Source organism: Amphiprion ocellaris, chromosome 18 (assembly GCF_022539595.1).
Source record: "Amphiprion ocellaris isolate individual 3 ecotype Okinawa chromosome 18, ASM2253959v1, whole genome shotgun sequence".
NCBI classification, from domain to species: Eukaryota; Metazoa; Chordata; class Actinopteri; family Pomacentridae; genus Amphiprion; species Amphiprion ocellaris.
The window spans coordinates 9,362,060-9,506,238 of NC_072783.1; the positions used below are offsets into that span (position 1 = coordinate 9,362,060).

Here is a 144,179-nt window from a genome sequence, read left to right on the forward strand (position 1 = left end):
TGCTAAACTATGACGTTTTTTGGATGACATGCTAAGCTATGACATTTTTAGAGTGACATGCTACACTATGTCGTCTTTTGGATGACATGTTATATTATGATATTTTTTGGACGACATGCTATACTATGATGTTTTTTTAAAGCGACATGCTGTACTATGACGTTTTTTGAGCCACATGCTATACTATGACGTTTTTTAGGCGACGTGCTATACTATGACATTTTTTTGGACGACATGCTATACTATAACTTTTTTTGGATGACATGCTATACTATGACGTTTTTTAGGCGACGTGCTATACTATGACATTTTTTTGGACGACATGCTATACTATAACTTTTTTTGGATGACATGCTATACTATGACGTTTTTTGGATGACATGCAATACTTTAATTGCAGGATAAATGCTTTATTATAAAATTATTATAAAATTTCAGCAGGAAAATAGCAATAGCCCATAAATCATCAGACAACCAATTAAACATTAATTTCTATAACAATCCTCTAATATGACCCCTAACTGGAACTATGCTTTTATCTAAGAAGAGCGATAATCACCCAAACTATGTAATTTGGAGGGGGAGAGCAGACGGTGTGGCCACACCCGGCTGCTCACCTGAAGACCGATGCCCCGCTGGGGCTCTGCTCCAGGGAGGAGGTGGAGAGAGAGTTCAGTCCCGATTTAGATCTGGTATCCTTTATGTTGTTTGGCCCAATAAAAACTTTGTTATAATCCACTCTGGTGTTAATCCTTTTGGAAATAGTAGAGTTCAGTAACATTCCTTCAGTCAGCGTTATTTTTAGATCACAGTCTTTCGTAATCCTCCAACAGTGCAGAAGGAGCAGTCCTTAAATCCATAATTCCCGTGGAAAAGTTATTCCTTTACAGATCATGTTGAATTCTCGTCCAAGTTACGTGGTAAAATCCCTCATGCTCAGAACATTGCTACCTGGCTTGCATCCAGCGACTACCTCGTAACTCTCCCAACAACTCTTTCCAACAGGTGCATTTTATAGCAAACTTCTCTCTCCAGAATTTACATATGCGATGTCAGCATCCAGTTTGCATACGTGATGACAGTACACTTTTAATTTACATACGTGATGACAGCATCCATCCCCCTCCTCACTCGTGCACTGCTCCCATCCACCGACCTCATGGCCTCTGCGTGTTCTGGAGGAACCAAAACCTTGGACTGTTTTGCCCTTTCACCCAGTCTCAACTTTCTATTACTGTATTTGTTCCATCCACAGCTAAGAGCAGACCTCCGGTCAGGGAACAGGAGTAGCTGATGTCAGCGCCTAATAATCACTGACACCACACTGTACATCTCTGCACAGTGCGCACAGACTTACGCTAATACCCCCAAAATATATAAAATATATACTGCTCATTAACTTGTGCAGTGACCCAAGTTTGTCTCGTCTTCTCGCTTCGCCTCCAAGTCAACAACCTCCCAATTTCACAGGGTGATCAAACTTCTGTAAACATCTCTATTTCGTAGTAATCAAAACCTTAAAAGCATTTCCATTCTCACAGTAATAAAAACCTTTAACACATCATTTCTCTTGGCAACCCTAGGCCTCACTTCCTACAGTGAGTTGCTGCCCCCATGTGGTTACTCCCTATACCAACATTATAAAAGGCAAGTATTAAAATAATCAACTCCCCACTCCTCTGATTTTTACACTATTCAAAATAAAGATTACATAAAAAAGACATATTCAAAAATAATAAACTCACCACCGTTCCCGGTGAGGTACGCTTCTGATTTCTACACTGTTTCTAAAAAAAATTGTATAAAAAGACATTCAAAAAATAATCAACTCATCACCTTTCACAGTGAGATAATCTTCTGATTTCTACGCTGTTTCAAATAAAGATTGTATATATTTAACAAATATAGGCATTTGGTTAGTTTACACACATTTATTACATTAGAGCATGAATTAATGGTAAATCACAGGTTATAATATCATACTGTGCCCCCTCATTTGTCTGTTATTCTGCCAGAAGCCCGCACCTATGGCTGACTCGGGGATCTCATACCTCTATGATCTTTGACAGACGTTTTTGGAACGACATGCTATACTATGACGTTTTTGGGACAACATGCTATACTATGACGTTTTTTGAGAGACATGCTATACTATGACGTTTTTAGAGCGACATGCTAAACTATGACGTTTTTTGAGTCACATGCTATACTATGACGTTTTTTAGACGACATGCTATACTATGACGTTTTTAGAGTGACATGCTAAACTAATACTTTTTTAGGCGACATGCTATACTACAATGTTTTCTGGATGACATGCTAAACTATGACGTTTTTTGAGTGACATGCTATAATATGACGTTTTTTGGCGACATGCTATACTATGACGTTTTTGTAGTGACATGCTAAACTATGACGTTTTTTAGGCGACATGCTATACTATGATATTTTTTGAATGACATGCTATACTATGACGCTTTTAGAGCGACGTGCTATACTATGACGTTTTTAGAGTGGCATGCTATACTATGATGTCTTTAGAGCAACATGCTATACTATGATGTTTTTTAGGCGACATGCTATACTATGACTTTTTTTGGACGACATGCTGTACTATGATATTTTTTAGAGTGACATGCTAAACTATGACCTTTTTTTGGACGACATGCTATACTATGATATTTTTTGGACGACATGCTGTACTATGACGTTTTTGTAGTGACATTCTATACTATGACCTTTTTTTGGACAACATGCAATACTATGATGTTTTTAGAATGACTTGCTAAACTATAACGGTTTTTTGGACGACATGCTATACTATGACGACTTTAGAGTAACATTTTTAGGCGACATGCTATACTACAATGTTTTCTGGATGACACGCTTAACCGTGACATTTTCAGAGTGACATGCTATACTATGCTGTTTTTTAGAGCCACATGCTATACTATGACGTTTTTTCAGCGACATGCTAGACTATGATGTTTCTTGGACTAAAGTCTATACTATGATGTTTTCAGAGTGACATGCTATACTATGATGTTTTTTACAGCCACATGCTAAACTATGACGTTTTTGGGACAACATGCTATACTATGACGTTTTTAGAGCGACATGCTATACTATGACGTTTTTTGAGTGACATGCTATACTATGACGTTTTTAGAGCGACATGCTATAATATGACATTTTTAGAGCGACGTGCTATACAATGATGTTTTTTACAGCCACATGCTATACTATGATGTTTTTTGGACGACATGCTATACTATGACTTTTTTAGAGCGACATGGTATACTATGATGTTTTTAGAGCGACGTGCTATACTATGACGTTTTTGGGACGACACGCTATACTATGATGTTTTTTGGACGACCTGCCAAACTATGACATTTTTTGGATGACATGCTATACTATGACGTTTTTAGAGTGACATGCTGTACTATGATGTTTTCTGGACGACATGCTATACTATATTTTTTGAGCAACATGCTATACTATGATGTTTTTTGAGCAACATGCTATACTATGATGTTTTTTAGAGCGACATGCTATAATATGACGTTTTTTGGACTAAAGGCTATACTATGACGTTTTCTGAGCGACATGCTGTACTATCACATTTTTAGAGCGACATGCTATACTATGATATTTTTTGAATGACATGCTATACTATGACGTTTTTTGAGCGACATGCTAAACTATGACGTTTTTTAGGCGACATGCTATACGACAATGTTTTCTGGACGACATGCTATACAATGACTTTTTTTGGACGACATGATATACTATGATATTATTTAGAGCCACATGCTATACTGTGACGTTTTTAGAGCGACATGCTAAACTATGATGTTCTTTGGACGACATGCTAAACTATGACGTTTTTTAGGCGACATGCTACACTGTAACGTTTTTAGAGCGACATTCTATACTATGATATTTTTTGGACAACATGCTATACTATGACGTTTTTTGGACCAACGGCTATACTATTAGGTTTTCTGAGCGACATGCTGTACTATGATATTTTTTGGATGACATGCTATACTATGATGTTTTTTAAGATAGATAAGTCCTTTATTTCTCCCCATGCCAGGGGAAATTCACATTGTTACAGCAGCTTATGTAGCAATGGACGTAGTAATAGAAATAAAATAATAATAGAACAGTAGTAATAATATTTACAATATGTACAGGGATGAGAAATTAGGATGAAATAGTACAGTATTGACACACTGTAAGACAATGCAGTATAAAGTGGCTTAAAAAAATAAGTTTAAAAAGTGCAAAGATATAGCAGTGCAATAATGTCTGTGCAAATTTTATGGTTGGTGTGGTAATGATATGAGTCCAGTTTATGTTAACATCAGCCAGTGATGCTGATGTTGTAAAGTCTTATAGCAGATGGAATGAAGGACCTGCGATAGCGTTCCTTCTTGCAGGGTGGATGTCTCAGTCTGCTGCTGAAGGAGCTGGCTGGTCGGTGCTTTGATGAGAGGGGGGAGGAGTGGGAGCAGAGTCAAATCTACGGTGGCCGAGAGGTGCAAACCAAATTTACATAATGCAAAACACTTTTACAACCTCCAAGACAAATTTACAAGCGATAAAACACTTTTACAAGTCCAGAAACACTTTTACAAATCCAAAATCCAAATTTACATAATGCAAAACACTTTTACAACCTCCAAGACAAATTTACAAGCGACAAAACACTTATACAACCTCCAAGACAAATTTACAAGCGACAAAACACTTATACAACCTCCAAGACAAATTTACAAGCGACAAAACACTTTTACAAGTCTGAAAACACTTTTACAAATCCAAATTTAACCGGAACGGGAATGTCCCAACTCCGGGGTATAACCGGAAGTGACAACGAGGAGCGGCTAATGCACTCTGTCGGTCTGATCTGCGACATTTAAACACTCTAAAGACCGACCACACGAAAACCAAAACCGCGTCAATCGGTTCATATGTTACCCACAAAACGGGCAAAACATCACTGTGGTATACTGAGATTTAATATTATTGTTTTAAATGTTATACCAAGGCTTGTTCCAAGTTAAATGTACAAGTATACTGTGGACAGTAATTATTACAACGTTATATTGTTGTTATACGGTTTCTCCAGTAGAGGGCGCACGAGCGTAATGTTACCTACTGAATGTTACTGTTGTGAGAGAACCACAGAAGAATCGGTACCTAAAAGATATGTGCTTGGTGGTTGTGCACGAGCTTCAGTAAAAACAACTGAACTAAACTTGAGATGTTGTGCAAAGTTATTTGGGCCACGATGCAACAATCACCCGCTCGCTTGGTTCACCATTAACAACAACGAAAAGTTGCATTAGCCGCTCCTCGTTGTCACTTCCGGTTATACCCCGGAGTTGGGACATTCCCTTTCCGGTTAAATTTGGATTTGTAAAAGTGTTTTCGGACTTGTAAAAGTGTTTTGTCGCTTGTAAATTTGTCTTGGAGGTTGTAAAAGTGTTTTGCATTATGTAAATTTGCACAGACATTCTTGCACTGCACATCTTTGCACTTTTAAACTTTATTTTTATTTTTATTTTTTCTGTTAAAAATTTTGCCACCCTTGTATATATTGTAAATAAAACTGCTGTAACAATGTAAATTTCCCCTGGAGTGGGGAGAAATAAAGAACTTTATCTTATCTTATCTTAAATTTGGTTTGCACCTCTCGGCCACCGTACAAATCTGTTAAAGAACAGATTCAGCTCATTGGCCCACTCCTGGCCTCCTGCTGCAGCTCCCCTCTCATGGCCTCTGCTGTAACCAGAGATGGATCTCAGGTCTCTCCAGACCTCCCTTGTGTTATTGTCCTGCAGGTGAGATTCCATCTTGGTCCTGTAGCTGGCCTTGTCTGCCTTGATCTTCTTCTTTATCTCCTTCTGCACCCTCCTCAGCTCCTCTTTGTCCCCAGATCCAAAAACCCTCCTCTTCTCCTTCAGCAGGGTCTTCAGTTCCAGGGACACCCAGGGTTTGCTGTTAGAGAAACACCGTACTTTCCTGGTCGGTACGATGTTCTCTGCACAGAAGTTAATGTAGTCCGTAACAGTGTCTGTCAGTGCATCAATGTCCTCCCCGTGTGGACCACACAGCACATCCCAGTCTGTGGTCTCAAAGCAGTCCTGCAGCGCCTCAGTGGCCTCGTCAGACCACTTCTTCACATACCTGGTGGTGGGGGGTTGTTTCTTCACCATAGGTATATAAATGGGCTGCAGTCTCACCAGGTTGTGATCTGATTGGCCCAGCGGGGGGAGGAGGGAGGAGCTGTATGCATCCTTGATGTTTGCATACAGCAGGTCCAGGGTTTTATTGTCTCTGGTATGGCAGGTCACGTACTGGGTGAACGTGGGGAGAGTGGCAGAGAGCGATGCATGATTAAAGTCTCCTGAGATGATGATAAGAGACTGAGGGTGAGATGTTTGCAGCTGGGACACTACACTGTGGATGAGTTCACAGGCTGCAGCCGCATCAGCCGAGGGAGGGATGTACACAGTAATGGCTATTACATGTGAATACTCCCGGGGCAGATAGAACGGACGCAGACTGACCGCCAGTAATTCTACATCCTTAGTGCAGAGCTGCTCTTTTTTGGACGACATGCCAAAATATGGCTTTTTCAGAGCGACATGCTATACTATGATTTTTTTGGACAACATGCTATTCTATGACATTTTTAGAGCGACGTGCTAAACTATGACGTTTTTTGGACCAAAGCCTATACTATGACGTTTTTAGAGCGACATGCTATGCTATGAGGTTTATTGAGCGACATGCTATACTATGACGTTTTTAGAGTGACATGCTATACTATGACATTTTTTGGACGATACACTGTACTATAGGCTTTTTTAATTGACATATTACAGTGACTTTTTTTTGTTTTAGTTTTTTTTGTTTTTTAGCAACATTTTATAAGAATTTGAACAGTTTTAAAAATTACTGTGCTTTTACTTGTGCAATGAAATATTATTCTATGGCATTTTTTAGATGACATATTATACTCTGATGTTTTCTTGAATTACATACCATTTTGACAATATACTGCACTATGACATTTTTTGAACCACATATCATACATGACAATTTTAGGCAACATCCTATCATTTTGCGCTTTTTGAACCACATAATGTATGGTTTGTTTGTTTTTTGCCAACATGCTATATTAAGTGCTACAGGCCATACTATGTTATTCTTCAAAAGCATACTATACTTTGACATTTTCTGAACTACATCCCATACTATGGCGTTATACACAGAGTGCTTTGGTTACATGTTGATTTATAATCTAGATTTTTTTTCTGTTTTGTTTTTTGATGGGATTACCACAGACCTGACTGTGAACACCGTTGACACCCACCTCAGGGAGACGCTGCCTAAGATCTCAAGGCTGCTTGGTCGTGGTCTTTCTGGTCCTGCTCCAGAACGCCTTCATCAACTACGTCTTCTTTTGAAGAGGCCCTCAGATGCTGCAATCTCTGACCTTAAGGAGGAACTGCTACTTTCACTCTGTAACGAGACGGCGGTTATTTTAAAGACCCAGCTCCTAGCGGCTTTGAGTGAAAGTTTAACATCCATCAACATGAAACTACAGACAGTTAAATCTGAGCTGTCGGTCAGTATTTCAAACATCAAGTCCGACCCGGCTGTCCTAAAGCACGCTGTGGGTGAAATGGAAACTTCACTCTCCACATCACCGACGACATCGTCACACTCCAAAGCAGAGCACCTGTCTGCTGGACTTTTAAAAGTGGACTATAAATGTAAAGAATGTGAGCAGCAGCAGCCTGTGAGCAGCAGAACAGATGTGATCAGAAGTCCTTTTCTTTTTTCTTTTCTTTCTGGTTGACTTGATGCTGTCAGATTCAGATGTTGGAGCTGATTCTGATCTTTGAGGATAAAAAGCTGCTTTTCCTTCACAGACTTTTCAGGAAATTATTCTCTCAGGTTTTCTCTGCTATTGATATTTTTATCATCTGTGATTATTTCATTATTTCATTATTGTAAAATAAAGTTTGAGACATAAAGACTCATTTAGTTATTTTATTTCTGAAATCTTTGACATAGCAGAACTAAACTTCCATTTTCCTTCTTGTACTTCTGATACTAGAACTAAACGTGTCTTCAACACAGATCATCTGGTTTTAATGAATCAGCAGCAACATCACAACAACAAATGAGACAATTTTCATCAAATTAATGAAACTGATGTCATTTAAAACTATCAGAGTCTGTTTTAGTGTCAAATTAAAGCTGATTACCCTAACTAGCCCTACCCTAACCCTAACTAGAACATTATCATTACTGTTTTAATCACATTTAAGTTCCTGAACGTTACATTAACATCAGCCAGCCACAGTTTTATGACCTTAATGAACCACATTACAGGAACACAACACACTTCAGCTGTTGACAGGAAACAACACAAACATCGTTAGCTTGATGCTACATTTAGCTGCTAATCAGGACTGGTCAGCTAGCTTGGTTAGCATTGCTAATTCACATTAAAGCTAATATTCACTGGATGCTAACTTTCTTCTCTAGTCAACACACACAAATAAACTCCACTAACTCCTGGGGTTCACTGCTCACATTATATCCGACTCTGAAGTTGAACAAAAAGTTCATTAAAACTGGCACCAATCAGTAAATTATCATTTATTACCAACCGGCTGTCGGAGTTCTTCAGTGTCTGTTGGTCCAATCAGCCGAAGGACTGAATTACTGAACTGAAAACTGATTAAAACAAGACAACGGACAGTAAAACTGTCTGTGGAAAATGTGCTGCTGCTCCACCGATAAATACTAACAAACTAAAACAAACTTGGTGGAAGTGTTGCTTTTAGTGATTTTTTTAATAAATAGCAAATATGAGGCTTTTATTTTTCTGGAAGTAAAAGGAAACATTGCTTATCCATAGTTTCGCTAACTTAACTTTAGCTGCACTTTCACCATGTTCTGATAGATTATTTTTAAAAAATATTAAAATAGCTGCATTTCCTTTGTACATTTGGTCGTTTCTTATGTTGCTGCTGTTTCATTGCAATTAGATTTTAATAATATCACTTTAAATACAGATAACTGAAAAGAAAAAACTGGCTCTGAAATACTCAATGAACTGATACGTCATCTAGTGTTAAACTGAATAAGAATTCTTAATAATATAAAATGTAACTGACTGAGCTGTATTAATTAAATCGAGGTATTTCAAATTGAAAGAAACACAACATTGACTGAAAGATTTCAGCCAATTAAACCTTAAATTCATTTACCTAAGAAAACCATCCTTTAACATCTTACCTTGAAATGACCTACATTTTTTAAAAAAATATAGGTGCAAAGTAAAAGTTTCACACTAAAGATGAATCACTGATGAACATTTAATTGCATTAACTAAATTATTATGAGGAAACAGGAATCCATTTCTAATATTTGTATCAAATGTGTTTATGTCTATAAAATATACTGGACATCAATAAAAATGTCTGCATAGTGAAATACATGAAGTCCATCTGCATTTATACATCATGTTGATGTTTAAATAATGGGAACTGCAGCAGACGTTCAGTCAAGTTAGCGGAATTACGGATAAACGTTATCTCTTTCAAAATAAAAGCTGTGATTTGTTTTACGTAAAAATTACGTGATTTCGAAATTGTGATTTTGAAAATGTAAATCAAACTGTAATAAGCGTTAGCTAGCTGCTCCACTTGCTCTGAATAGTTTTGTTCTCATCTTTGTCTAGCCCAAACGAAAAATTAATCCATATTCTGGCTACATTACCGACAGCAGCGTCCCTGGAGTGACCGGAAAGGTTAGCCGACCTAGCGGAAGTGCTAATGAGGTCTGCTCTGGCACGGATTATTACCGTCACACATGTAGCTTTGAAAATAAATCTTCTACAAGACACAGAGCTGTAGCTCCGTTTCAGTGTGAGCTCTAATGTTTCTCTGTGTGACTGTGTCTGACTTCCTCTAATAAAATCCTCCTGTTCACTGGGAGCTGCAGCTACCAGAGATATGAATATCTATGTATGGGTCAGACTGACTGAGAGACGGAGAGCAGTGATTGGTCAGACTGAGAGCCGGAGAGCAGCGATTGGTCAGACTGAGAGCCGGAGAGCAGCGATTGGTCAGACTGAGAGCCGGAGAGCAGCGATTGGTCAGACTGAGAGCCGGAGAGCAGCGATTGGTCAGACTGACCGAGAGCCAGAGAGCAGCGATTGGTCAGACTGACTGAGATGGATCAATAACTGCTGTTTCAATTATCAGCAGATATAAATAAATCTACGTTTATGTTCCTCCACCGAACTATTACTGATGGATGTTAATCTCTCAGTTCAGTTCTGAGTTAATATCTCTGTTCTTAGATTCAGTTTTTTTTTCTCTAACATTGTATGGTGAGATAACTGTGGAGCTCATGTTAATGCTAATGATGCATTACAATAAAAAGAATAAACTTTATTGTCCATCTAAGGCAGTAAAATGTTCTTTAGCCTCAACCAGGAAAACAAACATTCCCATAAGATTAAAAAATAGGACAAAAAAACCACAACACTATTTTGTTCCATTCATATCCTGATGTGTTCACTCTGATATTTAATGTTCCAGCAGCTGGAATTAAAGAACCTTGAAGATATTTTCCTCACTGTTGGTGTCTTTTCCTTCCAGTCTTGGTCTGGATCGTTTGGAACATCTGGTCTGATGGACTACAGAGAACATGAACATCCAGTTGTGGTTGTCTGAAGAGTCTTCTCTCCTTCATCACTGTGAGGAAGAGCAGCACTGACATCCTCCTCATCCTTCCATTAATAACAATAATGCTGCAGATTCAGCTCCTCTCTTCAGAATACAACTTGTCTTGTGGCTGTTCAGTTTTTACACTTCACTGTCAGCAACACATTTGTAGCAGGAGAGTTCTGCTCTTAAATCACTGTGGGTTGTCAGCTAATCGTGTCTCGCTGACTTGGTATAAAAACTGGATGATATCTCTCTTGGCTCTCTCTCACTCCTGGAGGCCGAGGACACGCCCCTTCCGGTCAGTTCGCTTCCGGTCGTCTCGCTGCTTCGGCTGCCGGTTCTAAACATTTCGGGCGTCTCACTGGAGTGTTTTAGAACAGCGTTGGAGTTGCTGCGGGTAGGTCACTGGTCACTCTTTTTCTATGCATGGTTAATTTAGGATAGGATCCGGTATGCACGTTTACATATCTGGTTTAATCGTAGGAAGCTACGGCGGCTAACCCGCGTCTGACGTGCTCCCTCTTCCACGTGTGTGTAGCTCACAGCCTTCTGGAGGTACGTTGTTACGATCCAACCTCTAGGGCTTGGCTGGATGCAACAAAAATAACTAGAATGTTATTGGTTCAGGTGAAGGGATTTATTGCTTAGTGGCAAATGGAACATAAAAGTGATAAAGAACAGAAGACTGGTGAGTGTTGCTAAATCAAAGAACAGAATATAACAAAACGAAGTAACTTGGCTAAACACCAACAAAACAACTAAACTCCGTAGCCAAACTTAAATACAGGAACAACACCCACCACAAGTAACAAAAACTAATACAAAGAGTGCAAAAGGATGAACTAAACAAAACTGGTGCCTCTGAATACATACTCTGACCACACAGTTCACAAATACTCAGAAATACCGAATAGCTTCTCCCTAAGTTGGCGGACTGCTAACCGGAGCCTCAGTCTCCACTGAGACTGGAGGCTCCACACCAAAGTAGCAGCCGCCAACAGGAGCCCGAAGTGTCTGTAGAACCCACCACGAATATCTACAGACCGGAACACATCATAGGAATACAAACAAGGCTGCAGTGCAGGTTGTCTACTCCGGAGTCATTAGTTGGAATGGCTGGCAGCTGGGGTACCTGGAGAGGCTCTGAAACCAGCCACAGCTGATCGTCAGCAGTTAACGTGCTCTGAAATGACGATTAGGACGGAGGACTAAACGTGTTTTTATTGTTTTCTGAGTGACTAGCTGTGACAACATGGTCTCAGTTTGTTCTGATGTATTTTATCAGATCCAGCTGATGTTCTGCTGGTTTATGTGTGAATATATAATCCATATTGTACCTGTATTCCCTGCAGATATGCAGCAGCTGATGATTAAAGCAGAGGTTCCCCATGAACAGAGCTCCAGTTTGGACCAGCAGGATCCAGAGTCCATCCCCATAAAGGAGGAACAGGAGGAACTGTGGACCAGTCAGGACAGAGAGCAGTTAATGGGCAAGAAGAGACTGATATCAACAGGTTTTAATTCACTTCATTCCTATAAAAAGTGACAACAATGAAGATAAAATCTTAGTCCTCACGGCTTCATCAGAGCCAAATTAAAGAAAGCAGAGAGGAAACGAACAGCTCAGCCAAACAGATGACAACAGACACTGATGGAGACGACTGTGGAGGACCAGAACCAGCCAGGAACCCAGATTCAAAGACTCATTTTCAACCAAATACTGATGGAAAGTCTTCAGAAACTGAAGACAGTGAAGATGAAGAGGAGGAGCAGGATGAGTGGCAGGAACCATTGTCAGATTCTGGACCTGAAACTGAAGACAGTGATGATGATTGGAAGGAGACCAGAGCAGCTAAGTCTGGTGGAAATAATAATGTGAGTTGTAACACCAAGAAAAAATCTTTTAGCTGCTCTGAGTGTGATAAACAGTTTACCAACAAGCAGTCGCTTTCTAAACACAAGGCATGTCATTCAGGGAAAAGCTCTTCCAACTGTTCAGCTGATGAGAAATGTTTTAGAGTGGAGCAAAGTGGGAACTCAAAGAAAAAGGGACGGGAAGTAAATGGCTGTAAAGAATGTGGTAAAACATTTGCATGTAGTTCTCATTTTAAGGTGCACCTGGCAGCTCATAGAGGAGAGAAACTATTTGGCTGCGATATTTGTGGTGCCAGATTTAGTCAGCATCCAACTCTGAAGGCACACATGATAGACCACACAGGAGAAAGACCGTTTGACTGTGACGTTTGTGGTGAAAGGTTTTGCCAAAAAGCAACCCTAAAGACACGCATGACCATTCACACAGGAGAGAAACCATTCGGTTGTGATACATGCGGTAGAAAATTTAGACGTAAGCCTGATCTTACTGCACACATGAGAGGCCACACCGGCGAGAAACCATTTGGTTGTGGTGATTGTGGTGCCAGATTTTCTCGACAGGGATCTCTGAACAGACACATGACAATCCACTCAGGAGCAAAGCCATTCCGTTGTGCTGATTGTGGTAGAAGATTTAACGAAAGTACACATCTTATGCGCCACAAGAGAGTTCACACCAGAAATAAGAAAATAGAGAGACCGTTTGTTTGTGGTGAATGTGGTCAAAGTTTTAAGCAAAAGCCACATCTTGACAGACACATTAGAGTTCACACAGGAGAGAAACCATTTCAATGTGATGACTGTGGGGAAAAAATTTAGATGGCCACAAACTCTACTGAGTCACATGAAGACGATACACAAAATAGAAACCGCATAGTTGCAGGGCTTGTAGCGAACGATTAAAAGCTTAAAGATTAAAAGCTTAAAAGCAGCAAATATTCATACAAAGCCCACTGTAGTGACTCTACAACCTGCTCTACTCTACATCGTCCCTGCTGTTTAATTTACCTGCAGTAGTCTGGACCCAACATGAACCCTGCTGCTGTCTCTGAATAAAATGGGTTTTATCATGTGCTTAGTGTAGTACTCCTGCTTGTGCTTATGTGAAGTTTAATGGTGTATTTTTGGTTGTGGATGATGAGTAACTGCTGTGATCATAGCTAATGGGGATCCTAATGAATAAGAAATACATTTTTGGGGCGTCCGTATAGCTCAACGTGTTGAGTGGGCGACCCATGTACAGGGGCTGGTCCCTGATGCAGCTGGCCTGGGTTCGATTCCCACTAGCGGCCCTTTGCTGCATGTCTTCCCCAGACTCTTCTCCCCTGTTTCCTGTCTCTCTCTCACTGCGCCTATCCAATAAAGCCGAAAAAAAGGCCAAAAAAAAAGAAATACATTTTTGTTATTGGTTAAGGCTGTTTAAAAGTCTATAAACTGTTCATATCGCACTGTTTGTTGTTGAGAATGTAAGTGCAACCTAAAAAAATAAATCAGTTCTGTTACACCAATCAAGAGATCAGCCTCATTAAACATACTGCACTGTCAATTAGAAATTCTTCATAATGATTACAGTCAAAAAATTAGCATAGCAATAGCCCAGATTCTGGAGTTCTGAATGACAGAGATTGGCAGCAACCACATTTATGGAGCATTAAATAGACCAGCAAGCATCTGTTAAAGACTCAATCCCTAGGGCAAATTATGTAACGGGGGCCCTGGGGTCAAAATCAACCCCCCATAAGAACTTTCAGTTCCCACTGACCACCAGGAGGGGGCCAGACTCAACCCCAAAACAAGGAAAAGATCAGCAATGACTCCCCTAGGGTACATAAGGGTTAAATCAGTCTCCCAGATGGTGTCTTGGGAAGAAAAAGATCACCAACCAATATCTTTTGTTCCATACTAAATCCCATTTGGAGTGTGGACATCTCTAGTGTAGGTGACACCAAAAATAAAAGATGGGTTATAATGGAGTCAGATATTCAAAATGGAAATTTCTCAGCTCACTCGAATGTCACTCTTGACTCCACTTGAAGCGTCACTACCTAATTTAGACCCCTGCGTTGTCAGATGTCAACAGAGCAGTTTTTCAGCATACCATTTATTTTTTCTTTTTTTTTTTACAAACACCTTGGCAATGCAAATGATAAACAACTCCTAAAGGCAGTTTAATTCCCAATTGTGTAGGATTAATTTTACCGTTTTATCCACAGGCTCTTCCATTATCTGAGGATATGCAATCTCACAGTCTCCGCCTGCTTATGGCCCCACTTAACAAAAACTTAACAACAAACTGAACAACAGACTGAGCATCCAAATCATCTTCCAGCACCTGTTGAAAATTTGAGGACTATGTTTGAATCCTTGTGGCAATCTTTTGTATTCATAAAACTATCCTTTGCATGTAAACCCCCTCAAATAGACTTCAATTTCTACACTTAGTGGAACACTGCAAAATGCACCACACAAATCTAACACCATAAAACACGTAACGTGCTAAGAAATCAGTCACTATTTCATTCACCACTCTCAAATCATATATCATACGATAAAACTCGTCTGGCTGCTTCACTGGCTGTAGATGTATAGTGCTCTGAGGATTCAGACTCATGTCCAAAACGACTCGCTACAAACCTCCCTCCTATTCTCTACCAATTGTATCTGATGAAGCTTTCCAAGAGTCTCCTTGTCTTGTTCTTTCTGGTCATGCTCCCTTTTCCGACACAGCTCCACCAGATGAGCTACATGATCCGTGTAGGCGGCTCTTGTCACGCTTCCTAGAGAAACCACCTCTGCCAATTTACTCCCCACTGGTTGGGGCAACCCTTCCTCTATTTTACCTCACAGAATTGATTTCTCCATTTGATTCAAATCTGGGTCATTTCCTGTGACATTTGTCCACGTCTGATGAGCCCTTGACACTAAGGCCCTCGGATTCTCCTCTGGTCCCAGTGGCTCAATCAAAATATTATCAGGATGTATGTTTGTTGGGAACGTATCTCTCAACGCTCTCCACATCCGACCTCTACTTGCAGCAAACAATTCAGGATCATTCGCCAAAGTTGCCACATATCGATTAAGACCCGCTTTTTGTAGGATCTCCTCCATTACAGGAACCCCAAGGAGACTGGCTAAGAGTTGCTTAATGTCTCCCATGGCAGGCTGCGTTTCCACCAAAACTTCCTCTAACTTTGAAATCCAAGGATTTGCCCCATCTTGAAGAGTCGGCAACTTTTCAACTACGTCCGACATATCTGTATTCTGCCAAGGCTTGTATTCCAGATTCTGGCCTCATCTTATCTGACACCTTTCCTTTTCTTCAACATAATTTATATCCAAAAGCCTCTGACTTTTGAGACTTCTTTTTCCTTAAAATCAAAACAAATGAATTAAAAAGGCTATTTATGAAGCACCGTATTACCACAATCAATCAGGAGAAATGAAATAAATTTGCCAACTTCAAAGGAAATCAAAAGCTTATCAATAAAAACCAAAACCACTTGTTTATCAACCAATTCTCTAATCATGCCCATTCACCTCAAAATTATCCAATATTTACAATATCCCATCCCTAATCAGCTCTGATTAAACTAAAAACATACACGGCTAATGAAACCACCATCAACAAATCTCCACAATATTCAAACCAAATTAATCTAACCACAAATAATTCTTTAAATTAATAGTGATCCATTAATCAATTAAATGCCCCAGATGGTCAGTCCATTGCCAAGCTTCATTCAGATAACTGCAACATATAATATCCCATGTGTGTGTACACAGATGTACTTTATTGACCTCAGACTAGAAAATTATCTGAGTCAGGCTATAAAAGAAACACTGTGGGCATATATGTGAGAACAAACTAAATAGATGTCACCAATGTTGGAAATAAAATAGGTGTGTGCACACATAAGTAAATGCAAATACACATCAAAGAGAGTTTGTGGATAAAATCGCACAAGCCTTGATGATGTTGGACACAGGAGCTGTATGTGTTGTCATCCGCAAAGTCTCAGTTTGTGTAGAGTACAATCTGCTGTCCTCTCATCTGTTCTTCAGACCTCCCATCTCCTCGGTCTCCTCCTCAATTCTCATACATCATAGTTAAACAGAGGAAAAACAGAGAAAACAAACAAAGGTTTAATGTTTTATGATCACCATAAATCTTCATACGCAACACAATAAACAACTCACTGAAATTTGCACATATCTGCCAACATTTAGGTCATTTTAATTATCCCCAACAAATGTCTTCCCTTAAGAGTCTCTGTAAAGACAACTACTAACAAGCTCAAAACGGATTTCTTACTTCTCATGGATTCTAAATTAATCATACTTAATTTTACACAAAATGCATTGTCAATTTTAGGAATTGAAGGAGTAGGTATTCTCCTTCTCTCTCCCACAAAGAGAGAAAGGGAGAGAAGGGAGCTCCCTCACTGCTCCTTTCATACAGAAGAACTTATTGGCATCAGAATGGAGCATCACCCCTGGCTCCTCCTCTGAAGTTTAGCAACAACTTCCAGTCTGTGCTGGACATCAGAGAGGGAACATCTGGACTCAGCTCTCTAAAAGTCAGATCAACCCCATGCAAAAAGCACAAAGTCAAAAATTACACCGATGCCAGAGTAATATCCTCTGAATCAACAGCTAAAATACAGAATGTAGAATCTGTCCTCTGACAGTTAAACCTATCACCTCCTTCATTTTAAATAAGACTTCATGTTATTTATTCAAAGTCTCATCTAATGCAGTCACACACACATGCAGAAATGAAACAAAAGACAGAGAGAAACTGCACACCAATCAATCAGCCAAACAAACTGCTAATCCCCTGTGTCAAATCTGAATCTTTCTCCAGCTCTGACAGATTTTATCAGGAGATTGTCTTTCTCTGTTACTGTTTATTGTCTTAAGTATTTATCCATGCTTGTCCTCACTGGTCTCTCCCCTCCTCCTCCTCTTAACAAAGGCTCAGATATATTTTATCAGATGTCTCAACATCCACCACAAGTTCATATATGTACTATCAGCTTTACAAAAATCCTCTATGGAGCTCATATATTTTGTGTGATTTAAAAAGAAATGTAGACAGAACATTATTTTAAACCTCAACACATCCTGGCATATCCACTTATATGATTCTTCACAGTGCAACCAACCAGAACAAACACCCACAGCTTCCACGAACAAATTAACGCCCCAAATGTGAGAAAATATACTCACTCTGACTGGTCCCTTTTTTTTTTAACGAAGCGGTGTAAGAGTCCGCTGGAGCCGTCAGTAACTTTCAAGGAGGCCACATCTGATCCTGCCAACAACGCCAAGTTTTTTAGAGTTTCTCTTAGACATCAAGGATGTGCAGATGTTGAAGAAAACGTCCGTTGACACTGACTTGCTTAATAATAAAGTTTATTAGAAAGAAGAACAGCATCGATCAGACAGAGAGACTGCCTGGGAGGATTCAGCCAAATGATCCTCTCAGAACAACAAACGGACGTCACTTTTATATGTTTTGGACAAGTATGAGGTCACAACATACGTTTCCTGTTTAGAAGACATCTGGTCAAAGAACAAGACCCCAGTTGATCAACCCCCTAGACATTGTGGCGCCCAAAGAGACCCAGAGATCATCCTGGACATAAGGACTCCCTTCTGAACACAGCATTGACTTCCTTCAGCAGAAAAACACATTCTATTCTACTAACTTATTAAGTAACACATAGATCAGATACTACAGCTTCAACCTCTGGATCATCAGGACACACTTCATCCTCTCAGCACAAACACCGTCCTGATCAGCATCACTTCCATCTGCAGAGAGAAGAAGAAAGACCAGAGGAGATCAACGAGTTTGATCAACATCAGGTGTGTTTCTCTGCACATTTCACTGCCGTCCACACTGGAAACAAACTGCTAACAGTCATCAAGCTTCATTACTGTACAAACTCTTCACTCATGGATTTACTGCTGCTCCATTTAAACCAACAGTCTCTGAGTGTCCATCAACATCTCATCTGCTCCTCAAACATCAGCTGACAAACCAACATGGAGGCTGTCAGTCAACACATCTGGATCAAAACAGAAACAAGGACACAGATCCAGATGTGACTGCTGGACCTGAGCAGAGCTTCTGTGCTGTAGAAACACCTCATGGTTCCTACATGTGATGCTGCTGCTGTGAAATAAGAGCCGCTGGTTCGCAGGCTTCAGTCTCACTGATCTCAGAGCTGTGACAAACATCACACTGATCAGCTGATCACTGTTGAAATGAGAACAGTGAGATCAGATCAGATGGACACTTTGATGAAGGAGGACCACTGTCTCTGCACATCTGGAAGGCTGTCAGCTGGAATCAGCTTTATTTCCTCAACACATCAACAACAGTCGGCTTCACATCCACTCAAACACACCATGACAACAAGCTTGTGGCTCCTCTGATTGGCTGACTGCTGTCTCTGTGTTTCTGTCACCGTTCTGCTCTCACAGCTTCACTGAGAAGATGCAGGTTTACAAGAGACACTGGATCTTTGCTTTGATACCGATTGTGTTTAGCAGAAAACTGCTGGAAGCAGCAGAGACTGATGGAACCTTCTACTGACCTCAGAGTCTTCAGGCTACAGTCTGGACTCTCCACAAGATCTAACAGATGTTTCACTGATGAATCCCGCAGGTTGTTCTGACTCAGGTCCAGATATATCAGATGGGAGGGGTTGGACTTCAGAGCTGAGACCAGAGAATCACAGCTGATCTTTGACAACCTGCATTCCCTCAATCTGAATAAAAGATATAGATAAAATCATTGATGATCCATCAGATGTGTTCAGGTTCTGAATGTGCAGCTCAACATTACTTTGTCCTCATCAATCAGCTTTTCTCTAAAACCAGCAGAGTGACTTTGTCCATCTCTTATTGTGGATCATCATCATGTCAGCACAACATTCATCCACCTATTCATGTCCACACATCAGTAACATGCTGCATCATCAACAGGATCAGTCAAATAAAACTCAACACAAACCAAAGAAATATTTATACTTCACTCAGGAAACTTTGTCACTTCAAACTGATCTGAGTTCAGAGGATCTTCTGGATCCAGATGTGACTCTTCAGTGCAAATTACAAACATTAATTTACTTAAACAACCAACACCCAGCATTTTAAACACTTTCTGCTACAAACACAACTTTTGTCACAACAAACTGAATTTACAACAAAAAACAGAAGATGTGAACCAGAGCAGATTTACAGCTTCATGGATGGAAGTTCTGTTGAACATAAATGAGCTTCAGTTGTCATTAAACATATCAGATCTACAACAGTAACAGTCAGTGAACTGACCTCAGAATCTTCAGGATGCAGTCTGGACTCTCCAGAAAACCACACAAATGTCTCACTCCTGAATCCTGCAGGTTGTTGAAGCTCAGGTCCAGATGTTCCAGATGGGAAGGGTTGGACTTCAGAGCTGAGACCAGAGAATCACAGCTGATCTCTGACAACCTGCAGTCCCACAAGCTGAAGAAAGAATAAAAGATGTGAGTTGAGGAGACAAAGTTTCTGCTTGAAATCATTCAGAGTTTCATCATGAGTTCAGAGCTGAAGAAGCTTCAGAACGTCCAACTTTACAAAATGGAAACTCCAAGCAGCTGAAGCCAACAGGATGCAGCTTCAAACAGTCCAACAGAAGCAGTGAAGAAGAGCTTCATTAATATTAATCACAACATGCTGCTGCTTCAATAAAGACGGAGTGACTTCAGATCTGAAACTCTGCAGCTCCACCACTGGCTCCATCCAGACAAACTCAAGCTGAGCAACAAACACCAGGAAAAACACTCGGACATTTATTTCACTTTCTGCTCAGAGTCACACAAACACACAGGAGGGAAATGTGGACAAAATGAGGCTCCAGACTCCAAAATATCTCCATGTTCTGGAACCATGGAGACGTTTCAATCAGGACTCTACATTCAGATACATTTCATTCTTCATCCATCTGTCATTGATAGTGGAACGTATCCATCACAGTTTTCAGAGGACCAGGTGACGTCTTCAAACTCTTCTCAAACACAAACATCTTGACTTTGAAATGACTCAAAGCAGAGAAATGAAGTGTGTGAGGGGTGGAGCAGCTGTCTGTCATCCACCTGCAGCTCTGTGCAGCAAACACAGCTAATGATGGAGGACAGAAGGAAACGATCAGTAGTCTGACTCAGCTTCACTACAGCTGATGCTCTAAATGTTGGCTGCTACAACAGGAACAAGTCATCTGCATGGAAGAGCACAAACACAATCAATCTGTGGAAACATTCAGCTAAAGTTCATCACATCCAGATGGAGAAACGCTCAGTTTGACTGCTGAGCTGGTGGTTCATCCCTCACTAACCAGGGAAGTTCTATCTGCTAGCAGCTGCACTCATTCTACCAACATGGTTCAGGATTAAAAGGAAGCATTGTCCACACCTTTCTTTAACTGTGGCTCACTTCACAAATTCACTCTCACATTCAGAGCATCATCTCAACTGTCTGTCTGACTTTATTTCACTATTGTTGCTGTTAGTGGCACAATAACAACTTCAACTCTTTTCTTCACTCAAACCATTAATATCACAGTAAAATACTGTCAGACAGAAAGTTCTGCATCCATTTTACACTTCAAAGTGAAAGAGCTTTAGTCAGCACAATGTTCTGACATTTCCTTCATATCTGTTCAAGGTGGAGCTTTTAGTTCTGATGTGATGCTGGACACATGAATCAAACACTGCACAACATTTGACTTAGTGACGCTGTCCTCAGTGTTCTGATCATCCGGATCATCTGGAAAAAACATCAAACCGTTTCCAGTCTGTCCACTGTCAACACACTGTTTTCTGTCACATTAAACTGAATATTTGTGCTTTTGGACTGTTGCTGGGACAAAACCACACATATGAAGACGTCACCTTCAACTCTGACAAAGTGGGATCAACATTTTTCACTCATTTTAACATTTGATAAACTAAAATACTGAAATAACTGACGGCTTCATCAGTAATAAAAACAGCTGTTGGTTGCTGCTGTCAGTTTGAACTCCACAGAAACATGAGGTCAGATATCAGCTGAAGATCGCGTGTGTCAGATTTCCACTGTCAATTATTCACTGGAGGATTTTTATTCTTAGATTGAGCTTTCAAATGTGCAGCTCAGCATTGCTCTCAAAGAGTCCAAGGACCAATGCAGAGAAGAAGAAAACAGACGTTGCCATGAAGATCCTCAGTTTGGATCAGTAGAACATCAGCCTGATGGCTGCAGTTTAGAGGCACCACAACTTTACATCACAATCATCTCAGTACACAAAGAAAACACGATGTCTGACCTCAGAGTCTTCAGGATGCAGTCTGGACTCTCCAGAAAACCACTCAGATGTTTCACTCCTGAATCCTGCAGGTTGTTCCAGCTCAGGTCCAGATGTTCCAGATGGGAGGGGTTGGACTTCAGAGCTGAGACCAGAGAATCACAGCTGATCTCTGACAACCAGCCGTAAAACAATCTGAATAAAGAATAAAAGATGTAGATAAAATCATTGATGATCCATCAGATGTGTTCAGGTTCTGAATGTGCAGCTCAACATTACTTTGTCCTCATCAGTGAGCTTTTCTCTAAAACCAGCAGAGTGACTTTGTCCTTCTGTTACTGTGGATCATCCACATGTCAGCACAACATTCATCCACCTATTCATGTCCACACATCAGTAACATCTGCTGACCTCAGTCCACTCTCTCATTACAGGATCAACATCACATCTCTTCATTCTTTCATTTATTCCATCACCTTCTTCTTCTGTGGAAATCAGCTTGCTAATTTTGTCTCATTCACATCTTCCAGTGTGTCTTCCAACAACAGTCACATGTCATCTGTACATTACAGAGGGATTCTGATTCCTGCTGTCCACACTGACTGTCCATTGCTCTCTTCCTAACACAACTCTACTGGAAGGAATCACTTCATCAGCTCAGCTCACACTAACATCAAGCTTCAGCTTCTGACTGACATTAATCAACTTCCACACTGTTGACAACTAAACTCCTCTTTGACTTCCTGAGGCTCCACTGCAGCTCAGCACAAACACTGTGGAAACACAAACATACTGACTGGATCTGTGGAAGTCACACTGCTGAAGCCTCACATCACTTTCACATCAGCTTCACATTCAGAGACACAGCAGGACTGTAGATTCTGTCCTCCATCTTGGAACTCTGCAGTCAGCTGATCAGGGGATTTATTCACACTTCAACAATCTCAAACATCTTCACAATGGTTTCAGGAAAATACTCCAAATTTATTAACAACAAACTCCAACATTCAGTCAAAGATTTGACTTGAATATATTGACAAACCATCAAGAGTCAGAGAACTGACCTGAGAGTCTCCAATTTACAGTTTGGACTCTGCAGTCCAGCAGAAAGACACTTCACTCCTGAATCCTGCAGGTTGTTTCCTCTCAGGTCCAGTTCTCTCAGATGGGAAGGGTTGGACTCCAGAGCTGAGGCCACGACTTCACAGTGACTCTCTGAGAGTTCACAGTTATAAAGTCTGTCATGACACATAAATGACAAAACATGTTATTATGAAAAAGGACACTTTATATTTCCAGCTGCTTGCTGTGGTGGACATGAGGTCTTTCTCATCATGAAGCCTGTCAGTGCAGTTCATCCTGCCTCACTCCAACACAGACCAGTGTCTCCACTCAGACTTTGTCAGAAAATTACAACTTGAGGATTAATCTTCAAATTATTACCACCATTGTATGCAAGTTACATTTATTTATAATGCATATGCTTAAGCTGATTAAAGTGAAATAAAAAGTATCTCTCTCACACACACACACACACACACACTCACTCTATCACTGTCATTGATCAGCTAACAAGCAAACGCTAGCATCAGGCGAGCTACCAGTGAGACTAATGTTATGTTTCCTCACTTTAAAACGCAACAAACGTAGGATAATAGGATAAAGCCCTAGTTTGAACATCTGAGACTAAACACAGCTGCATGGAAAGTTAGAAATAAACAAGTGGAACATTGAGAATAATGAGACTGTTCTAGTGAGAACATCTAAAGAACTCAACTACTGATCTACTCTGATCATCTTCATCACATCTGGACTCACTGAAACTTTCTGCAGTTCCTCACAGCTGGAATCAGTCTCCGTTTCCCCTCCTTTGATGTTCTGTACTTGTTCAGGTCCAGTTCATCCAGAACCTCCTCTGACATCTGCAGCATGTAAGCCAGAGCTGAGCAGTGGATCTCAGAGAGTTCCTTCTCTGATCTGTTCTCTGACTGCAGGAACTCTTGGATCTCCTGATGTACTGACAGATCCTTCATCTCCATCAGACAGTGGAAGACGTTGATGCTTCTGTCTGGAGACATTTCATGACTCCTCATCTCCTTCAGGTTGTTGATGACTCTCTGGATCATTTCTGGACGGTTCTCTGTCCGACCCAGCAGACCTCCTACCAGTCTCTGGTTGGACTCCAGACAGAGGCCATGAAGGAAGCAAACAAACAGATCCCGGTGACCATTTTTATTTCTAAGGGATTTCTCCATGACTCTCTTCAGGAACACATCCAGGGTGTCATTGTTGTAGTATTTCCAGTCTTTTCCCAGGAAGTCCTCCAGAACCTTCTCCTTCCTGGTGGTGTAACAGTGGAACATGTAGACTGCAGCCAGAAACTCCTGAACGCTCAGATGAACGAAGCAGAACACCTTGTCCTGGTACAAGCCTCTCTCCTCTTTAAAGATCTGTGTGAACACTCCTGAGTACTTTGAGGCTGCGCTCACATCGATGCCACACTCTGTCAGGTCGGACTCATAGAAGATCAGGTTTCCTTTCTGCAGCTGCTCAAAAGCCACTTTTCCCAGAGACTCAATCATCCTCCTGCTGTCTGGACTCCAGTGTGGATCTGTCTCAGCTCCTCCATCATACTCGATCTTCTTGACTTTGGTCTGAACCACCAGGTGGTGGATGAACATCTCAGTCAGTGTTCTGAGCAGCTCTTCTCCCTCTCTGGTGACAAAAGTCACCATGTTGCCCTCCAGCAGCTGGAACACAGAAATGTGTCAATGAGTCCATCAGAGTCAAATCATGGAGCCAAACATCAGATCCATGTTGGACACACTGACAGTCCACTGGTCTACTAAGAGCAGCATGGAGACGCCTGAACACAACAGATGGAGAACAACTTGTTGTCCATGAACTCACCATGAATATGGAGTCCAGGGGATGCTGCTGGACAGACTGAGCTCTGGGAACCTCTGACTTCTGCTGCTCCACTCTGTGGATCAACATCAACAGTTAGATCTCAGTACGTCTGTCCACACAGAGAAACGACATCAAATCAAATGTATTTATAAAGCCACTTTAAAAACAACCTGAGCTGACCAAAGTGTTACACATGCTGACAGATAGGCAGAAAAGAATTATGTGCAGACAATTTAAAAATAATATTGACAATATACATGCATACATACAAGACAATATAAAACTTGTAAAATCAATGAGCAAAACAAACAGGAAAAAGGGGATAGCAACATGGAAGATCAATTTCTTAAATGAATATGAAGTTTTAAGACCACTGAGAGCAGTCAGAAGCCATTGAAAACCTGAACATCTTGAGGTCTTTCTTGAAAATATCATCAGATTATAAGAGGAAGGCTGTTCCAAAGCTTTGGACTCTAACCCGAATGCAAAGGTTCGACCTCCCAGCAGCCTCAGTCATATAATTATTAGTTATTAGCAGTTGGTCTGATGAAGCTGATATGAGGCCTTGAGGTGGAGAAGGATCAAAGAAGTTCAGACCATAGAATCAGCTACTGAAAGAAAACTCTTGTCCTGGAAATAACAGCATTAGCTGCTGTTAGCAGCTAATGATGAGCTGCTAATCCTGCATCACAACACACCAACATGTGCAGCATCTGAACTTCAACTTCCAGCCTCTGAGCTGCTGGACACATGGCCTGGAACTGAGGCCTCCTCTGCAACACAACACCAGTTCACAAAGAGATAAAGTCCAAACTTCTTCCCTCTGGCTTTAATTTTACTGGTCACAGCAGATGTTCTCCACTTTGTCAATGCAACAATCCCTAACAAGCATCCAGAAACCTCCATGAAGCCAAATGTCTCTCCAGGACATCACAGCAGCATTCACCGTTTGCTATTTGCCCTCCTCCATCCAGCAGCACCTGAAACCTGAGTGCAGCTTCCTGCTTACACTGTTTGAGCCAAAGCACGAAGACGCCACCTGCTGGAGCAGCTGGTGTCCTGCAGCTGCTTCACCACAGAACCACAGCATCCATTCTTTCCACTCTGACAGGAACATTTCCATGGATGTGACAAAGAGCTGAGCTGACACTCAGCATGTGTTTGAGGATTCCATCATAAAGACAATAAAACTGACTCACTGACATTTTATACAGTTACAACATTCAGATATGAATAATTACCTCTTTGCAGCAGGAGGTTGCTCTCCTTTAAACTGAATTTTAAAATCCTTTGACCAGTCGCTGTTAAAGGACACACAGCTGGGTGCAGGTCCATTTAATATTAATGTTAAGTAGGAATAAACCGATTATCAGTTTGAACAATTATCAGATCCGATACTCAGCATTTTCACGCTCATCAATAGTTTCTTGTTTTTTTCAGTGAACATAAATTACATAAACACTGATTCGCCACATCACCACAAAACCCACCACAAAGACACACAAAACAAGGTGTTGTGTCTCATTGTGTTCATGTTGTGGGTCTTTGTGAGAATGAACTACAGATCAGCATCTTACTTCTTTCCAGCAGAAGGTTGTCGTTTTTTAAAGTCAATCAGGCGACCCTTTGAGTCATCACTCTTCATAGACACACAGCTGGATTCTGGTTCTGGTCCTGGTTTCTGATGGATCCTGGTAGACGGAGAGGAAAACCAGCAAGGAGACAAATTCACTGTTTATCAGCCATCAACAAGGAGAAGAATGAATCTGGAAAAGTTCAAAGGTTGATGCTCTTCACAGTGAACATAAATCACAAATACACTGATCAACCAACATTAAAACCACTGCAAAGACACACAAAACAACTACACACAACACAAAGCCACTGTAAAGAGATGATAAACAAGATGTCAAGTTTGTTGTGTTATCATCATGTTCATGTTGTGCCTCTTTGTGTTCATGTTGTGTGTCTTTGTGTTCATGTTGCGGGTCTCTGTGAGAATGAACTACAGTGTTAGTATATTACTTCTTTCCAGCAGAAGGTTGTCGTTTTTTAAAGTCAATGATGTCGCCCTTTGAATCAACACTCTTCATAGACACACAACTGAGAGCTGGTCCTGGTCCTGGTTTCTGATGGATCCTGGTAGACAGAGAGGAAAACCAGCAAGGAGACAAATTCACCGTTTGTCCGCCATCAACAAGGAGAAGAATCAATCCGGAGAAGTTAAAGGTTGATGCTCTTCAAGTGAACATAAATCACAAACACACTGATCAACCAACATTAAAACAGTTGCAAAGACACACAAAACAACTACACACAACACAAAGCCACTGAAAACAGACAATAAGCAAGATGTCATGTTTGTTGTGTTGTCATCATGTTCATGTTGTGTCTCTTTGTGTTCATGTTGTGGGTCTTTGTGAGAATGAACTACAGTGTCAACATCTTACTTCTTTCCAGCAGAGCGTTGTCGTTTTTTAAAGTCAATGATGTCGCCCTTTGAATCATCACTTTTCATAGACACACAGCTGAGTGCTGGTCCTGGTCCTGGTTCTGGTTCTGGTCCTGGTTTCTGATGGATCCTGGTAGACCAAGAGGAAAACCAGCAAGGAGATAAATTCACTGTTTATCAGACATCAACAAGGAGAAGAATGAATCTGGAAAAGTTCAAAGGTTGATGCTCTTCACAGTGAACATAAATCACAAATACACTGATCAACCAACATTAAAACCAATGCACAGACACACAAAACAACTACACACAACACAAAACCACTGTAAAGAGACGATAAACAAGACGTCATGTCTGTTGTGTTATCATCATGTTCATGTTGAGTCTCCTTGTGTTCATGTTGAGTCTTTGTGAGAATGAACTACAGATCAGCATCTTACTTCTTTCCAGCAGAGGGTTGTCGTTTTTTAAAGTCAATCAAGCGACCCTTTGAGTCATCACTCTTCACAGACACCCAGCTGGATTCTGGTTCTGGTCCTGGTTTCTGATGGATCCTGGTAGACAGAGAGGAAAACCAGCAAGGAGACAAATTCACCGTTTGTCCGCCATCAACAAGTAGAAGAATGAACCTGGAAAAGTTCAAAGGTTGATGCTCTTCAAGTGAACATAAATCACAAATACACTGATCAACCAACATTAAAACCACTGCAAAGACACACAAAACAACTACACACAGCACAAAGCCACTGTAAAGAGACGATAAGCAAGATGTCATGTTTGTTGTGTTGTCATCATGTTCATGTTGTGTCTCTTTGTGTTCATGTTGTGGGTCTTTGTGAGAATGAACTACAGTGTCAGTATCTTACTTCTTTCCAGCAGAAGGTTGTCGTTTTTTAAAGTCAATGATGTCGCCCTTTGAATCAACACTCTTCATAGACACACAACTGAGTGCTGGTCCTGGTCCTGGTCCTGGTTTCTGATGGATCCTGGTAGACGGAGAGGAAAACCAGCAAGGAGACAAATTTAATGTTTGTCCGCCATCAACAAGTAGAAGACTGAATCTGGAAAAGTTCAAAGGTTGATGCTCTTCACAGTGAACATAAATCACAAATACCCTGATCAACCAACATTAAAACAGCTGCAAAGACACACAAAACAACTACACACAACACAAAGCCAATGTAAAGAGACAAACAACAGAAGCAGTGAACAAGATGTCATGTCTGTTGTGTTGTCATCATGTTCATGTTGTGTGTCTTTGTGAGAATGAACTACAGTGTAAGTATCTTACTTCTCCTCAGCAAAACGTTGTTGTCTTTCAAAGAACATGGCGGCGCCCCTTGAGCGAGCTTTCTTCATGGAGACAAGACTGAGTTCTGGTTCTGGTCCTGGTTCTGGGTTCTGATGGATCCTGGTAGAGAGAGAGGAACATCAGCAGCTCAGTAATTGCAGCACAAACAAGCAGCTTCACAACAACCAACACAGCTGGAAGTTCAAGCAGCACCAGCACCAACACCAAGTCAGCTGCTGTCAGGCTGCAGCTTCATCATTATATCTCCTTATTGGGACTCCATCCAGAGTTCACACACAACCGTGAGGATCAGCTGACTGTCATACCTTTCCATGTTGGTGAAAACCTGCAGCCACCTGAGGACACAAACACACAAAGTTCAGCCGTCAGTCTTCAGTCTCAGTCAAACACACAGCTGTCTCTGCACATTTCATTCTGCATCTCAATAAACTGATCCCAGACCAGCCAGCGACCAGCTGATTGTGGACGTCCACAGCAGCAGACAAACGGCAGCTTGTTGCTGACAAACACAAATCAAAGGTCCACTTACTCCACTTGTTGCAGTCAAACAGCTTTCAGTTTCTCTCCTGAGCTCCAATGTCATCCTGCTTCAGCTCTGCAGGAACCAAACACCTCAAAGCACAAACCAGTCTGAACCTGCACAGATCAGAGGTCAGCTCTTTATACTTCTCATATCAGACACAGAAACAACACATTATGTGAGTCGAAATCAATCCACCCTCCCAGTCATAAACATTTTATTTCCCTACAAGTACAGTCAGACTCAATAATCAGCTTAATAATCAACCTGAAGCTTGAACTTAGAACTCGTTTCAAAGCCTCACTTTTAGTCTCTCAGACCCAACTGGAAAACACAAAAACCAGTTGTGTTGCTTGTTGTATTTGCCCACCTGCCCCCTATTCTGAGATTTATCCGAGTTCTCGGTGGATTCAGTTCAGATAAAGTCTCCACTTCCAGGAAGGTCCACCAGTGTGGCATGTTGGAGACGATCATTATTTGGCACCTTTATGGTCAGGCCTGTGGCTGCTGGGCCCAGATAATGCTCTCCCCTTCCCCCCGCCCCTTTCTGTTTCTCCAGGTGTGCTGGGCGGAGAGGCTGCAGCGACAGGTGTTCACAATCTGCAATCAACATCAGCTGAAGCAGGAGCAGCTGGAATGCAGCCAATCAAGCTCCACCTCTGCTACAATATAACCTGAAGCCACTCATCACTCAGTGCTGGATTGTGACACAGCCAGTAGTCAGTTCTCTGCACATTTCACTCCAACCTGAAAAAGCTGTCGTGGTAATCCTCAGCTGTTCAAACAACCGCCTTGGATTCACTCACCTCTGCTGTTCACCACCTCTGGCATCCTTTCATTACCAACCTGCCGTTGCAGCCCTTTATTCCACTCCCTGGAATTCCAACTATCAGCCCCATGCCAAGTCCAAATCCTTCCACCTGCACCCACCAAGGAGAACCTGTTGTCCCCTGCTTACCAGCTAAGAACCAGTTCGAGCATCTTGTAGCCTTAGTATGTTCCGTGTTTAGTTTCATGATTTATTGCTGTGGTTAGTTTAGAATTAGTTTTCTTGTTTTTCAGGCTGATTAGTATACTGAAGTAATTGTTTCAGGCCTGTTATTTTGTCTGCTGAGTCAATACTCCTCAATATCTAATATCTTGTTAGCACCCGCCTGAGTTATTGATTATTGTAGTCTCTAGTTTCGACTAATTTCCTCGTTTTAGTATTTCTAGTTCTTGCTTACCTGGGTCTTACCTTCTGAGTTGGAGTATTTTAGTTCATGTTACAATTCCTCCATGCCTCTAGGAGTCTCCTTGAGTTAGTCTGAATCAGTAGTTCCTGTTTATTGGTAGATTTTCTGGTTGTAGTTTTCCGGTCTGAGTTTGTAGTCCTGTTTTTGGAAACTCTGTAAAATAAATTCATTCTTTATTATAATACTGTATGATGTCTCATTTCCTGCACCTGAGCCTTTAGAAATCGTAACATTTATAGTCACATAGTTCATCAGTGGCCAAAACCACCTCGTTATTCCTTTACCGTGTCTGTGTTTTGAGGAAGTTCTTGTGTATTTTATTAGTTTTTCAGAAAGCTCTTTAGCCTGCAAAGCGTAATAAAAGCAAGTAAGATCTGTTTAGACTATGCAGACATCAACATGATCAATATGTTATCTTTATGCTAATCCTAAAACCACAAAATACATTTATTTTAACTGTATGAATATAGAAAGTAATAACTAACAACTCGTATCTTTTTGGGTGCTTTTATGCAGGAAAAAGGAAGCGGGATCCTGTTGTGGATCTGCTGCAGTATCTGGAGAGGTCAGAGCAACGGTTCTTGGAACAGATCAGAAGAGACCAAGACCTGACCACTGCCACGCTCCAGGACATCCAGAGACCAAAACCTGGCCACTGCCACGCTCCAGGACATCCAGACACCAAGACCTGGCCACTGCCACGCTCCAGGACATCCAGACACCAAGACCTGGCCACTGCCACGCTCCAGGACATCCAGAGACCAAGACCTGGCCACTGCCACGCTCCAGGACATCCAGACACCAAGACCTGGCCACTGCCACGCTCCAGGACATCCAGAGACCAAGACCTGGCCACTGCCACGCTCCAGGACATCCAGAGACCAAGCCACTGCCACGCTCCAGAACATCCAGAGGACGGATGGAAATTCAAACACTTTGGTTGGACTGATGGCATGCATGGTGTCGGTGCTGGAGCAACTGTCCCAGAAATAAACTGCATTGTCCACTACTGCTGCCTTTTCTAGAAAACATGGTATTTTTTGTGATTTCTTTTACTTTTTAGCTATTTAACCTGTTTTGCATTTTTACTCTTGCACTTTGGGAGAATAAGCAGAAATTTGTGATAAGAGATGCGTGTTTTGTCTATAATCTACGGTCCAAATTTAACCGGAAAGGGAATGTCCCAACTCCGGGGTATAACCGGAAGTGACAACGAGGAGCGGCTAATGCAGTCTGTCGGTCTGATCTGCGACATTTAAACACTCTAAAGACCGACCACACGAAAACCAAAACCGCGTCAATCGGTTCATATGTTACCCACAAAACGGGCAAAACATCACCGTGGTATACTGAGATTTAATATTATTGTTTTAAATGTTATACCAAGGCTTGTTCCAAGTTAAATGTACAAGTATACTGTGGACAGTAATTATTACAATGTTATATTGTTGTTATACGGTTTCTCCAGTAGAGGGCGCACGAGCGTAATGTTACCTACTGAATGTTACTGTTGTGAGAGAACCACAGAAGAAGCGGTACCTAAAAGATATGTGCTTGGTGATTGTGCACGAGCTTCAGTAAAAACAACTGAACTAAACTTGAGATGTTGTGCAAAGTTATTTGGGCCACGATGCAACAGTCACCCGCTCGCTTGGTTCACCATTAACAACAACGAAAAGTTGCATTAGCCGCTCCTCGTTGTCACTTCCGGTTATACCCCGGAGTTGGGACATTCCCTTTCCGGTTAAATTTGGATTTGTAAAAGTGTTTTCGGACTTGTAAAAGTGTTTTGTCGCTTGTAAATTTGTCTTGGAGGTTGTAAAAGTGTTTTGTCGCTTGTAAATTTGTCTTGGAGGTTGTAAAAGTGTTTTGTCGCTTGTAAATTTGTCTTGGAGGTTGTAAAAGTGTTTTGCATTATGTAAATTTGGATTTTGGATTTGTAAAAGTGTTTTTGGACTTGTAAAAGTGTTTTATCGCTTGTAAATTTGTCTTGGAGGTTGTAAAAGTGTTTTGCATTATGTAAATTTGGTTTGCACCTCTCGGCCACCGTAATAATCTACAGAGACTTTATTCAGTGTTCAGTGCACATTTCTATGTACACACATTTTGACAGATAATCAGTTGTGCTTTTGAACATATCACACCAAGCTAGATAGATAAACTGCGCTACTGCAGCGGATATATTATTGAAGTGTGCTGACATGATGTGTCTACATACACTACTCACAAAAAATTATTCAACTTTTGGGTGAAATTTATGAAAAATGTAAAAAGTTCATGATGTGACTACAATGATAGCTAATCACAGCAGAGCTAATCTGAAGAGCAAACGTCCACTAAGATTCCTGTTTTGTTTTGTTTTTTCGTGTCCCTTCCGGGGCTCCGTAGGGAAAAAGTCTCTATATATAATTCAAATCTGAATATATGGAATGTAAGTCTGAATATATATAATGAAAGTCTGAACATTATATATAGTCAGACCTTCATTCCATATATTCAGAATTATTATTAGGTTTTTATTTAATTTATTGTGATATTTATGGGCGAACTTTATCTCTTCAGCAGCACCTTCATCTGTTCTCTAGCTCTATTAATTAATATTAATAATACTATAAATACAAATGTCATCAAAAATTAAAATGAGCATTAATAACCTACTAGATAAATCCATTTCACTCCAGCTGGTAGCTAAAAATGGACAACTCTGCGCTAATTTAGTGAGTCTTAAACATTTTTGTCACATGGTTCTTCTTTACAAATAATTACTGATTATAAATAAGACTAATTTCAAGAAACAAAGTTGCAGAACCATTAATCAAACCCCCTTGAACTCATTGTGATATTAATGTGGAGTTCAGAGAGCACAGTGTCTCAGATTTTACACTTAGTTTACTGTGAAATAACTTGAAAATTGTGCAATTATCAGGTTAAAATCTAAACATTTGTGGCCTGAGCTCCTAGTATGTCAAGATTCTCAGTTTCTATAAACAGTGTTCCTAATATTTTGCACTACTCGTGTACTTTAGTGGAGTTAATTAGGAACACCGTAGTAGAATTTATGGTTCAACTCGTGTGCTGCATTACATTAAACTGAAGAGGTGTAATAAAGTACTCTCTTGGTGAATATTACAGTCAGAAAAAGTCACATTAGAGTAGCTAACTGTAACGTTCTATTTTGAGAGAAGCTGAGATCTAAAAGTCGTCAATGGATGTTCTACAAAATATGTCGATTCTGCAATGTAATGCTGCTCTCTTTTCATTTTATGCACCAATTTCCACCTGCAGTAGCCTCTTGATAACGATTGGACGAATATTTCTGTAAATACATACTTCTATTTTAACTTTACTGACAATGCGGTGCAAGAAAATGCACTTGGAATAGCATGAAACTTTTCTGGTCCTTTCTGTTGCAGTTACATTATTTTCAATGTGATTGTGAAGTAGTTTCATAAATGCTCAACTAATGTAAGCAGCATGGAGAAGCTGCACATCAAGCATAAGTTGCTTTACAATCAGATGTTTAGAAAGTCAACCAATATTACCAAGGTTACTGGGTAGTTGACTTCACCAAACCACTCAGTTCAGGTTAGTTCCAGCTCCTCAAAACGGAGGTAGGAGGTCATCTTCCTCTGTCGTAGAACTTCTGTCAGTTTTCTAATGATTGCACTTTTTCGTAATCCCTGTCCATTTGCACACATCTCCTGCATACATCTTCCTCTGCCGACACCTTGCTTTCTTTCCATTAATGCTGTCTTTAATAAGTAAGCACAACAGTTCATTGTTTCTCAAGATGTGGCCATAATACGCAATTTTTCTCAACTTGACAGTGTCCATTAACTTGTACTTCTCATTCACCACTTCCAAAACCTTTGCATTCTGATCTTTCTTGTCCAACTGATGTTAATGTTCTCCTCCAGCACCACATCTCAAATGCTTCTAGTCTTTTTGTCAGTTCTTTGTTCAATGTCCAAGTTTCCGCTTCATACATAAGCACCAACCAGACCGCTAAATAGATACTAGCTATGCTGCAAACAGCTGTCTTGTTCAGTTTTTCATGGAAACTAAACATATACAGAATAAATCTGAAGACAAACATTCACATTCTGGTTGTTTAAGAGAGGAGTGATGGACGCTATTTCTGCTAATATGCAACACCACCTACCAGGTACTTATAATGCAGTCCTGAGATGCCTCACCTGGCAGTTGCACATCCATTCACACCTCCAGACATGCTTGGATTATTACTGGGCCATTAGTCATGTGATTTCAGGTGAGAATAAATACCTGGAACTCAACACCAGTCACTGAGAACTGAAGAAGCTACTTGGATGACGGTGAAACAGCTTCAAGAACCAAATTCAACCATCACACACACTCTCTACAGTCTATTAAGTTAAATGTGTATTGTGTTAAAAAACACATGCAAGTTTATTTAATGTTCCTTAAAAGTGGTTGCTGCCAATCTCTATCACACAGAACTCCAAAATCAGGGCTATTGATAAGCTAACCTTTTGACTGTAATCATTATGGAGAGTTTCTAATTGCCAGTGTAGTATGTTTAATGAGGCTGATCTTTTGATTAGTTGAACAAAACTAATAGATTTTTTAGGTTGCACTTACATTCTCAACAGCAAACAGTGCTATATGAACAGTTTATAGGCTTTTAAACAACCTTAACCACAAACAAAAATGTATTTTTTGTTCATTAGGATCCCCATTAGCTCCGGTCACAGCAGTTACTCATCATCCACAACCAAAAATACATCATTAAACTTCACATAAGCACAAGCAGGGGTACTGTAAGTACACTGATGTAACCCATTTTATTCAAAGACAGCAGCAGGGTTCATGTTGGGTCCAGTCTACTGCAGGTAGGTTAAACAACAGGGATGGTGTAGAGTAGAGCAGGTTGTAGAGTCACTACAGTGGGCTTTGTTTTAAAATGTTAAATGTTTGCTGCTTTTAAGAAGCAAATATTTAAGCTGCAACTATGTGGTTTTTATTTTGTGTATTGTCTTCATGTGACTCAGCAGACTTGGCCGCTGTGTAAATTTTTTCCCACAATCATCACATTGGAATGGTTTCTCTCCTGTGTGAACTCTCTTGTGTCTGTCAAGATGCCACTTTTGACGAAATCTTTTACCGCAATCAATACAAGGAAACGGCTTTACTCCTGAGTGAATTGTCATGTGTTTGTTCAGATGTTTCCGTCGAGAAAATCTGGCACCACATTCACCACAACCAAATGGTTTCTCTTCGGTGTGGCCTCTCATGTGTCCGTTAAGATGCAACTTTTGACTAAAGCTTTGACTGCATTCACCACAACCAAATGGTTTCTCTCTTTCTGTGTGAACTCTCATGTGGCTCATAAGACTGTCACGTCGGTAAAATCTTTTCCCACAATCAACACAAGTGAATGGCTTTGCTCCTGAGTGGATTGTCATGTGTCTGTTCAGAGATCCCTGTTGAGAAAATCTGGCACCACAATCACCACAACCAAATGGTTTCTCGCCGGTGTGGCCTCTCATGTGTTCAGTAAGGTTGAACTGGACTCTAAATTTTCTACCGCATGTATCACAACCGAATGGTTTCTCTCCTGTGTGAACAGTCATGTGTGTCTTTAGGGTTGCTTTGTGGCAAAATCTTTTACCACAAATGTCACAGCCAAACGGTCTTTCTCCTGTGTGGTCCATCATGTGTCTCTTCAGAGTTGCATGATAAGTAAATCTTGCACCACAAATATCGCAGCCAAATAGTTTCTCTCCTCTGTGAGCTGCCAGGTGCACCTTAAAATCAGAACTATATGCAAATGTTTTACCACATTCTTTACAGCCATTTACTTTCCGTCCCTTTTTCTTTGAGTTCCCATTTTGCTTGACTCTGAAACATTTCTCATCAGCTGAACAGTTGGAAGAGCTTTTTCCTGAATGACATGCCTTGTGTTTAGAAAGCGACTGCTTGTTGGTAAACTGTTTATCACACTCAGAGCAGCTAAAAGATTTTTTCTTGGTGTTACAACTCACATTATTATTTCCACCTGACTTAGCTGCTCTGGTCTCCTTCCAATCATCATCACTGTCTTCAGTTTCAGGTACAGAATCTGACAACGGTTCCTGCCACTCATCCTGCTCCTCCTCTTCATCTTCCTCATCTTCACTGTCTTCAGTTTCAGGTCCAGAATCTGACAATGGTTCCTGCCACTCATCCTGCTCCTCCTCTTCATCTTCCTCATCTTCACCGTCTTCAGTTTCAGGTCCAGAATCTGACAATGGTTCCTGCCACTCATCCTGCTCCTCCTCTTCATCTTCACTGTCTTCAGTTTCTGAAGAGTCTGAAGACTTTCCATCAGTATTTGGTTGAAAATGAGTCTTTGAATCTGGGTTCCTGGCTGGTTCTGGTCCTCCACAGTCGTCTCCATCTGTGTCCATTTTCATCTGTTTGGATGAGCTGTTCGTTTCCTCTCTGTTTTCTTTAATTTGCTTCTGATGAAGCCTTGAGGACTGAGATTTTATCTTCATTGTTGTCACTTTTTATAGGAATGAAGTGAATTAAAACCTGCTGATATCAGTCTCTTCTTGCCCATTAACTGCTCTCTGTCCTGACTGGTCCACAGTTCCTCCTGTTCCTCCTTTATGGGGATGGACTCTGGATCCTGCTGGTCCAAACTGGAGCTCTGTTCATGAGAAACCTCTCCTTTAATCATCAGCTGCTGCACATCTGCAGGGAACACAGGTACAATATGGATTATATATTCACACATAAACCAGTGGTATGTTAATGAGTTCAGTGCAACTCTTCAACAATGGGATATAAATATTAGGTAACCTAGTTGTAAATTTGGAGGGTAATAATGAGCAGTACACATCCTGCTCATTATGTTCATTAAAATCTAAATAAAATTTGATGGAGCATTACCTTACATTTGAGTCACAACCAAAAGTGTAACAGTCTGCATAACATATACTTTAAACTGCAACTTTTGTGTTTTGCTAATTGCATTGTTTCAAATTGCAATGTTAATTTTAAGTCTGTTCATTGCTCAGAATTGGACAGAGGGCTGTAACTGCAATAAATTTAAACAGAGTGCAGGCTGGAAGTGTACAAACGGAAATTATCGTCAGATTTCCAATAATCCTTGAACTACTCATCTATGATGTGCTGTTCCATCAGAAAAATGATCCAAATCTAAGCTTAAAACCAAGATGTTTCATCATAATCATTTTATTCTACGTCTCAAATAAAAATTCACCAAAAATAAATACTTTGCTCTGACAATATTCTATAAAAAACAAAAATCTCTGCAGTTCTCAGCACATCTATGAAGCCATGAGTGACTCAGCAGCGACCAACAATCACGTCTCAAAACTTCAGGAACTTTTCAGCTGAACTGCAGGCAGTGTTTAAACAGAAGAGAGAGAAGAGAAGTATGGAAACAAATGAAAAAAGTAAGTACTTCAATATGTTTCTATTGACATTGACAATGGTAAAATTGTGTTGATTTCAGTGTTTTTCAACTTTTGGAATGTAATGTTAGATCCCTGGTAATCCATGGTACAGCACTAGTGGTCTAGCTTTTAGGAATCATTAGAAATACCATGCAAACAATCAACTAACTTTTACTACCATCAATAAATATTCAACCTCAAATTAAAGTTTAAAATTAATTGAAAATTCGTTGCACAGGCAAAGCAACAGCTCTTCAATGATTGCAACAAATGATTTCAAAACGAGTGGTGCTTTAATAATTTGCATAATAACAGAGCTGAGCATTTATGTTAGATTTGTCCCAACCTGATCCAGGAGAATCCGTCACTTAAGACCCAGTACAAGATCCGAGTCCACAGTAAAGTCCTCCTTTCCTCCAGGGAGAGATTAAAATCCCAATTCCAGATGTGTTCTGCAATAATCCGTCATCTGTTTGAGTGAAAGAAAATATTGCGTTAGTCCTGGTAACACCATCTGTCATTCACAAGCAGACCAAGTCCTCCACCTCTCCTCTTACCACACCCTGTGGCGTCCTGGTGTTCCAGTTTAACCGGCGATGTTTGCCGTCTCTAGATGTTCCAAAATTTAGAGCTATAAATTTGTAGCTCAAATTCTAACTCTATCTTTGTCTCTCAGTTTCCACCCTCACCACAAATCTAAAGCAGAAACAACTCCAGGAAGTCATTGTGGCAGACCTTCATAAATAGTCCTTCAATACTACTTTGTTAGTCTGGTCAAAACCATTAACTATAGAGGCCATTACATAACTGACAATCTTTTATTTCAGCCGTTTGAATGATTTGTCAAATGACTCTGTATGCTATTATCATATAAGATTAAAATCTTTTCACTTTATTGACTGTATTAAAGTAGACTATCAGGAATTTGTCTCAGTATCCTTTATTTTCTGATATCTTTGCATTCTTTGTGTTGTTTTACTTGTGGAAAATAAAGGCATGAAATAAAAAACTTTACAAAGATGCAATAAGGATTACAAAAAAACCCAAAACAAACAAAGAAACACCCATGTAGTATAATCACTCAGACTGTACAGTACTTTAAGTATTGTAGTCTTTCTCTGTCATGAATTTGGCTTGAAGTTCTCATAAACACCTTCTCTGGCAACACCATTAAAAGTAACTTGTGCCATTTCTAAGCCAGCCATGAAGACACAAATCACACAAATATATTGTTTGTTTTGACAGTTCGAATCCCTTTTCCTCTTTTTTTTTAAAATAATGTCAGCGGTTAACTTTGTCTGAATGACAGGCTGTGATGTGGAGGACTGAATGTGTTTTTATTGTTTTTTCAGTGACTAGTTTTGACAATTGTAGATTCATTCACAGGAGAGTCTGAATGAATGTTTAACTTTGGGTTTATTAATAAGAACACAGGGCTCACGGGGAGAATGTGTTGATGCAGCCATTGTCATTGAATACACCTTGAGATCACGTTATACACGAGACTTACTCTGAGTGTGGCAACACTTAGGGACCAAAACAGTATGAACTATGCAACTGTCTACAACAACGAGGTCTCAGTTTGTTCCGATGCATTTTACCAAATCAAGCTAATGTTCTGCTGTGTGTTATGATGGGAGGCTAAGTTTGTTTCTGAGAACAAACCTGAGTTAAACCTGAAGTTCTGCTCTGGATCTGTTCTCCTGAACTCAGACTAACACACAGCAGTGGACGTGCTTCTATGTTGTGGGTTTTATTGGTGAGACAATAATTAGTTTTGTGGCTCATTATTAACCAGGCAGCCTGTGTTACGTTGTGATTATCCCCAGACAGAAACGACGTCCAAACTCTGCTGGTCTATGCAAACGAACGGATCACGGCTGCCGATGCTCGGTATGACGAACTCAATCGTAAGATGAACAATTTGCTTTGGTGTGACTGTTGATTTGAGTCGCAGATTGGAAGCCATCAGGGTGAGAATCGCTACAGCTGAGGTCTAAAATTGTTGAGAGCAGTAGGGGGAAGGTGAAATTACTTCTCTCCCGCCCAAACAGAAGGAAACTGATTACATTCTGGCGCCCCTGGAACAATAACAAACTCCTCTGGAAGTTTCATGGCCAAGAGATACCTCTCCTACACCCACACTTTTTTACTCCAGCTCGCCTCCCTCTACGTCTCTTTCGCAGCAATATCATGTCTCATTCCACCAAATACTCATATTACCGCTATTTGACGTTTATTAACATAGACCCTCCTGTCTTATGTTGCAAAATAAAACACTCGCGATACAAACATGGACACGCTCTTATTCTGAAACCGGAAGTTAGGCTATCTGCGTGCAGCAAAGCAGCAACTTAACACTAACAACTTCAGACGGCGAAAATAAACTTCTCCTCATTACATTCTTGACTTAACAAAGGTACAGTGCGGTAACAGTTCGAGCCGAAGAACAAACATATAATAATGAGCTTCACATGACATGTATTAACTTGCTGCACGGCTTCATATAACACTTAATAAACGTACCACTGTCGCGACGTTAGCATATATGCTCACTAGCATAACAAGCACACGCAGGAAGCAGCAATATCAACTAATTAAAGAATATAAACATGACAACAGCATTAATTAGCCACAACATCGCACATATGGATTAGAAAATACTCACTCTTTCATTCACGCACAACCAACGTCTAAAGGTGGATTTCTCTGCCAACTGTTGCCATGTCAACCACCCATTAGGCAAGCATGCTAGTGGCGTCACTCCCCACACGTCTCACGTGGGCGACGTCCCTAAAAGTCCACAAAGACACTAAATCTAACAGAAAGGAAATCCAACATTATGTTAATATGACGGGAAGCTGTTGGGCGCCCTGCCAGCGACTTTCTCGCTAAATGTCGCGACTTTTTATGTCAAAAGCGACTAGCGACACAAATCTAGCGACTTTTTCTGGTGTTTTGGAGACTGACAGGAAAGCTCGGATCGTTCTGTAGTTACTGTCCTCAACAAGCAGAAGGTGCTGCTGTGAGCTCCTCCCCTTCACAAAGCACATGCGATCAGTCTCTTAACCCCACAGCAGTCCTATTGTCTGTTTAGTGGAGAACAAAGTCGCTGCAGATCCCTTCCTGGTTTACAGAGCGGGACGTAAATGAAAATGTTTCTTTACTGTCATACTAAAATAAATCACTGCATGTAGCCTCTAGTTTAAAAACATATTTTGGGTGTTTTATACTCACTTTTGTCTCTCCCACAATGTTATTCCTCTCTCCTACAACGTTGATTACAAATACATGCAAACGGCAAATATGCAAGTTAGGCGAAGACGTCATTTAGCGACTTTTATCGACTTTCCTTCCTGAGGAGTTGGCAGCACTGGTCTCTGCCGTCTTCCGTTGCTTGCTGTGCGTAATGGCGCATGGTCTCGCACAGTCTCCGCTCCTTTCAGCGTGACGCACAGTGATCTGCTGGATCCCTGCTGTGTACGTGATTATCAGCCCGCTCCTGTCGTGCTTGAACCATATTCCTGCGGCTCACATTCACCAGTCGCCGGTATGGATTAACTGGTTCTCCCCACGATTAGGTTGATTTTATTTAATCTATTAAATTTTAGTTTTAGCTGCTTCTTTTTAGCAGCCCGGTGTTCAAGATTAACTGGTGTTCCGATCAACTGGTGCTATTCCGTGAGCGAGGCAGCTGTTCCAACAGCAATACATAGCATAGGTGACCGTACAGATGCCTGTTCAAAACACACAGACGTCAATAAACTGTTCCGAAGTGTTCTTGTTGTCAGCTTTAACATTGTCGTTATTGCTCTGTTTGGACTCACGGCTGTTCAGTCTACCAGTAAAATACTCGGTTTAATGAGGACTTCCACCTAACTGAGTGGAAATATCGCTTCGCTGCGGTTGAGTGACGATCTCCACCAGATTAACTTGTGACAGTCTGTGGCTCTAAATCCAACGGTTAGAGAGAAACAGCAAGAGAAGTACTACTACCGTTTGCAAAGATTATTGCGATTAACCAGTTGGATCTGAGTTGTTCTACTTTTAAACACATTTTAAGTAAAACAATGAGATTCTATAAACCATCTGATCACGTTCTAACCAGAGATTTCACATTCCTGCCTTCAGAACGTCGATATGCTTCATCTAATTTTTCCCCGTTATTCAGGATTTATTTATTTTACTTATTACAAACACACACGCGCGCGTCCTGTGTGGGGCATCCACCCACAGATAGACTATCAATATCTGTGAATAAATGTTTCTCTTTTTTAGTTATTATTTTGGCCTTTTTATTGGCTTTAACAGGTTTTAACAGTAATCAGTTATCGCAGCTCAACTGGTCCCAACCGCGTTTGACGTAGTTTTTCTTTCATGTAGCCCGACAGCGCATGACTTTTAAAATGAGAACGTCTCTTATTTCCAGTTATTTTGTCAAGACCAAAATTTATAGAACAGCAGAAATCTTATTTTATAGATGAAGTTGTCCCATTGTTTATTTCCTGGTCAGTAGGTAAGGGGTCCTGAAAAGCCACGCCTACGAAACATCTGTCTCAGAAACGCTGCTATCACCAGTTGATCTGAACACCAGTTAATCTTGAACACCAGTCCACTATCACCCCCTAACCCTAACCCTGTATTAGTTGATTTAATTGTCTTTCTTTTTTTGTAAGTTTATTTAGTTTCATGTATTGCTTAAATTGACCGTTCTTTATTCTTTTTGGGGTTTTTTTCTTCTGTTATATAGATACTTTGTGGGTTTTTTTTGTCCACACCAGTTATGTTAAGTTTGGGCATGTTTTATTAATCCGTGTTTGTTTCTGTTGTCAGGTGCTGTTGCTGACTGCGGCAGTTAATCCCTGGTGGTGCGTTCATGGCCCCCCTCTTTCTTTTGGTTTTGTGTGTGTATTTATTTGTAGTGTCACAGGTGATTAATTTGAGGACCCCACTTCCCTTTTGGTTATCTTGCCGCATGGTAAGCTCCAGCCCTGCTTTTATTCCCGCTTGCCCATTCTTTCTTGTATCCAGTATGTGTTAACTGGTGTGGGACATTATTTCCTTTTCTTCATATAATTTGTTGATAAAAATTGTTAAATTGGAACAGGTCTCGCCCCCTGTGTTAATGGTACCTGTGCAGCTGTAACTGGTTCAATGACAGTGGAGAGACACCTGAGCTAGGATTTCCTGGGTGCAATTCCCAGGTGGTGTTGTCAGGACCATAACTGGTCTCATTAGGCACAAAGATTCGTCTATCTCTCCCACATAAACTGTAACCTTAATATACCTAACTTTGGGGCCTTTTCTACCATATCTGCTTTTGTAACAGAACAAATGCACAAAATAAGGCAATTATGAGGCTTCTCATAAAAACGCTGAAAGCAAAAGGTTTATCAATACACAAATCATTCGTATTTGCCAGGTTAGGCTACAAATAATGCTATATTAGGAGCTGTGTTCGAAGGCCAAAAGAACCGACTGTCTGAAAAGAGCCCATCGCTACTGAACAGCAACGGCCTTTCCCCTCCATTCCTGCTTCTCATTCCACCAAGATAACCAAAAAAGTAATATAAAACCCTTAAATCGCCAACAATTGTAAAAACGTTTGGCTTGAAAGAAAAAACATACAGACTAAACTGAAATAGACAAGACTAAAGAGCTGCAGCATCACCAGCGCATCTTGTTTTGTTTTGAAAAATCACTTTAAATCAACATTACTTCAAGATAGTCCACTTAAAATCATGCATTGAATCAACAGAAGGATGAAATGAAATGCTAATGAGCATTGGTTGTTTCTCTGTAATGATTAGCTCCAGGGTGCAGAGAACAAGGCTGCAGGACCTCCTGCTTCTTCTAGGACTCCAGTGGTTCTATTTCCTGCTGATGTTGAGCGTGTCTCTGTTTATTATCTAATATCAGTGTCTCAGAAGAATCTGGTACAGGGACCTTTTCTGTTTGGAACATCCTCCCACAAAGCTATGATTCAAATATTGAAATGTGATTAGCTAAAGGTGTGGATAAACCGTGGTTTAGACTTAGTTCTCCCATTAGTTGGTGCACAGATACGTCCATATCTCCTGGCACATGATTCATCCAATCCCCAGGAACCTGTGAAAAGAACCTCCTGCAAACTTCTTCTCGCTGTCTGCCGGCTAGTCTTATTCCTTTGTTAGCTGTGATGTGATGTAGCTACTGATGGTATCTCATATGGAGGAGGATTACTATGGTTTCCTCCCTTAAACGGCCTTGAGTTTAGCAGTCTGTGTAATTAGTTTTTACCTTATAAGGAAATAGGAATATACTATGAAGCAAAGCCAATGTCTCTATCTTTTTGGTGTGTGTGTGTGTGTGTGTGTGTGTGTGTGTGTGTGTGTGTGTGTGTGTGTGTGTGTGTGTGTGTGTATCCATCATGTATTTAACCCTTCAGAGCCTGGGGCTAATGCTCTCCCTCTATTCAGGTCAACACATCTCATACATTAATTACACAACAAATGGTTATTAATATTAATATTGTATTATTCATATGTGACATCAGTTTCTGTGTTCAGCTAGCAGTGCCTTAAAAACAAATCCTAACACTGAATTGATGCCAAACTAAGTAACAGCATTTATCTCCGTGACAGAAGACGGCCACGACGTGAGTGCACGTTTTTATTAGTTTAACGTTTTATTACTTAAACGTTATAAACATTTCTGCTGTTGTCGTTGTTGTTAACCTGCTAAACTGAGCAACAATCTGTTTGAACTCATCATTAAGCAGTGAAAATGACCACTTTTATATACAGCTGCTGTAAAACCAACTCTGGGCTTGTTTGCCACTTTGTTTAATTAATTCATAGCCGGATTTATTCAGTCCAGCTCCAGATGATGATAATTAACTACGACCAGTATATTAATGAATCCTTCATCAGATGATAGAAACGTGAAATGATCTCCGTCTGTTGCTACATTAAGCAGCAACAACCTGTAAATGTTTAGTACTAATAGTTTACTCTATTAATGATGTTAATAAAGTTGCAGGTATCTGAACTGGTCCCAGTTTAAACCAGAGGAGCATTAATCCTCCTGTTGTCCTCATTTACAGGCACCAAAAAATATTGTTTCTCTGTCTGAAAAAAAATTCAAAAATTCAGCGACAAAAATCCCCCAAATCTCTGAAAATTTGCAAACCCTTCAGGAAGAAAATTCCAAGAATTCCTTGAAAGTTTTATTTCATAAAAATCCCCCAAATTTGGCAAGAAAATTCTTGAAAATATTTTCAAAAAATGAGTAAGACTCCTCCAAAAAAAATCCTAAAAATATCTAAAGTGATTACATATTTATCAGTAAAACTTCTAATATTTCCTTTAAGAGCATTCACAAAAAACAATGTCATGTTGTTTTTTGTGAATGTTCTCAAGAAATATCTTTTTTAACATTTTTTTTTCCACCAAAAACTGTTCCCAAAATTCCACAAAATGTTGAAAATGTGGACATCAGAGGTTTCACTGTATATTTTCCCACATTTTCCAACTTTAAAACGGGTCAATTTGACCTGCAGGACAACATGAAGGTTAATGCTGGATTCCTCTTAGAGCTGCTGCTATTTTTTATGCGCTCCATAAAGGTTCTTAGTAAACTTTGACAGAACAACATCCATAATGATCCATCTGCACAGCTGAATTTCTGCCCTTCAAGGACGAATAAAGGTGCATCTTATCTTATAGAACTGACTCGAGTGAGAAACTTTAACTCACGTTTGACTGATTAGACTTTATTTATTCGCTGATATGCTTGTATTTTTGCGCAGTATTTATCTGTGTTTGATCATTTGCTCAGTCTTCTTGCCACTTAGTTCAGGTTTGCTTGAATCAGGTTTAAACAGGTAAAACAAAGGTGTCCGTGCAGATGCCTGTCAGAAATGTGACGCGTTCTGCGCAGGCGCGGCTCCTCCGTCCGAGCCTCCGGTTAGTTTTAAAGAAGAGCAGCAGAGCGACACCATGAACCAAGTGGATTCTGTCCAGCAGCAGCGGACTGGAAGTGTGTGTTTGGAGGAGAAAGTGCAGAAGAAACGCCTCCATCATCCGCAGGACGTCGTTCTGAAGCAAACCTCCGGTAAGAAGATTTAACAGCTGATGTGGAGGAAACTGCTAACTGCTAGCTGCTGGGAGGGAGGGAGGCTGGAAGAGACGATTCACTGAAGAACCGAGCTGCTGAGCTTCTGTTCGCCTCAATCTGACCACTGATGGAGAAATAACAGCCACATTAATAACGTTAGAAGGTTAATAACTGGGTGGAAAGGAGGCGGAACTTTTCACGGGGACGGTTCAGTGCAGCAACCCGGACGGTTTACAGCGCGACACACACCTCGTAGTTCAGCCTGAATAAACAGTTTAATTTTAGGATTTAATCAGCAGCTTTAAAGATGAAGGAGAAGATTTACGACTCATTTAAACACTGTAATTACAGGCAGACGTTAGAGAACAACGGAGCGGTGTTTCAGTTAAACTAGGGTCAGATTATCTGGTGAATTTGAGGCTGTGTAGGTGTTCGCAGCGGTGCCTGTTTAAAACTCTGAAAACGTCAACAAACCGTTTATAAAATGTTCCTGTTGTCAGCTTTAAAATGATCTAGTATATATAGTAACTCTGATGTAAAGTAAACAGTTCAATGAACATTATTAACACTCAGCTTTAGTGCCTTTGCATTAAATCACAGCAAAGTGTGACAGTTTACACTGGTTAACTTCCCACACATCTATAGATAGAGGGAGGCTTTAATTTGTCATCGTGTAAATACAATGTAAATTAAATGATATATAAAAATACGATCTGTTTGTGACACTTACAGTTCAGCTGTACTGGGTTATTCATTGTCAAATTTTCAAGGTTCTAATTTTACATTTAAAAAAGAAGTTCTTTCCAAGCTGATTTCTTTAAAAATGAGGCTATGCTTATATAATATGATTTAATAATAACTTTATTTATATAGCATAGATCAAGAACAGAGCAATCAATTGAAATAAATTGAAAAATGATAAAAAGTTAAATGAATAATAACTAGATTAGCATGCATATCAAACAAGGAACGAAGCAGTTTAAAATTAAAGAATAAGACTGAGGGTTAAAAGTTAGAAATTAAAAATTAAAAAAAATAAAGATGACATCACACCAAAGAACGAGGCAGCTAAAATTATAATCAAAGAGATGATATAAGATAAACAGGACATAAATACAGAATAAAACACTAAAACTAAAAGTAAACTTCAAGCCTATACACAAGTCTATAAAAGTGGGTTTTTAGGAAGTGATTTCAAAGAAATTACTGACTTAGACAACAATATCTCAGGAAGTATTGTTCAGCATCATGTTTGTGTAGATTTAAATTTTAAAAAGCTGCATTCTCTCACATACTGTGCAATCCAAAACACATGAGCAAACTTTAATGAAACAGTTTGTTTATTAATGCAAAGACTGTAAAAATCAGATTTAGTATCTCTAGTGGGCTTTGTCTCTGAGTAAATTTTATTTTTTATTTGTTTTTTATGTATTTAGAATTAATTCAATATAAAATCTGTATTTAACATGAAAATATTTACAGTAAATGTATTTAATATTAAATCAAATATTATTTTTAAATTATTTGTCATTAATACAATATAAATCTATTTTGAATATAAATAGATTTATGTTGAATATATTTAATATTAACAAATTTTTTTTGTTTTGTATTAAAAGCGTACCATTTGTAATAATTTCAAAAATGAGTGTGCTAAAGCTGTTTTGATGTCATTTATTTGTATTGTTCGAGGTGTGAACAAAGCAAAAACACGACCCTGTGACGTGCAAAAATTAGTCCTTTTTCAGTTTCTCGAGCTGCAGCTTCTTATTTTTAACTCTTGATGCTCGTTGCCTGTAAATCAAACATACCTTCTTTAAAGAGAATGAAGCGTTCAAAAAGTAGATGATTATGTGGCTGATATTAGCTGAATGAATTGATTTGCTAAATTACTTGTTCTGTTTGGGGTTTTTTTTTTTTTTTGCAGATATGGCTTCTGGTTTTACATAATTTGAAGAAAATACTTTTATCTCTAGAATTTCTGTGGCTGTAAAAACAGTCTGGAGCCAAACAGAAGAACACTGCAGTCACTGAAGCCTCTCAGGTTATTGATTAAACCTGAAAAACTCGCCTCTCTGTATCAATTACACGTCTAAATGCCTTTTGTTTTTTTTTACCGTGAAAAAAATCCCTTCCTGCCTTGAAATATCTCAGATGTAACCGTACACGGTTGGTTTCTGTGGAATGTTAGATCACTTCTACTCTCGTTGCTGCTTCTGGGTCACCTAAAAACTCTGTTTAAATACCATAAAACTGCTCTATGATGCCCAGTGACAGGTTGTATTATTAGTAATTCTGCCAAAACAAGAAGACTGATGCAGTGAGAAGTTGATTTTTTATGGTTATTTTTTAGCAAACATTGAAAAAACCTGGATTCAACATATACAGCATTTTTCCTAGTGTTCGTATTTGTAACCGATGTGATTCTACTAACAATAGATATTAAACTATTTATATTTTAACAGCCTCTACAAATTCTTTTTTTTCTTTTACTTATGTTGTTGCATTTTTTGTGGTTGTTTTGCATCTCATTTTTGTCGTTTTGTCACATTTTTGGTGGTTTCTGTCTTGTTTTTGCCATTCCATGTGTCTTTGTGACAGTTTTTGTCTCGATATGCTGTAAATATTGAACTATTTCCATGTTTCCAGACTTTTACTCTCTACTCTGCTCATCTTCTAGAAAGATATTTCATCATACTGAACGTATCTTCAACAACTTGTTCCTCTATTTACTGTTTTCTTTCATTTTTTGCCTCGTTTTTTGCCATTCTGCGTCTCATTTCTCTTATTTTGTGTCTTTATTTTCTTGTTTGAGGTTGCTTTCTCTCTCCTTTCTGTTGTTTTGTGTCCCATTGTGGTCATTTTGTCTCGTCTTTTTGTCTCCGTGCTCTCATTTTGTGTCTGATCTGTCCTGTTTATGGTCATTTTGTCTCTGCTTACTATAGATATTGAACTATTTCCATGTTTCCAGCCTCTCCAGACTTTTTCTTTCTACTCTGCTGATCAGCTGTAGAAAGATGTTTCACCATGCTGAATGTATCTCCAACAACTTGCTTCTCTGTTCACTGTTTCTGAACCATGCTGCATTTATTTATTGATCAAGTAGCTTTGATTTTTTTTTCTCTTGTGTCTTTCTGTGGAAACACTGCCTGCAGTTCAGCCAAAAACTCTAAATTTAGACTTTTTAAAAAAAAAAAACTTTTGGTCGAACCTGGTCAGTCATGGTTTCTCATTTGAGCTGAAGAGCACTGTTCTTTTAGGTTTTTGTTTGTTGTAGTTGTTATTTACATGATTTGGTGCTAAGAGTTTGTTTTTGGCTAATTTTGAAACTAGTCACATAGAATAAAGTAATTTTTGATGAAATATCTCAATTTTCAAGCTAAGATTTGGATAATTTTCTGGATAGAACTACATGTCACACAATTTGAGTTACATGAACTGCTGGAAATTTTACATTAAATGGTTATTTTTGCACCAGCAGAAATGACATACTTCTTATTTTTTTGATGGTTACAATGGTACATATTCAAAGATCAGCAGCTACTTTAAGAAGTCAATGGTGCTTTTCTTTATAGGTGGCTTGTTTCCACTCTGTAAAATGTTTTGATTCTTTTTAACTCATAGATATGTTAATTTTTGGCTACTGGGATGTAACCGAGAGGGGTTAATATAGTCCAGGGGTTTCTGGGTTGTGACTGAAGCTCCTGCCATCTGTGCCCAAACAATAAGCGCCTCTTTCAAAGTCGCTTAAATCTTTTGCTTTTGCCGCCTTGGTACGTAATGGAAATCACATTTGGCCAAGTCAGTATTTTGCTACAGAGCATCATTGGATGTAAACTGCTTCATTGTATCATCTGTATTTATTATGTTTCTCCACTCATTTATTCAGGATTTTCACAGTTGTCCACAATGTGTGTTTCAGTGTTGCCCCCAGATGTCCAGCAGCTGTTGGTGATTAAAGAAGAGGTTCCTTGGAGCCCCAGTCTGGACCAGGAGGACCCAGAACCCTTCCACATAAAGGAGGAACTGGAGGAACCGTGGACCAGCGAGGCAGAGACTGACATCACCAGGTTCTCATTCGCTGCTGTTACTGTGAAGAGTGAAGAAGATGAAGAGGAACCTCAGTCCTCACAGCTTCATCAGAGCCAAACTAAAGACAACAGAGAGACAGAACTTCCAACCAGCAGCTCAACTAAACAGATTAAAACAGAAACTGATGACTTTGGAGGACCAGAACCAGCCAAGAACTCAGATCCAAATCCTCCTTTACAACCAAATCCTGATGGAAAGTCTTCAGACTGGTCTGAAATTGAAGTCAGCATTGATGATTATGATTACGATGATGAAAATGAGGGTGAGGAACAGTGGAAGGAGCCTTTATCAGAATCCGGACCTGAAAGTGACGACAGTGACGATGACTGGATGGAGACGAAGGCACCTGAGTCAAGCATAAACAATAATGTTGAATGTAACACGGACTTAAAGTGTACTGAACAATTAATCTACCGGCCGTCTGTTGAGAGGCAGTTGACACGTCCTTCAGTGGAAGTGCCCTTCATCTGTTTGGTTGATCAGAAGTGTTTATTAGGGGAGCAAACTGTAGCTTCACAGCTGGCAGCTCAAACAGGAGACAAAACATTTGGCTGTGACGTCTGTGGACAAACGTTTAGCAGAAACAGTACGCTTAAGAACCACATGAGAATCCACACAGGAGAGAAACCATTTAGTTGTGGAGCTTGTGGTCAAACATTTAGTCAACAGGGAGTTCTGCAGAGACACATGAGAGTTCACACCGGAGAGAAACCCTTTGGTTGCAGCTTTTGTGGCAAAAGATTTCGACATCGGTTTAGCGTTAAAAAGCACATGAGGGTCCACTCTGGTGAAAAACCATTTTCCTGCAATGATTGTGGGAAAAGATTCACCCAAAAAGCACATTTGAATACGCACATGAGAATGCACACAGGAGAGAAACTGTTTAGTTGTGCTTTTTGTGAAAAAAAATATACGCAACGAGTGGATTTGGAGACGCATGTTAGAATCCACACAGGCGAGAAACCGTTTGCTTGTGAAGTTTGTGGACAAAGTTTTCACAGAAAGAATATTCTGAAGGCACACATGAAAGTTCACACGGGGGAGAAACCATTTAGCTGTGATGACTGTGGTAAAAGATTTAACCAGAAGGCACATCTGGAGAGACACAGGAGAGTTCACACGGGAGAGAAACCATTTACTTGTGACGATTGCGGGAAAAAATACACGCAACAAGCGGATTTGCAAAGACACATTAGAGTTCACACAGGAGAGAAACCATTTGCCTGTGAAGACTGTGGGAAAAGGTTCACACAAACGGCACATTTGAAGAAACACATGAAGGTCCACTCAGAATAAAAAAACTGCACAACTGCATGCTTTGTTGTTTAAGGTTAATCGTGTAGTGTGGAATTGTGTTGTGGGGATGCCGGGCTCTTTAAAAGTCTGTTTTTGTGTCATAACTTAATTAAAAAATGGCTGAACTGAATTTGTTGAGGGACTGAAGTTTGTATCTTAGGCTCTGCTTACCCCTTACCAAAAACACAAAATGGTTTAGTCTGCTTCTGCTAAATATCCAAGAAAGTAAACTGGGAGAAAACAACTACAAGCTAATTGCTATCCAAAGAAAGATGTGCTCAGCTAATGTAAGGTTTCATCAAAAATTTCAGCGATTGCAGCAATAATATAAATCACAGAACTTGATTTAAATTCGGCCGTCGTATCCATTGACATACTCGGCTTGTCTAATAGTCTCCATTCATTCTCATGTTGTGGTACTTTCTGAGTAATATTAGGCAAAAGAATTTCCTTCAGGGTTATCAAAGCTTTATTTCATCTAATTTTATTTTCTAACAGGCCAGCAGGGGGCGCCGTGTCCCTTAATAACTGTCCAGGGAAGGTTGTGGGTTCCAGAGAAGATAAAGATGTGCGTAATAATAGATCACTGCTGTTCAATACACAGAAGGGACATTTTGATTGGGATAAATATTCATGGATACAACAGAGATGATCAAACGGAGAATTACTGGGACAAAAATATCTCTAGACCTTTTTTATTTGAGCAGATATTTTATTATCTTGCTCCAGATCAGAAATTGGAACCAGAAATGTTTTATTGTCAAGTAAGTTTGCACATATGGGGAATGTTAGTGCATAACAGTGAAATTAAATATAATAGGAGATAAAGGTAAAGTATATCATAAAACACTGATTTAATGATAAGAGAAGAATATATGAAACATTACTTTCTTTATAAATTGAGGGAGCGTCACACTTTATGCAAAGATATGCAAAATATGAACCATGAAATATTCTATTGTTGACAGAATGAAGTAGAAGAAAACATGCAGAGTGTTTGGATCATAGTCCAGGAAAATGTGAATCAATGCAACGTATTGAGACAAACAGACTTTAGGTTAATGTAACATGTAGTATTGGTCTGAGGTGGGATGAGACTTTATATTGGAGTTGCAAAGCTTGTTGATGAATCCAACTGAAGATGGAAAGAAACCGTCTTGATGGTGTGATGGACTGAAGCCTCCTGCTGGAAGAAAGTGTCTCAGAAGGTTTGTGTTGTTTGTTAAGAGGAATCTGAGAGGCAGATGGCTGAATGGACAAATTAACTACAAAACTTTTGGAGCACAAATATATCTAAAATATATTTATCTCAAGTTTTTACAATAATAATCTCATTGAAGTTTGGACACTGGGGTGGAAGTCAGAAACAGTTTTCATGAGTGAAACTAAACAAAAATTGCACTTCGAGAAAATATTTTTGGCTAAAAACTAAAGAAGCTTTAAAATAAGTGACTCAAACTAATATTTCTGGTACTTCTGCTACTAATCATTGTGGTGTGACAGTCTGCTGGTGTAGAAGTAGAAGCTGCACTTTCGGATGCGTGTTCTTTTGATGGTGTTTTGTGTGATAATGGTCCTTCATGATTATTGAATTTGTTGCGCAATGAATATTGAACTGAAGCAGCACTTTAAAGACATACTGTAAATCCAATAGCAAACCTGTCACAGCCTTGCAGCATTCTGTCAAACTTTCACACAACCAGGCTTACTGTGTAAACATGAAAATATTCAATAGAAAGCAAAAAGAAATGGAAAAAAAAGGCTCATTAATGATGTATTTGAAAGCTACAACCAGCCTGTTACAGCAGAAATTAGATAGATAGATAGATAGATAGATACATAGATACATAGATAGATAGATAGATAGATAGATACATAGATAGATAGAACCTTCATTGATCCCACAGCGGAGAAATTTGCAGTGTTACAGCAGCAAAGCCAGAAAAAGAGCAGCATGCAATGTACAGATACAAATAATAAAAATTCTCCTTTAAGAGAAGAAACATAAATGTTTATAGTATTAAATATAGAAAACTGAAAAATAAGAATGTGGTCAAGTTATTGCACATATCAGGTTATTACACTATAAATAAAATCTTCTAAATGAATTCCTAAAACCTTTCAACTGCATTGTTTGTTTAAAAAAAGCTGCAAGTTCTGTGAGAAATATTAACATTCTCATTTGTGGAAATGGAAAAAAACGACTCATTTCATAAAGCAGTTGCACATTTCCAAGATATTTGTTTGGGAATAATAAAGTTATAAAGTTCTGTCTTAACTTACCTTATTTACAAAATAAATGAAGGCTGCCTATCTTAGCATTAACATGCATATATGTATTAATATGTTTAAAAAAAAAGAAAAATTAAATCATAAAGCTTTATCAGTATTTTTCAAAAATTTCACGTTCTATATTAAATATATGGGTTTTAGTAAATAATATTTTCACTAAAAGTGAAGTTTAATTATTGTAAAGACAGAGAACATATTTTCAATAAAATATACAAATTTACATACAGTACTAAAATATTTTTGCAAACATATTGTTCAGATTGAACAGACGACAAAGTTGCTTTAGATTGTTTTAATGTTTTATAGTATTAGTTATTTAAGTCTTTATTCTCTGTATATTTTTTTGCTGTTTGGAAAATTCTGAATGTTTTCCTGCAGAGAAATCGCCAAACACGGAAGCTGTGTCTGTTACCATGGTGACAGAAAATAAAGGTGTCCGTGCAGATGCCTGTCAGAAATGTGACGCGTTCTGCGCAGGCGCGGCTCCTCCGTCCGAGCCTCCGGTTAGTTTTAAAGAAGAGCAGCAGAGCGACACCATGAACCAAGTGGATTCTGTCCAGCAGCAGCGGACTGGAAGTGTGTGTTTGGAGGAGAAAGTGCAGAAGAAACGCCTCCATCATCCGCAGGACGTCGTTCTGAAGCAAACCTCCGGTAAGAAGATTTAACAGCTGATGTGGAGGAAACTGCTAACTGCTAGCTGCTGGGAGGGAGGGAGGCTGGAAGAGACGATTCACTGAAGAACCGAGCTGCTGAGCTTCTGTTCGCCTCGATCTGACCACTGATGGAGAAATAACAGCCACACTAATAACGTTAGAAGGTTAATAACTGGGTGGGAAAAAGACGGAACTTTTCACGGTGACGGTTCAGTGCAGCAACCCGGACGGTTTACAGCGAAACACACACCTCGTAGTTCAGCCTGAATAAACAGTTTGAAATTTTAGGATTTAATCAGCAGCTTTAAAGATGAAGGAGGATAATTTAGCGAATCTTTTTAACAGCATTATTTACAGAGATGACAAAACATCTTCAATGTGTTTAGTTTGTAAAAACCTGCAGCACCTTTCTTTCTGTTTTACGCAATAAAACTCACATTGGCCACCTAAAATCTGATATTTATGCTACTTTTTATAGTTTAACTTCCATATAACATAAATTGTAAAGCTGTAAGGGATCTGAGGGAGGATGCATCCCACTTGTTAAACCTTTTTAAACCAGGATTGTGTCTGAAATCTTCCACTCATTCTCTACTTTCTGTCCATGACTAGTGTAAAATTAATTAGTATGTAGGGAGCTAGTCACCAAAATGGTCCACTTCTAATATCGCTAATATAAGCTTCCTTTATTTTGCGTTATTCCCACGGTTTTAAAACCATCAATCAACTAGCTTCAAATCTCACCTTCTTTCAAGCACCTGAACCAAGGAGCTACTTCAACAGAAAATATGCTAACGCTGGACAAGAGCTAAATAACTGTGCAATATTTTTTGTTGGAAATTTGTTAACTTTTCTGTTTGCAGGTGAAGATAAATTATCTTTTTGACCTGTTCAGGTCTGATCAGACCACATTTATATGTGTTGTTCTGCAGGTCCGTTAATATAAATATATGGGCTCCTTTTCTTGTTATATTGAGTTCTGTGCTGCTGGGTAAAGTTACAGATGTTCATAATGTATTTATGTGTTTCAGTGTTGCCTCCAGATGTCCAGAAGGTGTTGGTGATTAAAGAGGAGGTTCCTTGGAGCCCCTGTACAGACCAACAGGACCAAGAATTCCTTCACATCAAGGAGGAACAGGAGGAACTGTGGACCAGTCAGGAGGGAGAGCAGCTTAATGGACAGGAGGAGACTGATATCAGCAGGTTTTCATTCACTGCTGTTCGTGTGAAGAGTGAATATGATGAAGAAAAACCTCAGTCATCAAAGGCAGAACATCCAACCAGCAGCTCAGCTAAACGGATTAAAACAGAACCTGATGGAGAGGACTGCGGAGGACCAAAACCAGCCAGGAACCCAGATCTGAGTGGTTGTTTACAACCAAATTCTGATGAAAAGACTTCAGACCGTTCTGAGATCGAAGTCAGTATTGATGATTGTAATGATCCTGAGGATGAGGATGAAGATGAAGATGAGGAAGAGTGGCAAGAACCTTTGACGGAGTCTGAAGACAGTGACAAAGATTGGAAGGAGACCAAAGCACCTGAGTCCGCTGTAAATAGTAATGTGGGATGTAACACTGAGAAAAAGCCTTTTAGCTGCACTGAGTTTGATAAACTATTTCTCAGCAAGCAAAATGTAGATCAACGGATGAGAGTTTTCACAGGAGAGAAACCATTAGGTTGCAATTTTTGTGGTAAAATATTTAGACACCATTGTAGCCTTAAAAAGCACATGAGAGTCCACTCTGGAGAGAAACCGTTTGGTTGTGACATTTGCGGTAAAAGATTTACTCAAAGCGCACATCTGAAGACACACACAAGAGTCCACACAGGAGAGAAACCGTACGCTTGTACTGTTTGTGATAAGAGATACACACAACGTGTGGATCTGGAGACTCACATGAGAGTCCACACGGGAGAGAAACCATTTGCCTGCAAGGATTGTGGTAAAAGATTTAACCAAAAGGCACATTTGACGGCGCACTTGAGAGTCCACACAGGTGAGAAGCCGTTTGCCTGCGAGGATTGTGGTAAAAGATATACGCAACGAGTGGACCTGAAGAAACACATGAGAGTTCACACGGGAGAGAAACCATTTGGCTGTGATGACTGTGGCAAAAGATTTAACCAAAAGGCACATTTGCAGAGACACATGAAAGTCCACACAGGAGAGAAACCATTCGGATGTGACGATTGTGGACAAAAGTTTACCCAGAAAGCACATTTGACAACACACATGAGAGTCCACACAGGAGAAGAGCCATTTGTTTGCAGTGAATGTGGACAAAGATTTGTTTGGAAAACAAATCTGAAGAGACACATGAGAGTCCACACAGTAGAAACTGATTAGGGGGAAATATTTATCATGTGGAAGTGTGTTGGAGGGTTATGGGACTTGGTTTTCCACCAGAGGCAATAACATGTGCACAAAACTGGGTGTATTTTTGGCTATTTAACCCTCTGAACTCCAAAAACCCAGGATTCAAAGGCTTGTTGTCACTTAAAAAAAAATAAATAAAAAATTACACCATTTATCAGAGCCAGAAACTGTAGAAACAAAAAGAATCGCTGGATTTTTAACTCTTTAAATGAAACAAGTGAGTAGCGTGCATCTGTTCCATTAAAATTGCGATATTAAACAAAAAAAAAATCACTTTAATCTACGTCTCATTGAGAAATTTGCTAATAATAAACTTTAATCTCATCAGGTTATGTAAAAGAGAAAAAAAATCTGTGATTGTGACAGATTTACCCTTTCTCTTGAACTGCAGGCCATGTAATCATTTGTCAGAATAGGAAATATTATGCATACAGTGCTAATTACAGTAAGACGCTCATCGTTAAACATGTGATAACTAGAATCTAGAGAATGTTTGTCCATTCTGGTAGTAATTGTATTAGAACGCGTAGAGAAATATATATTAATTGATGCATATTTATCAGCATATTTCAAGAAATATAGATTAACTGACATTTGATTTGACAAGTTGCAGTTAGGCAAACTTTTGTTACACATCAGTGGCTGTGTGGACAAATGAGTGATTTATCTTAATTATTAAAGTATAAGATATAAACTGCGTAGAAGTTTTGATTTGTTTTAATAAGCCACACCCATATTAATCACTCATTACTAAATTTACTGCAGTCATGAGCCTAGATTGTGCAATTTTGACATTTAACCCAACAGATTTTTGGCGCCCCTAGAGGTGAAGTGCAATACAACTTTAATGTGTAAGTTTAGTGGAAACGTGAACATGCGTGTCAGATGTTTGGTTGATATTCAGTGCAAACTTTCCATGAAGACCAATGTTAATAAAACTTGTAAAATCAAAACGGTTCGATGCTTTCAAATGTCTTTTACAAATTAAAACCAACGAACTCTGTAGATGATCAGTTTTGGTCCACTGTTTTCTCACAAAATACCAAAAACGTGAAAGAAAATGAAGGGAAATGTTCAAAATTTTACATTTTTTAGAGCAGAAGACCAATAAAGGACCAATGAAGATGAAAATTACAGCCAGATAGTTAAACTTAACAATCACAGCGCCTCCTTGTGGTCAGTGAAAGTCGTTTTATGTGCCCGAGTAGTGAGTAGAATGTACAACCCATAAAACACAATGATGAGGTTTCTCTTGAATGAATGTGCAGCCCCAGGGCATCATGGGAAACACCTGGACCCCAGCTGATTTGTTCAGATGTTAATGTGAGTCTTCATGTTAGTTTCAATGGACAGATTTTTAATTCTGTCATAATTAATACCTTCAAACTACTATCAAACCAACAATATTTTATTAAAACTGATTCAGAACCAACAAGATTTGAGTCTCTTTGTTTTTGCTGCTTTGTATTCTAATTTACTTGTCACAGTTATTATTAATCATATTGCTTCCATCCATGCTATTTTTTGTGTTTTACTTCTTCCTGCATCTCCTCTACTTCCTGTTAGATTCTCATGCTTTCTGTTAAACTTTGATCCCCTTTGTTTCCAGTGACTCAACCCTCGTTAGTTTCACCTGAGTCTCGTTACCCCATCAGCTCTCTGAGTATTTAGGTTTTTTGTGAATTACCACCGTGTTTCTCTGTCACATCTTCCATTTGTACTTCTCTCTGTGCTCATAAAGTTTTGCTGCATTTGGATGTTTTGTCATGTACATCAGATGGAAGTAAAAACTCACTTTTTGTTTCCCAACCTGCGACTTAAGTATCATACAGGTAAAAAAAAAAGGATATGTTTGCCTCCTTATTGTTTAAATATATTAACTGGGTGCAATTAAAAAACACTTTTCTGCTTTGAATCACCAACCTGCTGCACCACCGGAGAAACAGACACCAAAAATATAATATACAATGTATTTTAATTAAAAATATCCCACCTCATCCATTGAAGACTCATGAATTCTGCATATTATGTCAGGAGCTGGTACATGCTCAACTTGGGTTAGATGGGAAAATCTGGCAGATTTGTCAGATTTATTCCCCTTTCCAGTGACTTTTTTTGGTCTTAATTGTTTTATTTTTATTCTTAATTGACACCAGGCCAAACCGCACCTTTATAGTACCTACCTGTGTGGACTCAGTGTCTTTGTTAATCAAACAGTGCACCTGCAAAAAAACAAAAACAAAGCCAAAATGGATAATGAGGCAAAGTGTATGTATATGAAGAAATTGAGACGCTGCTGCTAAATGTACAAAAAAAAAAAAAGAAAAAATTGAAGTAGTAGAAAAGAATTCAGATACTTACGTATCTGGGCAATGTGGGCAAGTTCTGCATTCAGAACATAAGTTTTATAGGCAATATACTTAAGGTAGTTATTCTACATTAAATTGGTTCCTGACAATGTTTTACTGATATATGTTGTTTTTTAAATTAAATTACAGCTGCATAAATGTGCATGTTGCATTTGACAGCTGTTAAAGTTGAAGGTGGAGCTGATTTTCACGAATTTATATCCTGTAAATTATCATCATATGTTTGTAGTATCGCTGTGAGGAACCATTTATCTCAAAAAGGCCAACTTTTATTTTAAAGACATCATTTTACAGCTAATCCAATAACGTTTTTAACAAATGTAGTAAATTAAAAAAAATATATCTAAAATATAAAGTTGGGAGATGCACCGATTTAAATGGCCGGGAGGATTATGAAAAATTAGTCTGAAAAGTATGACTGAAAATGACTGAAATGTTTGACAAATGTAGTATAAACATGGCCGCCAACTCTCACGCTTTGGCCGAGAGACACACGCATCTCAGTCCCTTCCACTTTGCTGTTATGGGAATATGTAACCTTTAGGGAAATCCAGTTCGCGTTTTTCCTCCAGAGAACGCCAGGTTTGTGAAGATCCGGTCCGCATTTTCCGTCCTCCCCAGTCCCCGGTAGCTGGTGGCTGTCAGGCTGGATGTCTCTGAGTGACGCACCTGTGTTTGAAAGCTGCCCGGGAGCTTTAAATGATCGTGGAGGAGTGATTCCAGATCATTATACCGACATTAACCTCTTTTCAGGTACGTGTTAAGGCTTTAGAACAAGTATATCGCTCAGTTACTGCGTCAGTGGACTTGTAGTGTCAAACTGATTTGTTTCCTGTGAGCGGGAGAACTATAAGTTTGCTAGCACGTCACATACTGAAATGTTTTGGTGTCACACGGCTGCTTAGAATGTTGTTACAAGCAAAAATAAAAACCGGAAATTTTGTTGCACAGTGGTCCTCAAATTTGTAAAGCAGTGACGTGTCTTAAATTAGGCAATTCTTTTTAGCTGTTAATAAGGTCATATTGAATTGCATCAAAGAAACTCTCCCGTTTTTTGACCTGGTTTATTCAACATTTTTCTTGGTTGTGAATGCCTTGTTTGATCCTACCCAGTATTCGCTCTATCTATACTTTTTTTTTCAATCATCACTAACACAACATCATCAATGATTTAGCTTCTGTCGACCACAAAACAAGAAGTTAAAACCAACTAATCCTGCAACAGAATATGTAGATTCAATAATAACTAAAGCAACGTTTATTTCGTGCCATGATAATTATATCTCCGTATAAAAATATCTATCTTTAAGCTTCTTCCGTTTAGCCGCTGCTTAGCTAATGCTAACTTAAGCTCGCTAGCGTTTGCCGTTAGCTAGACCTCATTCAGCTAGCTAGCAAGCTAACGTCAACTGTCCAAGTATTAGACGAATAATAATGCATTAACGTTTTTATTATTTCTATTTCACACCAGCTTATCAACTTTATGACTTTATATTTAAGTTTATAATATCCAACACTGGTGCTGTTTGGGTGACATTTCATGAAGAGCTAGCTAGTTAGCAGACTATATTCCACTACAGTAGCCTTGAAGCTAACCTTAGCTCACTCAAAACTGTTTTAACATAGAAGTTATATTTTTCCAACTGATTTACTCAACAGTTTATTTACCATAATGCCATTATGTTCCGTAAATGTACAATACAAAATTTCTAACTTGGCCCAAAAGCATTATTTAAGTTAAAGGATAATGTGTTAACCGTGTATTGAATATAAGCAGTTTTAGCATTTTAACAACTAGACTGGATCTATATTACAGATATCCATAATTTACGTCAAAAAGAACATTTTAAATATTCATATCATCATCTCAGCACAAATACTGCCACTTTTACCATTTGTGTGTTTGTAATCACAGATACCAGCAATTTTGTATTTAAATTATTGCTTGAATATTATAAGTGGATTAAAATATATTAAGTTCATAGTTCAGTATTGCATTTGCTGAAATTTAATACAAGTGCATCTTAAATTAAGCACTTAAACTAGCATGCATGTGAAATTTACTTAATATGCTTGAACCGAAAGTGCTTTAATACACATTTTTTTTTTAGCTTGCATGTGTTTCTACTTTAGTCTCCTCACTCCTCATTTTTGAATTTTTCTATATTCAAGGCTTGTATATGAGCATGTGATAAATAAAACCCTTGAGATCTTGAGCTACACACTCTAGGGAACAATCTGACCACAATGAAAGACTACAGTTTTATTTTCCTCTTTTTATACTTTATTTTTTGTTCCCTCGTCCTGTAGAGAGGACAAAGCTCCATTACACATCTCTTCTGGCTGTGAACTGAAGCATCCATCCCGCTCATCCCTCTGCCTCCACCAGCTTCACGTCAACAGGTAAAACTTATCTTCACCGTTAGAATAATAATGTTTTGAAAGTGTGGCAGGCAGCAGGGTGGTGCTGATGATGGAGGTGAAATCAGAAGCAAACAAACTGGCAGATGGTTGAAGGACAATGAGAAAAAAATGTAAAATATTCTAAACTTTACGACTAAAATAAGGAGCTTAAAAACACAAATATAAACCCACAGGGCAAAGTGAAAGTATGAGAAATAAACACACAATAAACATAGAATACATTAAAACAGTACAAAGGAGATTCGAAGCCAATGACGACACAAACTATCGGTAGCTGTCATGAAATAATTCGGGTTTTCTTTGAGGTTTATTATCTGTGTGGTTGATTTCTGATGTGCCGCCAGATTTCCTCACATTCATCAACTACCAGCGGAATTCCACAAATGACGACGGTAGAGAATTTATCCTGGTGAAGTCGGGTGCAGTTTAAAACCAGAGGGAAAAGAGGGATATCCGATTTACCCACTGGAAGGTTACGCTCAGCAATGGCAAGCTGTTGTCGGCTCTCTACAGAATTCAGGTTTATTTTTTTTTTATACGTTCGGCGTCGATGGTGAAGCCTCTGAAGGTGGCGAAAAGAGGCACCGAAGCTCGTGAAGCGGGAACCCACCCACTCCACGGGTTTGTCACTTAAACTCAAACTGAGGCTGCCTTGCTTGCGTATGTTTCGTGTTTGGTCCGTGAGGGGGATAGAAAAGAAGGAAAACGAAGGTAGAAGACAGAGCGAAAGAGGAGAGAGCGGCTGTTTTTAAGGAAACAACGGCGCAGAGCTACTCGGTGAAGTCGGGAGAAACTCAACGGATGCTAAAGATCAGCAGATGTTGTGAGTGAGATGAGGAAGAATCCAGAGTTAGAGAAGGTGTTTTTTTTTTTGTAGATGTTTTTTCTCTCTTTTTCAATTTTTTGTGTTCATTACAGTTCGTTGTGGTTGTTTGTTTGGAGCGGTTCCACTTGAATCTTGGAGTCGGAGCCCGAGGCAGGTGGTTTAAGGAGCGTCGCCTGGGATCCTCAGGGGATCACAGGAAGACGCTCGAAGGCTCAGATGATGCCGTACTGGGCCAGCTCGTGCAGCTCCAGGTGATTGAAGGCCTCCCAGGGGCAAATGACGGTGATGTCTATGAAATAAGAAGAACATGTGAGGTTGTTTGAACCCTTGTTGGTCAGAAAAACTAATATTTTAAACCTTATCGTGAACTCACCTGTGCCTAAGCCCTCCATTCCAGGGATGTCATCACCAAATCTGCAAACATTAAAACAGAGGAACATTATAAAACAAGGCAAAAAACACAAGATAAAAATAGATTAGTATTATATTTTACAAGCAGTTCTGAACAGGTGCGTCTTGAGGAGTGATTTGAAAGTGGTCAGGTCAGTGCAGGTATGGATGTGTTGGGGTAGGAAGTTCCAGAGAGTCGGAGCAGATATGGAGAAGGATCTGTCCAACCAGGTTTAGGTACTTGGTTGAGGTATGGAGAGGCTTGGCTGTGGAGGGCTTTGTTGGTCAGAAGGAGGACTTTGAACTGGATGGACTGGAGGTTTTTGGGTGATGTGGGTGAGGAGGCGGGCAGCAGAGTTCTGGATATACTAAAGCATATTGAGGAATTTTCAAGATGAACCACAGAGAATGCTGTTGCTGACTAGTTCTGACGCTTCTGAGCAATAAAACAATGGTAAACGTACCCCTGGATTCCCTTCTTCGGAGGCTTGCTCTTGAACTGGCGGGTCTGCCTCTGCTTGAACTTGGGGGGTCCCTTGCGTGGGGTCGCGGGGCCTCCGCTGACCCTGGTGGCCGACTTGATCTCAGCTTTGGGTGGCTCGAGATTCATTTCTTGCTGTTATTTGTGATTCGTGCGTTGCAGGCTTTTGGCTTTAGACACCTCTCGGAAGTGTAGTCGTCGTGGTGAAATCTTAACAACAGAAACAACAAGAAAAAAAAACATTACAAGGAAGTAAAGGGTAATTTAATTTGGTCTAATTTCAAGCAACAGGTAACTTGCAGCTCCAGTCACCTCTGTGTGACATTACAGAACGTAATCCGATTACTGACGCGACGAGCGCGATCCAGGATTTACCGTCATACATACACCCAGTGATCGCACCTCGCTGCAGCCTGTCCCTGAGGAAGATGACCCAATTTCCCATAATCCCCGGCTCAAGTTAATAAAGTGCTCCCCTCTCAGTTTCAAGCCAGGCGTAATCTCGTTAAGCAAGGACAACACGGCAGAAACGCTGAGCGATGCACCGAGAGGCTCAACGATCAATCCGCTCACCGTGTCCCAATGAAAATGACAGTCCTGAACACAGCTTAACCCGCAGAATTTAGATGTCCAAAGTAACAAATATAACTCACAAATGAGAAGATAGTGGGTGCAGACTTTATGTAATGTTCAAAAATGACAGTTTGGTGAGCTATAGCAGGAAATACTGTCTTTTCATGTCATCAAATAATGATTCTTGCTTCTTGTGCACTCTCAAGAAACTCAACAACTGTAAAATTTAAATTCTGTGAACTGTAAAGAAACTGCATCTTTGATTTACAGAGCCTAACCCGGAGAATTTAGATTTCTAAAATAACAAATATAAGATATAAGAAAATGTGTGCACACTTTATGTAATGTTCAAAAATGGTTCTTTGGTCCGCTCTAGCAGGAAACAGTCTTTTCATGCCAAAGAATAATTATTTTTACTTATTGCGCACTCTCAAAAAACTCTTAACATGTGTAAAATTGAAATTCTGGAAGCTTTAAAGAAACTGCATCTTTGATATTTCAGCTTTACCAAGTCCTGTATTGAATCCTGAGAATCGAAAACTGCAAATTAATCCTTGTAAACATTCTTCTTTTGCTGGAGTTCTTGGGCAGCTGCATGTGATGAGAAAACTTTTAACAGCTTTCTGTTTAAAAAAAAACAGTTTTCTAAGAAAAAAAACATGTATTTCTTCAAAAAAAATTGAAGAAGATGATATTTTAATATCAGTGCTGAAATTCATCTTGTATTAATCGGCAAATGCTAAAAAATCAAACCAAGCAGCTGATTGATCAACATAATTGTCTGGTAAATAAAGTAAACAACAATCTATGTCTTAAATAAAGCACAAAAATACCCCCAGGGTGTGTTCACATTTTAGGATTTTTTTCCAATCAGATTAATGCATCATAAAAACAGTTGATTTCTTATGACCCTGGTGTTAGAAACTGTATCTATATCAAATTTTAACACTATCGTTTAAATCTAAATAAAGGACAGAGGTGCTGAAACAATCAATATGATCATCTGCAGCAAAAAACTTCAAGAAGTAACTAACTTTACATGTTTAATCACATTACTAAATACACTATAGATTATCGTTTAACCTCCACAATGATCTCTGAAGCTGTAAATCTGCAGCCCAGTTTGTTTTGTCTTGAATTTTTGGAATTTTCTGCAGCTAAAAAAGTGAAATAAACTCCACCGACTTCCATGCAGCTCCAGAATAAGTTTGCTAGAATAGATCCAGATCTGTTAATCATCTCTGATCGATGTTGATGTGGGTTTACTCACCGGCTGCTTGGGTGAAGAACAGCCAGACGAGTGAGCGCAGCACTGCTCTGTCTAGCAGATGAGTGGACTTCTATGCTAGGCTTGCTGTGAAGCCACTCGGGGCTCAGAGTCCCTCTTATAGTCTGAGGAGATTATTGAAGCGCCGCCTTTGTAATGTCAACACTTCACATGTCTGAGGTTTGGGTCACGCAGGGTGACGTCGAAACTTAAACTGTGTTCAGTTCACTCAGTGGTGGAAAGTAACTCAGTTACTCAAATACAGTTTTCAGGTACTTTTACTTGAGTATTTTACTTTCTTGGCACTTTCTGCTTCCATTTTGTAACAAATAGTGCGATTTCTACATTAATCTGACAGCTGTAGCATCTTGTCACTCAGCGCAATTAAGATTTTGGCATCCAAGACATTTAAACTGCCTTAAAAAGTCTGATAAAATGATTCACACTCAGAGCACTTTATCTAGAGCACATGCTTAATCTAATGCAATCCAATACGAGAGCTGAGTCACAACGTCCAGCTGTACATTTATAGTGCTCAGGCTGGTAGCATTGAGCTGTTTTAGTGCAACCTAAAACTTTGTGCAAGTTCCAACCGCAGAAACTGTACCTTTGGAACCTCTAATGGATGGTTTTCAGTGGAGAAAAAAAGTCCCACTACAGGGTTGGTACGTCTGAGTGGCCCTAAAAAAAAAAAAAAAAAAACTACATTTGTTAAACTCAGAATGACGAGCATCATTTTTTTCTGCCCTCTTGATTTCTTCATCCAATAGCAGTAACTACTACAGGGGGTCCTTGGTTTACGACATCATCGACCTACGGCGCTTCGTCGTTACGTCGGAACTGGTTATGTGGAACTAGCTGACGAGTGGAGCAGACAGACACGTCGTCACATGGCGCCATAAGACAACTTTGGTCGTTGGTATTCATGACTTTTCCAAAAGACTGGTCAATATCGTGATGCACGTAACGCCTTTATTTACATTTTCGCTGGGGTTCCAACTTGTGGCGAAAATCGACTTGCGTTGCCCTGTAGGAACGGAACTCTGACGTATAAAAATGAAAAAATAGCCAAGACTGAATAATATTCACCACAAAAATCTGTATATTTATAAAGAGTGGTAATTCTTTTAAAATGTCTGACAATAAAATTACACAAGTTTACTTGTATTTATATCAACTAACAATATAATTATTTTAGAGATATTTGCTGTTATTTGGATCTTTTTGACAGTTTGAGAACCTAACAGTATTGCAGCCTGATTTAAATTTTTTTTTTTTACAGTATTTAGCAAAACTTTTCTGCATGTAGGTTTATATGTTTACCTTAGTTTTGTATGCAACTTCTTAATTAATAGAACAGAATATCCTTTATTAGTCCCACAAGGGGGAAATTTGCAATGTCACAGCAGCAAAGTGAAAGTAATAAAAGCTAGAAAGACAACTATAAATTAGAGGTGACGTATATACAGAATATAAATAAGAAAATCAGAAGAACATAAGGATACTAAAAACGTAGATTTAAGAAAATTCACACAAATTAATTCCACTTTCATTTATTAACAGCAGCACTTACACAGTTCTTAGTTTAGCTTGTTAATTTCTAATGATTTTGAGGGCTGCATTTGGTCAAATGGTTAGTTATTCTTGTTCAAACAGCTTGTTTCACACGTTAGTAACGTCGGCATCTAAACACCAGCAGAACCTGAAAGCATCTTTCACTGCTGGGTTTTAATTTGTACAGTCATTGGTAGACTTCTAGAGTTCCAGAAAAGTCTCCAGGGAGTCTCCAGAAAATTCTAATTATCTCTCAGTAATACTTATTAAATCGGTGATTTGAGACAGCAGAAGGCAGGTGGAGGTAATACAGCTGAGAATATGTGGATGCAGATTATGGATGCAGCAGGAAGCTTCCTGAAAGGCCCACTGGCCCACTTCCTGTTTGTTGTGCAACCATCTCACCATCTGCTTCATCCTCCAACCTGTAGAGGGGTCTTAGATCATCTTAAGGTACATATAACATTAAATCCCTGCAGTAAGAGGCATTAATCTCACACCAGTCTGAACACCTGTGGTTAGAAATTACATGCTAACGCTGTACGGGACACATAAAAACATCCCAAACAAACTATGCTTCACAGTTAATTCTGCTTTGTGTTTTTCTTCCATCTTGCACTTTGACTTTAAACCAGTAAAACAAGATTTAGCAGCAAAAATATTGTGACTTTTAGCACTAATGTGGATCAGAAATGTCCCAAATCTCAGTCCTACAATTCCCATGATGCAGCAGCTGTCATCAGACTCTGTATGTAGTAAATGTCCACATATTTCTGTTTATTTAGCAGCTGCTCTGGAGCTTTAGATCATATCTTAACAGCTATTATCAAATTGTAGAGGTTAAAAATGACTTTTCTTTTTCATTAAGTTTAGCATCAAGTTTCAAAGTTTATTGACAGCAGCTGAGAGATTATGACAGATTCTCTGTAGTTCAGCTTAAGGAACCAAAAATCAGACCAGATATAAAATAAAGAGGGAGTTTATACAGATACAAATTATACAGAGTTGTTCAAAAAAAATATATGCAAAGCTTATAGTAAAAAGAAACTATATGTAAATTCCGTAGTGCTCTTAAGTGGATACAAACTACTGTTCAGAAGTTTGGAGTCACCCAGACAATTTCATGTTTTCCATGAAAACTCACACTTTTATTCATGTGCTAACATAACTGCACAAGGGTTTTCTAATCATCAATTAGCCTTTCAACACCATTGGCTAACACAATGTAGCATTAGAACACAGGAGTGATGGTTGCTGGAAATGTTCCTCTGCACCCCTATGTAGATATTCCATTAAAAATCAGCCGTTTCCAGCTAAAATAGTCATTTACCACATTAACAATGTCTACACTGGATTTATGATTCACTTGATGTTATCTTCATTTTTAAAAAACTGCCTTTCTTTCAAAAACAAGGACATTTCTAAGTGACCCCAAACTTTTGAACGGTATTAACCTGCAGCTGTTTTGATGATGAATCAGTTTAAGAATTTTTAAACAAAAAACGTCAAAATTTTCGATTGTGGCTTTGTGAATATTTTCTGGTTTCTTTCTTTCTCTGTGACAGGAAACTGAATATCTTTGAGTTGAGGACAAAACAAGACATTTGTCATCTTTGAAAAACACTGATCAGCATTTTCACCATTTTCTGACAAGTTATAAACCAAACAACTAATTGATTATTTGAGAACATAATAAACAGGTTATTGACAAGGAAATAATAATGCAAAGAAAACTTTAATTATTTTTATATAAAAATAAAAGAAAGAAGAGGGAAAATATAATCATTATTAGTATCATTTTCTTAAATCCTTTTTAAAAATTGAGTTTAAAAAAGCTTAAGTTATAACTTTGCAGCTTTGAAAGAGGCTGTCTTGAATGATTTCTTGTATGTATGCTTATAAACAACGGTTGTTACTGATTTATCCCTGTTTACTTCTTCGATTAATTGACTGCTCAAAAAAATTGAAAAATGAAATGAAAATTACTGTCATTTATTTTTGAAGTGGAGATGCCACCAGAGCACTTTGGTTCTTAGGGGCTGCCAATAAAAAAAACCATTGGAAATAGTTAGTTCAAGGTCTACACACTGACATTTACTAAGAAATTTGAGAGAAACTTTTCTTGTCAAACCTTTAGTATCAGATTTGTTTGATTCAGTTTCATTGGTTCTGTTCTGTAAAGCTGGATAAAAGAGACTCTTGATCGCTGAGTCTCATTTTGCTTCATGTTTGATTTACCTCTCATGTTGGCTTTCTGTTTTTAAATTAAAAGAGGATATTATTTGATTGTGTTTTGGGTGCATTAGGTTTGTTTCCTTTCAGTGAGAGTTGTGAGTTGTATTGTGTCGCTGCCTTCAGGGCGTCTATGAAGCTAATCTCTCAGCAGGAAGGCTGAAGGGCACACGTGTCCAAATCTGAATTCTGAGTGAATAAATGATCAAAGACAGCAAGCAGAGGTTCAAATTATGAGCAAAACCTACAGAACTGTGCAAAGTTTCAATCGCTGACTATATATTCTTCTTTATCAGGAAATAGTCTCATCATCCAGCAGCAACAACCCAAAACAGCCATAAACAGATGTGCAAAGTAATTCTGTACTAAAACAGAGTCTAAAACTAGTCTAAACCCAGTGTGAAACAAATGCAAATGCAAAGCCAATGTAAAATCTGTCCAAAACCCAGTAAAGAACCATTCTATATCCTGTTTATACCAAGTTCCAGGTCAGTCTAAACCCAGTCTAAAACACTTTAAAACCTAAGACTAAGTCGACAACAGCTCTAAAACCAAGTCCAAAACCCAACCTAAAATCCTGTGTAAAATCATTCTAATATAGTCTGTAACACCCACTCTACAACAGTTATAATCCTGTCCAAAACCAAATCTTAAATAAGTCTAAAACTGAGTCCAAAATTAAGTCAAAAACCAATTTTAAAATCAAATGTTTAGAGTGTCAAACCACTCTAAACAGTCCAAACCCAAGTTCAAAACCAAGTTTAAAAAAAAAAAAAAAAAAACAGTCCAAAACTGGTATACAGCCAAGTGAAACAAGTTGGATAACCAAATAAATGAACTGTCTAAAATCTAAAGCCTAAAATCTGTCCAAAATGAAGGACAGGACAGCTTAAAACCAGCCCAAAACCAAGTGAACAAAGCTGTGTATAACCAAGTGAAGAAATCATCCAAAACCAAGTACAAGACCAGTCCAAACCAGTCTAAAAGCAAATACAAAGCCAATGTAAAATGTGTGCAAAACTAAATACAAAATCAGTCCAAAACCCAGTAAAGAACTAATCTATATCCTGTATAGACCAAGTCCCAAGCCAGTCTAAACCCAATCTAAAACACTTTAAAATCTAAGACTAAGTCTACAACAACTCTAAATCCAAGTCCAAAATCCAACCTAAAATCGTGTGTAAAATCATTCTAATATAGTCCATAACACCCACTCTAAAACTGTTTTAATCCTGTCCAAAACCAAGTCTTAAATAAGTCTAAAACTGAGTCCAAAGTTAAGTTGAAAACCTATTCCAAAATCTAGTGTCAAACCACCCTGAACAGTCCAATACCAAGTAAAAAACAGTCCAAAACTGGTCAAAAACCATGTTTAAAAAAAAGGGAAGGTGTATAACCAAGTAAATAAACTATCTAAAATCTAGAGTCTAAAATCCATCCAAAATGAAGGACAGGACAGCTTGAAACAGCTTAAAACCAGTCCAAAACCAAGTGAAGCCATCCACATTCAGTCCAGAACCAAGTGAAAAAAGTTGCATGTAACCAAGTAAAGAAACCATCCAAAACCAAGTACAAGGCCAGTCCAAGCCAGTCTAAAAACAAATGCAAAGCCAATGTAAAATCTGTAAAGAGCCAGTCTAAATCCTGTTTAGACCAAGTCCCAAGTCAGTCTAAAACCAAGTAAAAATAATCATTGGTTGAAACCCTAAAATACTGAGACTTGTTGATTCTCTCTAATTATAACTCTGCCATTAAAACTTTGGATGGCACCAACACCAAAAGCAGGCAACTCTAATGTGACTGAGGAAAGAAAAGGGAAAATAAACGTAATGTTAAATTAAAGTCAGGATGTGCTTTAACACAGCTTCATGTTGGGACTCTATCAGCTGCTGCCATGATGCAAAGTGACACCTTGCAGCCTTGGCACCGACAGTAATCTGTCCTGTCTTTTCCATCACGTCAGTCATCAGGTTCACAGTTGTGGATATGATCAGTGAAACGTCTCACTTGTAATCCGCTGCATAACCCAGATCAAATCATAACCGAGTGGCCGCCGGACGGAGCTGCAGGTCTGCTGTAATCACTGTTCCCAGACGAGTGCTGACTCAGCAGAGATCAGGGTCAGCCTCAGAAACTGTTCAGAGACGTCATGAATGAGCTTCTTCTGACACCATCCATCAGGTTATTACTGAAGAAGACTCCTTCAGTTCATTTAATCAGGTGTACGTCAGGAGAACATCAAAGGTTTTATAAATATAAGCTGTTCACAAGTGACTGGAATCAAGACAGATTTGGTTTTATTACATGTTTCTATATGAATATGTTTATTATAACATGAAAACACAGCTGGAGCTGGTCGGGTTTGTTGAATAAATCAGAATAATGGTCAAATGAACTGGTTAAGAGAAGACAGTTTGATATGTATGTGGTGCCACCTAGTGACGGTTCTTAATACTGTTTGTTCCTGCTATCATTGAATCTGTAATCACTTCCGATCAGGGGTGTCAAACATGGGCCCACGGGCCAAAAGCGGCCCGCCAGAGGGTCCAATCCGGCCCGTAGGACGACTTTGTAAAGTCTAAAAATTACAGAGAAGACATTAACTGCAAATTGTAAATTTGTAAAACTATAAATTTAAAATAATTTCTAGACCATGACAAGTTGTTTTGATCATAAAGTAAAATATTACAGGGTGTCCGTAAAGTCTGGACACATAAGAAATCTCATTAACTAGAATTTTTTTTTTTTTGCCTCCACAGATTAAATATGGCCATAATATTAAATATTTATTTGATTAATTATCAAATATATATTGCATTCGTTATATAAAAAATGAATATATTGAGTAAAATGTTCTTGAAAACATGTATTTTTGTCTACGTGTCCAAACTTTAGGGACACCCTGTATATTATTCAGTTCCAGATATGTGACTAAATGTTTGTTGCCTTTTGTAGATGCACTGTGATCTGTAAGTTGTAATGATGAATGTAAATGATGACCTGAGGCATAATATTGCTGAAATTGAACTTATTTTTCTTTAAAAATGTCAGGTTATTCATAATGTTTTGTAAAAAGGTAGTTAACTAAATGTGAACATTTTCAGACTTGTACTTCCTTGCGCTAAAACAAAGAAAAAAATTAGAAGTTGTCATTATTTATAGGTTATTATGCTGTGATTTTACTGGTCACTTGAGATAAAACTGGGCTCAATGTGGCCCCTGGACTAAAATAAGTTTGACACTCCTGCTTTAGACAGAGCAGTGGTACTCAGATATTTTATTTAAATAAAACCACTAATACAACACTTTAAAATAAAAGTCCTACATTCTAAATCTTTAAATATGTGTGTATTTTCTGAAAAGTTTGATTAAAGCATTGAAGTAGCTGCTCTATTTGCTATACTATTAGTCATAGTATTATTAATAACAAACATGCATGCAGAATTTAATCATTTTACTTGACTGAGGTCGAGCTAAACCTGCTCATTTTTATATTGTCAGACAGATAAACACACTCAACCCCAAAAAACCAGCAGATTTAAAAGGTGAATTATTTTTATAAAATTAGTAAAATGACAAAAAATCAGACCCAGAACCTGTAAAAACAGATTCTTAATTTGACATTCCTTAAACTACCTATCTGTGAGGTGCAACTCTGTGAGGTAAATTAACTAAATCTAAGCCTAAAATTTGGATATTTTATCAAAATTACTTTCACCAAAAAAACCATTTGCACCAGATTCTGTAACCTTTTTGTTTATGTGCATTTGGCTGATTTACTCGTGCACTGGTTCTCTCTACACAAAAAACAGAAAAATGAAGTTGTTTTAATTCAATAGAAATAACATTTATTCAAGAAAAAAATAATTTCAAACACATAATTTAAATATACTCTTAAATACACTGAAGAAAATGATCACACATTAAAATGTACGAATAATACTTCAGTTCAAACTTGTGCAAACGTGCTGCATGACGAACAGAGAAATGAATGATTGATGCAGATTTTCTTTTTTTTGTCTATTCACCACTTGCAGACTAAAACAGATTAATGTGACAATTCAGTAGTTTCTAAAATGTAAAACGTGGAGATCAATTCCACTTCTAAACAACCCAGTTGTGTAGTTTTTGGCCTCGTTCCTACCAATAATAATCACGGGAGAGATTATTTGCTTAACTTTGTAGGAACATCATGAACTTTAGCAATTACTCTCACCGATCAGGCACAACATCATGACCACCTGAATTGTTTTGGTCTGAACCACTGGGTCTGAACCACAGGACCTCTCAGGTGTCCTATGGGGTCTGGAACCAGGACGTTGGATCCTTTGGGTGCTCTGGGTTGTGCAGTGGAGCCTCTGGGAATCAAAGTTCTTCCTCTGCTTCCTGTTGATGTTTGATCAGAAAGATGTCTAGGAAGTTTGGAGGTCAAATTGGCATCTTGGGTGACTGTCATGTTCCTGATTGTTATGGGATGTGGTGGGGTGCATTTAGAGTGTGCTTGTTCTGGGACAACGGTTACTTGGGTGTCTAAGTCTCATCGACATGGACGTCAGAATCCAAGGTTTTCCAGCAGAACATCACCTAGTACCAAGATGATCAATGTTATTCACTTCTGGTTTTAATATTGTGGTTGAACAGTGTAATGAGATGCAGTATTACTGGAACTGAGAGCTGCAGTAATAAGCTGCTAGTTGGCAGTTTGAGTTTTCTGAAGCTGTGTGACTCAAAAGAGGAAGGAGTTAAAATCTGGACCTGATGAATGGAGTTTGTTCTAAAGTGCTTCTGGTTTCTAACATAAGAACGCTCATAGTCAGTGATTCCTGTCAGCAGGTCGAGGCAGTGATGCGTCACGTCTTCTTTAAGAGCCTGATCTCCATCTTTAGATAGGTTTTAAGGTTCTCGTCCAGGACGTTCTCCTCGATGGCGGCGAGCGCTCGGTCTCCTCCGTCGTGATAATACGCCAGCAGCTGCTCGGCGTGTTCGATCCAGACGCAGTTGTGGCAGCCGCTCATGCAGCAGTGGGTGGGAGCAGGAGGAGGACCCTGATCAGGGGACCAATCAGATGAACTCTGCTGTGTGTCAGTGCAGTCAGAGGAGTCGCTCAGTGTCGGGCGAGGAGGAGGTGAATCTGGTCCAGACGACAGGCAGCGAATGTTTCCGCTGTGAAGGCGAATCCTCGATAACTGCTGAGGACAACGACAGAACCGATGGAGTCCAGAGTGTAACAGGGAGAGGACGCACAGCTGGAACACAACAGAAAAACACAATGCTTAGGCACACTTAGTGTATTGAACTGTGTATCACTTATATGTGTGTTTTTTTATATATATATCGTAGCAACAGGAAGTGAGAGGTGGAAGGTAAAACCACCGGTCCACCTGAAAGTGTCGTTTGTGACATGTTTGTCAATCTGTCTCATTTTGTGCCTTGTTTTTGTTGCTTTGTATCTCATTTTTGCCGTTTTGTGTCTTGTTTTTGTTGTTTTGTCTTGTTTTTGTCATTTTGTGTCTCGTTTTTGCCATTTTGTGTCTCGTTTTTGTCGCTTTGAGTCTCATTTGTCAGTTTGTGTCTTGTTTTTGTATTTCTGGGTATAGTTTTTGGTATAGTGCCAAACTTTTCACACTAGCAGTCAAAAGTTTGGACACACCTTCTCAATCAATGGTTATTATTTTATTATTTTCTACATTGTACATTAATACGGAAGACATCAAAACTACAAAAGAATACATATAAAATTATGTAGTAAACAAAAAAGTGTTAATCTTCACTATTAATCTACAATGTAGAAATTAATATAAATAAATAAAAAGCATTGAATGAGAAGGTTTGTCCAAACTTCTGACTGGTAGTGTCTGTACAGGTCAGTTGACATTAAAACTATCCTGTGTGGAGTAAATTAAAATAATTATTGCAACTGAGATGTTGGCAACTAAATCTTAAAAATTACAATTAAACACAGTCTGAACATCATCAGCTTCCTCTATGTTCTAGTAATAAGTTTAAATTTAGATTTATAGGTTTAATGTTTACATTTAGGCAGCGCTGCAACAGTTAATTGATTAGTTACCAACTACTTTAATAGTTTTTTTGATCAGTTTGTGCAATATATCTGAAAAAAAACAAGTCCAAATTCTCTGAGGGTTCTTAAATCTGACTATTTTCTAGTTTCTTTCCTCCTCAGTGTCAGGAAACTGAAGATTGGGTTGTGCATAAATTAACAGAAAACACTGATCAATATTTTTCACCATTTTCTGACCAAACAATTGATCGATTAATAAAGAAAATAGTGGACAGATTGTTTTTAAGAAATTTCCTAAACAAACCATGATAACTTCTCAACTTTACTTTGTGAGTGTTGACTTAGAAATGACCAATAATTTCCCTTATTTTTCACACTTATTTGCTATTTAATGTAATTCTGAATTTGCTGACTGTCGGTTTTAGTAATTTTGTCTTTAATAAACGTACAATTCAAGTATATGGGTCGTTAAAAATGTTCTTGAGTAGCGTTACTCTCGTAATTAAAACACCACAAACACCATTGGCTATTAGCCTAATAGTAATAATTGAGGGTATTTGTTGTAATTATTCATAGCGGGTTATAATCAAAGGTGAGGTCAAGCTAAGTAGCTCTGGACCGTTAGCTTAGCCACCAACCTTCTGTAAAGACACCGACGACCTCACGGCATTTACACACAAACACAGCATCGTGGGAGCGAACGGACGCTTCGCTATGTGTCCGTGTGGTTCATTTTCTTAAAAAATAAAGCTGAAATAAAGCTGCTGCCTTACAAGTTACAACAGCCACCGTTTTAGCTGCCTTGCTAGCAAGTTGCGTCACTTCATATTTTCCGGTTTGACGTTTGTCCAAACAAACACGTTGATTGGCCGAGAAAAAATTTCCCAACCAATCAAATGGCAGCCGTGCAAACTTTGGGCCAATGGACAGCGTAGAATAGTTTGTGGGCGGGCTATAAAGACGAGCTGCATTTCCCACCTCTGGCCAGCAAATGTCAGTATTTTACATCTATTTCTTACACAAAGATGCAAAAGAAACAGAATTTTAATATCAAATTTTAAAATCTCTGCATTAAAGGATCAAAATATGCGTGTCCTTTTGAAAACTGCAATACATTTTGATGTATAATATTGTTATGCATATTATTTATCTTCAATAAGAGAACAAGGCTACATTTAAAATGCATTTATGTAACTAAAAATAAGTAAAAACAGTAAATACAATATGAAGTTTTACCTATGCATCAACAAAACAGTACTAACATTCTAATAATATCTTATAATATGATTAATCACTCACAGAGTTTACTTTACTTTGAAACTTAAGATAAATTAAGGTAAACAATAATATGCTGCATTATTTGATGCATATTTTTGTTATTAATCAGAAGCAATCGCTGTAATGTGTTTATTTTCTATTATTTCCATGCACCACTTAACAGGCCCAGCTAATTGCACTGAATTAGCCGAACAGGCAGCATGTGCCTAGTCAGGACCAGGTCATCAGTTGTCGAGGCCGAGCAAACAATTTCTATTCAGCCGTGCAGATCAGCACTCTGATGAGAGCCTATCTGTCTGCTCTGTGTTGGCAATTTCCTTTAGATGAATTGTGGGCTTTATCCTCACAGTTATCTTCCCCTTTCTTCCTCTGGATTAACATTTAAAATGCAGGGAGGAGATTTTCCATTTAATGTCGCTTGTGATTTGCCGTCTTTTGTGCTGATGCTGCCGTGTAGGAGATTAAAATCCAATGTAAATGACAACAACTACTTAAAATGAAGTCAAGCATTCAAAATAAACGACAAAGAGACACAAGATGACCACCAAGAGACACAAGACGACCACCAAGAGGCACAAAGTGACCACAAAGAGGCACAAAATGACCACCAAGAGGCACAAAATGACCACCAAGAGACACAAAATGACCACCAAGAGACACAAAATGACCACCAAGAGGCACAAAATGACCACCAAGAGACACAAAATGACCACCAAAGGACACAAAATGACCACCAAGAGACACAAAATGACCACCAAGAGACACAAAATGACCACCAAGAGACACAAAATGACCACAAAGAGACACAAAACCACCAAAGAGAGATCAAATCGACACATGATCACAGAGCTATACAAAATGACCACAGACAAAAAAATTACCATAAACTCAAAATGATTACAGACTAAAATTTTGTCAAAGACTTGCAACAGACACGACATGACCACAAGGAAACACAACATAACCACAAAGAGGCATAAAACGACCACAAAAAAACATGAAATAATCACAAAGACTATGACAAAATTGACATTTAAAATCTCATGAGCGAGTGGGCAGCAAGTTGTCATTTACCAGCAGAGGACACATTGGATTATTTCAGTAATTATTTTAATGTAAATAATCGCCAACATGCAAAACATTTGGCTCACACATGCTGAATACTTAGAACTTCAATGACATTAACCTTCGTGTCGTCCTGCGGGTCAAAATTGACCCGTTTTAAAGTTTGAAAATGTGAAAAAAAAATGTATATATTTTCACAGTGAAACTTCGGATGTCCACAATTTCAACATGTTCGGGAAAAATTTAAACATTTTTTGGTGGGAAAAAAAGAAATGTTAAAAATGTTTCTTAAAAACATTCACAAAAAATCAACCAAAATCCAGCGAATTTCAATGGATTTTGGTTGATTTTTATGTTTTACTGATATATATGTAATCACTTTAGATATTTTTAGGATCTTTTTGGAAGATTTTTACTCATTTTTTGAAAATATTTACTAGACTTTTCTTGCCAAATTTGGGGGATTTTTTAAAAATAAAACTTTTAAAGGAAACTTTTAAGGAATTATTGGAATTTTCTTCCTGAAGGTTTTGCAAATTTTCAGAAATTTGGGGAATTTTATTGCTGCATTTTTGGATTTTTTTCAGAAAAGGAAACAGTATTTTTTGGTGCTTGTAAATGAAGACAACAGGAGGGTTAAATGTGATGTTGGGTGCATAATGACTGTTTTTGGTGGTGTTGTTGTGATTTCACACTCAGAACTTGAAACTTGCGCCGTCCCACTTCTGATACAGAAAACTGACACTGTTGTACTGCAGCTGGAGTCATATTTAAGTTACATAATGTAAGAAGAAGCTGCTATAGAGGCACCAAAATGTTTCTCCTGTAGGTACTTTCACTGACCCAGATTTAAAAGAAAGAGCTTTAAAGCCACAGTAAAGCAGGTTTAGTTGGTGAAACGGCTCCTTTATGCTCATGTGTGAACCCTCTTCGGATGGCTGCCGCTTTCCTCAGTGTTTGACCTGTTCGTTAGTACCTGAGGAGGTGTGTGTTTGTAGTGTGACTCCCCGTGGACCTCAGTGTTTGCAGTCCACGTCCATGGCAACGTGGCGTGGAAACACAGCAGCTGCAGGGCCTGGCCTCAGATACCAGGTGTGTGGTGGGGCGTGTTATCTCCCAGAGGTCCTCGGTGGCAAAGTGACTTTATACCGAGGAGAGGCGCTCCCTGAGCTGCAGTCACGCTCCACAGAAACCCACGGCTTTATTGACACACTGAAAGAAAACGTTGCTTTAAAGGCTGAAAGAAGAGCAAACAGTCACTGCACAGTAACCATTAGACTTTAAAGAGTAGCTGCACACACAGACGCTGTGTTTAAAAGGCTCCATCATTCAGTCTTATCACAGTGATTCATGCTTTTCATAAGAGCTCATCCCACACAGGTGTGTTACACAGAGGTGAGGCTCATGTTTCAGCCCAAAGCTAAAAGATGATTTGGTTCTATTAATAGACTGATATCATCGTGTAGATAAGCAGAAGACTTTCACATTATGTATCTGATCTGCTTACATAATTATATTGATTATTGCAAAGAACATCTGGAATGCTAATTGAAGGCCTACAAAGAAACACAAGACACAACATGACAACAAAGAAACAAAAACTGACCATTAAGAGATACAACAAGACACAAAATGACCATAAACACAAACTGACTACTAAGAGACAAAGTTGACCACAAAGAGACACAAATCAACAAAAAACACACACAAAATGACAATAATAATACACAAATTGACAACAAAGGACCACAAAAACACACAAAATGACCGCAAATAGACAAAAAATGACAACAGAGACAAAAAATGACCACAAAGACTCAAAATCATGACAAAGAAAGACACAACGGCTAATTAAATGCAATTAAATGCACAAAAAGATGACAATGAGGCCTAAATCACCACTAATAAATGCACTTTATTTTTACCAGCTGATTGTCGTCTACAAACAGTAACACCTATATTTAAGTACAGGCTGCTTTTTGGACCAAACTCAGAATGAGTTGCCTTCTTTGTTTACGGGGCTCTCTGTTAAGGCGATCTGTTTGGTATCAGCTTGTGAGAATCTGTGAGGTATGTCAGGTATGTGAGCGGCGAGGAGGTCCTTTTCCTTCGGACCGCCACCAGCCTTTCCTCACCACCTCCTCCTCCCACCATCCCGCTCACAGATTAGGTTTCTCTCAACACCTTTTCCCTCTGAAGCCCTGCTTTGGCTTCGGCAGGCGTTTTCTCAGAGGCCCCCGGGCTGCAGATGGAGGGAAACATGGATTAAGTCGGGCACATGACGAATACTTAAGGAAAAGAGGCTCAGGGCACACAGACTATTTTTGATTTACTTAGATATTTCTGAAAACTTTCACATGACCCACAGTTCATTCTGAGGACTCCCAGGCTTTAACAGAACCCCCAGAGGAGCTGTAACGGCTTCTCTCTGCAGATGAGTAGGAGGGTTCTCTGAACAGCTGGATATGTTGATGTTTTCAGACATTAACAGCACGATGAGAGGGATTTCTGTATTTTTTTAGTATAGAAACACACACAGCTTTGCTTGTTTCTGCAGGATTTCTGCAGGATTAACTTCATCGTCGATAATCCTGCTGAAGGCTACGACGGCCTGGCAGCATTTCTATCAACATGTTGAATGTTTAACAGTACTGTGACATCCCTCTAGAAAGATTTTACAAGCCCAAAATTTAAAAAATGCATCAGTAAAAGTCACAAAAACGACCACGGAGACCCAAAATACCAGCAAACTGCCATAAAATATTACAAACCAATGCAAAATGACCATAGAGACACAAAATGACCACAACCCAAAAGTGACATGAAGCAACTATAAAGATGTACAAAATGAAAGCAAAGTCTCAAAATGACCACAAAGTGACCATAAAGAGACACAAAATGACAATGAAGTGATACAACATGCCCGTAAAGTAACACTAAACAACCACAGACGCACAAATAGGCCACAATCATAAAATGGCCATAGAAAGATACATGACCACAAAGAGACACAAAACAACCAGAAATACTCCTAAAACAACCACAAAGAGACAGAAAATAACCACAAAGAGACAGAAAATAACCACAAAGAGACAGAAAATAACCACAAAGAGACAGAAAATAACTGAAAAGAGATACAAAATGATCACAAAGGCCCATAAAACAATAACAGAGACACAAAACAAACACAAATATCCATAAAACAACCACAGAGTCAGAAAACAACCACAAAGACACAAAACAACCACAAAGACACAAAACAACCACAAGGAGACAGAAGATAACATAAAAGACATACAAAATGACCACAAAGACCCATAAAATGACCACAAAGACACATAAAACAACAACAGAGACACAAAACAAACGCAAGAACCCAAAAAACAACAACGGAGACATAAAACAAACACAATGAGACACAAAACAACCACAGAGACACAAAACAACCAGAAAGACTCATGAAAGTGCCACAAAGAGACACAAAATAACCATAGAGACAGAAAATAACTGAAAAGTAGACACAAAACAGCCACACAGACCAATAAAACAACCACAAAGATATAAAACAACCACAGAGACACAAAACAACCACAAAGAGACAAAACAACTACAAAGACAGAAAATAACCGAAAAGAGACAGAAAATAACTAGAGAGAGATAGAAAACAACCACAGAGACAAAATGACTTAAAAATTCTATCAAATGACACAGAGGAACAGAAAATGACCACAAAAATATACAAAACAACTATAAAGACCCACAAAATGACCACAATGACCTCCCTGCTCTCCTGTATGTGGGAAAGACTCTCAGGCCTGTAATCCAGACGCAGATAAGAATTTGAGAACTCGTAGCTATTTGTGTACTTTCTGACCTCCACCTTAAGACTAAACACGTTTTTCCCGCTCCAGGTTTGTTGTGTAGCGTTTATGTAACACAGTTTTGTGCTGCTGCGGCGTTGTGTAGCGTTTGTGTTATCTGGCCTCTCTAACGTGGCTCTGATTCAGCCTGAATGAAGAAGTGTTTTCTGGCTGCAGCTGTGTCAACAGTCTGGACAAACAGCTTCACTACGGGGAAAGTTGCACCGAGGTTTCACTTCGTGCTGCACCTCCAACCAACATCCCAAAATAAACAGCGGCCAGTGCGATAGCAGCATCTCAGTCCGTCTGAGGATGAGCTCAGCGCCGATGAAAAGCTAGCGGGGAGGTGTTTTGGTGCTCAGGTGTCCTTGGTCAAGGTCCTCCGGCTGCCTCACAGCGCCAGCTTTGTCCTGAGCGCACAAAGACCACAGTGTTCGCTCAGCGGCCACAAAATGACAAGTCAGTGACACAACTCAGATGGTGACTCGTCACAAACGGCAGAAACATGTTTGTGTGTCTGTGTGAGGCTGCAGCAGGAGACCGGACTCAGTTTACTGAGGAAACAAAGAGCTGACTTAAGTTTATTTGTGCTGAGAAATCCGTGGAGACCCTCAGTGAAGAATAATTTATGTTTCTTTCAGCAGTGGCAGGTGTAAATAATAAAATATGATCCACTGAGCTGCTTCGCATATTCTACATGCATCCTCATTAATAACAGCTGTGTCCTTCCTGCTTATGAGGTAATTTTGTTGTGAAGAAAAATGACCACAAAGATGCAAAATGACCTCAAAGTAACAGCAAGCGACTACAAGAGAAACAAAATAAACACAGACACAAAATAAACCAAAGAGAACCAAGCTGACTAAACAAAGACACAAAATGACCCCAGAAGACACCAAACAATTACAGAGACACAAAATAATCACAAATCTACTCAAAATGACCACAATGAGACACAAAGTGACTGCAAATTGACACAAACCACTGCAAAAATATACACAATAACCATAGAGGCACAAGATGAGCAGAGAGGCACAGAACTACAAAGAGGCTAAAAATGATTACATAGATAGAAAATGAACACAGAGACACAAAATGAAAACAGAGACACAAAATGGCCACAAGAAGATACAAAATGACCATAAAGAGACATAAAATGACCATAAGCGACACAAAACAACTATTTAAACACACAAAATAACACACTAGATGACAATAGAGGCATAACATGACCACAAGTAGATACAGAATGATTGCAAAGAGACACAAAACAGCCACAAAGACACAAAATGACCATGAAGAGATATAAAATGACCACAAAGAGGCACAAAACAACCATATAGACACAAAATGACCGCAATGAATAGCAACATAACCAAAAATAGACACAAAATGACCACAAAAATGTGCAAAATGTCCACAAGAGGACACAAAATGGCTATAAAGAAACAAGAAATTACAATAAAGTGGCACAAAACAACCACAAAAAACCCCAATATGACTACTAAGAGACACAAAACAACTACAAAGACATTTAAAATGACCGAAGTGAACACAAAATAAATAGACACAAAATGACCACAGAGACAAAAATGACCACAAAGAGGAAAAAATGGCCATAATGATAAGCAAAATTTCCAAAAATAGACACAAAATGCAATATGCAAAATGGCTATAAGGAAACAAAAAATTACAACAGAGTGACACAAAACAACCACAAAAAGATTTAAAAAAAAAAAAAAGAAAGACCATAGAGACACAAAATTACCTCAAAGAAACATGTAATGACTACGAGACAAAAAATGACCACAAATAGACACAAAATAAAAACAAAGAGACACAAAATGGCCACAAAAATACAGAGAGACAAAACTGCCGTTAAAAAAAACACTGAACACCCACAAAATGAGTGAAAATAAAGAAAAAAGGATATGACACAACCGTAAAGACACACAAATAGCTAGAAAGACACAAAAAATTACAATAAAATGACACAAAACAACCTCAAAGAGGCAAAAAATTACCACAAATGGACACAAAATAAATGCAAAGAGAAACAAAATGACCACATAGATACAAAATGCTCACAAAGGACATACAATGACAACAAAGAGACATGAAATGGCGACAAAAAAGACAGAAAATGACTATAAAGAGACATAAAATGACCAAAAAATGACAAAAAATGACCACAGACACAAAATGACCATAAAAATATGTAAAACAGCCACAAATTGGTCACAAAAAGACAGAAAATGGCTATAAAGAGACAAAAGATTCAACAAAATGACACAAACGGACAAAAAAATTACCAATGAGGCACAATAACAACTATGGAGAGACAAAAAATGACCACAAAGATAATGACAACAAAAACAAATATACAGTTTTTCACTATTACTGAAGCTAAACCAGGTCTACAAACACAAATTCAGCTTTTACACTTAAATTCTCTGTATTAGGTACAACATTCAAATTAAAGATGTAATGTGCTCTAATGATGCCAAACTTTATTACTAATTGACTCCAACCCATCTTCACAGGTGCAGTAATCAGTAAAAGGCCACAGATGAGCTCCTGTTCTGGAGGACAATGGAGGTCAGTGGTGAAGAAGAGAACCAGTGAGTGACCTACTATCTACACTGTCTGGCGAGAACAAATAAATCTATTTAATCTAAATTTAGCCCCAGTCCAGCCCTGATATTGTGCCACAAACTAAATTAAACCAAGAGTCTGACACAGTTTACTTTTTCTCACCAGCTGTTGGTTCTAATGACCTCAATGAGACAACGGAGGCTTCGTCTCCTCAGAGGACGAGTCGCTAACAAGACAAACAAGTGAGACTCTTCAGAGGAAGCGTCTAATTAGACCCAAACGAGCAGCTAGCTGCTCCAGATACTAGGAACAAACCCATCCATCATCTATACGCCACTTAGTCCTCATTAGGGTCACAGAGGGCTGGAGTCTGTCCCAGCTGACTGAGGGTGAAGGCAGGAGACACCTGGACAGGTAACAGTCTATCACAGGGCTACACATAGAGACAAACAATCACACCTACAGGCAGTTTAGAGTCACCAGTTAACCTCAGTGTGTTTTTGGACTGTGGGAGGAACCTGGAGAACCTGGAGAACACCCACCCATGCACAGGGAGAACATGCAAACTCCATGCAGAAAGATCCCAGGAAGGCCGGGACACGAAGTTCCAGCTGCAAGGCGACAGAGCTAACCACCGAGCTACTGTGCAGCCCCCTAGAGGCAAAGTGTTTGCAAATACATGTTTCAGTCTAGTGAAGTTTGTGCTGCGTAACATGATTCATATAAAACTAGTGTTAGAACGCGATTAACGAAATTAATCTAATTAATTAGTGGCTCCGTAATTAGTTAATCACATTTCTAAAAAGTCAAATATCAACATTTGACACAATAAGTAAAGTTTTCCAATTCAAATAAATGTTGGTTGACAACTGAATCGATGAACAGACATATACGTGAATTTAAATAACAAAAATGTTTGTTCCATTTCTATTTATCCTCATTTTTCATCTGTCTACTACATTCACAGATTACTGCAAACTCAAAGTCCAATTATAGCGGTTAGATTCAACATTTTAAGATTTTTTATAAATTCAAGTACTTTCAATGTCTTGAAAAGTGGTCTATTATGGGACGGCTACACTGTTAGCCGGTGCCAGGACTGTCGTAGCTAACGTTAGCTCTGGTGCTAACAGCAACAGCAGTTTTACATTGAGGTGACCAGGCAACTCTATGTTGCACAATTTGCACACAACCACACTTTCATCCAAGCTGCCATCAGGAAGATTTTTAAAAGAAAACTTTCCACCCAACAAGCTCAATACGGTCTCATCTTCCTTCTCTGTTCACCAAACTTTCCTGACATCACTCCTGTGTATCTTCTTCATAGCTGGAAAACAGACTTTAGGTTCATTACCGCCACCTACTGAGCTGGAGTGTGCATCAGTGTTGATTAGGGAACTGCGAAAGGTGCGACTAAATGTGTTATTTTTTTTTAACACGTTATGTTTTTTGTAATTAATTAATCGAAATTGACACATTCAGTCTCAGCCCTAATTAAAACATATAAATCTAAAAGATCAGGACTGTGTGGATTTAATTCATTCACCACGATCATGACAGGTTTTAGTGTGAAATATCTTATAATAGTCAGATTAGCTTCATTTGTTTCAAGTTACATAGTCAGGATAACAATTTTAAATGATTTTCCTGCTATGAATGAGTACAATAAAGGTTTTTCTAGGTAGTATTTTCTATTTTTTGTCATTTTCTTATCACAAACAGCTTTATTACATAAAACAAGTCAAGTCAAATTTATTTAAAACAACCAGAGTTGACCAAGGTGCTGTACAGAAGAGCAAAAACATGATCAAAAGATAAAAATAGTAAAACTAAGATAAAGATAACAGAACTAGATAAAAAGAATAGAACAAAAAGCAAAATACACAATAAAACATAAACAATAAATAGACTAAACATCCACAAACAGACACAAGACAACCACAAAGAAACACAAGACAACCACAAAGAAACACAACACAACCATCCAAAATGATCACTGACAGAAAACAAAGGCACACAAACAACTATAAAGAGATAGAAAACGACCACAAAGAGACACGAAATTACACCACAGAGACGTAAAACAACCACAGCGTAGAACCAGCTGATGTTGTCATTTCAGCGTTTCACTTTCATTATCTATGTTTCACAGCCTGCAGTGTTTTCCGGTAGCATCGTGTTGCATTTCTAGAGACAGGATGCTGCGTTTCCTGCTCCTAATTTGCATAAAGTTCAGTTCTCGGCTGCTTTATGCAAATTCGGAGCATCGTGTGATCTGAAGCCTCATGATGCTTCCGATAACTTTCAAACTAACTTGTTGATCTGAAAACAAAGACAGATTCAGCAGCTTTTTTCTCTCCGCAGATGTTTCCAGAAACACATTTTGCTAAACTGTTTTTGCTAGTAAAGGCAAAGTTTTCGTACCTTAAGACTTAAATTTCTAAGTTGCAAACCACTCACCAACATAAACAGGATCTTAACTGCAGTATTTAGTGTTGTGATGCTTTTTTCACTGGACGACACACTGATGCAGCTCCTGTTGTTTTAAATGTGCTTCATAAGAACGTTGTTTTGACTTCACTAGCTCGTGTTGCATGTCTGTAAGCTTATTTATCTGTGTTGAGTCTGTTTTAGTCATCTAATTTCACATTTGTGTTTTAATATAAAGCACTTTTTAGCTTTGTTTTTGAAAGGTGCCATAAAAAATAAAGTTATTATTACCTCATGTGATTTAAAAATTACCCCACACCTGATAATGCGGCGTATCCACACTGAATGAGCAAAATCTATGCTTTTACTTGGATTTACTGATGTTATCCATGGATATAATGATAGCTGGTGCATTAATAATAGAAAACCAGCAAAAATGTATTTAAGCTTTCTGTAAATGGATTTTCATGCTGTGCAGTGACATGAACCTTGTGAATTTACCCCCTAAATGCTCCAAATTAGTTTTTTTAGTTGCCAAGTAGAAATGCGACACAAGAAATCATCATGAAAACAAAGAATCTTGCAAAAAAAGAGAGAAATCACAGAAATGCTAATTCTATTACAAATAAAATAGCCACAAAATAAGTGTTTTGTGCTGGAATTTTTAAGAGAAGTCTTTATTAATTACAATTAAATTAAGATTTAAAGTGTTACAGCAGCAAACATGGTGCATACATTTAGAAATTGGAGTACAAAAAAAAAAAAATATCCAAAATAAATGACGATGGACACTACCGTTCAAATGTTTGGGGTCATGGGGTATGAATTAAAGTTGCTCTGTATTAGTTAAAGTTGCTCTGTATTAGTTAAAGTTGCTCTAAGTTGCTTAATATTAGTTAAAGTTCCTCAAAAATGAATTGAAGTTGCTCTGCATTTGTCAGAGTTGCTCTGCATTAATTAAAGTTGCTCTGAATGAGTTACAGTTGACCTACACTACCGTTCTAAAGTTTGGGGTCACCCAGATAATTTCATGTTTTCCATGAAAACTCCCATGTTTATCCACGTGCTAACATAACTGCACAAGGGTTTTCTAATCATCAATGAGCCTTTCAACATCATTAGCTAACACAATGTAGCATTAGAACACAGGAGTGATGGTTGCTGGAAATGTTCCTCTGTACCCCTATGGAGATATTCCATTAAAAATCAGCTGTTTCCAGCTAGAATAGTCATTTACCACATTAGCAATGTCTAGACTGGATTTAAGATTCATTTAATGTTGTCTTCATTGAAAAAGAAATGCTTTTCTTTCAAAAATAAGGGAATTTCTAAGTGGACCCCAAACTGTGGAACGGTAGTGGACATAAACAATAAATAGAAATAACATTTACTTTGCATATTGCAGTCTATTTCTACAATTATTCTAATTTACTGGAGGTCCACAGGTAATATCTGTCCTGTGTAAATGGGGCTAAACTCAACCTGCTGTCACATTTTGTTTTCTTAACGCTGCAGCTTCTAAACTCTTCCTGCAGCTTCACAGACATTCTCTAACTTTGTTCCATCCATGTGATGATTAAACCTGAAGGTTTAGAGTGAACCCGCCGTGCGTTTCCTCTGTTCAGCTGGTAAATCATTTCTCACTCTGCAGCTGAGGTCACCTGAAGGTCCGCCTCAGTAAATGAAGGGCTTTGAACGCTCCCAGTGTTTCTGACCAATCGGTGACCTCCGACGTTCCACCTCAGTCAGTGAACCCAAACCTGGAGGACTTCAAGCTGTTACTGAACAACCGGCTGGAATCACAGCTTCAGTGTAAAGCGGTTATAGATGTGAATGTTTCTGGGCTGCAGGTGGGTGGAGTTGAGGTGAAGCTAGAAGGTGTGGAAGGTTTGGAAGGTTTGGAGGGTGGAGGTGGGTGTTCTTCTGAAGGGTTGGCGCTCTGGTCGGTCTATCAGAACTGTGATAAACAAACAGCTAAATGTGGCTCTGGAAAATAACACGTGGTCACACTGTTATTATTTTCAGACTACCTGCTAACCAAACGCTCTGGCGTCTCTGTGCTCCATGTTTTTGTTTAGTTTTTTAAACCTCAATCAACTCAACTGTAGATTCTATTTATTCATTTTTAAGGTCCAGTTTTAGATTTGAGAGGCATCTATTGATGAAAAAAATGGAATATAGTTTTAATAATTGAGTTATTCTGCTTGAGACTTAAAAAAAACAAGCTATGAATTTGTAAAATAGTATCTGAAATTTTAGATTCATGTATGAAATACTTTTGGAGATTTTTTTTTTCAAAACCCATTTTTAACAGTTTTTTTTCATACAATCTATTTTTAATGTGATTTTATTCAAATTAAAAACACATTTTTCCTTTTGAGAACAATTTTTGATTTATTTATTTATTTGTGAATATACATTTTGCAGCATAACATATGGGTGTTTATGAAGATTTTTGTCTAATTTTACCTTCAATATATTAAATGTTTTTGAGATTTAAAAAGTAAAATTGCTGGTTGACCCACTTTCAGCAAGATTTTTTCACACCACCCTTATTTTCAGGTGATTTTATACAAATGAAAACATATTTGGTTCATCATGTTTTTAGAACAGTTTCTGCTCAGCCATCTCTGATTTGTCTAAAGTTTTTGTAGCATAAAATCAGGATAAAAAATATTAATAAATAACACACTGAGATTTTTTTTCTGCAGGTCTTTTTTTTGCACATTGAAATTTGAAGCTGTTTGAATGACAATATCTCAAGAAGTAATATAGATAAATATCGATCAATATTTTAAAAATAGTATCTGTGAAATTGTAGAGTGATATCAAACACTTTTCGAGATATATATATATATATATATATATATATATATATATATATATATTTTTTTTTTTTTTTTTTAAATCGACCCTTGACCAATTTCCAGCACATTTTTACGGGACCAATGAAATAAGAGTATAATAACCTACTACAACATTCAGCCTCAGTTTATCATTTACACATTACAACTTCCAGATCACAGAGTTTCTACAAAGGAACACAACATTTAATCACAGCTATCTGGAACTAATTGATTTAGTGTTTTACTTTATGATCAAAATAAAAAAAAGTCAAACAAAATAAAAAACAAAACAACAAAAACAAGACAAAATATTTCAAAAATGAGACACAAAATGACAAAAATTAGACAAATGACACAAAATAAAACAAAAAGAGACAAAAAACTACACAAAAAGTTAGGAAGCGACAAAAAAATGGACAAATGACAAAAATTAGCGAGAAACAAAAAAACAAAAAATAGACTAAAGACAGAAGTCAGACAAAAAACAAGACACAATATTAGGAAACTGAGACACAGAATGACAAAAGAACAAAGAGCAATCTAGTATTTTACTTTCTAATCAAAACTTGTCATGATCTAGAAATTATTTTAAATTATAATTTTACAAATTTATAATTTACAGTTAATGTCTTCTCTGGAACTTACGCCGGATTGGACCCTCTGGAGGGCCGCTTCTGGCCCACAGACCACATGTTTGACACCCCTGCTATAGATGAACTAAAGATGAAATATGCGGTTTCCGAGCCTTTTCGGTCTATAAAATCAATAAAAATGTCATTTTTCAACCACACGGTGACTTATTTTTCTCTGATTGTTTTATATCAAACATTTTACAGAACAAGAAAATACAAACCTTCAGTACTTTCCATTTTCTGTCATTAATCCAATGCTTGCAGTCTATTAAAGAAACAAAAGATGCCCCCAGAGGTATAAAAGAACATGTTTACACAGCAGAATCACATGTTGACTTAAAAACTAAATCCACAAGATGCTGTTGAAAGCTGCATAAGAAAGTTTCCTGTTTGTGCAACAATAAAACGCCACTTGCATCATAAAGCAACATGAATAACCCACTTATTTATGTAAATTCAGTATCTTTTTTCGTATTCAAAGTACTTTTCCTTAAGCAAATATTGTATGTCGGCTTGTTTTTACAGTAACTCCTGCAGGTTTTGCTTATGTAAAACACATTGCTGCTCCTCCCAGCTCTGCTAAACTGAACTGAAGTAAACACAGTTGAGGCTGTTTGAACTGGTTATCTAACTTCATAATGCATCTCACCTAATGACTTTTCTACTGTGCAAACAAGCCATTACTCTGCAGTATGTCGTCTGTGTTGACTCAACCAAAGTGGACGTCGTGGATGTTAAAGGCTGAAGTGCAGCTTCTTCTCTGCTCGTTGAGCTGCACTTTATTCCTCAGCTGTGTGTTTGTTTGTGTTGCCGACTGATTGGACAAACCGCTCGGCGTCTCAGATATCTGCGTTTATCAGCAGGATGCAGCCGGCTTCTGATCAATTAGCTCACAGTGAGACGTCTGCTGCTCAGGTACCTTCAGTCAAACCCCCAAACAGCGCTGAGGCACACAGATGTCAAAAATCCTGTGTGGTTTCTATGAAATAGTCCAGCACCATCACACATTTAAACTAATTTCTTTTTTAACTATATTTAAAGTAGTATATGAAGTTTTAGAATGATATATCAAGTACCTACCGAGATCATTTTTAAAGAAACTTCCCATCAATACTGACAATAATATTCTATTCATTCTGCATCTTTGGATCTTATCCTGCATATCCATATATTCTCTATCCTTTCATGTGCTGTGGCATTTTTAGGTGCTTTTGCTATTTTATTTGTATCAATGGATATTTTTAGTTTGGATTTATTTACTCTGAAATTCTGTTTATCTCTGGTGTTTCTCTCTGTTCGGCCTCACTGACTTTCTGTTGTAGTATTGTTTATCTGAGCTCGTCTGTAAAGCACTTTCTAAACTCTGTTGTCAAAAGGCGCTACATAAGTACAGCTATTAGTTAGTCCTCCAAAATGACCTGAAATCTGTATAAAACAACTTAAAATGTGCCTGAAATGACAAAAAACCTGTCCAGAATGGCACAAAACATGTCCAAATTATTTAGAACCTGTCCAAAATGAATTCATATCTACTCAAAACAACTCAGGCAGTGGCTAAAATGACACAAAACCTGTCTAAAATTACACAAAACAGTTCTTTAATTACTGAGAGCATGTCCAAAATGAATTAAAATCTACCCAAAACAACTTAAGTAGTTGTCAGAATGATACAAAATCTGCCCAAAATTATCTGAAATCTGCATGAAACAACTTAAATGTGGCTAAAATAACACAAAACATTTCTTAAATACTTAAAACCTGTCCAAAATGAGTTAAAAATTAACCCAAAACAACTCAGGTGGTGGCAAAATTGACACAAAACAATCAAAATTTTAAATACAAAACATCTTAAAATACTACTTAAATTATGTAAAACTTGTCCCAAATTACTTGGAATCTGTCCAAAATAAATTAAAATCTCCCCAAAACAACTTTAGTGGCCAGAATGATGCAAAATCTGTCCAAAACAACCTAAAATCTGAATACAGCAACTTAAAATGTGGCCAAAATCACACAAAACATGTCCAAAATACTTAAAACCTGTCCAAAATGAATTAAAATCTGCATAGAACAACTTTAAATGTGGCTAAAATGACACAAAACCTGCACTGCTACATAAATACAGTTATTATTATACTGGCTCTCTCAGCTTTACCGCTCTACCATCCAGTGAAGCTGCTCATAACTACTTTAGACACGTTTAATTTTAAGTGTGGTTGGATAGGACGTCTTAAGAACTGGTTCTAAGAGAAGTTACGTCAGTGTAGATTCTGTCATCCAGGTCTTAGTAACCCTGAGAGCTTCAACTGGACTTTGGTTCTTGAAGATGTTTCACCTTCTTTAACTTTCTTTGTTCTTTGACAATGAACTTGAATGAAGGTGTGAAAGGTGGATGTTCTGAGAGACTATAATCTGGATTTATGGTGTCTAGATGGAGTGTAAGATGGTTGCATTGTGTAGAAAACCCTCGTTCATCCAGCTTTTCTGACGTCGGATAGCAGGAGTTTCTATCTCCTATCTGTAATCTGACATTCAACCATTGTTTTTTTCTTCGTAGTTGTCTGTTTGCGTTCATTACTCAACTATTTATGCCATTTTTATTGCGTATACCTGATCGAAACCCTGCTTTTCTCTCTGTCTTCCATTAAGACTTCTCAACACCTCAAGGCAACTGGATCTATGGTCCATTTGAACTGTTGTTGGGTAGTTTTGGAAACGTCCTTCACACATAAACGCTGTTCTGACGTCTATACCTGTCAAAAACCAGCAATCTGACACTCACGTTTTTATCTTTCTTGCTCACTCTTCTTGTTTGTTACTGAACTATTTGTGGCTCTTTTCAGGTTAACAACTAGCACTGGGGATGTCTCAAGACAGTTGTTTTTAAACTATACTACGTCTTCCCTTCTCTCTACCACAGTCGGCTTTTTGCACCATAACCTGTTCTGTAGTCTTAACAGTTATCCATACAGGGGGTCCTTGACTTATGTCAGAATTCCGTTTCTACGGTGTGACGTAACTCGATTTTTGCCGTAAGTCGGAACTTGCATACTGTGATGTATCTGCCATACAAGTGGTGAATGTAAACAAAGCCGTCTTCCTCGTATAGCACCACGTGACGATGTATTTGTCCGCTCCGCTCACCAGCTAGTTCAAGCACGAAATTTGTTTTAACGTCGCAAACGGCATAAGTTGGAATGATAGAACAAGACATTCTTAATAAATTTATGGGAGATGGCAATGTAACCATGGAACGCCGTAGGTCGAGGACGTCGTAAACCGAGGACCTGCTGTACATCCATTTTTAAGTAATTCATTAGCAAGGTGGAAACACCTGTAACGGACTAACTGTAAGACTAATACACATCTATGTGATTTCATTTTCATGTTTCTAAAAATGTGCTTGTAGCTAAGACACAACCTAAATTACATTTAAACATGCCCTAAGTAAGTCTAATACTAAATAATACATTACTTCACTCCTGACCGACGTCTAAGTACAACTTATAATTACTATCTTACGTTTAAAAGACTGAGTCATATTTTTCTCCATAAGCCTTCAAGAATAAATGTTTTTACTGCCAAGTTGTTTGGATGTTATAGTATTCTCATGAACCTGGAGGTCTTTTCTGCCTGCCAGGAAGTGAAATAAAATATTTGCACAGAGGTGAAACCAATGTTTAGCCAAAGTTTACATAAAGGGAAAACAAAAATGAGTGTCATGAGACGAAATATTGCATTTAAATACTGGTTCTGCTTGAGGCAAACAAAGGACTTCCACTAGATCACGAAAATACCTGTTTCTGTTCAGGAGGTAAAAAACAACTTAAGTAGTGGTCGATATGATACAAAACCTCTCTAAAATGACCTGAAATCTGCATAAAACAACTTACAATGTGACCAAAATTACACAAAGTGACATAAAACGTGTCCAAAATTATCTAGAAACTGTCCAAAATGAATTAAAATCTGCCCAGACAATTTGAGTAGTGGCCAGAATGACACAAAAACCTGTCCAAAATGATATAAATTCTGTATAAAACAACTTAAAACGTGTCCAAAATGACAAAAACAAGTCCAAAATGACTTAAAATTTGTCCAAAATCAATTAAAATCTGCCCAAAACAACTTCGGTAGTGGCTAAAATGACACAAAACTCGTCCAAAATGATATAAACACCTTAAAATGCTGCTAAAACGTCACAAATCTTCACAAAAATACCTGTTTCTGTTCAGAAGGTAAAAAAGAAATGGTATACATGACATATGGGGTGCTGAAAGTCATAAATGGAGAGAAAATCTGGGTTCATTAGTTGCAAAAACTCATATTTAGCACAAAAGCTGTTGAAATGTGGAATCCTGGAAAAACAGAACAAATAACGAATAGGCTGCTTACAATTTACTAATGAATTTGTTTGAAGGTTAACGTAAAAGTACATAAATCTGAAATATTTACAGGTAGGATATCTGTGCATAAATACAATGGGTCAGATAAACTTTGATGCGAAGTAGAGTTAATAATTTTCCACTTAACCTTGTTTTCTCTTTGAAATAAAGCTATCTGAGCTGCTAAACTAAGTAGAAATAATATAAAAATTATAGAAATGACACCACATTTCCTGTAAAAGCTGCTCCAGTTCTCAATGAAGCATCATCCCTTAGTACCTTGTTCCTTTTTACATTTTCATTTCACCAGACGACAAGGTGACACTCATTATGTCATCCATGTTATCTATGGCCCCATTTCGACAACAAAGACCATTCGGCTCCAAGAGCAGATCCTTGCATAACACACCACTACCTTCGGCATAGTAAACTGAGGTCAGAGCTTTTGTAAACCGACATTATCGGATGAGTAGCGGACGTGAAAGGTGGAGGAGACGGAGCATATTGTTGCGAATCCCATCGATCTTCCACCGTGTCTTATCTGGTCCTCAGCAGAAGTTTTTTGCATAATTTCTATTGCGCCGTCCATCATGTGAAAGTAACAGCCGCTGATAAAAACACATGATTGGCCAGATGAGGCTGAATCAGACTGTCACCTCATATCACCTCCTCAGGAAACTTGGAGGTTATCAGGCTACAACACTCGGCTGGGTGATGAATCACAGCCAGCAGCAGTTAGAGGAATAAAGACTGAAAGTGAAACATAAGGACGGAGGAGGTTCGCTCAGAGGCAATAAAGGATTAGAGGATTAGATAAACTGCAACTAATAATGTTGTAACTGCTGGTAATTTTAAAGGCTTTAAAAATATCAGATAAAAATAGCATACAGATGGTTGACATTATGTTGTAGAAATAGATAGTTAAAGAATATGCTTGAGGAAATACTGCTAGTAATTAAAAATATATAAAACAAAAAAAAAACCAAGAGCAAAAATGTACTAAAACCTTTGATCCTAGGTTTTTATTTTAGTTAAATCCACCAGGTTTATGCAGTAAAAGCTGACAGTGATTGATGGTATTTTTGAACTGTTTGAAAGGGAAGGATTGTTGAGTTACACTACCAGTCAAAACTTTGGACACACCTTCTAACTGAATGATTTTTCTTTATTTCCATGACTATTTACATTGGCGATTCTCACTGAAGGCATCAAAACTATGAATGAAAAGTGATAGATTTTTCAAAGTAGCCACCCTTTGCTTTGATTGCTGCATTGAACACTCTTGGCATTCTCTGGATGAGCTTCATGAGGTAGTTACCTGAAATGGTTTTCACTTCACAGGTGTGCCTTGTCTAGGTTTATTTTTGGAATTTCTTGCCTTCTTAATGGGGTTGGGACCATCAGTTGTGTTGTGTAGAAGTCAGATTGGTACACAGTTGACAGCCGTATTTGACAACTGTTAGAATCCATATTATGGCAAGAACCAATCAGCTAAGAAAAGAGAAATGACAGTCCATCATTACTTTTAGAACTGAAGGTCAGTCAGTCCGGAAAATTGCAAAAACTTTGAATGTATCCCCAAGTGCAGTTGCAAAAAACATCAAGCGCTATGATGAAACTGGCTCACATGAGGACTGCCCCAGGAAAGGAAGACCAAGAGTCACCTCTGCTGCTTAAGATTAGTTCATCTGAGTCACCAGCCTCAGAAATAGCAAGTTAACAGCACCTCAGTTTAGAACCCAGATAAATGCCACACAGAGTTCTATTAGCAGACACATCTGTACATCAACTGTTCAGAGGAGACTGAACCAATCAGGCCTTTATGGTCAAGTAGCTGCTAAGAAACCACTACTAAGGAAAAGCAACAAGCAGAAGAGATTTGTTGCCAAGAAACACAAGGAATGGACATTAGACCAGTGGAAACCAGTGCTTTGGTCTGATTAGTCCAAATTTTAGATCTTTGGTTTCACCCGCTGAGTCTTTGTGCAGCACAGAAAAGGTGAACAGATGGTCTCTACATGCATGATTCCCACCGTGAAGCATGGAGGAGGAGGTGTGATGGTGTGGGGGTGCTTTGCTGGTGACATTGTTGGGGATTTATTCCAAATTGAAGGAACACTGAACCAACATGGCTACCACAGCATCCTGCAGCAACATGACATCCCATCCAGTTTGTGTTCAGTTGGACCATCATTTATTTTTCAACAGGACAATGACCCCAAACACACCTCCAGGCTGTGGAAGGACTATTTAACCAAGAAGGAGAGTGATGGAGTGCTGTATCAGATGACCTGGCCTCCACAGTCACCTGGCCTAAACCCAATCCAGATGGTTTGGGATGAGATGGACTGCAGACTGAAGGCAAAAGGGCCAACAAGTGCTCAGCATCTCTAGGAACTCCTTCAAGACTGTTGGAAAACCATTTCAAGTGACTACCTCATGAAGCTCATCCAGAGAATGCCAAGAGCAGTGATCAAAGCACACGGTGGCTATTTAGAAGAATGGCTTGACTTATTTCACATTTATTTGTTTACTATATTAGTCCATATGTGTTCATTCATAGTTTTGATGCCTTCAGTGAGAATCTACAATGTAAATAGTCATGAAAGTAAAGAAAAAACATTAAATGACAAAGCGTGTCCAAACTTTAGACTGGTAGTGTTTGCTAACAACTTCCATAAAATATCACTACTGAAACATATGGAAAGGTTTTGGTTGTGACAATATATGATGTTCATTTTTGATTAAAGTAAGCGTTACACAATATAAAACATAGATACATATGTCATACATAGAGAATTCTGATTTAAACTTTATATTATATTTCATGAATTTGAAGAGAGAGATAAAACATCAAAATGCCAAAAAGCCGAGCAGAGAGACTGAGAGAGTATAGGCAAAGAATTCAGAATGACCCAGTGAAATGCCAAGAATATTTAATAAAGGAAAGCAAAAATAATAAGAGATGGAAGGAACAAGGAAAGCAGAAATTTATCGACGACTTATCCATCAGAGAGCAAAGGTATGCCAGAAGAGCACGGAGGAAAAGACCACAGGATGTCTCTGACAGTGTCTAGCACATCTAGTGAAGGTGCTCAGACACCAGGGAGAAGGTCTTCAGCACTAAAGAGGTTGAAAAGTGCAAGAACACACAACTACCGAAAAATACAGAAGTTAAAGCTGAAGCTCAGAAATGAAGAGGATGGAAAAATACAGAAGACAATGTCAGAAGTTGAAGTTGACTCCAGAACTGTCGAAATGTTCTCCAAGAATGAAGACTCAGAGGGGAACAATAATGAAGCACAAAGTTCCTGATCACATCAGAAAGACCTTTGTTTTATACACGTCCCCTAGCTATAAGGCGAAACATGCAAACAGAAAAGCTGTCTCAACTAATATGCTCAGAAAATACTTGCTTCTACGGCTAAAAAAGCAGCAAGCAGTTCAACAAGATAACAGACAGCCCAGATGCAAGGTTCACCTATCAGAGGAAAGGCAACCAAAAGACCATGGACACAGTAAGAACTTTCCTAAGTCAAGATGACAACAGTCAGGCACCAGCAGGAAGAAATGAGACAATTACACGATTCAAAAAGAAGAAGCAAAAGAGGTTCCTTTCTGACACCGCTAAATTTGCACAAGAAACTTGTGCTGGGGATGCCTCATTTGAAGCTGTCATATTCACTTTTCTGCAGGATAAAGTCTTTTTAATTGTTACCCCAAACATTAATAACAGGTGTCTGCAAAGTGCACAACAATGCTCAAGTGAAAGCAAATGGGCTCAAGCAGCTTGGCATTATTAACTCACAGCGCTTGAACAAAGTTGCAGAAGATCTATGCTGTGACACTGAGGCTAAAGCTCGCTTGTACAGAGAATGTCCCTCATGTAGGAACAAGTAAGGACAACATAGTGGTACCAATGGCTCACAAAGAAAGAAGACTATGAAAAAGGAGTGGACGGGCAAACAGACAAGATCACGGTCACAAAAACCATGAAACAGAGATGTGAGGGCCAACCAGACCACCTTTTGCAAGAAAAAGACATGAAAGCCAGAGTACCTCTTCAACATCCACCACCAATACACAGAGCTACATTCCGAGCACCAACCTGTTTAGGAAGATGAGGTAATTCTTCATATTGACTATGCTGAAAACTGGCAGTGCAAATATGCAAAGGAGGTGCAGCAGGTACACTTTGGAGCATCCCACAGGCAGACCACACTGCACAATGCAGTTGTGTACACCACAGAGGTACACTCACTTTCTGTGTCTTATCACCTTCCATGAAGTATGACCTTTCAGCCATTTGGGCTCAACTTCAACCAGTTCTTCAGTTCCTAAAAGAGAACTATCTCAAGATCAAGAAACTCTTCTTCAGTAGTGATGAACCAACCATGCAATATCGAGGAAAAAAGAACCTGTACCTAATGAGCACAGTTCCATTCCAGATGGGATTCACTGCTGTAAACTGGAGTTTCCTGGAGGCTGGTTATGGCAAAGGGACGACATTTAAAATGGTTATATATAACAACTTCAAATGTTGTCAAGATGACACAAAGGTTGTTCAAAATGATACAAAGCCTGTCCAAAATGATCTAAGTTGTGTATGAACACCTTAAAATGCTGCTAAAATGACACAAAACTTCAACAAAATGACACAAAATGTCGAAAATACTTAAAACCTGTCTAAAATGACCTGAAATCTGAATAGAACAATTGAAAATGTGCCTAAAATGATACAAAACTTGTCTAAAATGACACAAAATTTGTTCCAAATTACTTAGAACCTGTCCAAAATGAATAAAAATTTACCCCAAACAACTTAGGTAGTGGCTAAAATGACACAAAACCTGTCCAAAATCATGTAAATTTTTGAATAAAACACCTTAATATGATGCTATAGTGACACAACTCAGAGAACCCAGAAATCTACACTCCATTGAAACTCTCAGAGGATGTCCAGTTATTTAACTGGCTGCGGTGTTTTCCTCCCACAGAGATGTTGAAGATGATTTGATGCTGTGGGAACAGATAACTGAAACCCTGATCAATTATTCCTGTCTCCTCTGATGACCTTGATGAATCCGGCTGTCTGATGCCGCTGAGGCCGAATCGATCGGTCTGTTTGCTCCAGCTGATGACCATGATTGAATCTGAGCGCTGGCTGTGATTCTTCTCACGGAACACAAAAACTACAGCTGAGCCTTTATTCAAATAGATGAATGTTGTTATTGTGATAAATGTAGTTATCCATGGTGTAGGTTTTCTGTCACGTCTGACTGATTAGAAAACACACGACGCGTAACTTTACTGGGGAAGTTTTTATTTGCTGTACATTAAAAACAAACTGTGGTTGTGATCTTGGAAATCAAATTACTTCCATACGTTACAATGGAGATAACTGAAGTCCAGCCTTGGTTAGACGATATATTTTCTCTTTAAAGGTTTCTTTTGTTTTCTATTATTATTGAACTAAATTTTGCACCTGCTGCTGCACTTTAGAGTAATATTGAGCAATTTGTCAGGTTTAGTTGAAACAGTTGGTCATTTAGTCACTTATCTGCTCTTAAACAGGACAATCTGTTGTTGTTTTCTCATGTTTCTATCATTACAAGCTGCATATATTTAGATTCTGGACTAAACCCAACAAAACGTGCAACCGTGACCTGTGCTTTTATTTTTCGGATTTGGAACTAAAAAGTATGGAAATGCTGGAAAAATCAAGCAAATGTAAACATCTCTGCTAATAGAGATGTACTGACACAATGCTAAAATTCTGAAAATGTGATTGTTTTTTGTTGCTGCCAAAGTTTAGATAAACAAAACATACAAAGTACTGAATATGACAACACATGCAGCTTTATGGAGAACAAAAGCACATACAAAAAGTTGTGTATGGAGTTATTTACCATTGTTAGATGACCAGAAACTGCTCAAAAACATGGAATTTCTGCACAAAATTCAAAGTGATGCAGTTTGTTTGTACTTTAAATTAACAAGTCATGAGAAATGTTACCCACAACTTTCAAAAAAGCTAATGTTAGTTTGTTTTGGACACCGTAGCAATAGCTTATACCATTAGCAACAACTGATTACTAATTCAGTCAGAATTTAACATTGTATGTGTAATTTAAATGGTATTAGTACAGAGAGCTAAATATCTGGCACTAGTTGTTAAAAGGTGATTAAATACCTACATTTAACAGATATAGTGCCCGATTAAGCAGTAAAACCAGCATTAATATTTGCTGTTATTGCTGTAGTTTAGCAGCTATTTCGCAAACACTTGATGTGCTAGGTCTTAGCACTGATTTCAAATTAGGTTGTGTTTACAACAACTCATATGAACACCTCTCTCTTGGTTAAAGTTCACAAATTTAACGTGTTTGCCGATGTTTTTAAAATGTTTTTTATTGAACTTTGGGTGCTAAGTTTGTACACTGCAATTTTATAGGGTTTTTCTTGATCTACAGTTATGTTACTTGCTCGTTAGCATGCTAAACGGTTAGCCTCGGTTTGGTTGTAGATGCTGAGAGTAACGTCCGTGTTGCGACTCCAGTCCGATGTTACCACTTTAAAACTAAGCATTTAGTGTCATGAGCTAACAAGCTGGATTTGACGACACCGTTTGACAATCTTGATGAAATGTAGTTGATACTCATCTTTATTTTGGTTAATGTGAGTGAAAAGGCAGCAGAACATGAAGACTGACAGATCTTTAGTTACCATAGAATCATGTGCAGTTCCTTTTCCAGGGTAACAACATCCTCTTATCCTTGTTATAATCTCAAAGCGCTCAGATGTCACTGTCATTTAAAGCAGCAGATGCCTATTTGTCAAAGAACACATCCAGAAAACTGGTGTATTGTATTTCATTTTTCAGAAATACTAATAACAAGAATCTTCTATGAGGAACTACACTGAGCATTGTTAAACTAGTGAGCCACAGACTAACCACAGGCAGGACTTTAGTTCTCTGTTCTCATGATTGTTTGAATTGATTTTAAATAATTAAGCAGCACTCAGTGGTGCTTTAAATAGTATTAAATATACACATTCATACAATACTTCCATGCAGTGAAGAACCAAAGACACATTACCAGCAAATTGTATTTACATTAATCCAATACCAGAAGTTAAATTTCATGTGTGAATTTTGTGGTTTTTAACAATATTCACAATCCAGCCACAAAAATATACACTACCGTTGAAAAGTTTGGGGTCACTTAGAAATCTCCTAGCTAATCGTGTTGAAAGGCTAACTGATGAGTAGAAAACCCTTGTGCATTTATGTTAGCACATGAATAAAAGTGAGTTTTCAAGGAAAACAAACCCCAAACTTTTGAACAGTAGTGTACATCGACTCTAATAATTAAACTTAACAGTGCACAATATTTTAAATGTAATCTTGCTGATAGTGTTTCTGCTTTTAGGGTATGTTGTCTTCAAACTGAGTAAAGTTCCGCGGATGTAAATATCACACTGAGCCAACATTTAGACTATTCTGTTTCAGTGTTTTCGTGCCGTCAGCAGCGTCACTCTTCATCGGGTCCAGCAGAGCTCAGTTCACTGTCAGCAAACAGCGACTATTGCAAAAAGTCTTTGTTCTGCAGCAAAGCTTCATCCTTTGACTTCCAAATGAAGCCCATCGCTGTCTGATACCCGGTGGCATGCGGACGATCCGTCAATAGGAGGTTTATCTGTTTGCCAGCACGGAGGTGACCGGGCGTTCACCTCCGTGTGTCGGGGTTCCTCTCAGAACCAGCTTAGGGAACCGCAGTTTAACAGCAAACAAACCGTCAGCGAGTGCAAATGAGAAGTTGTGACGTTATTTTGACCGGGAGCTAAGAGGCTCAGTGTGTTCACCACTGGGATGTCCTGTGAAGGCCGTGACCCTGTAGAAGAAGAGAAGAGAGATGGTACAAATGTTGATTAAATGGATATTTTAAAGGAATACGCCGCTAAATTCCTTATTTTGAAGGATTAAAATGCCTTCTGAAAGTTTGAAATTTGAAAACTTGCAGCTTTCTCGGCAGTGGAGGATGTAGTCAGCTTGAATTCAAATTGGACGAGTAACTTGAATCACTCTTTTACTGTCTGTCCCTTTTTCCCATTTTACTATTTACTAAAAGCTATCCATTGTTCATTATGTAGACTTCTCCAGTATCCATGTATGTTCTCGTTAGTACATGTACCACACTTGTAATCTGCTTAAAATATGGTTTCACACTTTTGTTTGTTCCAAGTTAAGCTACTTTCCTTCCTCATATTTGCAAATTTGCTGGATAAATACCTTACAGTGCTTATCTAACTCATTTAACAACAAATAAAGCTCACAACCTCTTATTTACAGTATGTTTTCTTTGAAAAAATCAAACAAATCTTCCTGAAAAGCCAAACAGTTATCTACAAAAATATGGTTAAATAAATACTGCAGTTTTTCTACGTTGCTATTTCGGTTAGCTGTTGTGCACTAGCAGAAACAAATGACAGATGTGAGGAGCTAAATGAAGCCAACAAAAGTAGAAGCCCCAAAATACAGCTCACTAAATATTAAGACTTCTGTAAGTTGCTAACTATTATGCTAGCTGTGGGTGTATGCTACAACATATGACAGTCACAGATAATAAATATGAGCAGCTATATTTTTGTTGTCACATTTTTGTGACTATCTGCTAAAAAAAAAAAAAAAAAAAAAGGTGAAATACATACTGGACATTCTATCAGCTGCAGTCTAGGTTAGCTGTTGTTGTATGCTAACACCTACAATTGATAAATGTAAGCATGCTATTGTGCTAATAAAAAAACAGAAGTTGTGTATTTAGGCCAAAAATATAGCTAAAAGTATTCTCCAGTTTCTGTTAGTTGCTATCTATATTAGCAGTTACCAGTCAGAAATTATAAATGTGAAAAACTAATCCTGCAAACAAAAAACAGGAACTATTTATCTGAAAACTGTGGCTAAATACCTTCTGTAGTTTCTGTAAGTTGCTAAGTTAGTTAACTGCTATGCTATAACATTTGCTAACAACCATAAATGATAAATGTGTCCAGCTAGTCATGCTAACAAATATTTTGCTGCAAAATATGTTTTAAATATATACTGTAGCTTTTGAAAGTTGCTATCTGTATTAGCTGTTGTGGTATGCTACAAGAACTGCTAACACTGGGTCACAAAGGACAGCAGCTAATTGTGCTAGCAAAAACCAAAAATTCTTTACTAGTGATATTTTGGTGTGTATACACAAAAATACACATAAATACATAATGTACTTTCTATAAAGTACTATCTAGGCTGCTTTATGTAGCCATAAACGACACGTGTGAGCAGCTAATTGTGCAAAATATATAAATAAATTTAAAAAATCAGAGGCTATGTATTCTGCCCAAAAAATATACTGTAGTTTCTGTAAGTTGCTATCTGTGTTAATGTGAGCTGTTAATTGTGCTAAAAGTCAGTCATAAATGTGTGCAGCTAGTCATGCTAACAAAAAACAATAGCTATGTATTTAGCTGCATAGTATGATTTAAATACATTCTGTAGATTTTTAAAGTCATCTGCATTAGCTGCTGTGGTATTCTACAAGAAATGCTAATACTGTTCACAAATGAGAGCAGCTAATTGTGCTAGCAAATCCAAAAGATATGTGTTAACCATATTTTGTTGGTATATAAAAGTACAGCGAAATACGTAATGTAGTTTCTGTTAGATGCTAGGCTGCTGTTTTTGCACGCTAACAGTCACAAATTACAAAATGTTAGAAATTAATCGTGCTAATGAAATACAGAAACTCTGCCATTCAGCCTAAATATTAGTCTACATACACACTATGGCTTCTATGAGTTGCTATCTCTGTTAGCTTATGCTACAACATTTGCACAATCAAATGAAATGCTAACAGTCACAAATGAGAAATGAGAGCAGCTAATTGTGCTAATATAAAACATAAACTTTGTATTCAGCCCAAAAATATGGCTAAATACACACTGTAGTTCCTGTAACTTGCTATCTGTGTTAGCTGCTCTTGTACACAACAACATTTACTAACGTTGGTCACAAATAATAAATGTAAGCAGCTAATTGTGCTATTGAAAAACAGAAGTTGTATTTGTAGCTCTATTTCTGTGTATATGTATAAAAATGCAGCTAAAAACATAACGTAGTTTCTGTTAGATGCTAGGCTGCTGCTGTTGTACGCTAACAGTCACAAATTGCAAAATGTTACAAAATAATCATACTAATGAAATACAGAAGCTGTGCCATTTCGCCTAAAACGTAGTCTATATACATACTATGGCTTCTATAAGTTGCGATCTCTGTTAGCTTATGCTACAACACTTGCTAAATCAAGTATGAGCAGCTAATCTTGCTAACGATAAACAGAAACTGTGCATTTAGCCACATTTTTCGTACAGAAATGTGGCTAAATACAGAATGTTGTTTGCTTTGTAGGTTAGCTGTTGCTTTATGCTAACTAAACAAGTCAAACAACCACCAAACAGAAAAAGCTAAATGCTTACAGACACAAGATAACACAAGAAACAAAACTATTCATAGAGACTCAAAATATAATAAATACACACAACAAGAAAGTAAATTATGGCAAATGAATGCAAAGTTATAACAGAGCGATACAATATTATTACATAAAGACAGAACAGGATGACAAAAGAGACACAAAATGACCACCAAAAGACTGAACACCCAAAAATAAAATATCTTTCTAGAATTGTGTGCATATACATATACATTGCACACATTAGCTTATCTTAGACCGAGCTTTTCAAAATTATGATATTTTATAACATACTGACATTGTTTATACATAGATGTAAACTGGAGAAGTGTGTTAAACTGCATGAAGAATGTAATGGTGGTTTTAATACTTTATTTTACCATAATAAACTTGTCTGGAGTCTGTTGCAACAGCTGTGAATCTATACCCGCCTTCCTCCACAACTGAGAGAGCTGCAAACTTTTCAGTCACCTTAAAAAGCCTTAAGAATCTTTCTAAGAACACGAAGGACATCAGGACGAATCAAACACCCTTCACCAGTATTATTTCTTGTGTTTTACCAGGAGAAAATAGAGGTGCACTCAAAAGAGGTATAAGACAAGGCCTTGAGAGAGTTGAAGAGCACAAGGTGAAAAAAAAACACCCAGACAAAGAGGTGATTCATAGTCAACCTGTAGAAGAAGTTGCTATGGATACAGCAGGAGCTGAGAGGTCGACATGCTCAGAGCTGGGAATAGAGAAGCATCTGGAGGCAAAGCAGGTGATAAGAAGAACTGTAGGGTGAAGAAGAAGAGGCGTTGGAGTGTTTGGACCTACGCTGGTCTGAGTGTGTGCAGTGTTTCCGGCTTCGGTGTGTGTTGAGGGGGTGCTGCTCCCGCTGTTGGCCGCAGAGCCGGTGGAAGCTCTGGGAATAGTCATGTCAAAGGACTGCTCCGCTGGCTGTGGTTGAGGCCATGATAACAGGGGCAGCGACAAAAAACATCCAAGAAGTCAGGGAGGGAGTTTGTCTGTGAGCGTCTGCCACGTTACTCCAACCATTTTACTTACAAACCCTCTTATACAGTCATAACTACAATTGTAATTAGCTGCAGCTAGTTAAATCTCCCATTGACAACATCATTCAGCCAAAACCAAGAGACTCATTTCTGTCTACTTTTGTGTGAAAACAAAAAAATTACCACTAATTGTGAGCAGAAAGACTGAATAGGTAATACAGTGCCTCTAAAATACACCCTCGGAAGTTTTCTCCTTTCATTTCTTTTCAACACTGAATTATGGTCAGTTTAAGTTTACTTTTTTGATTGGAGTTTACAAAAAAAGACTCAAAATAAAGACTTAAAATGTAATAAGAGTTATTCCTTTGGTATTCACCCCTTTAAAATGACTCATCTAATTCAACAAATGTGCAGCCAGTTGGTGCTAGAAGTCCTACAGTTAGCGAAATAAAGATCATCTGAGGTCAGTGAATGTGTCTCAGTGATTGTAGTATAAAGACTCCTGTATGTGAAAAGTCCAGTCACTGGTGGATCCTGGATAGAACTACACCTCAAGACTAAAGAACACTCCAAGAAACTCAGTGACAAAGATGAATACCTCTTGGAGTCCAGTTAAATCCATCATTAAGAAACAAAAGTAATATGGCACGAGTAAATCTGACTAGAGCTGCACATCTCAAAAAAACTGAGTGACCAAGCAAGAAAGAGACGAGTGAGGGAGGCCACCAAGACACCTATGACTCCTGTGAATTAGACATTGATGACGTGCAGTGTTTAGTGTCTGCCAAAGGTAACATCTAATCTGATGATCAAAAAGCTGAATCTTGTTCCCATTTGACCAAAGAACCTTCTTTTAGTTGACTTCAGAGTCTACCACTGCTAAAGCTTGGAAAACACATTCAGAGGAGTCATAGGTGTCTTGGTGGCCTCCCTCACTAGACTCTTTCTTGTAACTCCTTCAGAATAGTCATAGGTGTCTTGGTGGTCTTCCTCACTAGTCTCATTCTTGTATTTCTTCAGAGGAGTCATAGGTGTCTTGGTGGCCTCCCTCACTAGATTCTTTCTTGTAACTCCTTCAGAAGAGTCACAGATGTCTTGGTGGCCTCCCTCACTAGTCTCTTTCTTGCATAGTAATTATTTTTTTGTAACTGACATTACATTGTAGAAATCTGTTTTCACGTTGACATGAAGGAGTCCTTTTTTGTAAATTCTAGTCCAAAAAGTTAAAATATGTTGACCATGATGCAATGTTAGAAAGCTGTTAAAGGGGGAAATTTGCAAGGGGAGTTCATACTTCCTATAGGCACAGTATTATCTGTTCTCTGCAGAACAGTGGGCTTGTGTTTCTGCCAGTAAAAGTGGGCTTCTTGTTTTTGATGGAATCATTTTTCACTGGGACATTTTATCAGATGCAGTCAACTGCAGAAACGTACAGGTAGGTATGCTAGCTAATGAGATGCATCTCTGCTGCCACCATATTTCAGCAGCTTAGAACCAGTTCAAAAACTAGAAAAGGCCACACCTTTGGGCTACGTTTGGGTGTTCTAATGTAGGGAATACCAACACAAAGAAGACTGGAGGTGCCCACAGGAGTCTGCAGTTTTATATGGTGACCTATTTTTGTCAATTTTTTTGTTTACATAATGCCTTTTAGTGCTATTTCAAAACCAGGACTTATTGAAATCCATTGTGGAAAGTAACTAAATATAGTTACTCAAGTAAAACTGTACTAAAGTAGAATTTCAGATACTTGAATATTTCCTTTTTAAGTCATTTTATACTTCTACTACACCATTTCAGAAGGGAATATTGTACTTTCTACTCCACTAAATTTATCTGACAGCTTTAGGATGAGGATCTGACACAATCTATAATAAAACTGAAACTAGATTTGTGTATCAGAACTATTTTCTTCTTTCTGGATATAAAATAGTTGAAACTTGCGGCAGCTACAATGTTAACATGCTGCTGACACACTGATGCTTTACTATTAATAATATAATGATGGAATGTATTGGTATATTAGAACTTGTGCAATACTTGAGCTACATTTTAGAGATTTTCCCTGCAGGACTTTTCCTTGGGGTGGGTTATTTTTACACTGCTATACTTTTGTGTGTTGTGTACATTACTTTAAATATTTTCCATGCATGTTATCTATTTCCTGTTTGGGTTTTCCTGCTTCTATCAGGTAACTTTTTGCTGCGCTTAGCTGAACTTGTGTTGTAGGCGCATTCTGTTCCATTGAAGCTTCTCTTTGCCCTATATTGATGAGCACCGTACAGTTGCTGCTCCTCATTTCCATAATGATTTGCCTACAGTAGGAAGCCTGTACATTTAGTGTTGGTGTTCTGGGTAGCCAATGCTATCACGCTCGTGTCATATTCAAATCTTTGCAAACCAGCCGCCTTTTATACTCACATTTCCCACAGCTTTGGTGATGAGGGCCAGCTCAGTGGGCTGGTAGACCGAACTCCTCAGCTGACCGGTGTAGCCGCTGTATGGAGACACTGGTTTGGTCCCTGTGATGGAAACACAAAACACAGCTAACGTCAGTATTTTATCACCTACAGTCCCTCTGTGTGGTCTGTTTAGGCCTCGTAGTGCTGCCAGAAACCATCTCTCACATCTTTATACTACAATCTGTCACTCTTGAAAAAAGCTCCCTGCAGAGATGGAAGTGAGAGTCGACTTTGTCGCACTTTGCGACTCACATATTTTCCCCCAGATGAAACTGTCGCCACACCTCAGTCTCCGTGGGGAAAGAGCAAACACAAGACGTGATGTTTCTGGTGGGAATCAGAGGCAGAGTGAGGTGACACAGCAGTCAGACCCTCATTAACAGGAGTGATTCAGCAGCAGCTCTGTCTCTAAATCCCAAACTGAAACTCTGGGAAAACACTGAAGTTGGATCGAACTCTCCTGTCCTGGAGCTGAAGGCTGTTATCGACTCTTTAGTTAGAGCTCACAGTCTGAGGAGTTAATGATTGAACATCCGTAGATTTCACACACCAATAAACCAAGTTATTAGTAAAATGATATTAGACTTTAAGCAAACAGCAACAAACAATGGCAGTAAACCGTGTTCAGTAATGGTCCACAATGACATACACTGCCTGTTCAAAAAAAAGTCACCCCCTGGATTTAACTGAGCAAATAGGTAAGAGCCTTCCATTGGATAATTGCTGCAGTGATGAATACGTTTCAGCTGCAACAACTTATTTAACCCTAGTTGATGCAATGAGGAGCTTCTCATTTCTTAAACAACCATGTTGGAAGACATATCCTGTGGTCATGGAAAGGATGTTAATCTGTCTCAGAAGGGTGAAATTACTGTCCAGCATCAAGCAAAGAAAACAAGAGCATCAGGGTAAGAAGAGAGGCAGATGAAGTGATGCCCTCACCATGGCTAGTGTCTACCAGCCTGTAGGGCTGGTAGACACCCTAAGACGATGTAATGCTTTGGGTAGTCAGTTAAAATCTTGATATTTTCCTTATGTTTGTTTTTACAGCCTCAGCCTCTGAAGACTGTTTGAAGACTTTTTTGAAAACTTTTCAAAGACTCCAGCATTTGATCCAGAAGTTATTTTTTTCATGTTTGACAAAGCTGCTTGATCATCACTGACCTTTAGGAGGCAGACTGAGTCACAACACTAGTCAGAGTTGAGACTTTTTATGTCTCTTTGGGTCTTGCTAATGTTGCACTCTCTACCTTCATTGTAGAGATTCAGGGAAACAAGGAGTTGCACAAAATAGCGAAAAACGAGGGAAAAAGTGTGAACTGTACGACGCTTTTCAAAAATAACTTTGTACATGTAGTATCTGGTTGCTCCACCAGGCGACGCCTTTTCCTGTTTAGTGAGTTGGAGTTACAGGTGTGGTTACTGACCGCCTGTAATTTGTTGCATAAAACGAGTGTACTTTCCTCCTGTCTAACTGTGGCGGTCACGTTGATGCAGCATCAAGTTGTAAAACGTGTCTGGTGGCTGTCCGGTTTAGCTACCTGACGGTCATGCTAATGCTAAGCTAGCATTATTAGATGCTGAGTGTCTGTCAACAGAGACGGTGCTAACGTTCAGGAGCAGCAGGACTCCAACAAACTTCCAACAACATTTAAAGTAAAGGGATGCAGTGTATCTTTGACGCTCTGCTACGACCATAAATACATTTCAGAGGTGGCTGAAAATACTGGCAGATTTTTGGATTGATAAAGTTGCTTCAACATTATTCAACTATTCATTGTTAACAAGTTAGACAAACATGAAGGGATTTTTTATTTTTATATTTGCATCACGACTATTGAGGAGTAAAACGTCTGCTGCAAGGAGTAGGAACCTGATGATGAGACTGTCTGAATGCTAATGAATCTGCAGATATGATAAACACCCTAAAGATGATGTTTCAACACCACAACAACAAGTGAAAGAAAAACCAACAGCTGCCAGAACAAATACCTGAAAAAGTAATTTTATGCGCTTTGTTCGCTACGATGTCTGTAGCACCAACACATGCTAACCGGAAAGCTATCCACAGCCAATAAAGCAACACATGTTGATAGACATGTACGTGATTAGCTTAGACACAAACTTCTCATTTCCCTTAATCTGTGCAACTGAGGTGGAAAGTGCAAAGTTAGCTTAAAAACACAATAATAAACTTAGCTTCATTGCTACTTTATACGTTTGAATTTGTTGCTCAAACACAATAATAGGTTGAAAGTAGCCATGAGAGACTGGCTTAGCTTTTATTTCTCTCCATTTAAAAGCAAATAGTGTCTAAATATATATGTTTTGTGCTAATATCTCAAGGTATTTCATTGTACTACTAACATACTTTTGGATATTTGTATAAAATACATGTATTTATAAACTAAAGGCAAAACCCGGCCTCATTGTGCTGCTTTACGTAAGAAAAAACATCCCGTTCACTCTACTGTTTGTATACTTTTGAAGGGCAAATTATGTAATGAAGAGATTTTGCACTAGTAAAGTGTGAACAAAGCTGCTTTTAGAGTGTTTCAGACTGCCGATTTTAGTCAACAAGCCATGTTTATCTCATGTTGAATATAGAACCTGAGTCTACAAACCAAATCACACCTTTGGGAGATCACAGTGAGGTAAAAAGTGGGATTTTTCTCTCTGACACCTCCCAAAAACAGAATTTTTTACACAACAGCTGACTGACGTAGATATTAGAAACCACACAACTCCATCTACCGTCGGATCTATCATCCATGAACCCACGAGCCAAAGGACTTTTGTTTTGTTCTAAACTGTCCGACTCAGCTCAGCTCCTAAACTGCAGCATATCAGATTCTGTTGGATCATCACGTAGACAGAAAAACAACCTTTTGAGGACATTTTGCAGCACATTTGCTCCGCTGTGATGTTTTTGGCTTGAAACATTCTCTCATCTGTCCAAGGTCACAGTATAAACTCTGATAAGCAGAGTATATTATATAATAACATGAATCTGCGCTGAACAATGAAACACACTTTATAGACATTTTAAAGTTGCAAATGTTACTGTGTGACTAATGTGTCACATCCAGAGTAAATGTAGTTTAAATTGTCACACAAACAAACTCTTTAAATACATAAAACAGGCAAACATTTGCTTCTTAGGAGCGAAACTGCTTCCGGGCAAATGAAACGGACAAGTTTTGGTGTTAAGAAACTTAAGGATGTGACGTCTTACTGCTGCCAGATGAGTCATATTTTTTATTTGTGAATCCAACCAACCTCACACAAATTACAGCCCAAACTGTTGTCTTGAAAGGGGAATAAAAGCTCTTATTAGGTCCGATTAATTCCAAAGTTAGAGAAAATAAAGTGCCCCAACATCCCTAGAAACTTAGAAAACTGCTCCTCTGTATGTTCACTGTGTTCGAAATAGCCTTTTAGCTAAGCTGTGGAGAATAGGACATTTGGATTAACGGCAAAGAAATGGAACTTTACTTGTATGTTGTGATGTTTTTTTGTGCCGCAAGTTGCTTTAGATTCTCTCAGCTCTTAGTTCCTGGGACCCACCTAGGACTTGAGTCATCCAAATTGTGGTCAGTCTGACTTATTTCTGTTATTGTAAGTCTCTTGTCTCATTATTATCGGTCTAATACAGATTTAAAACAGATTTTTGTGTCTATTTTTCGTCCCTTTTTGGATTCAAGGTGACTTTTTACAGGCCAGTTTTGGAGTCTGTTGCAAAAAAAACACCTCTATCTGTGTTGAAAACCATTAAAGCAGCGACCTACAACCTTTCAGGTGGAGTTTAGTTCGATTTTTTTCCAAACAGCACAAGGAGTTTTAAGTGATGTACTTCAGGTGGACTAAATGTGGAAAAACAATCCCCCCAGAAACGATTACCAGATCAGTGAAGATGCCACTATGGCTACTTACCTTGGTTCAGTTCATCCATGGAGAAAGACTCATTTTGCAACATATTTCCAGTATTTACAGATCAAAATTAGACTAAACTATAGAGTCAAAATAAACCAGGGAAAAAAATGACTGAATATTTAAGAAGCCTAAATCAACATTTTCCACATTTCTACTCATTAAATAAGTTGCTCACATTATATATTTGCCTCTGTCGGGATCACAGCAAAACCCTTGATATATAAAGTTTTCTGCCTATGTTGAAAACCTTTAAAGCAGTGACGTACAAACTTTCAGGTGGAGTTTGGGTTTTCTTCTAACAGCACAGAGTTTCAAGTGAACTGTAAATATACAACAAACAATCACCCCCAAAAAGCTTTTTAGATCAGTGAAGATGCCACCAGGGCTACATACCTTGGTTGGGTTCGTCCATGGAGAAAGCCTTATTCTCCATAAACATGTTCTGGGAGCTCTGTTCCTTCAGGATTGTCTCGTAACCGACTCCTCGGCTCGGGTACAGATCTTCTCCGAAGTCCTGCTGGCTCTCGTCGTCGCCGGTCAAACAGCAGACTTCAGGAATGGTGTAGACGATGATGAAGGTCCAGGCGTTTGCCACCAAGGCGATGGCCAAGGTGGGATCGTCCCACGTCGGCCCGCCGGTCCGCTCGTTCCCGTAGACGTACATGACGATCCACGCCACCCAAATCCCAACAGAGAAGAGGCTCGCTACGAGGATGCAGCTGCCTTCCCTCTTCCACTGTGAGTGTCTTCCCGCCATGACGGCCAGACTGGATACCACCACGGCCAGGATCAGGGTCATCACGTAGATTAGCGCCATGACAAAGTCCTGGTTGGCGATGTTGCAGGGCATCGGCATGGCTCTGCTGATTTCAGCCGTGGTGTTGAGCAGCAGCAGCGGGTGGCGGACAATCGTGATGATCAGCCACTCGGTGTTGATGACCACCTCCACCAGCCACAGCGCCGCCGCCCCCAGACACAGGATCCAGACCCGGGGCCCGCTGTTCCGACGGGCCAGGACGTTCAGCCTCACTGACTGCATCAGGAGCAAGGCGAAGCAGCCGGCGAACAGCACGCCGAAGAGGAACCTTCGCGAGGCGCAGGTGGAGAAGTCCTTCCCCACGATGAAGGCGAAGGTCAGGCAGAAGAGACCGGCGGTACAGACCAGGAAGAAGGCGTGAAGGGCCACTGAGCTCTTACGGTTAGCGTCTTTGATGAATGGGAGGCTGGCCAGCAGCGAGATGAAGAGCACGAAGGAGAAGACGATGCCGGCGGCTGCTATGGCCTCCACTACGATGCCCCACACGGCGCTGAGGTCACACAGGTTGTAGTAAAGTGAGTCCAGCTGAGGGCCGCAGCCCCGAGGGGTGGCGTTGGCGGCCATGACGGCTGAGCTGCTCTGGATCTCACCTGTTGAGATACACAAACAGGCAGCGACTGAAGACGTCTGAAGAGAACAGATACTAACAAAGACTCCACGTACATCACCAAGCTGCAATCAGGAAACCGCGGTCTACACCCAGTCGAGCAAATATTACACTTGCATGAGTCAATACGTACACAGAAACTCATGAGGTTGAAATGTTTACCTGGATAATATAAAGCAACTTCTCTATTATCCAGACCCCATCCAGCTTCCAAAAATATCCAACTGCTCTTGTTCACTGCGTTAAACATTAATAGGATCCATCTGTGTTTGTGTACGTTACGATTCACAAAATCAATGAGGTGAAAGTGCATTAAACCCCTGAACCCGACCAGTTTATGGATTTTTTTTTTGCTCCTCTCTCATTTTTACTCATTTTGCAACATATTTCCACTATTTATGTTTCAGATAGACTAAATTATAATCTGCAATCATGTTTCCAGAGATGTCTTTAGTCTGACAACTGTCCAAAAGTAAAATAAGTTATTTTTATGGGTCATTCCACAATTAGATGACATTTGGGATTCGAATTTTTGATAAATAAACCTTCTCTTTTACATTTTTCTGCTCCATATTGATCAATAATAGGTAATAAACTATCAAAGGCTTGATTGGCTTAGTTTACACATCAATGGTACCATTTTTATGCCATGTTTTATTTGTTGTTTGCTAACCCTACTCTAATCACAGTAACACGGTTGCTAGTCCATGCTAATGTTAGCTTTTTCTCAGGAGTAGAAGCTAGATATTTAGCTAGCTGTTACTGCTGACCAAGAGGACAAACTGACTGATGGAAAACAGTCAAAACAATTAGTCTGATCCTGATAATGTGAGGTAAAGTGAGACATTGAATTTCTTCTTCTACCAGCTAAAAGGGTTATGCCAACAGGGCTGTTGTGTGACACACGTTCCATGCACAACAATTATTATTTAAAATTATGTTGATAAAAAAAAAAGTTCCCACAATTACAACAGACATCAATGAAAACAATAATACCAAAAAAAGGAGATTTAAATTTCACTTCAACTGTTTTATTTGAGATTCAGTTTGGTCATCGGGGGGGTGAGACAACATAAAAATGACATTTTAGGGGGAACTCCAGACTTATTTGGTATTGTCCAAATATTTTCAGACATTTTTTTTCTTCTAGTTTTTTTTTAGATTTGGTCTCAGGACAAGTACATTTACACAACAACTGCATGTTTTAGTATTTTGTACATGGATTATATAAAATTTGATGGATGGAACGTAAAATGTCCTCCAATTCTGGAATGACCCTTATAGTAAAATAAAAAACATAAAATCACTAAATATTTAGAAAGCCTTTTTAACAATTGAAAACATTTTTCTCCTCATTAGATTATTAGACATTATTAGTTTGTCACATCATATATTTGTCTGTCAGGGTTCCGGCAAAGTCCTTGATACATACAATTTCTTTAACCTTCTAAACTCCAAGAAGTTTCTGGGTGTTTTTTAAATTTTTTATTTTTTTTTTGCTTCTTCTGTCACATTTTTCTTCACTGTGGGCTCATTTTTACTGCAATATAAAGTCCTGCACCTCTATGGATACAGAACAACCATGACTAGAAATGAAGAGAACTCAGACATGCCTTTGGCGCATTATGACACAGAATATGATAAATCTTCCAACAAATTGCCCCTCTGTATGCTACTTTTAAGCCAGGCTGCATTTACTTTATTGATCCAGTAGGTTTGATTTTCCTCTCTAATTTGTTTCCACTCTAATTTGTTCTCTGCCTTGTGTAAACACAGCCAAAAAGTCCCTCAGTATTTTCCATGTGACTGTTGGTCACAGCTGAGTCAGTTGTGGTTTCTTGGTTGCATCAGGGAACAAAGTTTTTTTTTTTGCTTTTTACAAAATCTGATACACGCATACACTTTACTAGAATTAAGTGGTTTTAATGATATATTGTCATTTTAGGCTTTGTTAATTTTCATGACCGAACTGGAAAGATTGTCGGACAGTTGAAAATCCAAAAATTCTTTCTGGTTTTACAGTGTCTGGGTCTGAAAACTGGTGTAATATTGCACATTTTTTGTAATGATAACATGTCTTTCAAATCTGCCAGAGTGTTTTAGGGTTGGGAGGGTTAAACCTGGAGTCCTTCAGATAGAATTGGAGTCGAATCAAATCAGAAAGTGGACCTTTTCAGTGTTTTGTACAAAACAGCATAAAATCAGAGAGTCTATGTCAGCAGTGTCAAATTCATTTTAGTTCAGGGGCCACATTCAGCCCAGTTATGATCTCAAGTGGCCAGTAAATCACAGCATAATAACCTATAAATAACAACTCCTAATTTTTCCTTTGTTTTAGTGCAAAAAAGTATGTTCTGAAAAAGTTCACATTTAAGAAATTATCTTTTTACAAAACATCATGAACATCCTGAAATTTCTTAAGAAGAAAATATTCAATTTCAGCAAAATTATGCCTCAGTTAATCATTTACACATTACAACTTCCAGATCACAGCTTATCTACAATGGAACAAAACATTCAGTCACAGGTATCTGGAACTGAATGATATAGTATTTTACTTTATGGTCAAAATGACAAAAGTCAGACAAAAAAACAACAAAAACAAGACAAAATATTACAAAAATGAGACAGAAAGTGACAAAAACAAGACACACGACACAAAACAAAACCAAGAGACAAAAAATTTGCCAAAAGTTACAATGCAACAAAAAATGGACAAAAACGAGACAAAATATTACACAAATGACACAGACGAGACAAAAAATGACAAAAAAAACCAACAAAAAATAGACAAAAAAACACAAGCGAGATAAAAGGGAAACACAAAAGGACAAAAAGAACACACAAAACAACAAATAAAACAAAACACAAAATGACAAAAAATAGACAAAAAACACAAGCAAGACAAAAAGGAAACACAAAACAACAAAAATATGAAACAACAAAAGTCAGACAAAAAAAGACAACAACAAAAAAAAAGACAAAATATTACAAAAATGAGACGCCAAAAGAACAATGAGCAATATAGGATTGTACTTTATGATCAACACAATTTGTCATGGTCTCGAAATTATTTAAAATTTATAGTTTAACAAATGTGCAGTTAATGTCTTCTCTGTCATTTTTACACTTTACAAAGTCATCCTGTGGGCAGAACTGGACCCTCTAGAGAACTGGTTTTGGCCCGTGGGCTGCATGTTTGACTCCCCTGGTCTACGTTGTGAATAAACATCTCCTCATTTCAGTTCTTGTCTTCCTGCTGCGTCTGAATGTTTCTTTTTGTTGGATCCAGTTACACTGAACTGGAGCCAGATCGATGCAGGTGTGGTGGCAGACGTTTGGTCTTTGCGATGTCTGTAACTCAATCACATCACATTTGTCTGGAACAAACCTTTATGGTCTTTTCACAAAGTCAGATTACGTTGGTTTATTGTCCATTTATAAGCACCTAATCGCTAATGTGTTTGCAATTTAAGGGCGTGATCTCTAATCAAACACACTCCCCACCGTGTTCATTCTTAAGATTTCTTACGTCCTTTTCATTGCCGTTGCCATGGAGAAAGTGTTTTATGGCACGACTGCAATTTCTAAAAGCTCAATGTAGAAACTCAAGGCTGATTTTTATGTTGGTATAACATTAAAAATGAGGTTTGGCTTTCCAAATATCTACCTCATCTCTCAGCAAGCTGAAACACGAGATTAGAGCAAGGCCAGTGAAACTTTGGGTTTTGTAATGCAAAAGTTGTTCACAGATAACCTCAAATTCCTTCTATACCTCATCAAAACTGCAAGAAATCAGTAAAATAACAAGAGTCCATTTAGAAGCTGCTCCGGATCCTTAAATGTCCTCTTAGAGTGCTTGTAAATGTTTAAAATTTAAAGACTTCCAAGATCTCCAAAGGTCTCAGGGTCAGTGTGTGGTTTTTCTGGAAGGAAATTTACTGGAACTTTTTTTTTTTTTTTGGGTCATGAACCACTGAATAAACCATTTCCTGCAATGACAACAATCTTGAAGTTTTACCAAACTTGCTTAGAGGCCTTGTGTCCAATGTTTAACCACTTTACTACCAAATGACAACCTGATAAAAACACAAGGCTCAGAGACGGGAAGGAATAAGGGATCAATAGCAGCACATTTTTTAGCCCTGAAGCCTTTATGGAAGATTTATCCGACCACCAATATAGTTATCAGTTAATCTATAATCCTTTCATTGATATTTACTTCGCATTGTTTCACTAACCGCTGCATGGACAAAACACACAATCCCATCTGGAGTCGATTTAAACATCAACGAGGAGCATTTAACTCTTTACCAACTGTTTTACAAATACCTCAATGACCATAAGACACAACCAGCATACAGCATCAACACTGACTTTTATGTTAGTATAACACAAAAAAAGAGATTTGGCTTTCAAAATATCTACCTCACCTCTCAGCAAGATGAAACACAACGGGATTAGACCAAGGGCTCCCAGCTGGTGGTGAAACTTTGGGTTTTGTAATGCAAAAGTTGTTCAGAGATAACCTCAAATTCCTGCTACATGTCGTCAAAACCACAAAGAATCAGTAAAATAACAATGAAACTCAACTAATCCTCCCTTTGCAGTGAGATACCCTGCAGGAACCTGGACTCACCGCTCAGTGTTGATCTTGGAAATGGCAGCGAATAAACTAAAAGTCCATTTAGAAGCTGCTCCAGATCCTTTACTGTCCTCTTAAAGTGCTTGTAAATGTTAACATTTAAAGACGTCCAAGATCTCCAAAAGTCTCAGGGTCAGTGTGTAATTTTCTAGAAGGTAATTTACTGGAAAAATTTTCTATTTTTTGGGTCATGCACCATAGAATAAACCATTTCCTGCAATGACAACATTCTTGAAGCTTGCTTAGAGGCCTTGCGTCCAATGTTTAACCACTTTACTACCAACTGACACATAAAATACAATGAAAACTAAACAGTACTTAAATACAGCCTGATAAAAAGACAAAGCTCAGAGACTGGAAGGGATAAGGGATCAATAGCAGCACATTTTTTAGCCCTGAAGCCTTGATAGAAGGTTTATCCAACCACTAAGTTAGTTATCAGTTAATCTATAATCCTTTCATTGATATTTACTTCGCATTGTTTCACTAACCGCTGCATGGACAAAACACACAATCCCATCTGGAGTCGATTTAAACATCAACGAGGAGCATTTAACTCTTTACCAACTGTTTTACAAATACCTCAGTTACCATAAGACACACTTTAACCAGCAACAAAAGACGAAAACCCAAAGTACAATAGCTGCTGTTGTCATTTTCTGTTCCTTTAAACTCTACAAAATTAGCATGTGTTGCTAAAAAGTAGTCTGGGGTTTAAATGAAGACCACCAACACCAGTTTAGTTTGTTGTCTTGTTTGTTTATATGAACCCAGCAGCAATTTATGCCACTAAAAGAAAAGAAAGAAAAGTTGGTAAAAATATTAAGTCATATTAAGTTGAGATTATGGTAGGATTCAATATTTTGAGTCAGTAAGTCCAAATTGTGGGATAATATGAAATGAAAAAGTCAAAAATAAGATGAAAAAGCTCAAAAATTTTGAATTTTGCCAATAAAAAATCAGAAATTTGACTCACAGTTGTGGGATAAGTAAAAAGTTGGCGTAAAAAGTGTAAAACTAACGTAAAGAGTCTAATTTCTGAGTTAATATTTCTAAATCTTGACTTTGTATTTCATAATTGTCTTAACAAATCAGAAACTGTGAAATATCAAGTCAAAATTGAGTGATAAAAGCTCAAAATTCTGACTTAATAAACCAGAAATTATTATATGAAAAGTCAGTTATCATAATAATTATAATGAAAAAAAATCAAAATGTTGACTCAAATCATTCATTACTATCAGATATGAGCTGCGAAGTCACAATGAAAGAAAGAAAAGTTAAAAATGTGATTGTTAGTAAGACATTTGTATGTATTATTTCAACATTATTAGGTTAAAAACTCTTAACTTATGAGACAATAATACAAAATTTTAACCTTATCTAAAAAAATTAATGAATTAGCAAATCAAGACGCTGATTCATGAAGTCAAAACTATGACTTGATTTAAAATTTTTGATCTACAAAGTCCACAAATTGTGGGGGAAAAAAGTCAAAACTGTGAAATAAAAGTAACAATTAAAACGTAAAATGAAAATTTGACCTTAGGAAATCCAAGAATTGGGAAATAAGTCAAAACGACCTACAAAAAGCCAAAATTAAAACATAGAAGTGCAACATTTTGATTCAGTGTGACAAAACTTTCCCTTAACAAATCAAATTATGCAATAAAAAGTGAAAATGATGTGATACTAACTCAAAATATGGACATAATGGACTCAAATGGGACATTACATATAATTGTATGTATGAAAGAAATAGATGCTCAAAATGTCTTCTTTAACTTATCAAGTTGGATTAGTATAGCATAAGTTAGAGCTTTTATCTCAAAATTATGACATAATAATCAAAAATCTTGACCTAACCATTCAAAAAAAAAAAAAAAAAAAGGATAACATATCAGAGTGTGGATTTGCAAAGTCAGAATTGGGATATATTTAAAATGTTGACTTACAAAGTCAACAAATTGTGAAAAATGTAAAAAATGAAGACGTTAGTGTGATGAAATTTGGCCTTAATACATGAAATTATGCAATTAAAAAGTGAAAATGAGGTGATACTAACTCAAAATATGGACATAATGGGCTCAAATGTGACATTACATTTGACTGTACACATTTGAATTTGATGTATACACCTAGACTTCTTTTTTTTAAAAAAAGCATAAGTAACTTTTTATTTTCTGGCACATCTGGTCTTCCATACCTGAACCACGGAGTCTCGACACAAAGACAAAATTAAATCAGATTTAAACCTTCTGACGCACAAACCGAAGCTTCAGCACCTGAAAATAAACACTTAAACAAAGTAAGAAGAGACTGGAGTGTTTTCAAACTACCTGGATGTTGTCAGAAGTCTGCGGCTCGTCGATCTTCACCTGCTGTCGGACATAAATCCTCCGCAGTGAGACAGAATTCCGCTCTCTGATCCAGACGCTGCGCAAAGACGCACTGGTGCGCAAAATAAAAGTTTATGGCTGTTTTCACGAGCTTTTTCCCCCACGGCGTGTCCGACGTGATGCGCGCTCTCACCTCCCTCCCTCTCTGTCGCGTGCACACACACACATGCACACGCACCAACACACACACACACCTGTTTCCGGACTTGTGAGGATCACGTTGATCATCAGAGACCCACCCAAATATCTACCTTTATTCTAACATTTATCCAGAAATAAGAGCATACTGGATTAATAGAGATACTTTGCTGCCGTTAATTCTATTTAATTCTTGTACTTTTTATTTATTTAATAGATTTCAGAATCAGAATCAGAATCAGAATGAGTTTTATTGCCATTGTTCATGAGGTTCACAAACGAGGAATTTGACTCGGTGCAATGCTGCTACATTAAACATGTAACAAATAGTAGAGATAAAAATAAAGATAAAAATAAAGATAAAGATAAAGTAAATACTATAATAAAAGCTAACATCTACTATAATAGAAACTAACAACTAAGTACACTGTACAACAAAAAAGTGACTAAGTGAATAAAGTGACCAGTAGCAGCAGGTGGTGGGGGCCACCACGTAGTGCAAATATTGTAGTGCAAAAAACAGTGGTAATTGTTGATGAGTCGGTGCTGAGCTGCTGAACATAGGCACGTGTGTGTGACGTAGAGTCATCTAGTGTTCATCAGTCTGATGGCAGAGGGGAAGAAGCTGTTCATGTAGCGGGAGGTTCTGGTCCGGATGGACCTTAGTCTCCTGCCTGAGGGGAGGGGGGTGAACAGTCTGTGTCCAGGGTGAGAGGGGTCGGCAATGATCCGACCTGCACGCCTCCGGGTCCTCGAGACGTACAGATCCTGCATAGATGGAAGTCTGCAGCCGATCACCTTCTCAGCAGTGCGCACAATGCGCTGCAGTCTGAATCTGTCCCTGACGGTGGCTCCAGCGTACCACACAGTGATGGAGGAGGTGAGGATGGACTCGATGATGGCCGTGTAGAACTGCACCAACATCTTGGTGGGCAGCTTGAGTTTCCTCAGCTGCCGCAGGAAGAACATCCTCTGCTGGGCCTTCTTGAGGAGGGAACTGATGGTCAGCTCCCACTTGAGGTCCCGGGTGATGGTGGTGCCCAGGAAGCGGAAGGAGTCCACGGTGGAGATGGGAGAGTCGGTGAGGGGGGGTGGTGGGGCTGTGACTTTCCTAAAGTCCACGATCATCTCCACTGTCTTCTGGGCGTTCAGGTCCAGGTTGTTGTGGCTGCACCAGGACACCAGCCGGGCCACCTCCCTCCTGTAGAAGGACTCATCACCGTCTGAGATGAGCCCGATGAGGGTGGTGTCATCTGCGAACTTCAGCAGCTTCACAGACTGGTGGCTGGAGGTGCAGCAGTTGGTGTACAGGGAGAAGAGCAGGGGGGAAAGTACACAGCCCTGGGGGGAACCGATGCTGATGCTCACCGAGTCCGAGATTTTATTTGAAGTTATGTTGCTGCTGCGTTTGTTTAAGAAACATCAGAATCTAAAAACCTCCATTTTAGTGCTCCGTTATTGTTCATTTATTCTGATATGTCAACCATTTGTGGACTAAATTATGTCTAATATTATAATTGAAATAACATTTTGTACTTTCTGTGTCAGTATTTTTAAAGTATTAAGTCAAGATTTCATCATTTAGATTTATTTTACCTCATAATTTTGATTTATTGAGTTAAAATTCTGTCTAACTAAATCACAAGTTTGAGCTTTTATCAGAAAAACGATTCATTGTCGAGTAGAATTTCCCTTAAAAGACATTTTAGAGGTGTTTTGGTGCAAATTAATAAACACAGACATGTCGATTTTTTTTTTTAAAGAAAAAACGATTAAATTATAGGTAATATCTCGTAAAATTACGGGAAAAAAATGATAATTTACATGTTAACTGTGAAAAAACGGTGCAAATTTGCATAGAATTTCCAAGTAATGTCAAAAATCGATGGAAAAATGGTCAAAACAAATAATTTTTGAAACTGTATATAGGTTCAAACTTTATTGTCATCTGCGCAGTAAAGAAATATGTTTCCCTGTACTATGAAATTCCTTATGGGCACTATCACAACGAACGCCAAACAATATAAATCTAAGTACAAAAAGATTTTTAAAAAAGATAAATAAAAATAAAGTAAAGTTGAAATAAAATAAAAACTATAAAAATCAAATCAAATAAAAAGGTTTTTAGAAAATTATAGAAATAAAATAAAATAAAAAGTCTAGAAATAAAATAAAATAAAAAATAGAAAAAGTAAATAAATATTATAGAAATAAAATAAAAAGTCTATAAATAAAATAAAATAAAACAGAAAAAATAATATAAATATAGAAATAAAGTAAAACAAAAATTTAAAAAATTATAGAAATAAAATAAAAAGTAAACAAATAAAATAAACTAAAAATGAAAAATAAAATAAAATTATAGAAATAAGGTAAAATAAAAACTTGAAAAATTTCAATTAAAAGTCTAGAAATAAAATAAAAATAGAAAAAATAAAATAAGTACAGAAATAAAATAAAATATAGAACAAAAGAAACAAAACAGTATTGAAATAAAATGAAAATAGAAAAAACTAAATGAAAATGTGGAACTAAAATTAAAAAAATAGAAAAAATAAAATAATAACTATATAAATAAAATAAAAATAGAAAAAACGAAATAAAAATGTTGAACTAAAACAAAATAAAAAATATGTAAAATAAAATAAAAATAGATAAAGATAATAGACTACACAAATAAATAAATAAATGCTGACCACATCAAAAATCTGTACTTTAATAAATAGTAGTTTGTACTTTTACAATGGGTGACAGTAAAATTACACCGTTTTCCATGATTTAAACTAGCTAAAAATATTATTAATTTAAAAATATTTGCTATTACCTTGGTGGTGTTCACAATCTTTCAATGTTGGAATATTCCAATGTTTATTAACAGATTTTTTCTGCCAGATTTTCACAGTTTTTCTTTCACAGAATTGTGTTTTGTTTTGTTTACAGTGCCTAAACTTAACCAAACACTGAGTGAAAGTCAAAAGAGGACCTACGTACAAAAAACAAAACAAAACAAAAGTATAATTAAGGCCTGAGACTAAATGTGGACTTCAGTTTCTGTTTGTAAAAGTTAAATCACCGATAAGTGACAATAGAAGAAGGTCTCTATCAGCCCAGATTTGTGGAAATGATCAGTGATAATAATGATCAATTAATGGTCTGTGTCGCCTTGAATCCATCAATCAATCAATGAATCAAACTTTATATACACTTTTCATACAGTTCAAAGTGTTCTGTAGATAAACTGCAGCTACTGTCCTGTTATTTAACCTGTTAATCAGCTTTAAACACGTCTACATACGGTAAATAAACATTATAGTGGCGCCAAAATCAGCTGTTTTTAGATTTATTTAATTTCCTCGTCTACTTTAACACATCCGTAAGTCATTAAATGGACATCTATCATCATTGCATCGTGTTTTTATACATATAGAGGCACCAAATTCTGCATTTCCATTAGTTTTTCACTGTAATCAATCCGTCTGAACCTCCAGTTTCTTCATTTAAAGACTCTCTGTCATGTTTTCTTTCTTTATCACTTATAGAAGCACTGATTTATCTATAACTAGCTCTATCTTTGGTAACTTTCGCTCTTAATTTTCCACGTTAAACTGTATTTTATGCACTTTGCCGGATAACTGGGCTGTTAAAGATGTGGGTGGAGTGTAGAGACACCTGCTGGTGGAAGTTTGAAACTACACCCTGCTCGTTTTCAGTCATTATTTTAGGTTTTGGATTTGGTTTGGTTGTTTTGTTTAGTTTTTGTATACTGTGGCATGTCTGAAATAAATTAAATGGAAGTGAGGAACAGAAAAAACAAAACAAAACAAAAATGGCAAAACTGTGCTTCAAGTGTTTAAATCCTGAATTCTACAGATTTATTTAGAAAAATGAGCTTAAATCCTTTTTTTTCTTTTAGAAAACTAGAATATCTATATTTGTACAGTGTATGAAAATTGTTTTACAGGGTAGAAAGACTCATTTTTTATATTATATATTAATGAAAAATCTAATTGAGATACAACATTGATTAATTATTTTATCTCTCAGTGGGGAACTTTGCAGAATTCAAAAATCTGTCCTTTTCTAAATAGTTCTTTTACAATGTGTGACAGTAAAATAACACCAGTTTACCTTTTTTAAACTGGCTAATCAGGGGTGTTAAACTCATCTTAGTTCAGGTTCCACATTCAAAACAATTTGATCTCCAGTGACCAGTAAAATCACAGCATAATAACCTATAAACAACCACAACTCCACATGTTTCCTTTGTTTTAGTACAAAAAAATTACATTCTCAAAATGTTCACATTAAAGGAATTATCTTTTTACAAAACATTACGAACAAACTGAGATTTGTTAAGAAGAATAATTAAAATTTTAGCAACTTTATGTCTCAGTTTATCATTTACACATTACAACTTATAGATCACAGAGTGTTTACAAAGAAATGACATTTAGTCATCTGGAAAATATTACAAAAATGAGACACAAAAGTTACAAAGTGCCAAAAAAAAGGACAAACGACAAAAATGAGACAAAAAACGACAAAAGAACAATGAGCAATCTAGTATTTTACTTTATGATCCACACAACTTGTCATGGTTTAGAAATTATTTTACATTTATAGTTTTATTAATTTACAATCTGCAGTTACTGTCTTCTTTGTAATTTTTACACTTTGAGAGCCGGATTGGACCCTCTGGAGGACCGCTTTTGGCCCACGGGCCGCATGTTTGACACCCCTGGTCTACATCAAGTTGAGATGCAACATTAATTAATTAATTCAATCAATCAATCAATCAATCAAAGTTTATTTCTAAAGCCCAAAAGGTGACCAAAGTGCTTCACAGTGAAAAAACAAGAGAATAACTAATAATTTATGAATCAATCTCTCAGTGTGGAAATTTTGAGTTACAGCCGCAGAGGGGACAATGCAAAAAGCATATAAGTAGAAAATTTTAAAAATAAGAAGACATATACATAAGAAGAGTTGATTCTGTATAAATTCTTCTATATGTAGAAATTCAAATTTTGCAGATTCCTCGGAATGTTGAAAATAACAATATTGCGAAGAGTTATACACAGATTATACACAGAAAAAAAATGCTTTCCACTTATCCTGCAAATCTGATTCCCTTTTCTCCAGATAACAGATCTAACAAGCCTTGTTTTTATGCTAGACGCTTTTTTCCTGTGACTTCTTACAGTTTCAGTCTTATGTAGACAGTTTGTCGCTGCAGGTGCACGTTTCAAATAACAGAGAACAGCTTATAAGATTTAACCAACAGGTGGCGCTGCAGCAAAACATTAAACCTGGAACCTCCTCAAACAGGAGACATGTTTGGGAGATCAGATATTTATTTTAATGTCTTTTTATGTTTCATTTTTACACCTTTTTATTACTGTTTTAGGCTAATTTATTTAATCTTAAACCACTAGAATTACCTTGAACTTTTATCTCATGATTTTATCTTCTTGTCCGGTTTTAAAGCAGGTTTATAATTTGAGCCTGTAAACATTTTCTATGAATAAAGATGATGATTATTATTAAAGTTACATCCATAAAAACCTGTGGATGATCACTCTTGAACTTTGGAAACACAGTTTTGGCATAAATTCAAATTAATTTTCCAGCATTTTTCAACCAAATTTCACAGTCTTTTAATACCAACAAAAATATCAACAAATAAAGTGGCTGAAGATGGAAACATGGGAATTAATTTTGTTTTGTATAATTGTTCTTTGCACACTGTAAAAAAAAAAAAAAAAAAAAAAAAACAACAACAAAAAAAAACCCAAACATATTTGATAAAAAATGTAACAGTAACAGGACCATAAAACAGGACAATAAAAAATACTATAATTAAAAGTTAAAATATTTTGGAACAAATAAATAAATAAGATTACAACAACTGCAAATATCTGTATTATAAACATATTTTAGTTGATTTAAATGCAGTAAAACAGATTTTTAATGTGCACATTATTGACAGCTTGGGTCTGTTTTTTTAAGGTAGCATATTAACATGTTATATATTTATTTATTTTTTTGTTGTGATTTGACTCAGTGTTTTCTGTAATTTAACAGACCAGGAAAATCTGTAAATTACAATTTTTTAATCCTCAAAGTAAATATGTATTTTTTTCATTTAGCAGTAAATATCTGCAAAATAATTATATTTTTCACTGATTTAAATTCAGTACAAATAATGTTATTTTACTGTCATATGTTGTTGAAGAATAAATTAGTAATGGTTAAAAAATGCTAAAAAAAATGCTTATTTTTAATGTTCACATTATTTACAGTTTTGGCCTTTTTTATGGTAACATGTTAATATGTAATTTTTAAAAACTTTTTTGTGTGATTTTAATAGATATTTTCTGTAATTTAACAGCAGGGAAAATCTGTAAATTAACATTTTTAATTTCTCAGAATGAATTTTTTTCTCAATAAACAGTAAATATCTGTAAAATAATTAGAATTTTTCTAATCTAAATACAGTAAAAACTAATGTATTTTTACCATCATATGCTGTAAAAGAGCAGATTAGTAATTATAAAAAATATAGATTTTTAATGTAAACATTATTTACAGTTTTACCCAGTTTCTTTTTTCCCATAGTAACATATTAACATGTAAACATTTTTTCTGTGAATTTACTAGGTATTATCTGTAATTTAATAGAGCAGAGAAAATCTGTAAATTAACATTTTTAAATCCTCAAAATAAATGTTTTTCTCATTTAACAGTAAATATCTGTCAAATAATATTTTTCTTGCTGATATAAATACAGTAAAAGAAAGAATGTTTTTTTGCCATCATATGTTGTAAAAGAATAAATTAGTGATGGTAAAAAAAATACTTATGTGGACATTATTTATAGTTTTGGCCTGTTTTGTTTGTTTGCTTGTTTGTTTGTTTGTTTTTTATGGGAACATATGTAATTTTTTATTTTTTTTGCTGTGACATTGCTAGATATTATCTGTAATTTAACAAAACAGGGAAAATCTGTAAATTACTATTTTTAAATCCTCAAAATAAACAGATTTTTCTCATTTAACAGTAAATATCTGCAAAAATAATTATATTTTTGCAGTCAAATGTTGTAAAAGAACAAATTACTAATTTTAAAAAATATAAAAAAATGTTTGTTTTTTCCCCTGTGGATGTTATTTACGGTTTCTTTTCTGTTTGTTTGTTTTCATGGTTAATGTGGTAAATTAAGGTAAATTACTTTCTCTCTGTTCTCTCTATGCTATTATTTACCTGTAATTTGTTCTTTTACAATTTATGACTGCAAAACTACAGTTTTACTGTTTTCAAATCAACTGAAAATATGTTTATAATACAGATATTTGTAGTTAATTGTATTTATTTTCTTTAATTATTTTTAACGCTTAAGAATTATATTGTTTTTCGATGTAGGTTGTTCTTTCTATAAATTACAAGTAAAAATTGTTTGTTTTTTTTACAGTGTGCAAAGCTTCTATTTTTCAAGACAGAATTTAGGGATATTTTGAAGATTATTGCCACCAAAAGTACATTTTTTATTGATTCCGGAGTCAGATCAACAGTAATGTGCAGCTGTGGTTGTAGTATTTACTAAACAGCTACTGATTCTCTATCTGCTGACTCCTGGAGGCTCCAGTCAATGATTAAAGGACCAGTCCATCCACAGACTCACACTTGTTGCTCAAGAGCTGATTTTTCCTGCTTCATTTGCTCGCCGAGGCCTCCAGCTGATCTCAGGCTCTGTTTGGATGTTCATTCTCTCTTTGAGCTCCTCCATCTGCTCTCATTGAGGGGAAGTGATGCTTTCAGCTTTCCATTCTCTGTAATTAAGTCCTCCACCGGGCCCTGGAGCCTCCCGGCTTTTCATTCAGCTCCATTCATCGAGCTCCTCCTGGTCATCACATGTCAGTTTCTGTATCTGAATATCTGACCTCCGCCGTCTCATTCCTGAGCTCACCCCACAATATCTCATCTGTGAAGGTCTTTAATGCTTTTCTCTAATCGCCGTCTCCTTGAGCCAAACGCCCAGAGAGACATTAGCGGTGAAGCATTGCTTTTCCTTCAGCGGCACAAGGTCAAATTCATCATCACTGCGTTTATATTATAGCAGGAAGTTACACCTGAAACCAAAGAAATGTTACAGGACAGACTGACGAGGGTCACTTATGATGAGAAACTGAGTTTACGTTGACACTCATTCTGCTAAACAACCTCAAAAACTACATCCTGTGTTCTATATTTGAACATAAATATGTATTTTACCACTGTAAAGTCCGTACAAATCGCATTGTTTCAGGAATCTGTTCATAAAACTGCATAAAAGCGGCTACATGTTTTAAAAAAAGAGACATTTTTCATGTACATATTGCATTTTTTAACCTTTTGACCCCATTGGCCTGATTACACGGCTGTGTTTTGAATGGCACCAACCCTTAATTGGACTTTTGTGTTTGCGTTGCCAGAAAAGAAACACATTTTTCTGTTTGTGTTTTTTAAATCACAGCACGTCACTTTTAAGCACATTCCACCCAACAAATCTGCATATTTTAAGCATTTTTAGTGTCATTTTACACCTTTTTGCTCACATTGTGAAGAGATAACTTTATAATAAAGCTCCAAGCAGCGTTGGTCGGGTCCTCGCATCCTTGCTGGTCAGCAAATCCAAGCATGTCCACCAGGTGGCGCTATCACTGTGACTGTATATTGGTCTATGGAATTCATCAGGGCCGGTCTGATCACACATGTAAAGTCTGAGGCAGTTTGGAGCATGTACAGTCCACTTACAGCACTTCCTGTTTCATTGCGAACCGTTGAAATTCCGCCAGCCGCCATTTCCACGCCCTCAGACTCTTGAGGAGTGTTTTGGTAACTTTTGATCAGCCATGTCTGGAGTACATCCTTTCCAAATTTGAGGTCTGTCGGAGTTACCACGACTGAGTTTATAGCTTTTGAAAATGTGCTAAAAATTGGTCCAAAATCGTCCAAATTCTGGCACGTAATTCAAAATGGCCGACTTCCTGTTGGCTTTTGGGTATTGGTTGCCATGGCCTTTTTTGTGCATTTTGATGAGTTACATATGTAAACAAAATTTCTTGGCTGTAGGTGGCATTTAGTGGCCGTAGTTCCTGTTTGAAATTTTCCACGTCTCACTATGGAGACATTTTGGCTCACACTAATTCCCCTAAAATATAAAATTGGATTTCCAGAGGGTCCTATGCACTGTTGATGCTCATACCCTAACTTCTTCCACTGATAAGATTAACATCTCAGTGGTTGTAGCTCAGGTAGTAGACTGTTTGATTTTTAACAACATTAGTGGTGATTGGATAACTTGTATTTTATTGGCATTTTGTAGCTTATAGTGGCGTTTCAGCAGAGTTGTGAGGGAGCTGGTGTGCTCAGCTTGCACATTCTGAGCCACTTTAAAGCAAGAATGGATTATTTTAGGGACAAAAGACTTGTAAATATGTAGCTTAGATGCACAAAGATGAGTTTTTAAAGGTTTAATCAACAACCAGAGAGAAAGTTTAACTTTAATTGATTAGTCAAGTGTAAAAAATGATCATAGTTTGGGTTGAAATACATCTTTTCACAACTTTAACCACTAGTTTCATAAACAGCTCGATCCCGATGTGGAAAATTAGGCTGAATATGTTTTACGTCCTGGGAACTCTTGCATTTTCACCCTTGAAAAAAGAAACATTTACCTGAAAAGCCATTTTAATGGTTCAATATCTCCAGGAATAAAACCCCCATGCCATGAAATTTGGTGAGGATACAGACAAGATATTTTCCATCAAACAGTCGAATGGCTCCAACAGAGGCCACATTTTTAATAACTGACCTTTGAAAATGGAAAAAAAGCGCAAAGTTTTCCAATGAGGGTGGTATTATGACAGCAGAAAGTTCCTGTAAGTGTTTACATATGGATGGATCCATGTTTCTACTCAAATACAGTCTTTAGTCGACATTTCACCAACTGTTGAGGCTCCAGCATCAGTAGAATCTGATGTGTGGAAAGTTTGACAAGACAATGTTCCACTTTTGTTGCTATTTTCACTTGAAACCTGTTTAAAATGAGTAGAAATTGTCCCAAATAACTTGAGTCATCCAAAATGACTCAAAAATTGGAGAAATGTCGACCAAAGTCTGTATTTTTAGTAGAAATATGGATCCATCCATTTATATACACATACATTAACTTTAATATCAACCTAGTTGGAATATTTTGAACTTCCTTCTGTTTTCAAGGTCCAATAATTATTCGTTATTGTCATTCAGGACAATGTTGAGTCGTTTTAGACCATTTCTGAGGCTTTAACATCAGTAGAATTTGACAAGAAGAGTCCAATTTTAACAAAATGATGATGTATTCTCATTGGTAGGAGACAATAATTGGTGTTAATAGACGTCCATATGCTGGTATTAAATGTGCAAAATTACAAGCTGCTTCCATGTTGTTTTCATGTAGGAGTTTAACAACATGTGAGGCTTATTTTGCCTTAAAGAAAGTTCATATAAAGTTGGTGAGAAATTGATAATTCAGCACACCTAATGTCTAGTTTGTTAAGTCTTCTTCTCCTCATGGTGGTTCTAGTTGAAATGTTTGACTGAACTTGGGCTCTTGACACCAACAGATATCGCCAGACACTTGAACAACCATTTGTATGAAGGCAAGAGGTGGTTTTAAGGAATAAAGAGGATGTGAGGGTGAAGTTTGTGCATCCAAACAATACCCAAGATGGTGCAGCAACACATTTTCTTCTTGATTAGAAGACTTGCTGAGATGTTTAATAGGGAAAACTGATCAGGATTCTGTATTGACACCCACTAGCTGGATCTGTGAGCATGGAGGATGTACATGCAGGTAGAAAGGGATTAAAATATACGATATTTCTGCATTTTTGCTTCCCTATGGCTCAACTTCCCGCATGTTTCCAGTAAACTGGAGTCTGAGCTTCCTGTATTTCCTGTGTGAAGACACACTGAGCTTCGTTCTTTTACTAGATGTGGAGGAGGTAGAGTCTGAAGCATCTCCAGGTGTTAAATCAAACCTGCTCCGACGTCTTAGCGCCCCATTCTGTCTTTAAATGTTGGTCCGTCCATCCGGCCTCAAGGTCGCCGCCGCTGCTCGCTCTCCCAGCCCCCTTCCGTTACTGTCGGGCAGCAGGAAGCGGCTTCAAAGAAAACCTTCGTATCTGCATCTGCTCTGAGCTCTCAGAACTCAGCGGGAGGCGACGTGGACGTTCTGAGACCCAAAACACAGCGACGACCAGGAGGGACCAGAGCAGGGGGTAAAACTCTAGACCTGGATGGGAGATGATACACAACTACATGGACATACACTATACTGGATGTTACTGTATATTACGTATGTATATACGTATATATATATATATACGTATGTGTGTGTATATATATATATATACGTATGTGTGTGTATATATATATGTGTATATATATATATATATATATATATATATATATATATATATATATATATATATATATATATATATATATATATATATATATATACGTATGTGTGTGTATATATATGTGTGTATATATATGTGTGTATATATATATATGTGTGTGTATATATATATATATATATATACTACAGGATACATACAATATACTGGATATTACTGTATATATACTGCAGTATACATGTTTTGTGTTGTTTAGTCTTCTGTAATGTGCTTTGTAGAAGTTTTTTCATTTGTTGAATTTCACATTTTCTGTTTTTTCTGTTTTTAAATGTGCTTTTTGTTTTGTTGTTGCACTTTTTGAAATGCTGTGTTCTGTTTTGTTGTATTTTGTAAAATGTCGTGTTTTATGTTGTTTTCAGTCCGTTTTTTTGCTTCGATTTTCACTCATTTTAACTGTTTCTGTCGCTTTTCCACAACTTCTTTTGTCAGGTCGACTTTCTACTGTTACTCTGATTCTTATTTTAACGTAAATCAAGATTTCAGACCAGAGGGCAGATTCTGTTCAGAGTTTTGGGTTTAAATCGGCTGGAAGAAGCGTCTCCCTTTAACCAAAACTTTTCCTGATGATTCTCTGGAAGCGATACCGATTCTGAACTGAGGGAAAACGTTTTATCTGCAAAGCTGTTTCTTCAGCGTCGTTTTTAAATGACCATGAAATGAGGCTGCAGTTTTGTTTTACAGAAAAAGACTTTAATAGAACATCTAAGTGCTGTATGAAAAATCAAACTGACGGCGTTGCTCACTATTTACAAAGACTGCAACTAAAAATCAGACACATCAACACAGAATGGCTCATTAAGATCCTAAATCTTTCTATAAATTAGCAGCTAGGAAGATTAAGTGCAGTTGCGACTTTCTTATCAGATGTCACTGATCCTCGGTGCAAATGGAAATGTACCAGCTGACGGTGTGTGTTGTGTTCGTGCAGAGCGTCGGGCTAATCTGCGGTTTGTTTGGTCAGAGCTGAGGCCAGGCTGGCTGGAGGTTCTGTTTGAAGAGGAAGGTCTTCGCTCCTGCAGCTCCAACAGCCAGCTCCATCCGAGGCTCCGTCAGGTTGCAGCTCATGAAAAATAAACAGCAGCTGTGGGTTTTGTGCCTGAGAGCGGAGATTTCTTTGCTCGATTGGCTTTGCTCAGCGAGGACATTCAGCATCTTTACACAACTGCAGAGAAAGCAGCCGCTTCGGATTAAAACTCGTATTTCTGCCTCTCTGCTGCTCCCAGAGTAAAAAAAAAAACCTCCTTAAACCCCTGAGGGAGCAGAGACGATGGATTAATTACACTAATAAATACTGATTCATTTTCCTCATGAATCATTCCAGCTAAAATCAGCACATTTCTGCTGTTTTACAGCACAAAATATGGATCTTTCTAAAGATATTTGTAAAACGTTAGCTTACTGTAACACTTTCCAAGAGTTTTTATTTCCTGTTAGTCCATTTTTAGTAGGTTTTTTAATGCGTTAAAATTTGAGGCAGTTTGAACAACAATATCTCAGGAACTAATAAAGGCAAAAGCCTAAAATTTTCAGTGTTATTTGTCATCATGGCATTAATTCAAAATCTACAATACTGGACAGCTAGAACCCACTATCTACCAATATTTTTGTTTTTGTGGTACAACTTGTCATATCTGCTCAATCAGTTATGAAAATTAACAAAAATAACTTTAAAAAAACATTATGACCAAATATTTTATCTGCAAAAGTACATTATATGTTTTATTTTGTATTATTGTGACATACAGCAACATACACTTCAGAAAATATCACTAATTGACATCTGCATTTTCAGGTTTTTTTGCTGTCATGATCTCAAAAATGGGACTTTTCACGCCAGCCTAATGTTTTTTTTTTTCATATTTCAACTCACCCATAATCAGAGATTATTTGATCAACTTGTCCAATATCACAGATTCTGAATCAGTGACGTGATGAGAAATAACTGTGAAAATTTTAGGCTTTTATCTTTATTAGTTTCTGGAATATTGTCATTCAAACAGCTTCAAGTTTCAAAAAACGCACTAAAAGCGGATCTACAGGCAGCAATCTTGGAAAGTATTTGATATATTCATCTAAAATTTCACAGATACCGTTTTAAATATTCATAGTTTATGATCAAAAGTTTTAAACAAATCAAAGCTGGGTGAGCAGAAGCCCAAGGTGATTTCAGATGAAATAACCTTCATATTCCACAGGATTAATCACAGAGAAAACAAACTGTTATTTTTTTCCTTCTTTCTAATTAAAATGTGAAAAATATTGTGTCACGTTTCTACCATGTATGGAAAAGCAAAAATAGCTTCTTTTATTTTCAAAGAAAATAAATCTGCTGCCTGTCATCTGATCTGATTTACACGGACAAACAACAGCAGGTCACATTTTACAAGACAGAAAACACAGAGTTCATCTGAGGCCCTGTGAGAGCTGCTGGAACGTAGCGCTGGTCTCTGGGGTCGCAGAGCTCCGGGGCCGTGGGACGGCCGGTGGTTCTGATTAAAGGAGGTCACGAGGGCTTCCTGGCCCTGCGAGGTGACAGCGGGGTGGACTCCCGCTGCCAGCGCTTGTTGTTCCCACTGTACAGCGAGGAGATGGAGGCGTTGGTGGGCGCCTGCTGCTGAGGCAGCGCTCGGCGAGGATACAATGGTCCGCCTCGGAGCAGCACCACGTCCCGAACGGCACCACGGAAAGGTTTGCTGACGAAGCAGTACAGGAAGAAGTTGACGGCCGTGTTGAGCATGGCCAGCATGTTGGACAGGTCGTAGGCCAGGTGGACCCTCCAGTCCCGGTGCACCGAGGACACGTACAGGTGGTAGATGACCACCACAGTCCTGGGGGCCCACAGCACTGAGAACACCGAGGTGATGGCCAGCAGCATCGCCGTGGTTTTACCGAGTCGTCGAGGCGGCGCCGACTTCGGCCCACAGTCCTCCTGGCAGCGCTGCAGAGCTTGCCTCGCCCTCAGAGTGCGAATTATCAATGAGTTCAGCACCAGGAAGATGCTGCAGGGCAGGAAGTAGATGATGGTCACATGTGTCCATATGAGGACAGTGTCCAGTGCCGTGGGCGGGTGGCTGTTCCTCCACATGTCCGACCACCAGAAGAATGGAACGCCCGATGTGAGCGATAACATCAGAACCACCGCGATGATCTTCCTGGCTCGAGCCGGATAGCTGATCTGCCGGTGGAGCAACGGGTGGCACAGCGCCACATAGCGGTCCACGGTGAGGGGGACAGTGGACCAGATGGAGGCGTGGTTGGCGGCGAACTCAGCGGCGCTGACGGAGTGCAGCAGGAGTGCAGGGACGTCCCGGTGAAACACCGCCGTCTCCAGCAGGAAGCCGACGAAGATGATGAAGAGCTGTGAGAGGATGTCTGATCCCGTCACTGCCAGGAGGTAATAATATAGGGCCTTCTTGGTGCGACTCGCCAGCCTGGACAACGCCACCGCTGTCAGGACGTTTACTGGCAAACAAACAAACACAACATTAGATACGAGTACGTCTAGGTGTCATCGGATACTCAGTAATTCATTTGCAACTCAAAATTTCAAATCCTGGTGTCGGGAGAGAGTTGATCCCAGGAACTTTGAAGTGATCAGTGTCAATCCAAACCTCTGCTGGATTCTTTGAAAAATGTGGAAAAAATGCCACAGAAACACTAAAAGATGTTCCCCAGTGAAGCAGGAAAAGTGTTGTAGCCTAATTTGTTCAAACACCTTTTTGTGGCATGGCTCAGTGGGTTGAGTGGCTGTCTTGTAACTGGAGGGTTGCCTGATGTCTCTGAGCAAGACCCCGAACCTCTAACTGCTTCTGATGGGTCGTGGTTAGCGCCTTGCATGGCAGCTTCCGCCATCAGTGTGTGAATGTGTGTGTGAATGGGTGAATGTGATGTATAATGTGAAGCGCTTTGGGTATCGTTTCAGGTATAGTAAAGCGCTATATAAATACAGACCATTTACCATTTTGCTACTGAGAGTTAATTAAGCCTCGTAAAGGTCTCTGTCATGGTGCTCCTTTATTAGCTAAACTCCCACAATGCTGCCTGTATCCTGAGTGATGCCTCCTCTCGTCTCTACAGTATTAAACAGTACTAATAAGAGGCTCCACCTGGTGACACAACCAGGTACTACAGCTTATACCTGAAGGGTGTATTATTTAGGAAAATGCTATCAGCAGATACTAAGTATTGAACGACTCTATGCGGATTGTAAGTAACAACAACAAAAAAAAAAACAGAATTCTGATATTTCTAGTCCTAGGTGTCAAAAGCTTAGTTTCATGTCTGGGATGGTTTACAGCTTTTATAAATGTTAGTCTGATTTGAATTAAAAGCACTTTTCTATAGTTTACTGTAGCTGCTTCTCTGCTTGTGGAAAAATGTGGATTTACTGAAGTACAAGCTGTTGATTTTATTCGTCTCCCTGCGGGACTCGAACACGGTTTCTCCTCTGTAGTATTTTTATTTCAGACGTCTTGTCAACAGCAAATATTTCCACTGTATATTTGGATGACAGTCTGAGAGCCCTTCAGGCGTTCAGCTGGTTAGTTCGACCTTTAGCTTTATTTTTCTCTGGGGACGGTTGTGTGATGGCGACCCAGAGGTCATCTCAACGCTGTGGTGATGCTCGTTTTGAACACCGCTGTGTCTGCTGGATCAATACCAAGTCATTATTGACTGGAAGTAATGAGAACAAAGCTGATGTGAACGCTGGGCATTGAGTTATTTCCACTTTAAAGTGTTAAAATCGATGCCGAGACGGTCTGAAGAGGGTTGGCTGGATTGATGGATAGATAATAATAGTCATAAACTCTGATTATCAGATGATTAGATTATCATAACCTGTGAGGAGAGCCGTCATTATGTGGTCATGTGGCAGCAGTTTATTATCTTACCAGTCCATTAGGGCAACAGTAATGCACCTCTAACTCATTTTTCTATCGATTTCGTCCATCTTGTGCTCAGTAAACTGTGGTTTGGTTCTTTACCTGGAACTCCCACACAGAGCAGGACACTGTAGTAGATGACGGGGATGAAGCCCAGGACACATTTGGACTTCTGTAGCTCCTCTGGGTTCAGGTCCAGCTCCTGGTAGCCGGACTCTGTCACATTGGGCCAGTCGATCATGACCGTCCCCTGGAGAAGAAAATGAACATCCAGTTTATGTCGGTGTAGATTCTCAGTCGTCCGGGTCGGGGTGATTGTTGGAGCTCCAGTAGAAATCAACTGAACTTCCCTTGTAGGTTCGTGAAGACATTTCAGGCGAAACGTCTTCAAGAACTTACAAGAGGAGTCCAGTTGATTTTTACATTTGAATGTAATCCAGAATGAGTGTATGAAGATTAGCTGTACAGGAACTTAAATTCATTGAGACTTGGTTGATATCCAACATGCTCATAGATCTGGAATTACATCCAGTTGATGGTAGTTGTAGCTGTTTAGGCACAATTGGAGTTAAAGTCCCAATCAAACCTTTTGGATCTTACACCACAATGGAAACAAAAAGGCTGAAACAGTTGATTAACGGGGTGTTCTTCTAAATGTTCATGCTCTTTAAAACAGAGGGTAGGTTCTTGAAGACGTTTCAGGCAAAAGAGAAGTCCAGTTGGTTTCTACTGAAGCTCCAATGAACATCCAGTTTAGTTTGTTGGCCAACTGGCAGTTGATGCGTGTACATGTGCACGTCAGGGAAGAACTGGAGGTTTTGTTGGACTCAAAGGATTAGTCCAGTGATATTTTTTTTTACTTCTGTTAATAAGTAGCACAAACATTTAAAGGAACAGCAACCCTTTCAGCGTTTTTGTTTCCATTACAGTGTAAGAACCAAAAGGTTTGACTGGGACTTTAACTAAAATTGTGCCTAAACAACAAGAAGAACTACCATCTACTGGACGTAATTCCAGATCTATGAGCATCTCGGATATCAACCAAGTATCAATGAAATTAAGTTCCTGTACAGCTAATCTTCATTCATTCATTCCGGATTACGTTAAATTGTAAAGGAATTAACACATCTTCAACATTTATTTGACTGCTTCACTGTGGCTCCATTTCACCCAACCAATCATATATTAGATAGGGCAGGACTCGTCACCATTATAACCCAAAAAATGGAGAAACTGCTTAAAACATGTAGTGAAATGGACATATTTATACACAAACCATGATACCTCTAAACAAACGTAAGAGTGTATAACAAAGTGTGATATTTTCCTGAACCAAACCATTTAGTTTTGGTGCCTAAACCGAACCAGACAGTGAAAATAAATGATGAAAGAAAACTAAATTTATGGTTTCTTATCCATCCCCAGTCACAAACTTTGGTCCAATCTTAGATTTATGCCGCCATCTTCACTCGTAACTCCTTGGATGGATTCAAACTGGTTGCCTTAACATGTTCAGAAAGCTATTGAGAATGCAGTTTTGTTGTATAGGAATGTATGGAGATAGGGTTGATGAAACAGAACAATGGATGTTTGGTATGTTTGCGTATGTGCTGAATTTTAGCTTGTTGGGCCGACTTAAAACGTAACGAAACATTGTGCATGTTTTGACCATAAGAACCGGCATTGTAAAACCTCTTTAGCACAATTTTTAGGGGAGAAAAGATACCTGCAAGGGTTGATTTGTCTAGAAAACCATGAAAAATTGCTGATCTAAACATAGATGAGGGACGATAACTGCCATTTTCCAAACCTTTTGATGTCTTCGTCCAGTAGCAATCTCCTTTAACACCTCCATCAACAATGTAAAACTCCCAATATAGGCTGACAAAACAAACCCCTTTTGCTATGTTTCATACGTTCTTGAATAACTGGATTTATGTCCAATAACTCCAATGTTGTTGTTGTTTTGTTGCACTCAGAGTCAGCATCGTGGTTGAAGCTGTTGGATTCTACACCTCAATGGTAACAGAAAGCCGCCTTAACAAAGTTCCTGCAGTGGAAAACCATCTATTGATGCTCATGTTTGAGAAGGAAAGACATCTTCTTCAAGTTATACAACAGTTTATCAGGGACTCCTATCTACCTACCTTCGAGTAGGTAATTTTGTCTTTCCTGAAAGCTGACCTGGAAAAGCTTCTAATGGGGTTTTTTCAGGTCAAGACCTACGCAAAGCCTCACAAAATGGGCCAGTGTTAGCAAATCACACAAAACGACCAAAACCAACAGTAAACCGATGCGTCTATGGAGTGTTTTCTGTGTAATAGATCCGGTTTGATGAGCTCCTCTGCCCCACATCATCATCTGAAAACCAATAAAACCACCTCAGTGTCGTTTAGCTTGACTCACCCACCATCCTGCTGCCCCAAATACCCACTAGAGCAACAAATGTGGAGTAATCCGCTGCTGAAAATAGTCCCAGTCAAATGCACCGTTTCCTCTAGTTTTGTAATAATTACTGAGCTTTTATTCGAATGAAAAGTGAAAATGTTTTTATTTAGTTAGACCCAGAGGCACAAACAGCAGGTTCTTAACATTGGAATGGATTTAGGGATGGATTTAGGGAACCAGTTAATGTTGGAGTTGGCAGATTTTAAAGGCTCAAAATGTCTACTTTGTGTTTAGAGTAAATACCCTTTTTTTAAATTTAACTGCTTTCATGCAAGAGAAATCAAGCCTCTGAGAGCAAAACACCGGGGAGACAACCAACAACTATTTTCATTACTGCATAATCCACTGATAATTAATTTTAGCTATTTTTTTAGTCGATTAAGCATCTGAAAGCAGTGAAAAAAGCCTTCACAATTTCCTAAAAACCAATCCAATGTCATAAAAAGTCCTGTTTAATTTCCTAAAATAATTAAATTTGAGGAAAAGCAGCAGATTCTTACATTTAAGAAGCTGCAACCAGATGATAATTGACATTGTAGCTCAAAAATTTACTTTAAACTGTTTTCAAAACGGTTGCAGCAGCAACTTGCACCTCTACAAATCAATTGAGTTCCCTGCTAATGGTCTTCAGAAGAGGTTTCATGCACATAGATAAAATAATGTAATATATCTACACAAATAATTTTGTTTCTGTGGCTACACTCTCTAACAGTACAAGTATCAGCATCAAAATATACTTAAACTACTAAAAGGAAAAGTGCTCATTATGCATAATGTTATGAATAATGAATATGAGGTTAGTGGATTATAATTACTGATTCATTCATCATTTAATTAATCTCTGTTTTACTGCTGGTTTGTTTAGTTTGTACATTTCTCCCTGAAGGTCAATAATCCAATAACAAGGCATCAATGCAGGACTTTCCGACAATAATACATCATAGTTTATATACAGATTAATCTCAATAAACAAAGTCACTGAAGTTATCGAAACAAAAATGTGGTGGAGTGAAAAGTGCAAACTGAACTGAAGTGGAAGATTAAAGCAGGAGAAAACGTAAATACTCAAGTCTGCAAAGTGCTTAACAGGAAAAAAGATTATGATTAACGTTAGACTTAGACTTAGACAGACTTTATTCATCCACAACGTTACGCATTAATGAAAGAAGTTTAAACATCAAGGTTAAGATCCTATAATGTCATTTATGGTGTGCTTTTACATGAATAAATCACATGTTAAAACATGATTAAAACCTTTAAATTATGTATAAAATACTTCACTACAGTGTAATTCTCTATTATATTATTGTAATTTAGCTATGACCCTTCTTAATATATATTCCAGAACTTAATCTAACTCATATAGATATGAATGCTAAGACTCTACTGTGTTATTAATTATGGAGATTAATTAAGAACAGAAATATTAAACCTTAAACATACACATAAAAAGCCAACAAATTTTAAGATTCCCTGGATCTCCTATGAGCCAGCTTTTAATGTCATATGAACTGTTTCATGTCTTTTTGTTTATTTTCTATCTATTTAATATTATGCCATGTATTTTATTATTATAAAGTGCCCCAAAATCGTATTTAAGTTCAGTATTTGAATAAATGTACTTACAGTTGTGCTCATAAGTTTACATAACCTGGCAGAATTTGTAAAATATGTACCATTCTTTAATGAAAACACGAATGATCAGAGCAAATACAATAATTAACTTTGTCTGACCACGAACCCCAAATGAAAGAGAAGTTTTTCCATGATCAAACATATTTTCTAAAACAAAAAAAGGAAAATATTTCATAAATTTTGCCAGGGTTTGTAAGCTTATGAGCACATCGATCACCTGAATGAATTAGGTAAATTTGTATAATAAACTGTATTTTAGGGTCTTGACCTTAATATTTAAACTTGTTCGGTCGATTTATAACAATTCATAATCATATTTCTTCACTAGAAGATGATTTGGCTCAACAAATGTTCTTTTAAATGTGCTGTATAGATAACAGTGACTTGACTTGTAAATATATCAGCTTGAAACGATGATAAATCATAATTTTCCAATAATTCTGATTAAATTATGCTCCTGTGTCCTCAGAAAAAACTCAGACAAATGATGTTTTCTTGGTTAAACTGTCTCAAAAACAAACCGTTGCTGGTATAAGTTTGCTGAGTTTGTAATCAGCCGATTAAACTGCAGCTCGACAACACCAGATGTTCTGACAGCAGTGACCCTTCCTCCAGTTTAACCTTTTCACCTGGACGCCCTCCATCCTGTTTTTCTCTGTCTGCCTGCTCTCCTAATTTACTCCGCTCATCCGTGAAGTCATATTTGGACTCCGTTATCTCTCAGGCTTTCAGCGACGAACCATTTGTAAACGCTCGGGCAACAAAAACATCATCACGGAGCCACAATCAGCCCAGTCATGAATCTGTCCTCACGATGTCAGTGGGGCAAACTCCACCGATAACAGTTGGTCCTATTCAATTACCGCCATTGTAAAGGCTATTTGTCCACCAAAACGTGTGCATGTGTGCCATTTGCCCTGGCACATTTTACGGCCTGTAGCAGGAATGCGATCATAAAATTGCACGAGGATCAAAGAGCTTTGTGCTTGGATGCTTTAATTCACCTCAGCGCAATAAACTCCCAGTGGAGTCCGAATCAAAGCGCAATCAACAAAATCAATGCTGTAATTCACTGTGAGGAGGTCAAATAGACAGAATCCGCCTTCTGCCTTTCTTTACACCCCTCCAGATGCATAGATGCTTTATTGATCCAGTAGGAAATGCAGCTAAGCAACCTTCTTCTGATAAGACCTGTAGGAGCTTTACCTGATTTAACCGTTAGCAAACAGCTTGAACAACAAGGAACTTTTAGGGCCTTTTTACTCCTGATTTGTTTTGTCTGGATCCGAACCAAAATGTCAGGTTGAATAACAACTAAAACCCTGTCTGGCGTAAGAACTTGGTCCGAAACTGAATCATGTTTGTTTTGTTTCCCATCTTGAAAGATTATTTGAATGATTCAGACCAATCGCTGGAAGATACCAGCTATCATCAGAACCAGAAAAAAGGAAAATGATCCACAGTAGCACGTGAGAAGTCCACGAAAAACTCAAACTACAACGCCAGTAGACGAAGATGCACAATGGCATTTGATAAACCAATGAAAAGGACGACAAGATGTGATATGGAAAGTTCTTTAGTGCACTCGTGTAACTGCAAAACTTGAAAACTTTAACTTGATTAAATGCTTACAGTTGAGCTTAAACATGAAACTTGACTCGAAGCTTGGTCTAGGCTTTCAGGTGAGAAAATTGCCTTAAATTTGAGGTACTAATGTTTGGGAACCTTCCAGTGACCTAAAGGTTTCTTCAACCCTTTGATTGCATTTCTGATGCACAAAGATGTGTTGAACCGACGCTTCATGAAGCAACAATTTGAAAGACTGGCAAGAATAATGAAATTTTAAGAAAGAAATTCTCATTGCGGGTTGCTGTCTCCAGTTCCTGCTTGCTATCCTTCTCTGCATGAACAGTTAGGCGTGAATGTTGTCTTCAGCTGTCACTGAGTTTCTTATGTAGCTCCATGTTGTTGAATCGAAACACAAAACAAGCAAAAGAACATGCTAGCATTCTCCACCACACCAACCCAAAAAGCAGTTTACTACCCCCTCAGCAAGGACTCTGGGGGTAGAAGAACCTGTCTAGTACTTCATTTGGACCAGTTAAGGCAACTTAGTTAGTTTTAGTGGAATTTGAGGGCATCAGTTAAACATTTTTTAAACTTTTGTCATCGTGATAACAAGAAACAGTAATGAAACAATGATGTTGGGTTTGATTCAGGAATCAAACAGCTTCAGTCTTTGTTGGTAAAGTCCAGTGTTTTGTCGGCCGATCCATCCACCCTGACCTCCTCCTTATGGTGTCTTTAGTTATGGCAGCTGCTAAGGGTTCCTCTCACTGGATCAAATAGTATTGGATCATAGTAAAATCTAATGTTTTATCTTGTTAGCATGTCCACATAATGTTATTCTAATTTTTCAACTTGCCTTTGTGTAGCATTGAGTAGTTTTATAGTATTTGTGAAGAGTCTAAAGTGAGCTGGTGTTCTCAACCTGCAGCAGATAAGCAAATATTCTCACGGAAAACATTTCTAAATGTGCAACTGTGATACACAAAGATTCTTTTTAGGGGTTTAAAAACAGAGTCTAGAGTTAAATTACAAGGTTTTGTTGGCCCATCCATCCACCCTGACCTCCTACTTATAGTGACTTTAGTTATGGTGACCACTAAGAGTTGCTCTCCCAAATAAAAAAAACATAATATTGGGTCATATTAAAGACACTCTTTAGTGAAAATCAAATGTTTAACCTTGTTTGCATGTCAACGTAATGCTACTCTAATTTTACAACTTGCCTTTGTGTACTGTCAAGTAGTTTTCTAGTGTTTGAGAAGAGTCTAAAGTGAGCTGGTGTTCTTGAGCTGCAGCGGGAAAGTGAATCTTCTCACGGAAAACATTTCTAAATATTTAACTGTGATGCACAAAGATTATTTTTAGGGGTTTAATCAATGCCTGGAAACATATTTCAGTGTTAGGTCTCAAAGTTTTGTCGACCCATCCATCCACCCTGACCTCCTCCCTATAGCAGCTTTAATTACTACGGCCAGTAGAGGGTGCTGTCAGAACAAAACACAGCATTGAGTCGTAACAGATCGCTTTCACAAACCACACGCTTCCATAGGGTCGGTCTCAAAGTTCACAGTGAGTATTCTGGGCTTCAGATAGCCGGCAGCTGTCTGAGGACTGACTGGGACGTGTTTTGTGAATGAGGGAGTTGGATCAGGAAGGACGACACTTCGTGGTCATCTCATGATGGAAATTTGTCCCAGCAGACGAGCACATTTCGTCCGAGGCTGCTAAAATTG

The 144,179-nt window shown here is 38.2% G+C and overlaps 8 protein-coding genes and 1 long non-coding RNA gene across 15 annotated transcripts in view; 3 read left to right on the top strand and 6 right to left on the bottom strand.

The window, feature by feature from the left end:
* Window positions 1-11,051: 11,051 nt before the first annotated feature.
* Window positions 11,052-14,270, top strand: LOC111578126 (gastrula zinc finger protein XlCGF8.2DB-like). Of its 2 annotated transcripts, XM_055004431.1 has the most exons (3): window positions 11,052-11,169; window positions 11,256-11,327; window positions 12,125-14,270. In XM_055004431.1, exon 3 carries the CDS (start codon window positions 12,408-12,410, stop codon window positions 13,464-13,466), a length of 1,059 nt encoding a protein of 352 aa, XP_054860406.1. In that variant the 5' UTR covers window positions 11,052-11,169; window positions 11,256-11,327; window positions 12,125-12,407; the 3' UTR covers window positions 13,467-14,270. The 2 variants fall into 2 exon arrangements, with proteins under 2 accessions (XP_054860406.1, XP_054860407.1); XM_055004432.1 differs by lacking the exon at window positions 11,256-11,327.
* Window positions 14,271-18,045: 3,775 nt separating this feature from the next.
* Window positions 18,046-31,024, bottom strand: LOC111578119 (NACHT, LRR and PYD domains-containing protein 12-like). 5 transcript variants are annotated; one of them, XM_055004404.1, is made up of 15 exons: window positions 29,185-31,024; window positions 28,961-28,990; window positions 28,635-28,754; window positions 28,210-28,329; window positions 27,784-27,897; window positions 27,342-27,473; window positions 26,917-27,030; window positions 26,469-26,582; window positions 24,892-24,964; window positions 23,800-24,731; window positions 23,046-23,219; window positions 22,003-22,176; window positions 19,992-20,165; window positions 19,253-19,426; window positions 18,046-18,464 (listed from the first exon to the last, which is right to left on the bottom strand). In XM_055004404.1, the coding sequence occupies exons 2-15, from the start codon at window positions 28,966-28,968 to the stop codon at window positions 18,455-18,457; spliced, it is 2,433 nt and encodes an 810-aa protein (XP_054860379.1). In that variant the 5' UTR covers window positions 28,969-28,990; window positions 29,185-31,024; the 3' UTR covers window positions 18,046-18,454. The 5 variants fall into 5 exon arrangements, with proteins under 5 accessions (XP_054860379.1, XP_054860380.1, XP_054860381.1 ...); XM_055004405.1 differs by lacking the exon at window positions 26,917-27,030; XM_055004406.1 differs by lacking the exon at window positions 19,253-19,426.
* A 14,714-nt stretch (window positions 31,025-45,738) lies between these two features.
* On the top strand, window positions 45,739-51,470 carry LOC111578121 (gastrula zinc finger protein XlCGF57.1-like). The gene is made up of 2 exons (XM_023284724.3): window positions 45,739-45,949; window positions 49,875-51,470. Exons 1-2 carry the CDS (start codon window positions 45,835-45,837, stop codon window positions 51,338-51,340), a joined length of 1,581 nt encoding a protein of 526 aa, XP_023140492.2. The 5' UTR covers window positions 45,739-45,834; the 3' UTR covers window positions 51,341-51,470.
* Window positions 51,471-54,111: 2,641 nt separating this feature from the next.
* On the top strand, window positions 54,112-58,422 carry LOC129347219 (zinc finger protein 501-like). The gene is made up of 2 exons (XM_023284725.3): window positions 54,112-54,283; window positions 55,317-58,422. Exons 1-2 carry the CDS (start codon window positions 54,169-54,171, stop codon window positions 56,633-56,635), a joined length of 1,434 nt encoding a protein of 477 aa, XP_023140493.2. The 5' UTR covers window positions 54,112-54,168; the 3' UTR covers window positions 56,636-58,422.
* A 2,873-nt stretch (window positions 58,423-61,295) lies between these two features.
* On the bottom strand, window positions 61,296-65,125 carry pde6gb (phosphodiesterase 6G, cGMP-specific, rod, gamma, paralog b). Its single transcript, XM_023284741.3, has 4 exons — window positions 64,999-65,125; window positions 63,139-63,365; window positions 62,658-62,698; window positions 61,296-62,573 (listed from the first exon to the last, which is right to left on the bottom strand). The coding sequence occupies exons 2-4, from the start codon at window positions 63,282-63,284 to the stop codon at window positions 62,497-62,499; spliced, it is 264 nt and encodes an 87-aa protein (XP_023140509.1). The 5' UTR covers window positions 63,285-63,365; window positions 64,999-65,125; the 3' UTR covers window positions 61,296-62,496.
* A 6,916-nt stretch (window positions 65,126-72,041) lies between these two features.
* On the bottom strand, window positions 72,042-75,625 carry oxld1 (oxidoreductase-like domain containing 1). Its single transcript, XM_023284742.3, has 2 exons — window positions 75,442-75,625; window positions 72,042-74,027 (listed from the first exon to the last, which is right to left on the bottom strand). The coding sequence occupies exons 1-2, from the start codon at window positions 75,490-75,492 to the stop codon at window positions 73,632-73,634; spliced, it is 447 nt and encodes a 148-aa protein (XP_023140510.2). The 5' UTR covers window positions 75,493-75,625; the 3' UTR covers window positions 72,042-73,631.
* A 3,090-nt stretch (window positions 75,626-78,715) lies between these two features.
* On the bottom strand, window positions 78,716-90,409 carry LOC129347383 (uncharacterized). The gene is made up of 3 exons (XR_008599460.1): window positions 90,159-90,409; window positions 89,731-89,774; window positions 78,716-79,388 (listed from the first exon to the last, which is right to left on the bottom strand). It is a non-coding gene; the product is annotated as an uncharacterized LOC129347383 (long non-coding RNA).
* Window positions 90,410-99,196: 8,787 nt separating this feature from the next.
* Window positions 99,197-120,404, bottom strand: gprc5c (G protein-coupled receptor, class C, group 5, member C). Of its 2 annotated transcripts, XM_023284734.3 has the most exons (5): window positions 120,210-120,402; window positions 112,195-113,208; window positions 107,828-107,928; window positions 105,228-105,350; window positions 99,197-101,789 (listed from the first exon to the last, which is right to left on the bottom strand). In XM_023284734.3, the coding sequence occupies exons 2-5, from the start codon at window positions 113,180-113,182 to the stop codon at window positions 101,757-101,759; spliced, it is 1,245 nt and encodes a 414-aa protein (XP_023140502.1). In that variant the 5' UTR covers window positions 113,183-113,208; window positions 120,210-120,402; the 3' UTR covers window positions 99,197-101,756. The 2 variants fall into 2 exon arrangements, with proteins under 2 accessions (XP_023140502.1, XP_023140503.1); XM_023284735.3 differs by lacking the exon at window positions 105,228-105,350 and having other exon boundaries at window positions 120,210-120,404.
* A 13,198-nt stretch (window positions 120,405-133,602) lies between these two features.
* The window catches only part of gpr142 (G protein-coupled receptor 142), a 15,474-nt gene continuing 4,897 nt past the window's right edge, over window positions 133,603-144,179 (bottom strand). The window contains exons 2-3 of the mRNA XM_023284743.3: window positions 136,897-137,044; window positions 133,603-135,373 (exon numbers count right to left, since the gene is read on the bottom strand). Coding sequence (XP_023140511.1) covers window positions 134,415-135,373; window positions 136,897-137,035 — 1,098 coding nt within the window. The 5' untranslated portion in view covers window positions 137,036-137,044 and the 3' untranslated portion in view covers window positions 133,603-134,414. The remainder of the gene's footprint in view (window positions 135,374-136,896; window positions 137,045-144,179) is intronic.

Coding starts and splice junctions, on each gene's coding strand:
- LOC111578119 (XM_055004404.1), bottom strand. Junction 23,220..23,799: donor AGGAACTGCAGAAAGTTTCA/GTGAGTCCAGAT, acceptor GTGTCATGACAG/ACTTTATAACTGTGAACTCT. Junction 19,427..19,991: donor TGCATCCTGAAGATTCTGAG/GTCAGTTCACTG, acceptor TCTTTTATTCAG/ATTGAGGGAATGCAGGTTGT.
- gprc5c (XM_023284734.3), bottom strand. CDS start 113,182: ATGGCCGCCAACGCCACCCCTCGGGGCTGCGGCCCTCAGCTGGACTCA. Junction 105,351..107,827: donor TCACCAAAGCTGTGGGAAAT/GTGAGTATAAAA, acceptor CCTCAACCACAG/CCAGCGGAGCAGTCCTTTGA. Junction 101,790..105,227: donor CTGCACACACTCAGACCAGC/GTAGGTCCAAAC, acceptor CTTCTTCTACAG/GGTCACGGCCTTCACAGGAC.
- LOC129347219 (XM_023284725.3), top strand. CDS start 54,169: ATGAACCAAGTGGATTCTGTCCAGCAGCAGCGGACTGGAAGTGTGTGT. Junction 54,284..55,316: donor CGTTCTGAAGCAAACCTCCG/GTAAGAAGATTT, acceptor TATGTGTTTCAG/TGTTGCCTCCAGATGTCCAG.
- pde6gb (XM_023284741.3), bottom strand. CDS start 63,284: ATGAATCTCGAGCCACCCAAAGCTGAGATCAAGTCGGCCACCAGGGTC. Junction 62,699..63,138: donor CCGAAGAAGGGAATCCAGGG/GTACGTTTACCA, acceptor TAATGTTTGCAG/ATTTGGTGATGACATCCCTG. Junction 62,574..62,657: donor AATGGAGGGCTTAGGCACAG/GTGAGTTCACGA, acceptor CTTATTTCATAG/ACATCACCGTCATTTGCCCC.
- oxld1 (XM_023284742.3), bottom strand. CDS start 75,492: ATGCTGTGTTTGTGTGTAAATGCCGTGAGGTCGTCGGTGTCTTTACAG. Junction 74,028..75,441: donor CGTCGGTGTCTTTACAGAAG/GTTGGTGGCTAA, acceptor GTTGTGTTCCAG/CTGTGCGTCCTCTCCCTGTT.
- LOC111578126 (XM_055004431.1), top strand. CDS start 12,408: ATGACAACAGACACTGATGGAGACGACTGTGGAGGACCAGAACCAGCC.
- LOC111578121 (XM_023284724.3), top strand. CDS start 45,835: ATGAACCAAGTGGATTCTGTCCAGCAGCAGCGGACTGGAAGTGTGTGT. Junction 45,950..49,874: donor CGTTCTGAAGCAAACCTCCG/GTAAGAAGATTT, acceptor TGTGTGTTTCAG/TGTTGCCCCCAGATGTCCAG.